Consider the following 121896-nt stretch of genomic DNA (forward strand, 5'->3'; position numbering starts at 1 on the left):
CAGTATATTTAGCCAGCATGGAATGTAGCATAAAAATAGCATTCATTAATGGAGGAATAATTTATTAAATTCAAGAAATTCACTTTATTATTTATTAACTTTATTATTTCATTTCATTTTATTAGAGAATGTGTGCAAGAAGAGATGGAAGACTCTGAGGGACAGGTTCCGCAAGGAAAAGAATATGGAGAAGGAGGCAAAAAGAAGTGGGGCAGGGTCTGCAGGGGGGTACAAGCCCTGGCGTTTCATGGCAGTGATGGGGTTTTTACCCCCATTCATCATAGACCGTGAGACGTCCAGCAATGTCCACCGGCAGACCATCCATCCACCCTGGTGGCAGAGGAAGAGAGCCAGGTAGAGAGTGAGTCAGCCAGCCAGTCCACCAGCCAGTCCACCAGCCAGTCCACCAGTCAGCCAGCAGCAGTCAGCCAGGAGGAGAATGCTGAGGTCCGGGGCAAAACACGGGGGAGGGGGAGGGAGATGTCCCCGTTTGAACGAAGTCTGCTGTCTGCTGTCAGCAATTACTCAGCAATTGCCCAGCCAACCCCACCAGTGGTGGAGGAGGACGAGGACTTGCCGTTTTTCAAGAGCCTCTTGCCCACCATGAGGCTGATGACAAGGGCACAGAGGGCAAGAGTCCGCCTCGGGGTACACCAGCAAATTTTTGACGTGGACCAGCAGGACAATTTATAATTTAATAATTTTTTTCTCACATACTGATCCGCATTACATTTTTTTACACTCATCACACACACTTCACTGACAACATTACCAAATAAAACATTATTTCAAGTATGTTATGGCTATACTGTGTCTTCACTTGTTCATGTGGTTTGTCAGTTGCAACATACCAGAAGCTTCATGTATGTCGGTATATATAATGTGCTTTCTTTTGTAATTGTTCATGTGAAAACCTATTGAAATTACGAGTGGTTTATCAGTAAAAACAGGGCTGAAAGAAAAAGGTTGTTAGTCATATCATAATATAATAATATCAATTCAAGAAACATGTTTATTAGGAATGTTTGATTTTAAAATGGCTCATTTGGAACATTTGCTCTTTAAAGAAAATGGGTAGCTCTTAAAAGAGCTTTTGGTTTGGAGGAGCCATGGTGACCCTACACCACGTTCTGCTGCCATGACACTGCACCCTCCTCATTCAAATAGGAGCAGAAGGTCTCCCGCAGTTGGATGGATCGGCGTGTGGCGTTGTTTGAGCCCATCATAGGTGCATCGCGCAGGGTTGGAGCTTCATCACTCGACTCTGCCACGACAGGGACGACAGGTGTGTGTGATGACCTTCCTATTGTCTTCCTGCGGAGGAAGTTGTGCAACACACAGGTGGCCTTCACACACAACTCTGTTACCTCCGGGCTGGTGGTGATGACACGCCGGAACATTCTCCACTGAGATGAGAGGATGCCAAACGCACATTCAACCACCAACCTGGCCCGGCTGAGGTGGTAGTTGAACAGCCTCCTTTCACGCGTGAGCTGACGTCCAGGGAACGGACGCAGCAGGTTGTCCAGCAGCGGAAAAGCCTCATCTCCAACCAACACATGGGGAAGAAGGCCCAGCCGCTCTGCTCCTGGGATGACGGTGTCAGGTGGTAGCTGCAGACTGCCACCTCGGAGGCCCTCTCCAAAAGCGGAATTCCGCAGGCTCCCACCGTCGCTGCTCCTTCCAAAACCTCCGACATCCACTACCCTGAAGAGGTACTGGGCATCCACTACAGCCAGTAGTACCAAGGAGTGGCTGGACTCGTAGTTCAAGTAGAGGGACCCAGAATTTGCCAGAGCCTGGATCACCACGTGCTTCTCATCTATGGCACCAACGCAATTTGGAAAGTTCCAGCGCTCCTGAAACCCAGCAGCGATGGCTCTCCAGTCCTCCGTCTGTGGTACCGGCATGGTCTCCTCGACCAGCACGGTCCAGATGGCACCCGCAACCTCCTTGACGATGACAGCCACTGTTGCATGCCCGACCCGATAGCTGAATGCTATGGTCCTGTACGAGTCACCGGTTGCCAGGTACCTGAGAAAAAAGTAATATACAAGATTTAAAAAAAAAAGTTATACGCCACACAGACACACACACCACAGACACACACATCACAGACACACACACACCACAGACACACACACATCACAGACACACACACCACAGGCACACACACCACAGACACACCAACATACCACAGACACACACCAACATACCACAGACACACATCACAGACACACTAACAGACCACAGACACACACCACAGACACACACATCACAGACACACACATCACAGACACACACACCACAGACACACACACACCACAGGCACACACATCACACACACCACAGACACACACACCACAGGCACACACATCAAAGACACACACACACACCACAGACACACACACCACAGACACACCAACATACCACAGACACACACATCACAGACACACTAACAGACCACAGACACACACATCACAGAAACACCACAGACACACACACCACAGGCAGACACACACAGACCACAAACACACGCACACACAGGGGAGCAATACTGCGTTTACCTATCTTAATTAATGTCATTCATCTGAACTAAATCACAGACTTCATTCATCCATTGCATGCATTCTCTCTCTTTATATACAGAGTCATATTAAAGAAGTAGAAATACACAAAACGTACCGTAGGCAGATGGCGAGTCGCTCGGCGGGTCCGATTGAAAAACGCATACAGGTGTCTGCCTTTGCAATCAGTGGACCGACTTTTCCGAGCAACTCGTCGAACGCGTCTTTGCTCATCCTGAAGTACTGCTGAAACAGTACACCATCCAGGCGGAGCTCTTGGACAAGAACGTGGTATTCCCCCCCGTTGCAGACGTTTTCTGGGTATCGGATGTACCCAACAGCGACGCACTATACGTGGCCTCCTGCGAGACATTGCATAAACCAACGCTACCCTTTCTACAAAACCGGCATCCATTTTGGCAATAGTGGAGAAGAACCGGGCTTTTTTTTGCTTTGTATGCCGGGGGCGGGCGGGAGATTCCTGATTGGTTGTTGGTCGCCTTGGGCGCGAGAAATCACCCAAGGCGTCCAACAACCAATCAGGAATCTCCCGCCCGCCCCCGGCATACAAAGCAATAGCAATGTTAAAACAAAGTAAACTGGATATAAAATCCCCAAACAGGCGAAAACCTACCAGTTTCATCCACTGTCTCTGCCACCTCCCTCCATGCCTCGCTCCTCCGGTTTGTATCCCGGTAGATGAACAGAGACTGATCATACAGCACCGGGTGATTAACTACCACTCCATTTTTTTGAATATGAGGAAATGACCTGCGTACTCTCTCCCAGCATACACGCGGTTTGATTGGCTAGCGCTTGTACTGCAGATTTGCATACGCATGATTTGATTGGCTGATGCCAAGCATCGAGCCTCAAAAGTTGAACATTGCTCAACTTTTGATGCTTGCAAAGCCACACTCCGCTCCCCACAATGCAGTTCGGCGAAGATTCAAAATCAACTACGTCACCCCATTCAAGTGAATGGGCGAAGCGTTGAAAGCATTTTTCGATGCCTGTAGTGTAGACGGGCCGTTACATGCCAAAAACAAAACGGGAGGAGCTGGCGTGTCTTAGCGAATCAGCGCGCGCCAGCCGAGATGATCCGGAAACAGTCTTAGTTTGAAGCAAAACAACCACATCTGGTGTTCGCTGTCTCATTCTGTTGCTTTCACACACACACACACACACACACACACACACACACACACACACACACACACACACACACACACACACACACACACACACACACACACACACACACACACACACACACACACACACACACACACACCCACACACACACACACACACACACACACACACACACACACACACACACACACACACACACACACACACACACACACACACACACACACACACACACACACACACACACACACACACTCTTCAGACTTCCCTCTCTGCTCCCCTCCCCCCATCTAGTCTCCTGTCCTGCAAATCTGCACCCCACAATGCTTGGAGCAATTTTAGTCCTCACATTTATGAAAGAATAAAGCAGAGAAATCAATATAAAACACAAATACAGGTATCGTTTTGAGCAGTAATCCCATCTAGCTGCTGCTAGACACACTTCTTCCCCAAACATCTTTAACGCACACACATCTTTATCATTAACAGAAGTTGATTATTCTTGTAGCCTAAATGTCACGGTCCAAACTGTGTTCCTGTTTGTCCCCCTCCTCATTTCATGGTGATTACCAGACAGGACGAGATGTAGGGGTTCGGTGACATGGGTAACGCGTGCCAGGAGCTTCCCATTCAGACCTCGAGCATTGAGAGGAACTGTCACGGTCCAAACTGTGTTCCTGTTTGTTCCCCTGTGTGTGGAGAGGGTGTGGTTTCCCTTGCAGGCAGCAGCCTGATTGCTCTCACCTGGCCGTCCGACTCAGCTGTCCCTCATCATCTAATCAGGACACAGCTTATCTACTCCAGTCTCCCAGCAACTCACCGCCAGATTGTTTTCTACATCAGTGGTAGTACATCCTCCTGGCTGCCCATTCAGTTATCCTGTCTGCGTGTAATTCCGTACCTTTTGTAACTAGTTTCTCTTGCAATCCCTCGGCCATCGTCCACCAGAGCTTCCAGCCAACCTGCCTGCTTCTTCCTGCATCATACCTGCCTGCCTTGTAATCAGTCCAGTCTCTCACTGCCTACCTCCACTCCGGACCTCCATATCACCAAACCTGCCTGAGTCTCCGAAGCAATAAACTATTTAAACATCTTCAGTCCTTGCCTGCGCCTGGGTCCTGTTTAAAACATAATCCTAACAGAACAATCTGGCCTCACGCTCAGTTCGGGACAAGTTAAACAGGCGACTGGATGGGAGAGATGCCCCAGGAAGAAGATCTATTGTGCAGTCGTAAGGGCGAAGAAGGGGCAGAGAAAGAGCTCGCTGTTTGCTGAAAACCTCTCTCAGGCTATGATAAACCGGAGGGACAGCGGACAAGTTGAGTGGCTCCTGCTGCACTGGGGGAATACCGACCTCTGCTGGGGGAATTGCAGACTGCAGGCATGAAGAGTGACAAAAGGAACTCCAACTCCTTACTTGATTCTCCGACCAGTCCATGTGGGGGTTGTGCAGTTTTAACCATGGCTGGCCCAGAACTAGGGGTGTGTGAGGGGAGGACATGACGTGGAACTGAATCATTTCATGGTGATTACCAGACAGGACGAGATGTAGGGGTTCGGTGACATGGGTAACGCGTGCCAGGAGCTTCCCATTCAGACCTCGAGCATTGAGAGGAACTGTCACGGTCCAAACTGTGTTCCTGTTTGTTCCCCTGTGTGTGGAGAGGGTGTGGTTTCCCTTGCAGGCAGCAGCCTGATTGCTCTCACCTGGCCGTCCGACTCAGCTGCCCCTCATCATCTAATCAGGACACAGCTTATCTACTCCAGTCTCCCAGCAACTCACCGCCAGATTGTTTTCTACATCATTGAGCAAGGTCAGCTGAGAACAGACCCAGAGAAGGTAAAAGCAGTGGCTCAATGGCCCAAACCTTCCACCAGGAAGCAGCTCCAACGTTTTTTGGGCTTTGCAAATTTCTATCGCCGGTTCATCAGAGACTACAGTCGTGTTGCCGGTCCTCTCAACCAACTCACCTCCCCAGCAATCCCCTTCTCGTGGACTACTCAGGCTGAGGCTGCCTTCTCTGAGTAACGCGTTACTGTAACGCCGTTACTTTTGGCAGTAACTAGTACTCTAAGGCGTTATTTTTTTAATTCAGTAACTCAGTTACCGTTACTACATGGTACGTTACTCCGTTACTGCGTTAGTTTTTTTATATAGTCAACACAGCCAGGCGAACAGAGATGAGAACTGTACTTAAGTACAGTACTTGAGTAAATGTACTTAAATACTTCCTGTGTCACATGCGGAGACGCTCTCTTTTGCTGGCCAAAGATGCTGGATGGAAAGCAGTGATGTCTCACTTGCCTTGGCCCTGTATCTGCAGTCCCTAAATCAGTCATGTTACCCATTGACTCTTGTCTGTTCTGGTGTTCCTGTTCATTGTTGTCTCCATTGTCGTTCTATCTCCTTCTTGTGTGTCCCTTTCTCCTGTTCTCCATCCTCTACTCCGTTTGGCTCATCTGTGATGACTGTGTAGGTAAACACAAACAAGTATGTAAGTCAATCAGTTTCCAGCTCTGTCAAATAAATGAATTTCAAGATACACAAATGTGTCTTCATTCAAATTAGTGTAACCACACTGTCACAAAATGTAATACTAACCAATTGAAAATAGTTACATGTACATTGGAAACCTCTTGTAGATATCACTATTAAGAGTAGTTATCTGCCAATAGGACAGAATCATTCCTATACACATGCAGTTTGAGTAATTCACTTAATATATTCACTTAAAACTTTAATATAGTCATTTTCACTTAATACTCTAATATAGTCATCTTTCTGCATTCAACACTAAGGAAAGCTGTACAATTTGACATGATGACGAGGAAAAAAGGCCTCCGACAATGCAGATCATTTTTTGATCATATCAATTTTAAGATGGGGGTCAAGGCTTAATATTTGGGAGCATAGTGTCCCTTGCCCCTTTCAGGAGCCCCACTGGATTAGCTTTGATCTGAAATATGTGTATAACAAGCTTGTTAGCTGGCTGTCCATCTCATAATGTTCACATAGAAACTAGCTGTCAATAGGAAATATCAATCAGAAGAATTATATTTTCATGCAAAATCTGTCACAAAAAGAGGTTGCACATTTAAATGCAGGTGTTGTTATGGCAACGTCAGTGGCCAGACAGCCACATTTACTGCTGCAAATACGTTCAAAAGCAGTGGCAACTATGCCACCATTTCAGCTGACTTTTTCTCAGAAATACCGTCACATAACATCCATATATATTTCAGTGCTAGGTTGATGATTAGCTAAGCTAACTATGAAACACTTTAACTGGCAGGACTCAGGATCAACTACTACTGTAAGGTAGCTTCTAGCTTCATGTCGAACACAGACAGTAAGTCAACATTTCCCAGAGAGCTTTCTTTGAAATCACCAAGTAACGCTAAAAAACACAACATTTAGATTGTATGACAAAGTGTTTATTTAATATATCTGGCTAGCTATAGCTACTTGCTAACGGTTTAGCTTACCCCCGCGATTCAAAGTAACGTCAACGTAGCTATAATTTATGCTTTGCTTACATGTTGACATAACTTGTAAGTTTACTGACAGGTACATACCTTGTTCACCTGGCTCAGGTGGTGGCTCTGGGGTTGTTGTGTGAGCCACCACTTGAGAATTGCCGTCTTTTTTATTAAAGAAATGTCTAATGTCCATCTTCAGAATCTCCGCGTCCGGGGCTGACAGTTTAAAGTTTAAACATTGTCACAGAGGAGAGGTACGTACCTGTCAGCCAATAAAGCACGTTTATTTCCATGCAACTCTCTGATTGGTCTGGTGGCGTCGTCTTGGGAAACATGGGAAATTACAATCCTGCCGTCCGTCCTATAGGTAAAGTAGGTTAATGTATTATATTATTGAGGGAGAATTTGTCCGGGGCTAAAGAAAAAACTACCCCAGGCGACGCCCCTGATTCTGACTCTTCTACATCCAACTCACAGGTTTATCATTACTTTGAGATCAAAGATTATTAATTTAACTGAACTCTGCTAAGCAATGTGGTCTATACAAACACAAATACAAAGATATGTTTCAAAGTGCCAATTTATTTCAGGCCAGAACAAACTGACAACACTTTAGTTGCCTGCAATCTACAGGTCTAGTCTGCCATAATTAACACAACATAGCTGTAAACCTGTTATGGTGGATCTGAACGATCTGAACACACTCAACAATACACACACTAACATTCCCAAGATCAAATACAATCTGAATATATTATTCAGAATCAAGTTGTAAAAAATGATGTACTTTCACACCAAATGCTGGTACAGACAAGACAACCATAAATGCATTAAAACAACAAACATCAGCTCCTCAAAAATGAAATCTACAAGCAATACCATAAAATAAGAGTTGTATGGCGGCTTTTCTGAAACTAATGGAGAGTAAGCTGAATATATTGTTCAGAATCAAAGTGCAAAAATTAAAGTGCTTACAGCACCATATAGAGGCAACTGCTGTTGTAGTCCAACCAAATAAGTATAAAAAAGTCAGTGTTTTTCCTTTAGTTCAAGTATGAAGTCCAGCAAGCATACCATAAGTGTTTTGTAATATATAACAGAAATTAAAGTGCTGTTGTGTCACTGTGGCACACACACACCGATAACAAATGTGGGCCTAGTTAATCAAAACAACAAAAAGTGCTTATTGGCAAAGACCTGAATTAATGTTTGAGTGGAGGTTTAGCTTTCGAACCAGTGGTTGTACCTCATGAATGAATGAAAACTTTATTACAGACTCAGGGTCCAGATAAAAGACAAGACATTACATATAATAAATTACATACACAGCATAAAAAGAATTCATAGTTTAAGAATAATTTAAATCAGTGTCCTACAAAGAGACAACTATACCAATGTCTCCACAACTGCGATTGGTAGCGTGTAGTACTAAACCTTATGTTCGATAAGAGGATTTCATTATCAGAGTCATTAAGCCGGCAAATACATTTTATACATAAGATTTCTTAATACAGCTTGTATAGTATTGACTCCTGCAGCCACAAACATTTCACTTGCACTCGACCATCGAGGTCTCTTCAGCAATATTCTCATGGCATCATTATAAGCTACTTGAAGTTTCCGTAAACTTGCTTTTCTGTAGTTTGACCACAAATGTGCCGTATAGAGCGGTGTGCAATATGCTCTGAACAGAGACATCTTCACTCCATCTGTACATGCACCAAACTTACGTAGGAGAATGTTTGCTTGTGCATACATCATGCGGCATTGCCTATAAATATCTTCATCATCTGTCATTTGTTCTGTAATAAAGTGTCCAAGATATTTTAACTTATTACAGACACTAAGATTAATATCAGACAATTTAAAATCAGGAAATTTAAGACATTTATCTTCTTTGGTTCTAAAGATCATGACAGCACTCTTACTGGCGTTGTATTTGATGTCATGCTCCACACCATACACACACACACAGCAAGAAGCTGCTGAAGACCAGCGCTAGATGGACTCAGCACAACAAGATCATCTGCATACATAATATGGTTCACTAGAGTACTACCAATCATGCATCCAGTATTACAGGCTCTCAGTCGCTTGGACAGATCATCAATATAAAGGTTAAAAAGAACTGGGGACATAATTCCACCTTGTCTGACACCATTGCTAACCCCAAATGGGGCTGAGACCCTATTGCCCCATTTGACTTGCATAGTCTGGTGGCCATACCAGTAGACCAGAATTCTCACAATGTATTTGGGCACCCCTCTTTGACTCAGTTTAACAAATAACTTCCTATGATTAACACGATCAAAGGCTTTAGAAGCATCAATGAAACACATAAGAACTGAGGAGTTATTACCTCTATATTTGTTGACAATTTCCTATACACAAGTCAGTGCCATGTTTAGCCTTAAAGCCAAACTGGTTATCTGTTGAGTTAATAAAGTCATCTAATCTGTCCAGCAGAATTCTTTCTAGGACTTTTGACAATATGCTGGCTAATGCTATGGGCCTATAGTTATCTAGGCTTCCCACTTTACCGGCTTTGTCCTTAATAACTGGCACCAACAGAACAGACAACATTGAGTCTGGTAACAAGCCATGACTCATAAAGGCAGTAAAGCAAATAGAAAGAAGAGGAGCTATCTTTACACTGGCATATTTAAGATGTTCAGCAGAAATATGATCTACACCACTGGCTTTGTTGTCTGACAGCTTGTTTATAGCTTGGCACACCTCATGTGGCATTATCACCATTGACTCATTGTTATCAATATCATCTACCCTATACAGTTCACTTTGGACACAGTTGAATAAGGTACTATAATGCTGTCGCCATAACTCCACAATGTTGTCTGTTCCGGATGTTCCGTCAACAGTGCATGGTAGAGATATTTTGCATTTATTAATAGCCCTCACTTCTTTCCAAAAATCCATAACATTGTTACTTAGCAGCTTCTTAGCCATGGAATCGGCCCTCATGGCTTGCTCATTTTTACAGATGAAGCGGATAGCATACTTGTATCTTGCATTAGTAAGCTTCTTGTACTCAAATACAGACCCTTGTCTGGGTCTGCCTGCCATAGCCCATGATTTGGTGGCTTCACAGGCTTCAGCATGATACTCAGCTACATACCTATTCCAGCCAGGCCTGATGTTATGAGTCTTATTGTTACTTTTGTAGTAAGGCTTACTGCCTTCATACAGAGCACTTACTATATCACTGTACATGGAGCAGATATCACTCCTATGCTTTGCATCCTTACAGTTAACATCACTACACATAATTGCATCTCTAGGTAGATGAATATTAGTTAAGGATGTATCCGTCTGAGCATAATAGGATGTAATGTCTTCCTTTGTAAGGGTTGACCAGTCTAGTTTTTCTGTTTGAGCACTATTTACATTTCTGGTTAGCCCAGGTAGATGTTCGACATTTATTGACATAGCAACAGGTATATGATCAGTCGTTGCTGTCCCATACAGAATGCTCATACACTCAAGTGAAGCATGAGCATCAGCTGTACTAATACAATGATCAAGCCATGACGTAGTATGCCAGGCCTCGCTAATGTAGGTATAACTATCTGCAGGCAAAAGCACCTTGCTTGACAATATAAAATTGTTATCGTGACAGAACTGAGCCATATGCTTGGCAAATAATGAGTTCCTGTCTGAGATATCTGCATTCATATCCCCAATGACATACACACAAGAAGAAGTATTGCTTTGAATAAAGGAATTAATGAAAGCAAGCCTATTTAGATATTCATCCTCATTCTGATGACATTCATAGGGTGTATACACATTTAGAATAATAAATTCCTTGTCATTGTGAGTAAACTGTATTGCAATGCACCAGTCGGCACAAAGCCTAACCACATTTATTGATGAATCAAGGTTCTTATTCCACAGGATAGCCACACCCCCTGATATCCTTCCTCTGACTATTCCCATGCCAAAGTCAGTAGTAGACTCCCCAGCCCCATGGAAATTATCATTGAAAGAGTTCAGTTTTTCCAAGTCTTGCTTCGCTAAAAATGTCTCTTGCATACATAGTATGTCACAGTTCTCCAGAAGGTGGTCAACTACAATGCGGCGAGCTTTATCCCCTGTGCTCTGGCCCATACGAAGGCCACGACAGTTGTACGACAAGACCCGAATAGTCATTTAGCGAGACAAGTGAGTGCCCATTGCACCAGCAGGCACACTCATTCCCCCCGCAGTAGGTGCAGTGTTTGAGCCGATAACTCCCGCTCTGCGCGGCTCATAATATCGCCGGACAAATGCCCCTTCTGGCCAGATCTCCGGATTGTACATTTCGCTGACCTCATTGCATTCAGCAGATACTTTAAATGAACCGTATCTACCGTGTATAGTGCCAATTTTGTGGCAACAGGCAACCTCACGACCAAGTTTTTCTTTAAGATACACAGACAACGTTTCAGCATCTTGGTCTGGTGAGAACTTGGAAGCAAAAACACTCACCAGCTTAGTCTTGATCACTTTGATGTTGCCCGCAGCTCCGGTGCCAACAATAGGCACGTTACCGGATTTATTTTTCCGCTCGGGAGCAACAGTGCGCAATCTTGGTTTATCAGCAGCCTTCTCTGAGGCATGACGTCGGCCTTTTTTCACAACATGACTCCACTTTGGAGAGCCTGGCAAAAACGTTGATCCACTGGGACTATCCATTGTTGTAACCCTCTCCACGTTCAGAGCAGAGGCCCCCGCCGCAGCCCTCACTCCGAAGCCCAAGTTTGAGGCTCCTGCCTGTGCTGCCCCCAGTGCTGTGCCGTCCAGGCGGGCCCGTCCACCGCCGCCGCATCTGAGCCATCAAGGCCCCGTGTCCGGTCAGTGGAGCGCTCTTGTGCACACGCGCGGCGATCGATCTCCACTGTGATAGCACGAAGATCTTCGCTTACATCAGCCTGTAGCTGCATTGCGTGCTTCATAGAGCAGACCTCAGAGCACAGCTGCTCCATTCTCCCAAGTAGGCTTGAGACATCCATGTTAGTAAATGTCACCGGTGGCAGTTCATCCAAGTAATAAGAAACAAATCTGGGAGTGTTTTCTCCACACTCGTTCATTACTTTAAGGCAACTTTTTATATTGTTGATGTCTTTCTTTTCCACTTTATGGGAAACGTTCCACTGTGTAGTTGGGCAAAGATCAAACAATACTTTCTTCAAGGATTCTATCCACTCAGAATCAAACGTGTTTGCAGCCAACAGGACGATCTCATCCTGGCTTAATGTCTTAATTTTTACAGCAAGGAAGTTAAGAAGCTCATCCTCCACAATAACTTTACCGTCAACCATAGTGTAGATCTCAGGTTTTACCCGAGACCGTCTGAGAGTCCGGCTAAAGACAGGAGCAACCGCGCTTCGTGGTGCAGTGTCCGCCATGAAGCAGCTTCTCAAACCTTTTGTCAGACAGCCTGTTCCTCTTTGGAGACAGTACCAGACTTCCCAGACTGAAGAGTCTCTCAACTGGTGCACTGGATGGGGTAGCTGCATTTAGCTTCAGACAAATTGCCTTTATTGTGGGAAACATTTTGAGAATCTCCATGCCTGTTTCGGCTGTTTTCAAGTAGGCCATTACCTCAGTTTCCACAGTGCTGAAGGTTTCATCGTCATCCTCAAAGCAAAAAAAGTCCTGCTCTTTGTCTTTGGAGGAGCTTGAGTCTGTTGGCGTTGTCGGAGACACAGGATTCCTGGCTGGTTGCTGCTCAGGGCCAGGGAGAAACTTGTGACACTCTGCTGCCAGGATTCCCTTGACCATCTCTTTCTTCCTCTGGTCTCTCACCCACCGTAACTTAAACTTGGGAAGTGTGACGGCTGCCAGCATTGCATCGTTGCTTTCCAAGACGGATGCAAATCGTTTTTTGATAGCCTGTAAAACATACACACAGTGACACAGACATTAGAATAAGTGAGATTCCCTTTTATTTATTCATTTTATTTGTGTACATTTCCATGAAAGCTGCACACCACCAGGTGATTTTGAACTATAGTTATGAGTTATTAAATCATTTAAACTAAAACTTTATTTAGCCAAAAAAAAGTATTACTATTTATTTCTGAGTTTATACATTTCAGTCAGTTTATCAATATGTTCAAGACTTATTGTGTCCCTTAAATAGAATGCATTGAAAACTACTTTTTGCACATTTCATCCATTTTCTTTGGCTATATTAGTGCTCTCTCTCAGCTAACAATATTAATGACATCTATTCTATAGTTAACAATTATACCACGTGTGCTGTAATAAAAATGAGTGGTGTGGTGTCCACTGATTACATGCAGTCTTTCTCTACAGTGAAGAGGGAAAACCAGATAATTACAAAAGTGTTGATGAATGTTTCTTACCTGAACTATGGCTTCAGGTAGGCCAGTTGCTACAGTCAGACTGTCTTTCATATCCAGGGTCTTTGACATTAATGTTTCTAGAGTGGGCAGGAGGGTGCCAAAGTAACAGTTGTCCTCTCCTTGCAGGATGTCCAGAGCAACTGTGAGTGGCTTCATTATGGCACAATATTCCTTCAGAAAATGAAGTTCCCTGTCGCTAATAGATTTTAGCTGCAAACGTTCAGAGATGGCACTCAAGTCAATCATAGGCATTTCAACAATTCTTGCCACAGCATCATAAAATGAATTCCATCTTGTAGTGCATGGCACAAGCAGCTTTTTGGTGAACACGTCGCTCACTATCTCTGAGGCCACTGTGGACCTGCTTGCCTTATTCCACAGTGCTGTGCACTTAGCTGTAGAGCTTCTGTAGATTCCTTTAGTCCCAGGATTTGAAAGGAGCCACTTCAGCACGTCAGCGCATGAAATTAAATTTAGTGTGTGAGATGCACATCTTTGGTGCGGAGGTAAAACAATCCCTTCCTCTGCGGCGGTGTTAAGCACGTCTGCAACGTCAGTGAAGATAACCTCTTCTTCATCATCGTCGTCAGAGAGCGATTCCGGTTGATACATGGCAAAGGCTTTCACAAAGTTAGAGCCGTTATCAGTAACCGTGGAGGTAACTTTTGTTGACACTCCATACAAAGAGTGAATGTGGTCAATCTCACTAGCAATAAGATCGTACGTGTGCCTACCCTTTATCCTTTTACAGGCCAACGCAGCTTTCTGGCGTTGTAAAGTGGTGGGGTTTATCCAGTGAGATGTTATCCCGAGGAAGCTTCTGTTGTGGACAGACCAAATGTCTGCGGTGGTCGAGATGTATTCCAGCCCCTCAAATGTTTTCTTTAGCTCGCTTTCCATTTTGGAATATTCTTTCTCCAGGTAGTTGGAAAACGTTTTGCGTCCCATATGCCGTGTGCCGCCCGGACATGGTATCATGCCAACTAGCTCCCTGAAAGCGGGTGACTCCACTGTAGAAATAGCCTGCACGTGTTCCACAACATACCGTGCAATGGCTTTATCCACTTTTTCCACTTTCACCTGGCTAGCAGTCCCTCGGTTGAAATCCAACCGCTGTTGCTTGGGTGGAGGTGGAGTGGCGTCGCCATCGGATGGCTCTGGGTCTGTGGTCTTAGCTACTAGCTTCGTCCCAGCATGTTGTTTCTGCAGATGTTTTAAAAGATTGGAATTGCTGTTTTGAGCAGTAGATAGGATCTTTGACCCGCCAAGACACAACTTACACTTAACTACCACGTTCTTTTCTTTATGCTCAAGTAAAATAGTGAGCATATCTCCATGCGGAGAAACTCGACTTGTGCTTCGCCGTCGCCATGATAGTATTGTTGGTAGGCTAACTAAACACAAACACGCCCACAGCGCGTCTCCGCATGTGACACAGGAAGTATTTAAGTACATTTACTCAAGTACTGTACTTAAGTACAGTTCTCATCTCTGTTCGCCTGGCTGTGTTGACTATATAAAAAAGCTTTCTCCAACTCTCTTTCAAAATGTCACGAGTTACATGAAGCGTGTCCTTCTTCCACCTGCGCTCAGCCTGCCGGCACTCACGCCTGGCAGCACGAGTGACGTCATTGAGCCAGGGTTCAGATTTAACTTTGGGGCGCATAAGTTTCAGGGGAGCAACAATGTCAAGACTCAAGAGCTCCAGTGCAGGAAGAGAGAAAGGCTGAGGTTAATAGCTCAGTGTCCATGGAGTCAGCGGACATAGTATCAGACTGTGTTAATTTAACAAAGGCAGGGGAGAAACTAGCAGCAGTGGAAGGTTTCATCATACGACCGTGACGGACAGGAGCGCATGATTTAAGACTATGACAATGCTTATGTGAAGGTGAGGTTGTGCACAACCTCACCTTCACATAAGCAACTCTCCCTCCCCACTACTGTCTGTGAAGCCAGGCCCGGACTGGCCATCGGGAGCACCGGGAGGTTTCCCGATGGCCTGGCCCGCTAAGTGGCCTGCTGGCCTGAGGATTTTTTTTATGTATGTATTGTGAACGCAACGCTGCGCAAATGTGGCCTCACAGAGGGTTGACTGGCTGTCTACATGATGTGGCCTGCCGACATGGCCACTTTCATACAGACCATACACTAATGCCCTCGATTGGTCTCTGTGTGTCATTCGAGCTTGGGAGGGTGTGTGTGTATGTGTGGCGCAAGTGAGCAAGAGAGAGAAAGCGCGCGCACCGGTTACGTGTAGGCTATTGTTGTTGTTAGCATCTGGCGCTAGCTAGCTGCGCTAACGGATATAAGGAGCTGTTTCAACAACAAGGTGGAGGGAGAGTCCTCTGCTGTCAGACTGAGAGACTGATAACTACAGCTCAGGTGAGGCAAAGGACTCTGCTGAGTGTTTAGATAGTTAACTTAGTTCTCAGTGGGTCTCAAACGGTTTGGTCACCATTCATGTAAACACATATTTCCATTTGAAGGGGGAGTGATTAGTAAAATATGCATGAATAATAATAAAAAAACGTTAACTAGGTGACTTTAAAAACTAAGCTAAAACTAGTCTTTGCTGCTGCCTCAAAGAGGAGAAGGGGGAGAGAGGTGAGGCTGGTTCAGGAGCCCAGACACACGCACAACTATAAATGAACCAAAAACAAATAAATAAACAAGTTTCAATGTTTTTTCATATTGGATATGGTATGTTATTGGTTATGGCCATGTTATTATGATTTTATGATTATTTAAATGTATACAGTTCTGTTTTATGTGGGTGTAGTCTCTTTATTTCCCCCTCAAAGTGAACCAGATTGATGCATTTAAGTCCAACATTTAAAAAAAATCTTAACAGGGGAGCATGCCCCCGGACCCCCCTATAGGATTTGAGGTCCACCTCCACTTAAAATATGTTCACATTAATAGGTTCCTAAATAGATTTGCACATTTGTTTAAATAGTAACCCATCTTCATATGTTTATTTTTTGGTAGTAGATTTAGAGGGCTATCACTACGGGCAGCAACGCTGTAAATAATCTAAATATTGACAAATAAATCCAGCAAAATGGCACAAAAAACTGGTAGTGGCCTGGCTGGGTGTATAATTCCCGGCCTGACTTATTGTCCCAGTCCGGCCCTGTGTGAAGCCTTCATACCTGTACAAAGTTTAAACCCTAGTACAACTGTTACACAACATATTGAGCATTTACATTTTACACTCAATGTTATCAGCATGTGTATCACTTTCCATGCTTAGTTCGTAGGGGGCTCTCTAGTTTTGCCTTGAATGCACTAGAGCTGTTCATACTATATTTATTAATATAATATGATAATATCTGTTCAATATCAATCTGTTATCTGTTCCAACCTATTGTTGCTGTGTGCAATAAAAGAGTTACATAACGATGCTTGGCAATGGTTATTATTATATATTATTATCATGGCCGTGGGAAGTAGGGGTGCTGAGGGTGCTGCAGCAGCCCCTGGTGGAGGACAGGGAATCTGCACGTCCACAAGATTAAATGGAAATATAATACAAAAAACACACATGTTCAGCCTTGATGTAACAACATTCATAATTAAGTAAAGATAACACCCTTTTCACCCCAGTTACATTTTCCATTTGCCCTGTAAGTGATGAAAGTGGAGGATGTTGGCTTATCAGGCGCCCGCAGCTCACAGCCAAAGGGCGAGTGAGCGTGGGAGCAAGAGAGAGAAAGGGTGCACCGCTACTGGCGGGGATTGTTGTTAGCTTCTGATGCGCAGAAGAAAAATCTGGCCCATCCTAATTTTTACAGGCCCACCCTAAAGTACATTTCTGGCTACGCTATGGTGCAGAGCATGGATGTATAATAAGAACGTGCAGAGGTATCATATACTAGGCAAACTTGACTTTCCTGTTTATCCGAATCTCAGTCCCCATACACGCATAAACAGTGAATCTGGCATTGATGCTGGGGATTTAGCCGAGTTATTTTCAATAGAGTCACTCGACTGGAGCAGAAAAGTCAACAGTGGCAATGGAAACAAACAGTGGCGGCCGGCCCATAGGGGCGCTAGGGGCGCCGCCCCACCTCTTGCCAGATACAAAATAAAAAATAAAAATAAAAATTAAATAAAAAAATATATATTTCAAAAAAATATATTTCAAAAAAAAATATATTTTATATTTTAATTTGTAATGAACAAGGTAAATATCATACAATTAGTATCACAAAAATGTATAATCTACAATACAATCTCGTTTAAAATTGTGTTACGATGTCTAAAGTTACTGATAAGTCACCTGTTTCCTGCCTGGCCTTGCCCATGGCATTAGTTTATCATTACGGGGCAGAGCCCCCGAGCGAAACAGCAGCAACCAGCAGGTTGCAAAAGTCTCAATAGTAAACTGTGCCGCCGAAACATAATTTCAGCCAATCAGCGCCGTCAAATATTTTGGTCACGTGGGCGCTCAGGTTGGCGCCCATGTTGCTTACGTGCGTTGACGTGATTTGTTTTTTAGACTCGTGAGTAACCAAGGTGACGCAGTATTTGGATGAGAATGGTGTGCAGGTGGAGTCGCCGGAGCCTCGGTCCGCCCAAGAGCTACTCTCCAATCCTTTTGAAAGGAGAAGTTTGGGAGATAAATTGATACTTAAAGACCTTGGACCGGACCAACCCGATTTGTATATATCACAGCAGGCTCGTGAAAAAGACAAAACGTATCAACAAGGCTTCTCACATGGCTAGCTGGATGCAAACAGGTAAATGCTATCTTTTGTTTCACATGCTTGCTCTTCAAACAGCCGGGGACAGATACGATCTGTTCAGAAACTAGACAAAAGTTAAACAAGTACAAACCACAGACTGTCTGTGTCATGGAGAATACAGTCGCTGGTTTATTTATGTCTGTAGGCCGTTGTTGTGAGTGTGTACGGTCGGAGCATATATAGCGTTAGCTTAGCCAAGCTCCATTCAGGGAACAAGCATTCTAAAAGGTTTTTCGCCTGCCATCTGTCTGCAGACTTGTCAAAGCATTAATTCATGGTTTTTACTAACCGGTATCAGTATGTTGTTACGTCGGCATCATTTAGAAACGTGTATTACAATTTAATCACGGTCAAATATGTTCATGTTGTTGTAGCTCCCGAGCCAGCGCGTCATGTTTGAATGATGCGAGTAAACACAGCTGACAGCTGCGGTGAAACTCGAGCGACTAAAAGCGATGCGATAGGAGCGTTTAGAGCGAAGCGAATATTCGCATCGCGTCCGGTCTGAACGCAGCATTAAAGCGAGCTCCACGCTGCACTGGAAACGCGCCATTACATCACCAGAAGTCCTAATTTAAGGGGTCATTTGTCCCAAAAAAAATTTTTTTACTCACTCTATCAATAGCCCCACCAAAAATATTTTCCACCAGCCGCCACTGGAAACAAAAGGTAAAGTTTAAGCTCATATGACTCCTGTTAATAAACTTAGGACAATAATGATTATTAAAATTGAATCTGAATTCAACTGTAATAATAAAACTATACTTTTCCTGAGTTATCAGCATTTGTTTGTTGCTGTATAATAAAAAAAAAAAATGGGGAAAAGGTTATTAGGCGTGATGGAAATTTCCAGATCTGCAGGGGATGTTCCAGTTTCTGTGAGGAGCTTGTAATCATAGTGTTTCACTGGATTTCGCTACACAATAAGGATAAGGTGCCTTGAATTACTCAGCTGTAAGATGCTGTTCTCGCTCATAGATGATTATTAATGCACTATATGTTTATTACCTGGCAAATGTAAGTTTGTGCATTCACTATTAATGTGTATAAAAAAACATCACTCGCTCATGTCACTAATTTTACTGAACTTGTCGGTAGATCTGAAGATATATGATTTAAACTCAAAGACAGGACAGTTTTTACTTTTCATTATGTACTGATATTGCCACCACACAAGCCATACTGCTTGTATAAGCTGGTATTTGACAGTCCTTTACAGCAGGATTTCCTGATGATAGATGTGTGTTTTAGTATAAAAATAAGTGAATTTTATGTTGCAATGACATTGTTGCCAAAGCTATACTTTTCATGCGAATAAACAGATCATGAACATGTTCTAGATTTATATAATGCATGTAAACGGGAAATTTGTTATATCTCTTACAGGGCAAACTAAGCACCCTAAGAGTTGAGGATTGTGTTAGTAGGTGGAAGAGTATTATCCAGTGACCCCAGTTTTAAAAGTACAGCTGGCAACATCATACTTGGCAAAAGGGTTTTTGAGACCAACAGAAGAACTGCCCAGAGTGTTGTGAGGCAGCGGGAGGTACATGGCAGACGGCTCACTGTGGTTGATACTCCAGGCTGGTGGTGCCACTACCCACGAGAAAACACCCCAGAGCTGGATCAAATAGAAATCAAGAACAGCGTCCATCTGTGTCCCCCCGGGCCTCACATATTTATTTTAGTCATTCCTTTAGAAGAAGCATTTCCTGACATTTTCAAGGAATCCCTTGAAGAGCACATGCAACTCTTCAATAAAGTCTTGGAGTCTTTGATCAAACCATTGTGCTGTTCACTGTAGATGATCCATGTAAAACAAGTTTAAAATACGACATCCCTTGCTGGCCAGCACTTCAGATGATTCTTCAACAATGTGGAAACCGAAAGCATGTTTTCAACATCAGCAACCATCAGGATAGGACTCAGGTCACAAGGCTTTTCCAGAAAATGGAGGCAATGGTTGCACAAAATGCTGCTGGTCACTGTTCTATTGATGCTGCTGATGGGAGTGCTCTGAGAGAGAAAATGGAAGCAATCGTTGAAAGAGCATCAAAGAGGTTTGCCGAAGTGCAGGCAAAAAGAAGGAAACTCCAAGCCCTGATTGAAGGTAAGTCAGAAATGTCTCTAATTGGATAAAAAAAATGCAGACAAATATGACGAAGATACCATTTTTTTATTCATTTATTTAACAGGGACAGTGCATATTAATGAACATTTCTGTAAATGTGCCAGAGTTAGCCAAGAGGCTTTTTTTCACCTGTAGTCCCTGGACAGATTTTAGTCGACCTAAAACACATTTCATTTTAAACAAGTAAATACAATACATTTAAAACATGCAACATACATTACTGGGAAATACAGAACATTAAAACAAAACAAAAGAACATGTTAAAACACAGGCAGTCGGTTGTAAGGAGCAGAAGATTAGGTCAGTGTTGGCAGAGCTGATTCCTCACTAACCATATTTTGAGTTTTGATTTAAATAAAGTGAATGTGGTCTGCACCTCTTGTTACCCTAGTTGCAGTTGTGCGTATGTTAATAAACTGTCTAAGAGGAGGTGAGGTAAGGCCGTTGACAATCTTGTAAAAAAGGCAAGCATTTGCATGTTTAATGAGGTTTTCCCAGCTTAGCAAGTTGTATCTTTTGAGTATTGGGCAGTGATGCGAAAAAACTGATTTTCTTTTGTCCAGTATTTTGAGTGTTTGTTTGTACAATGACTCCAGTGGTTTTAATGTTGTTGTACTGGCATGTGACCAGGTAGTTAAATAGTAGGTGATGTGTGAGAGAACCATAGAGTGTGTGTGTGTACATCAGAGATGCCTCAATTGACATGTAATCTCTGGTGAACCTAAAATTCGACAGACTGGATTTGACCCTATTACATATTTTTTTAACCTGAGCCTTGACATTGAGTGTTGAATCAATCATGACTCCAAGGTACTTGTATTGTGACACCACCTGTAGCCTCTCCCCTGATATAAAAACATCTGGCGCAACACAAGAGGACTTTGTTTTGGTGAAGAAGATGCATACTGTTTTACAAATATTTAGTTGCAAACAGCATTGTTCCAACCAAACTGTTACACGAACCATGGTGTTTGTCAGTTCATTAGCCACTTGTGTCATATTGCTTCCATGTACATATATTACAGTGTCATCTGCATACATTTGGATGTTTGTGTCAGGACATACAGATGGTAAATCATTTATATAGAGCGAAAATAGTAATGGTCCCAGGATTGAACCTTGTGGGACCCCTGTCGAAAGATGAAGGTCAACAGATTCATGATTTTGAACTCTCACATACTGAGATCGGTTAAACAAATAAGATTCTATCCATTTAAGTGTTTGTGAAGAAAAGTTAAAACTGGAAAGCTTAGATATGAGTATTTTATGATTAACAGTGTCAAAAGCCTTTTTTAGGTCAAGAAACACAGCTCCTACAACACCACCTTTATCCATTTTTGATTTGATTATCAATAGCCTTTTGACATTACAACGCAAATGATATTTGCAAAAGTCTTGATGGTCAACCTGACAATTACATAATGATGCACAAAACCTCAAGTCTGAATATTTTTTTATTCCACTTTGTCTCTAGGTGGCAAAACTCCCCCAACACATTTGAGGCTAGTGATGGTTGGTGCACAGTGGTCAGCCAAGAGCTCAGCAGGCAACACCATTCTAAGGAAATATGCGTTTCCTGTTACTCACACAAGAACAACTGTGTTCTGCAAAATAAACCACAGCGTGGTGGCAGACAGGCAGCTCACAGTGGTAGACTCTCCAGGCTGGTTATACAACAGCACCCTTCAGGAGCTCTCAGAGATGAATAAACTTGAAATAGAAAACAGCATGCATCTGTGCACTTCAGGACCCCACGTAGTGCTCCTTGTTGTGGGCCTGGCATCCGCGTTCAACACAACATACCAGAAAGCGGTCCAGGAGCACATGAGTCTGTTCACGGATTAAGTCTGGAAGCACACAATTGTTCGGTTTACCAGAGGTGACTGGCTGGGAGTGAAGACTGTGGAAGAGCGCATAGAGAGTGAGAAGGGTCTCCAGTGGCTTGTGGAGAAGTGTGGGAACATGTATCATGTCTTGGATAACAAAAACCACAGTGACGAGACTCAGGTAACGGAGCTCCTTGAGAAGATTGAAGAGATGTGGGCAGGAAACAAAGATGGTCCTTTTGAAGTCAACCTGGGCCGTGCTGAGCAGATGGAGGCAAGAAAAGAGGTTGCAGACAAGAAGGCAAAAAGGATTCGTCAGACGGCCCAAAGACAAGCAAGAATACTCAAAGAGTTGTTTCGAGGTAATCAAAAAACTAAATGTATGATTAATTTAGTTATTATTACTATTTCTAATTAAAAAAAACAACTCACATTTCCCAAGGGGAGACGAAGACGAACACTGACCATAGGATTGTACTTATCGGCCCGAAAGACTCTGGGAAGGGTATGGCAGGAAACATGATCCTTTTTGAAGAGCTGTTTGGCACAGCTCGGATGAAGAAGGTAACCAACCTCTACAGGTTTTTGGGGGGGAAACATCTGATTGTTGAAGTCTGTATTGGTTGTTATATTATTTTTGTTTGGTTACTTCTATGCAGGAATTCCAAGATCAGAGAAGAACCACAATGTGTGAGAAACATGAAAGCAATGTTGCCCGACGAAACATCACCGTGGTTGAGGCACCAAGCTGGTTTGCAGACGAGATCACACCCGACTGGCTCAAGACTGAAGTTCTGCGCAGCATCTCAATGTGTGCTCCTGGTCCTAATGCTTTTCTCTTGGTTGTACCCATTTTCAAAACCTTTGCAGAGAATGACTACAAAACAATGGTTGAGCTCTTGGTGCCATTCGGTGACAGTGTCTGGAGGCACTGCATGGTGCTGTTTACCTGGAGAAGACTGGCTCAAGGAAAGGTCCATTGAAGAGCACATTGCCACAGAAGGCGAACACCTGGAACAGCTGGTGGAAAAGTGTGGGTACAGATATCATGCCATGAACTGCAATCCTTATGGTTATTTTTGCTTTACCTATCATACAGCTGTTTGAGAAAATGTTTGACATGATAACACGAAACAAGGGCCAATACTTTGCCGCTGAAGACAAAATGGGGAACAAGCGAAAACAAACGCAATGGCAAGAAGAGTGGAACAGGAGGGAGCAGGAGCTAATCGACCGGATGTTGAAAGCTGTTGCACAAGAACCAGAAGAACCGATCGTACCATCTATGAAGATGAACGCAAGCATGGATGGAGCTTTGATATTACTCAGTTAATCTAGGAAATGTTTTAAAATTGTTTTAAAGTGTAAGATAGACCATATGGCCTGTCACGATAATAACATTATCGAATTATCGTATTAAATGTGGTTTTTGCCTCGATAACATTGTTGTTATGTTACCAATTTAACATATTGACCAGACCTTTATAATCTGAACACTATTAGCCCGTCGTACTGTATGTGGACATGACTTCAATCAGATTTTCTGTTACCAATTTATCGTACCATCAATAGACATGACCTTGATTATTTTAGTGCCATTGTCTCAACCTACGATGTAGCGAAATGTCTTTGATAATTTTTACATTAACGACTTATCATACATATGAATTTTTTTATTTTTTGTTGACGTCAATATTGTTTTGTTTACATGAGAATGGAATCATCACACATTTTAGACAACATGTTCAAAGATTTTCAATATTTTGGCATTGGTCATTTTTCATTGACATCCAGACCATTTCCAACAAAAGTAGTTAAACCATTCAAATTCTGTTTTCAGTGAGCGGAGATGTTCCCAGAGAAGTTGGGGGCACATTTTTGAGTCAAAGAGAACGTGCCAAAGTGACTGAATGGCTGAGCGTTAGATTTGGGGGCTCTGATGTCACCTCTGGGGTCGACAGCATGATTATTTCAGCCAGTGATGTGGAAATGTTGGACCAAAGCCTCCCAAAAGGCAGGCACTCTTTTTAGCACACACAAGCAGGTTGGTAACTATGGAAACAAAAGAGAAAAAGTGCACAGAAAGCACAGTTTTCCAAACGCTGACCCTGCCAGAAAATTGGTGATTATCCAGCTGTATTACTTTCTGATGCAGCCAATACTATGTATGTTATGTTCAATGTTCATTATTTAATGTGATTATGTAATCATGTCAATGCAGAGATTATATTTTTGGGTTTTCCCTGTAATAGTGTAAAAAAGCATGTTAAAGCATATCATGAATAGAAAACGTTAATTGTATGCAGAACATTAAATAATTTAAAGATTCAGAATTTCCCCCAAATATCAGTCTGGCAGGCGATACCGCAGCATCCGGACTAAAACCACCAGACTCAGGGACAGTTTCATCCCACAGGCCATAAGACTAAAACACCTGCACTTTGAAACAACATCCATAACATTCATCTGCATCTTAGAAATGATTTATCTAATATATCATATTCCAATCACTTATAGACTCTTATTGCTCTTATTGCACTTTTTCACAATTTTACTAATTTACTATTTTTACTTATTTACTTGCACTATTTTCAAGCAATCCAGCAATCCACCTATCTGTTTGTTAGAAATATCCCCACCTTTGTCAGTTGCATCATTCCAATTATGTACAAAGTAATGCATCAATGTATCCTACATATCCTACGATATCCTACTTTGTTATGGAACGCAAAGCAGAGTAGGGGGCTAGTACACCCTCCTGAGGGTCCGATTGTGGATGTCATGCGAGCATAACATGGTGAAAACAATCAGTCTAAATTAACAATCGGGACGGAAATGTTCGGATTTCCAAAGGGAGGTTCTGTGAATAAATAAAAAATCAAGAACCGAAATAATTGAACTATTCATATCTTAGACTGCACTGTAACTGTTATCTTTTAATGTTTATTTTATTAGCTTTTCTTTTTAATGACTGATTTTAAATGCCATTTTCTTAATGTCTTTCATTTTTTGTTTTTCTTTTAATGTTTCTTTTATTATCTTTTACTGTTTTTAAATGCCTTTATCTGAATGTCTTTCATTTTTGTAAAGCACCTTGAATTGCCTGGTGCTGAAAGGTGCTATATAAATAAACTTGCCTTGCCTTGCCTTACATTATTCTGAAATGGGCCATTCTATATAGGTAGGCTACTTTTTAGTTGGCTATAGATACTTGATTTATGATGCTAACACAGTTATTTTACGTTGATAACATTGAATAAAGGACCTTAACTTGAAATGAAGGATTTTTCAGTGTGGTATTGTCATTCTGTGGTATTACTTGCAACATATCTGAGTCGTTCTTTGGCCACTATATTTTTGTAAAGTCGTCTTTATATTAATGAATAATCATGTGTTTTGTTATGGAAGTAATTTTAAAAATAAATTGTACTATTGTTGTACACTTGAATATCTGCTTGCATTTATTTCCCCTAGACTTCTGCTCTCAGAGGTGGTTTATTACTAAAACCAATAATAATTTAATGCAGAGGTAAGTATTTAATATTATAAAAAGTATATATATATAATATACTCTTAAAGTTACAACTAGCCAAATGAGGGCAACCATAATGCTGATGTGGCTTATGATCATTGGTGGAAAGTTACTAAGTACATTTACTCAAGTAGGCTACTGTACTTAAGTACTTTTTTGACATTTTTGTACTTTATACTTGATCTCCACTACATTTCGGAGGTGAATATCATACCTTTTACTCCAGTACATTTATTTTAACGCTCACAGTTACTCGTTACTTTGTAAATATAAAAACACACATGCTGATATAGTATAATGCAGTAGTCCATTTTCAGTTACAACACTAAAATGCTCTTAAATGTGTAAGAAGTAAAAACATGATATAATTAAAACCCTCATAATAACATACTGTGAAAAGATGCATAAAGGAGTACTTTTACTGTTGAAACTTGAAGTACATTTAGCTGATAATACTGCTGTACTTTATATTATCCTGAATCAGGTCATTGAGCTGATGAGTAATTTTACTTTTTGTACTCGAATCACATTTTGATACAATTACTTTTATACTTTTACTGAAGTAGAACATTTAAATCAGGACTTTTACTTGTAGTGGACCATAATATTTGTACTTGTATTTAAGCAAATTATATTATTACTACTTGTTCCAAGGTTCCAACACTGATGATGATAACAGAGTAATACAAACGCGAAAGCACCTTACAGGCTTCCGTCGTTTCTCTCCGTTGTTTTCCTGTACCCGTTATTTTTTTTTACTTTTCGTCCCAGTGTTACGCAACTCCTGCTTTTCTGCTTTCTTTCCAGCACCTGTCTTCTGGTCGACATGTCGGAGTACAATGCGGTGCCTGCAGCGGGACCCGGGGACCCTCTGGGCGGGCAAACAGCTCTCGGGAACGGGGCAGGAGGCATCCAGAAAGATGTGTTCGCGGACGCAGTGCAGCGGGCCCGGCTGGTGAGGAGGAGGGAGGTGACAGCTGAGCTGGGGGAGGGCTAGCTTTCTGCTTAGCTTATGGGCTAATATTGTTAACACAGCATGATATATACTATTGATATTCTGAATTATCATGTATTTACGAATTGTTAATAGTTGTAAAAGTAAGCTAGTAATGTATGGCCACTGCTTGTCGTACATTAGCTGAAACACTGTCTGTGTGTTCCAACAAACCCAGTGTGTAAGTGACAGGGTGATAGGAAAATACAACTTGCAAGATTAGCTTAACAATTACCTAAATTCGAGTCAATACAAATACAACATTATGGGTTTGATGTTTATACTAACTGTGGGGGTGGTTTATATAAAACCCATGCAGGTATGATGGCAAACACCTGGTTGGCATAAAACATGCCAAGAAAAAAGGGCAACTTGTAAAATAACCAAAATCCAATCAACTAACTACTGTATATAGGCCTAGTCTTAATTATTTATTATGTTATTTTTAAGTGGATTTATATTTTTGTATTATTTGGGACTGTGAGAAGTGGCATTTCGATATCCCTGTTTGTATCACACACGGAAATTGACAATAAAGTGGATTTGATTTGACTTGACTTTAGACTTCATATTATTATCGTGGATGTCCCAGATCAGACAGATGGACAACTTCATTTATTTATATACTTTTTACATATTACTTTTGTACATTATAGTCCTGTCTATTCTTTACCTTCATATGTCTACTGAGAGCATTGCAAAAAAAACAAATCAATTCCTTGTTTGTGAAAAAATCCTTGGCATAAAAAAGGTTATTCTCTTCCAGACCTTAAGTCTGACATGCTCAGTCTCAAGTGTAGCTTATACTTGAGTTTTATCATGTTGGCACACTTGAAGGCAGGCACGTGCACACATATACATCAAAGTGGGCTTGAGCCCCTGCCCTTTTTCTTCCTCCAGAGAAAGTGCCCTTTTTATGGGGTGCTTTTTTTTCCATTTGTTTTTCTCCAATAAATTAATATATATCTACTGATGTTTGCACACAGTTTCCCTTTCCAAAAATATATTGATTGAATACAAAATAAAAATATCAGGTCGGGAGATTAGACTGTGAAGTTCCGATGCTCTCTCAACCCTCCCTCCCTACACTTCTCGCGCACAGCGGTGCGGACAGTCATCGGCAGTCACTTCAGACCGACAGGTAGCAGCACCTCCCACCTTAAAGTCCCATGTTAAGCCGGCTTTTCTTGGCTTGTTGTCTGAAGGTGAGTGGAGATGAACACATGACTAAACTGCCAGTGCGTCGAGTTTACAGCTAATTAGCCAAAAGACAAAAAAGTAAAGTAGGGTACAGCTAATGGATAAGTTAGCTCAAGGTTTAGCTAAGGCCATTTATCATGGGCATACAGGCTAATGTAGGCCTACTGCACTTAAGGGGAGACACTACAGGTGAATACAGTACAATGTGTTGTAAATAACGTAATCACAATCACCACATTGATATGCAAATTAGGCGTTAACTAGGCCTAATTAAAATGCGCAAATTTGCATGTTACCAGGGCATTGCAGGTGAAAAGGATAAAAAACAACAACCTCACAACTTCCCCAGATAGTTACTTACGTCAAGTCAGTATTTACCCCGGAAATGTTATGTTTAAATGCAGATTAGCTTTATACCTATATTAATTCAGACCTAACGATCTTTTGCCTGCAATGTTCTGCCTTAAACAGTAACTTCATAATTTTGATTGTTTGTTGCTCATTTAATAACTATTAATTGTACTAGTTTGTTGTCTGCTCTTGTGCGTAGTGATTACTAAAGAAGACCATTGTCTCTGTGTTAGCTGATTATTTTTGTAGAATTCTGTTGAGTATTAAACAATTGCGTGAGTGTGAGGGTATTAAAATAAATTGGTCAGTATCTCAGAGATGTGCAACTATTTTTTACTTTTTGTTTTAAAACATTTTTTTATAAATTATTAGGGGAAGTGCCCTTTTTCTCACCTGAGCTCCTGCCCCCCAAAATGTCTGTGCACGTCCCTGCTTGAAGGGGAGGGTAGGACAATCTGTTTTTTTACAGCTCAATTGTCATGGTTACCTTTATTCTTTCTTTTCAGATTGCAGCAAAGATTGGAGTTGATGCTGGTCCTCCTCCCACGAACAACAACACTGCATCAGATGGCTTTCCCTTCACTGCACAGAAACGCCAGCTGGAGGATGCAGGTATTGGTCACCTCACTACTCAGTGCACAGTCTTCTTAATCAAAAGGTTTATTTTGTCACCCAATTGAATAAATACCTTTCTTACCTGTATTGTCTGTATTGCATGCGCCTGACAGATGAACCGGAGAGTAAAAAGCTGGCTGCTCAGAGTGACTTGGATTCAGCCAATGCATTGTGTGAGTGCATCCCTCTATTCAATGTTTCCTTTTTGCGCTGTGATAAAAAAAAAATATATATATAGCTGACACTATTTAGTAGAGACTTCCAGCTGTAATCTCTTTTTTTCTGTTTATGTCTCAGCTATTGGTGCACAACTGGCTGCTCTTGCACAACAAAGGTAGGATCTGATCATTTTCAGTTGTTTGTATGTATAAGTTTGAAACCTTTTTATAAATGTTGCCTGATTTATTGCCTCTTTTTCCCTGATTGTCATTCTTGCCTGCTGATAGTTCCAGGCCTGCCTCCAACACAGAGGAATACAGTGTCCCGGACAGCATGGTGGGACTCAGTGAGTTCAAACCAACTCAGTTTTACTTTTAGCACACAAAAAGATACGCTTTGAGAGTGTGACTCACTCACAACAAAGTTGTATCTCTCTTTGTCCACAGTTATTGGCCGTGAGGGTGAACAGATCAATAAGATTCAACAGGAGTCCGGTTGCAAGGTTCAGATAGCTCCAGGTACTGCTTTACTCATCCACTGGTTTACATTTTCACTATAGTTTACCTTTTTAATTTTAATATTGGTATTCTATGTGTGTGTGTCCAGACAGTGGAGGCCTTCCAGACAGGAGCGTGTCTCTCACAGGTTCCCAAGACTCCATACAGTAAGTATCAGACCTTATGAAAATAGGCTCACTTTTGTTTTGTTTATGTTACGTATGATGTTGGGTGGCCATGTATTTGTGAAATTTGTCCAAAAAAACCTGGCAAGAACATTGCTTAAAAATGAGATTGTTATCACTGATTTTATGTGACCCTGACTGCCATGAAAGGAGCCAATTAATAAACCATTTTTATTAATGTATCAAATTATTTCAAAAATAATGTCTGGCCAAGCTTTATATAAATTAGGCACTTAGTTTGAAGCCCTACGATGCTATTTGTAAATGGTTAACCTGTACAGACCTTAATTGCTTACTGTCAATGGCCGTTAGATCAGCTTGATTACAACATTTTGTAAAAAGGACGCAGAGTAACTGGTCAGCTCTTCCCTGGATAGGAATGCCCGGAGACTTTTGGAAGAGATCGTGTCTCGAGGGAGGGGTACGCCCCCTTCTTCTTATCACGAGTCCACCAACGGGCAGAGCGGCACGGTGCACGAGATGATGATCCCAGCAGGCAAGGCTGGGCTGGTCATTGGAAAGGGAGGAGAGACTATCAAACAGCTGCAGGTAAACTGCATTTTAGAAACTGTAACTACATTAAAGCATACATCCAGTATTCAATCATGATAATGCAGAATCGCGTGAAATCCAGGAGCGTGCAGGGGTGAAGATGATTCTGATCCAGGATGTCACTCAGGGACCCAACGTTGACAAGCCCCTACGCATCATCGGAGATCCCTATAAAGTCAAAGTACATTTATATAATCTTCTCATAAATGTCAACATAAATCTGTTGTGTCCAGTTGCCATGTAATGTCATCATCGTGTTTTCCTTTTCAGCAAGCCCAGGAGATGGTGCAGGACATCCTGAGGGAGAGGGACCACGGTGGCTTCAATGAAAGAAATGACTTCAGCGCCCGGATGGGAGGAGGCATGGATGTGAGTTTGTGTGAGACGGAGCAAAATAAGAAGTGGGATAAGTTGCCTTTGAACCAAATTGGTTTTAAAAAACGTCTGTTTTCCACATAGATTCCTATACCGAGACACTCAGTTGGTGTGGTTATCGGGCGCAATGGAGAGATGATCAAGAAAATCCAGAATGATGCCGGAGTTAGGATACAGTTCAAACAAGGTAGGAGTCAGGCCTTGAATTGACTTTAATGATTAATATGTTGATGTTGCTTTAACCGCACATAAATGTTCTAATCAATGTCAAGAGAACATGAAAGTTTGATGCCGATTTAATAAAAAAGGCACCTTTTTGGCTCTCATTGACCCTATACTTTTTTGTCTTTTAACGAATGATAAATGTAAATGAAAGACGTGGTGTCTTTATTTCACCAGAGCAATTACCTTGTCCCTTTTCTGTAAAAAGGGTTTACAGACAGCTGCTTGCATTGTGATGTTGCCCAATATCTGCTGAATCAGGCAAATCTCTCACTGGTTGCAAATCTGGTGTCATCTTGCTCTCTCTTTTTTATTGACTTAACATCCATTATTGTGTTGAACTGATTGTTCAATAATAGAGAAGATAGCCTTTACCTGGCCTGTGTGAGGTTTTGAGTTTAGGCACTTACATGGACCCTTCCACATAGGTCATTTGATAAAAACAAAAAAAAGAATACAGCTAAATGCAGATTTCAATCTTTCCTACAGATGATGGGACTGGTCCAGATAAGATCGCACACATCAGTGGCCCCCCTGACTGCTGCGACCACGCTTCTCAGATCATCAACGACCTGCTGCAGAGCATCAGGGTCCGGGATGAGGGACAGGGGGTAAATGTAATAAAGTATATTCCCAATCAATTGTGCATAATAGTAAACGTATGGCAGCAAGATGTAATAATCCTCAAGCATGCTTGCTAAAATACTGAGGCTTTCTCTCCGCTCCAACCACAGGGTCCCCCAGGTCCTCCAGGCATGCCTGCAGGCAACAGGGGTCGAGGTGGGGGTCAAGGCGGCTGGGGGCCCCCTGGAGGGGAAATTACCTTCTCTATTCCTGCCCACAAGTGTGGACTTGTGATTGGCCGGGGAGGAGAGAACGTTAAATCCATCAACCAGCAGACAGGGGCCTTTGTAGAAATCTGCAGACAACCGCCCCCCAACGGAGACCCCAACTTCAAGATCTTTATCATCCGGGGCTCGCCGCAGCAGATTGACCACGCCAAGCAGCTCATCGAGGAGAAGATTGAGGTACTTTCTATTTTAATTTGTACTTACACATAGGTAAATATGTCGGTTCTTCTTCATTTGGATTAATTAACATGTTTCAGATCCCCCTGTGTCCTGTGGGCCCGGGGCCAGGTGGACCAGGTCCTGGAGGTCCTGGAGGTCCAATGGGTCTCTACAACCCTGACCCATACAACCCTGGACCGCCTGGGGCGCCCGGACCACCACAGTGAGTAACAAGGACTATCATACAACTGTTTGTAAAGCTTCAGATATTAAAGTTCTCCGTACTGTAGTTACAACATGATTCTGTTCACTGGATTACAGAGAGGCCATGTATGAAATCCGTGCAAATCTGAAGGGGAAAATAAGCGAGGGGGCATCTTACCGGACTGAGAAGTAGCTGATTTGTATTCTGCAGCTGCATAAGAGATCAGTGGTGGTTTTATGTGCTGAAATCTCATGAATGAACCATTTTTGCTATTTGTTTAGCAGCCACCAAAGGCTAATGTTGTGGCTTCCTCTTTAACTTGTTTTAATAAATTGTTGATGGAAAATATAACCTGAAAAACATTTTGGTCAGAAGACTTAGTTTTCTTCTAAATTCAATAGTTTGTAAAGTTGCATTTCAGAGTATCATTTGTTTCCCTATCATGTCATAGTGATGCCAACCATTGCTCTTCTCCTCAGTGGTGGTCATCACCAGTACCCCCCTCAGGGCTGGAGCAACACCTACCAGCAGTGGCAGCCCCAGGCCCCCCATGACTCCAGTGAGTCACCGTTGACATCACTGCCTCTCCTGGTTTTGGGGGATCAATGTTTATTTTATGCTCTTTTTAGCATGTTGGCTGCTACAGTGCTTTCATCCCAGGCTATACGTTTTAACCGTCCTATTTTCAGATGAGTAATGCCTTTTTGTTTTCTAAGTCTAGGAAGGTGAACAGGAGTACTGATGGTAATGTTGTGATGAGATGTCTTGACGTTGAGCAGCAGCTAACCGTGTCTCTGTTTCCCCCCTGGTCTCCAAGCCCGGTCTCCAGGCCAGTAGCAGGACCTCACCCCCTCCACCCTGCATCTTTTCTAGGCATGGCAGCAGCCAATGACCCCAACGCAGCCTGGGCGGCCTACTACGCTCAGTACTACCATCAGCCGCCAGGGGGGGGTCCAGCCCAGAACCCCGCTACCCCGGCAGGAGGAGGGGCCCAACCTTCAGTGGCGCAGACCCAGCCTGCACAGACGCCCGGGGGCCAGCCAGACTACAGCAAGGCCTGGGAGGAGTACTACAAGCAGATGGGTGAGGCCGCAGAACAACTCCCTCTGGAGCTTTACCTGCTTTTCTATTGGTCCTGAAATGTTCTGCTGCTTTAAACCAGTCATCATCAACTTCAGCCGGGAGACTAAATACATAATGTTAATGGGTTTTATGTAACCCATACAACTTAGAAGGAATTCATTTTGTTAGGGATGATTGACCAACACCAAAAAGTAGTTACTAAATCAGCCTACTATCACCTAAAGAACATATCTTGGATTAAAAGACTAGATCTCGACTACTGCAATGGTGTCTTCACAGGTCTCACTAAAAAATGTATTAGAAAGCTGCAGCTGATTCAGAACGCCGCTGCTTGAGTCCTCACTAACACTAAGAAAGTGGATCACATCACTCCTGTTCTGAAGTCTTTACACTGGCTTCCTGTGTGTCAAAGAATAGATTTCAAAATACTGCTGCTGGTTTATAAAGCACTGAATGGTTTAGGCCCAAAATACATTTCTGACCTTCTGCTAAATTATGAACCATCCAGATCTCTCAGGTCTTCAGGGACTGGTCAGCTTTCTGTCCCCATAGTCAGAACTAAACATGGAGAAGCAGAGTTCAGTTATTATGCTCCACCAAATATCTGGAACCAACTCCCAGAAACCAGAAGACTTTTCTTTTTGCTGCTGCTTTTAATTGAACTATTCACATCTTAAACTGCACTGTAACTTTTATCCATGTATTTTTTCTTTTAATGTTTCTTTTATTAGCTTTTCTTTTTAAATGATTTTAAATGCCACTTTCTTAATGTCTTTCATATTTTGTAAAGCACTTTGAATTGCCTTGTGTTGAAAAGTGCTATATAAATAAACTTGCCTTGCCTTGCCAAATGTGGGTGTTTGACCCATTTTAACATTTGTCAGCTAAGCTAAGCGATAAGCGACTAGCCCAGACAACCCATAGCAGTAGTCAGGCCAAGGCAGGTGAAGCTGTAAGTGCCATCTTTTAGAACTAATGCAGGTCAAACTCAGCTCTCATTTTTTTCTAATTTCTTCACATGCTCAAATGAAACTTTTGACCTAATTCACTTTGGTTAAACAGTGAAAATATTAAACATTAATAGAATAAATCTGAATCTTATCCTTGGATTACATTACATTACATTGCATTTAGCTGACGCTTTTATCCAAAGCGACTTACAATAAGTACATTCGACCAGGAAGACACAACCTTGAAGAAAACAGAATCATATAAGAACATCAGGTTTCAAAGAGCCAATCGTTTCAAGTGCTACTCAACTGGCTTTAGATAAGCCAGTCCTTTATTAGTATATAAGTGCTCTGTTAGCAGTTCTTTGTTAGTCATTCTATCGCTCGAAGTGGAGTCGAAAGAGATGAGTTTTCAGTCTGCGCCGGAAGGTGTGTAAGCTTTCTGCGGTCCTGATTTCAATGGGGAGCTCATTCCACCATTTTGGAGCCAGGATAGCAAACCCACGTGTTTTTGCTGATGGGAACTTGGGTCCCCCTCGCAGCGAGGGTGCAGCGAGCCGTTTGGCTGATACAGAGCGTAGAGCACGTGCTGGGGTGTACGGTTTAACCATGTCCTGGATGTAGGAAGGGCCAGATCCATTCGCAGCATGGTACGCAAGTACCAGTGTCTTGAAGTGAATTCTAGCAGTTACCGGAAGCCAGTGAAGGGAGCGGAGGAGCGGCGTGGTGTGGGAACATTTTGGAAGGTTGAAGACCAGACGAGCCGCTGCATTCTGGATGAGCTGCAGAGGTCGGATGGCACATGCAGGTAGACCAGCCAGGAGGGAGTTGCAGTAGTCTAGGCGTGAGGTGACGAGAGCCTGGACCAGAACCTGCGTCGATTTCTGGGTCAGCTGGGGACGTATCTTCCTGATGTTGTAAAGCGTGTATCTGCAGCAGCGGGTTGTAGCAGCGATGTTTGCAGTAAACGACAGGTTGTTATCTAGGGTCACACCCAGATTCCTTGCAGTCTGAGTCGGGGAAACAACAGAGGGGCCGATGTTGATAGTTAGGTCAAGAGAGGGACAATCTTTTCCCGGAAGGAAAAGCACTTCAGTTTTGTCAAGGTTGAGCTTGAGATGATGAGCGGACATCCACTGAGAGATGTCAGCTAGACAAGCAGAGATGCGTGCGACGACCTGGGTCTCTGAGCGGGGAAAGGACAGAATTAATTGGGTGTCGTCAGCGTATCAGTGGTATGAAAAACCATGCGGGCTAATGACAGATCCGAGCGAGTTTGTGTACAGGGAGAAGAGGAGAGGACCAAGAACAGAGCCCTGAGGGACCCCTGTAGTTAATTGACAAGGGTCGGACTCAGACCCTCTCCAAGTCAATCAATCAATGTTTATTTATATAGCCCAATATCACAAATGTTACATTTGTCTCAGTGGTCTTCACAGTGTGTACAGAATATCAGTATGACAATACTGTAACCGCACCTACAAGTAACCCTGTAGGTGCGGTCTTTGAGGTATGAGGTGAGGAGGGAAAGTGCAGAGCCTGATACTCCAAGTTCTTGGAGAGTGTGAAGGAGGATCTGATGGTTCACCGTGTCGAATGCAGCAGACAGGTCCAACAGGATTGGCCAAATGTAGTTGATAATATCCCCCAAAACAATTTGTTGTTCAGCAGTGACATACAAAATACAAGATAAAACCACAAAAGCACATAAACACATCATACAAATAATAATAAACAAAAATAATATCCATGACATCCATTTTATTTTTGAAAATGTAATTAAAAATGTTTTGTTCATCTTTTTCAATATTTTATATATTACATTTCTGATCTGTGTTGCTTAGCATTAGTGTGCATCGAGTTGGTTTGAGTAAGATATCTTTTGTCACTTAAACATCAAAACCTGGTCAGAGATAATACGTGTTGATTTGTTGTTTCCTCAGGTGAACTTGTTCTTAAAGTGGAAGTGACTGTTATGGTGATGTGTCTCTTTTATCCCTCCTCCAGGCCAGGCAGGCGGCTCTGCACCTGGAGGAGCAGCGGGGGGGGCAGCGTCCACAGCGGGGGGGGAGCCGGACTACAGCGCTGCCTGGGCAGAGTACTACCGGCTGCAGGCGTCGTACTACGGACAGACCGGACAGCCAGCCGCTCCACAGCAGGGACAGGTCGGCACAGAGCGAGGCTTTCATCCTGTTTCTGTGGATCCTGCATCTGACACCGAGGTTTGCTTTCAATCCATCCGAAGTAAATACATTATTTTCTAAAATACAACGGATGTGCTTCCTTTCAACTTTTTGTATTTTAGACGCAGTGATGGCAGAAGGAATCAGGAAGACAGGATGAAGAAGACGACCCCGAATTTAAGTCCAGGATCCAGCCTGTTTATCTTTTATTTAGAGTGGAAGTGAAACCCTTCCTCACCACCGAACCACACGTGGAAACTTTCCAAATTAACATTGTCAACTGAACAAGCTTTCCAGTGCTTTGCAGCTGAGGCAAAGGACTGATATCCCGCCACACAGGTTCTCAACTACCTTTTAAATATATTTTATGAATGCCCTTATATATATAATCATCCTCATCTCCCTAGCTATCAGGTCTTATATCTTATTGTGTATCACCAGTCGTCCTTTTTTAAAGCTCATTTGATTTGCCCATTCTTTTTAATTGAATTATTTGACTCTTCTAGATTTAGTTAAGACTTTATTGGTATTTCTACATCTTGATTATTTTTCATTTGCTTATGAATGTGTTCATATGCAGCATTTTGTATAGCAAGTGTACAAATAGATTTGTAGTGTTGATTGGTGCATGTGGACTCACTATTCATTGCTGAAAGCTGCTAGAGATAGATGATGAAAACAACCCCCCCCCCCCCTTTATCTGCTAAGGACATGCAAGTTATGTGAAATAGTTTTAAATAGGGAGCGTCAATGACAGGTACTAGACTTAGTCCTGGAGTCCTTGAAGTTTGAAGGACAACGTTGTATAATGGCTCGTAGGTTGCAGGATGTATAGGCCGCACATCAGGTTATGCATCTTTGTTATGGCCTTTTAACTTCCATGCCATTAACACCCACCAGACCTTTTAAAACATACTGGGAGTGGGCACTCACCTTGAGGCAACTGCATACCTCATCCTAATTTGGAGCTCCTGACACCCTCTGTAGTTTTCATATATTCTAAAATAGTGTTATGTAAGGCTAAATTCACCTCACATTTGCATCATGCTGTGATTTTAATGCACGTTTTATACTTACTTTTTTCATGGATGCCAACGAGTATGTTTACATATTTTACTCTTCATTGTGCGTAACAGAATGAAATGTAGTCTTCCAATGTGTCTCACTTGAAGATATACATGTACATATATTCAGCAATATAAGGCTGTCGGTTTGGACTTACAGAGATGTATCAGGTATGTATTTTGAATGGCAGCTTTGACGCAGTGTTGCTATTGTTAATAGATGACCACCAGCAGCAATACTCTGAATTAAAATGGGGCAGATGTTGATTACTTTAAAGTGTGTGTTGAACATTTTGTTGTCATGTTTTTTACAAAGTGTATGCACTTAAAACATTGCCCACTGCTAGCAGATATAACTAAATCACATTTGAGACGAATCACCACTAGATGTCACCGTTAGCTTTTCTAAGAATAATCAAGTGTTACTAAATAGATTAAACCCATTTACAGAGAAAAATATTTTTAAAGATCTCGTTTTAAACTGAATTTGCAGCATTTTCAGTTTTCACACACTTACAGTCAACAACACTTTTGATCTTTTACTGTCTAAGGGCGTGTTTGTGGTTTCTGTTCCTGTAACTCTGTGTACTTTGCAGCAGAAGTGTGTGACAGTCTGAGGAAGTCAGTTTATGAAAAAAAGACTCCGATTTGGTAAAGCCACAAAGATTATAAAAACTGATGATCTGAGAGATATGACTGTAGTTACTGTTCAACAAATACACTTTCGTTAAACTAAAGGAAACAATTATCTACAAGAGAGCAATTTTAAAAATTCTTTAATTTATATCTTTAAAATTAAAAACATCTGAATTGCATTCTACCACCTCCAAAGGCACAGTCATACTTATAGCAGACCAAATTCATAAAACACTGCCACTGAACATCTTTTTTTCTCAATTGTTTTGTACATAACAAACAATGCACTATAAAAATTACTGAACATTTGCCTTACTAAACAATGGCCATTCTATTTGCTGTAGATGATATGTACTCAGCTGTGGTAACGTTAGACTCGTATATAAAGGTTGATGTGCTGGTTTGAGGCTGGCGATGCTTGTCGAAAACATGAACATCGCAGCTATTTAAAGACATTGTATTCATAAATCCAAAAATGACATGTTTACGACAACCAATCATGACGAACAGTGTTTAAGAATATGGATGTTTGAAGCAAAACAAAGCCATTGGCAGGAGGGCGGAAATGCAGCGAGATGAAAGCACAGTGGAGGGAGATGAGTGTCGGTGGAGGACTGTGCAGAAAGCAGATCTCACCTCTCACCACAGAGTGGTACGAGATGTTCGTACGACATCTGACACCTTCACCCCACCATTAAAGAAAAAGACTTCAAAGAAAGTGGAAAACATTTCAGATAACTCTGTCGGAGTTTTCAAGACAATAGTCGATATGTGCAAAGAGGCAGGGCCTTAGCCTGTTTGTGGAAAAGCCATCAGATATGATAGAGGATTAATAACTAAACTTAAAATCACAAATTAAGAAAGCACACAAAGGTTGCTTACAATGTGTGACATCACAGCACCATACACTGCACAAGAGGTTCACTTAGTGACAACAAAATTCAAAATAGTGAATAAATATACATCAGAATATTAGAATATATCAGCGTTCTTACTCAGGCACAGTCCCCCTTAAAACAAAGAAGGATCATTTTAAAACAATGGGAACAAAGCAAAGGTTTGGCACACATGGAAAAGAGAAATAAGGCAGGAGAATTATAAGTCAATGGAAAATGAGGCCATAGAGGAACTTATTGGATGAAAAGGAATGAAGTACTTAAAACATATAAATATGACACATACATACAGTACCTCTTCTCATGGAGCCACATGTTCAATAAAAAAGAGAGGATTTTTTTGCAGCAACTAATGGGAGCCCCGATTCCACAGCCGTAGATTTTTCTATACAAGTGTGAGTAGCAGCTGCGACAGGCACTCCAAGAACACAAGAACGTTTTTTTTCTTTATAGGCAAATTAAATAATACAGGTACTATTCACACTTCTCCCAAATGAACACCTTAAAAAATATATATATATACACAGAGGAAACAGTCAACAATTGGCATGACTCACAATCTCACACAACCAGACACACACCATCATAGAAAAGCATGTTCAGTCAGCCTCCAGAAGCAACAGCAGAGCAGTGTGACCCTCAGTGCTCCAACAGAAATAAACACATCAAACAAATATCCCAACCTCCCGCTGTCTCTCACTGATGTCCCTTTTTACGAACTACATGTAGCAATCGTTCACTGTTTAAGGTCGGCTTTGCACCCTCCTCCTGTAGAGATTACCTTTACACACGCACACACACATCACAGTATTTCGAAGACTACTTTGATACGGCAGTGACAGTTTCAGGAGGTGAGCGGATGTTTTGAGTTAGGAGACAGCGAGGCTACAGGTTGCAATGCAATGAGAGAGAACGGGAAAAAACATGCCTGGCAGTTTTACAGGTCAATACAACTGAGGGTTAACACATGCTCGTGTTGCTGCCTATGGAAGCCCATTCATGTCAATGTGATAAAAAAATTAATTCCTCATTATCAGAAACTTCCTCAAAATAATACTACCTGAAAAACAATGACAAAGTATATTTAAAAAATGACTTGGTTGAGATAGTATCTCAGAATAATAATTAAGTATTTCACCATAATGACATACTATCGCTAAACACAAAAAATGGTATCGCAATACCATGTCATACTATCTCTAATAGTAAGAAACGTCAGAGAAGGTTTCTTGTTCTTATTTTTTTTTTTATCTTATTATTCTGAGATACCAAGTCATTATTTGGAGATTTTTTTTGAGAGAGTGACTTTGAGGGTCTTTTTATTTCATCACATTGGCTCTATGGGTTTTGAAGACACGTCCTATTGCGGTGCCAACGATTGTGAATCGGGTCAATGGTGCCAACAGGTGGTTCTGCCATTCAGGCAACAGCAGTACTGAATGTTTTGATTGTGTGTGTGTGTGTGTGTGTGTGTGTGTGTGTGTGTGTGTGTGTGTGTGTGTGTGTGTGTGTGTGTGTGTGTGTGTGCGTGCGTGCGTAACCATTTACAGAATGCACACACACACATTTACAAGATCTATATACATGTGTGGAGTGTATAAATTAGTGGTTTTTGTACATCTGTGTGTGTGTGTGTGAGTGTGAGTGTGAGTGTGAGTGTGTGTGTGTGTGTGTGTGTGTGTGTGTGTGTGTGTGTGTGTGTGTGTGTGTGTGTGTGTGTGTGTGTGTGTGTGTGTGTGTGTGTGTGTGTGTGTGTGTGCATATTCACTACGATCGGCCCCAGCTAGTTGTGTGACTGTGTGCTCAGTCGTCAGCTGATCCGGTGCTGAACAGGACTCTCTGGTCCATTCGGGCCAGCTTGGAAGGCGGCTCCAGAGACTCGTCTCCTAGCACCCCCCCGTCTGAAGGAAGTGACAGCTCCTGACCTTCATCATCACTCTCCTCCTCCTCTTCCTCTTCCTCTTCTGGGATGGACAAAGGGAATTGAGTTAGTTATTAACACAGCTTGAGATTTGACGTAGGGCTGATCTGAATAGATCAAATGTTTAGGAGCTTTGTTTTTTATTGGTATTTTGGCACGGTTTCCGATAGAGAGTAGGCAGCTCTAATATTAGTCATTTGCGGCTGCATCGGGTTGTTTCTGACATGTGTGATTCAACCATTTCAAAAGAGCAGAGCACGTCCAAAAGTCAACATTTATTTAAAAAATAAGGAAAATGTGAAATTCAAAACATGTTTTTTACCAAGACAAATATTATGCTCTAAATCAGGGGTTCCCAACCTTTTTCCCCAAGAGCCCCCCCCCCAATTACTCCTGTTGGAAGTTGCGTCCCCCCCCCTTGTGTGTGTGTGTGTGTGTGTGTGTGGGGGGGGGGGGGGGCGCAACTTCGGTAATTAAAGTTTAAAAGTCTAAAAAATGCTACAACTACTGTCACAAACTGGACGAATGTTAATATTTTGTTAAAGGAGGACGAAAGCGTAATTAAGGAGCACTATTGGAGTGACTTTGATGGTTATTGGACTCAGGATGAATTCATTTGGATTCCCGCTGTATGAAGAAATTAAAGGACGGCACAAGTGGAAACAATTCACAAAGGGATTAAACTGTTTAAAACACATGCTCAAAGCAAACCGGATTTTGCCGATGTGTTTATGTGGATTAAAAAGTCGTAAATAATCTACAAAATGGAGGAGACCGATCTGATCGGAGCAACTGTGAAAAATAATCCAACTGAAACCGGCATGGACAATGACTATGTTTGAAAAATGCGCTTATCCAGAAAAGCCCGGTTTGGACACTTAACGCGCAGAAGAAACATTTCTAGAAAAAATTATGCATTTAGTCTTTTTATGCCTTCATTAGCTTGAATTTTTATTAAAATTAATGAATCAATTATTTTGTATACTTTATTGTAATGTAGAGACAAGGCTTTTAGCGACAATCATGTATTGTGTAACAATTATATGTAAAAAAATAATAATAAAGTCTAAATATGATATTAGGCCTCAAATCATCTGAGGCACCCCCTGCGATTTTCCCCAGGTTGGGAACCACTGCTCTAAATGGTTGATGTTAAGACTTTAAAATATCACAAAGGGAGGCATGCATCTGTATTTCAACCTAACTGTAATAAATCAAATAAATATATTAAATATATACTATAAATATAAAAAATGTTGTGTATTACCTTTGTCAGGATCCAGCTGGTTGAGCCCCCGGCCTAAACTGGCAAACTAATGGCAAAGGGGAAATGTGTTAGTATTATTTACATGGCTTATATTATTTATTTAGATTAGAATTAGAAGCATCTATTGTCATTATACAAGTACAACGAGAAGAGTAAAGCTAGTCCTTTTAAAAACAGGATAGACAACATACAACAAAGACACGCAGCATTCATATATACATAAAATAATAACAAAATAAAGTGCAGGAAATAATTCAATTAGTAGAGTATAGTAAATATGTATGTGTGGATGATACATTATATATATTGGACATGTATGGGTTGTTGCACAGGGGAGGAAGACTAGTGCAAGACTTCAGTGCCATGATTGCTCTGGGGAAGAAACTGTCTTTGAGTCTGTTTGTATTTATTTCATGTTTATGTGTTTGTGCGCTTTGGTACCTCTCCCATGACAGCGATGGGGGTCTCTCCTTTAGCCTGGGCCACTCTGTGCTCTATCAGGTAGTACATGTACTCATCGTACAGCAGGCGGATCAGGTGAAAGGAGCCGAAACTGGCTGCGCTCCTCAGGGTCAGATCTCTGATCACCATGGAGCTGGAGAACAGAGACAGGGGATTTAAGTCATCGGTACACCATATCACTTCTTCTTTTTCTTCTCAACCACCAACGGGAAGTGTGTCTTAGGGTTTCACTATGATAAAGTTCAACGAATAAGAGACTTAACTACTCTTTTACAACTAATGTTGGAACAATTCATATCCAGTCTTCCCGTATTTGCCATTAATGCATTCCTATATTGAAGATACAACTGATTTTTTGTTTGGACAGACGGGTACAGAGTCGTTATCATCCAACCAAACAAGTCACTATCGTAGTTCTTAGTTCACTATCTGTCTACAGTACTTATTAAGCTATAAACAAATATATACAAAAACATGTATGGAGCGTGCAGCCAGTGGAATTTAAAATCAAAATACTCTAAACATTCAGGAGCAGATATCGTGAAGTTTTTCATCGAGGTGGTGAAAAGATGGTTAAAAAAAGATGTAATTGTTTTTGGACGAGTCGACTGCAGCCCTGCATCTCTCTCTCTCTTTCTGTGCATGTTTTACTTTGAGTCTGGTTTTGGTCACCTGATTACCTCATGACTCCCTACGGCTGATAAATGTGAAAAACACAGACTTTCATCTTCAATGAGCAGCAGAGGATCTTGTCACCTAGGCTACACTACACAAGACAACACAGTGGAATATAAATGTCCAACGTCTCCCACCTGTAAAAGGACCACTTGAGCAGGAAGAGCTTGGCGGCTTTGGGGAAGGCGGGGCTCTGCTGGTAGGGCTTCAGGACCTGGGAGACCACCCCGTCCAGCCACGCTGCCCACTGCTCCAGGGAGTTCTGCTGCTGCAGGGTCAGCTTGAAGTCCTGCTCCAGCCGCTGCACCACGCGGTCCTCACACCGGCACACCCAGGAAGCCTGCTCCTGCACGGGGGGACACACACACACGTTACTGCGCATGGTAGTCACACACCTGGCACTAGTTGTCTTAAGAGAGCAGCAGGGTGACCTGATCTTCCGACTCAGGTTAAAGTCCTTGGGTGTTTTTCAATGTCGAGGACGCTTCCTTGGTAGGACATGTCTTCCGAGTCACTTCCTTCAGAAGCGATGCAAGAATCCTTCCTAGCCTCAGAAAACGAAGAATGGTGGAACAGGCTAACAGGTGAGCAAGTGTGCGTCATATGCGAGGCCCCGCCTTAAATGGAGAGCGATTTCCGCCAAAGATTTTGTAAATTGGTCCGTGTGCAAAGCATTGTGGGGATTTTAAGACCGCGGAGGATACACATGTGCAGCCTCGAAATTTCATGCAACGAAGGACGCCGGCCTCTGTAGAATTCCAAGGATCCTAGACATTGGAACAGTCCTTCGGCGGGATTCGATGACGTAGCATCCTTGAAATAGTGGCTCTGGAGGAGCCTTCCTCGACATTGAGAAACACCCCTAGTGTAAAGAAATACACTCTCTGCCTGACGGTATCATACAAACATTACATGTTATATGTTCTTGCCTTTTTCTTATCAACTTTAAGCCAATTTACTCATATTTTATTCTCAAATTAATTCACACAATAAGAGACAGTTTGATCATCTTCACCTGCCTTTGACAAATCATTTCCAGTACATATATAGATATTCATTTATATTTCTTACCTATTTTTTTGTATGTATTCCTTTATTTTTGTTGATTGTGTTTCAGCTCAATTTTGTGTTCTTACTGTTGTCATTTTAATTATGTAACCTTATGTTTGTTTTTGTACCTCTACTATCACATTTCTCCTTTTTTCACTATCTGGATTTGTATGCATTCCTTTGTGTGTGAAGATTAAAAAATGATTGTCTTTAATCCAGAAACTAAGGGTTCTGTTTCAATGTGAGCTCCATTCACTGGAGGCAGGAGAAAGACTTCTGAGAAAAAGCTTACATTTCCTGCGGGGGGAAGTCGCAGGAAACCCAGACTTAGGTAAACACACACGAAACCTCAAGCTGCTACAGAAACATGCAATCAAATGCAGGGAAACAAACACTGACATTTCTATGAGGTGACATGAACGCAGCAGAGACTAAACCAACCTGGACGTTAGCAAAGTCCACGCGGTTGAGGTCGGAGAGCATCTGGTTGATCTGGGCCGTGTTCTGCAGCACGGCGCGGGCCGCCTGGGCCAGGTGGTTCAGACTGGTGTAGCGACGCAGCGTCTGGGCAAACGCATTGGCTGAGGTCACCTGAGAGGTCACAAGGAGAGGAGGATGAAAGGACAGCAAATTAATACTTTACATAAAGCCACGGACACATATGAATATCTCTAGAAAAACCTAGAGGATGTTTGTTCAGCTCTGGCGTTGATGAGTAGACGGGGCATTTAATACGAACATGTTATCATAATCAAATAATAAAATGTAACAGCCCTATATTTCTCCTTGCATCTTCACTTTATCACAAAGCATTGTCCCATTAAGGAATGAGAAAAAAACGTAATGATGGGACTGCCTTCATAAGAGTTAGTTGTTTTTAATAGGCTATTTTCTTCTCATGATAATTTATATAATTTCCCTGGAAATGTAACAACATATTTTTTCATCACAGAGCAAATGATAGGATTGGATAGCATGTTGTGTAAAATCAGCTGTAGCCTGTTCACAAAACGGAAAACGGATGCATTTCCAAAAGCTTGCTCAATTGTATAACAAACTGTTTCTTCAGCAACTGCAAGCCAACTCAATTATACCTTGATACGGACCATTTCTTCTGGGATGTTCATCATGGCGTTGGTCAGCCAGCTCTCCAGGCTCTTGGCAAAGTTGCGGATGGCTTGAGTTAAGGCACCTAGGGGCAGCGAGAGAGAAAGGGGGTAATAGACTTTAATTCTGGTCCATTTATTTGATCTTCCCTGAGGATGTACCAGGAAAAAAGATGTTCAAATATCTGGTATTACAGAGTTCAAGTAAGGTAGGCTGTGGCTTAGTGGGTAGTGTGCTGGACATCGAATCAGGGTGCAGCAAGTTCGAGTCCCACTGCAGTCAGAATGTTGTTGTGTCCCTGGACAAGACACTTCACCCCAAGTTGCTCCTGTGGGGATTACCCACGGTACTGAATGTATGCAAGTCGCTTTGGATAAAAGTGTCTAACAAATGACATGTAATGTAATACAATTCAAATGTTCAGACTAAAATTGAAACAGAAAGAAGTCATTAACACCTCTGACTCAGAGGAGTTGGTATCTAATCAGGAAAAAAAAGACGTGCTCTACTAAAGAGCCAGGTCATCATTCCAATGTCTAATCCAGACACAATAATGTTGTCACAGAAATGTAGTATTTTCTAATAGCTGAATATGGCACTGTGGGTAAATGTAGTTCTGTATAGGCATCTACTGAAGGTTAGGATCTTTCATTAGTCTGGCTGGCAGAGAACTATCTGCTCCATAGCTTCTCTAGGACTTCAAATCACACTGTACATTTGACATTTACATTCAATTTAATATTTAATATTCCATGCCTCACATACTTATGTAAATATAATAACTTGCTTTATATTTTGTTACTGTACATTTGTAATTCGACATGTATATTTTCTACTTTCGTGTTTATTTCTAGTCTTTTAATTTGTATTGTACAATGTCATGTCTTTTTATGCTGCTGCAACACAAAAGAAATCCCAAATTGGGATCAATAAAGTACTTCTTATCTTATCTTAAATCTAAGGAAATATTTACTATAACAAACGTTTTCTGTGCAGTCACTTTTGTGGTTAAACTATGATCATATGATATTTTGGTACATGTATACCACTGCACCGTGTTGAATTTGACCGTGCATGTAGGGCTGCTCGATTATGGCAAAAATCATAATCTCGATTATTTAACAGCATGTGTTTAACAGTTGATTACCCTGAAATTTAAATATAATTCAACTGAAAAAAAAATTAAATAAAGTAAATAATAATCGTTTTATTTCGATTATGTTGTTTTCATAATCGTTGCAAGCCAAAATCGTAATTGCGATTCAAATACGACTAATTGAGCAGCCCTACGTGCATGACTATCATTCCTGCAGAGCCTTACTGGGGATGGGCCTGAGGACGTCTGGGATGAGGATCTCCACCAGGGCCTGGTACAGGCTGTTGTCACAGTCCCGGCTCCAGCGCAGCACCGGGTCGTACTTACACAGCACCACCAGGCAGGACTTAGGCAGCCGCTTCTCAGACTCGTCATGACTGCCAACACACATATATTCCAGCTTAAGTTATCAGCATGCTGTATAACATGGTACTGCTTTTGTTTTGGACTCAAATGTTTGTCTTGAGCACTCACACAGCCAACGTGGCGTCTCCCGCCTGACTCTGGCTGAACCTCCAGAAGGTTTTCCACAGAGTTTCCACCAGAGTGAACTGCAGGTTGACCATCACATCAAGAATAGCCTAAAAAAACAAAGAGGAAACACGCTGCACGTCAGTGACTGATAATAAATGACTGAGCACAAACAGATGATCACAGGATCAGTTGGAAAGACACAGAATGACAACATATATTTTTATTTTCTCCTCATAGCATTGTGAAGCACCTTGAGATGACGTTGTTTTTAAATTGTGCTATATAAATTAAATGTATTATTATTATTATTATTATATAAATGTATACATGTTTTTATACATATGTTTTATACCGTTTCCCGATCTCTCTGTCTGTACACACAAACTTAGATTGACAATAAAGTTGACTTTGACTTAGTATAATTATTACAATGTATTAACTACCTAACATCTCTTCTCTCATTTCAATCTAATTATCGGAATAAACTGCAAACGTCCCTCAACCTAGAGTCTTGCATTTTAAAGTGTTCATGTTTCTTGTACGTTTTTTAATTCCTTATGATTGTGTAGTTGTGTTGTTTCTGTTATTATGTTTGTGTTCTTGTGAATGTTTGTTTTCCACGTCTTTCTTGGAAAAGAGATCTTAATCTCAGTGAGACGGCTTGAATAAATAAAGATACAAATAAATGAATAGACCGTACTTAATAATATTGGGTATTTTTTAACCTATCTTCTTCCTCAGCTGTCCAACAACATGTCCTTTCATGTTCCAGTTCCTATAGTCCTAACCCAGAGGTTACAGTAGGTCGTTTCACTTAAAGTAGTCCTCCACAATCTCACAAACATCTAGATGAGCGGGAAACTCATAAATACTCAATGGGAGCTTCATTCAGTTACCTCACAGTGCTCTCTGTACAGCAGCTGAAAGCTCTTGATGTGCTCCAGCTCGATTCCCTCAGGCAGAGACTTCCCCTGCAGGTCGATGTCTGGGAACTCTGGGAGGGCTCGGGATGCATCTGGAACAAAAGAGCACTGGATACTCAAAGAGAAATCACATCAGAGCAGTACATAATACTGTCTTATATGTCGTTATTGTACTTCCAGCCCGTGTATTTGCTCGTGCACTCACCTAGGAACTGCTGGTACTGCTGGACCTGGGTGCTGATGTCCACCTGGCCGGCCCCTTGCTGCTGCTGCTGCTGCTGCTGGCCAGCTCCTGCTGCCGCGCCGTTAGTCATTCCCTCGACTTTATGCACAGGCTTCAACCTGATAGGTACAAACATTAAGTTAATAGGATGAGGCAGATTAAATATTCTGATCTACACAAAGAAGATGAATACCAAAGCCAGACTGAGACAGAGGAAAAATAAATGTACAAAGGAAATTGATTCATGTGTACAAATTATAGATGGAAGGAAATGGTTACAGTGGTGAAATAATAATCGGAAGATGCCAAAGTATGGGAGACTTAAACTTGTGTGGTTCCAGAAGCAGTCTGGTTGTCTATGAGAAAATGATCCTACTTCTGCTTGGTTTATTACCTAAATTACACTTTTTCTGGATTAGTTTCTGGTCTCAATGGCTAGTTTCGAGTCTCCTTCGATAAAGCAGGATGGTGATTTTCTAAATGATAGTAAGATTTATGCCAAAAAGACAATAAAGCAGCATATTCTGTAGAGCATGGCAACTTTGTGATTGAGAGGTCACTATCAAGGAGATGTGCAGATTGGGTGCTCTCCATGCTTCCCTCTTACAACTTTCACTTCTGATTTAAAAAGGCTTATATACAGTCAATGTTATGGATGATTATTGTATGTGTGTACAGTACCTTTGTTTCTGTGAGAATGGCTGCTGCCTCATGGCCAGATGTTGCTGATCTTCCATCAGACGAAGAAGAGAAGAGCCTGCCTTGATCCTCAGCCCATAGTAGTGGTATTTAGAATTACCCCTGTTGGGAGCGGATACAAAGTGTGTTACATAGAATTGGAGACACATATGTCTTTCTATACTGAGTAGTAGATATGAGCGGAGAGAGGGTTTATGTTGTCGATATCAACCTGTTGTAACTCTTCCAAAGCCACACATTTTAGAGTCTTACAAACATTTGAAGTATTATTTAAAATCCTAACCTTCAAAAAAATATTGGATTTCTTAATTAAACCCATTCTACCAAACATTTTTCAAAAGCCAATCTGATTTGCTCATCTCCTCTACTTTATAAAACTCACTCACCCACACACATGCTGTCTGTCCTTCTCTCCACCCACATTTCTTCCTACACTACGCCAACATTTTGTATTGCTCCATCTATCGATTTGACTAAAGAATCCTCCAATGTTCATGTGCTTGGGTGTCCATTAATTAGGCATGATATTGATATGTGTCTCATGTCTTTTATACCTGATTTTGGAAGTCTGAGGACCTTTCTTACCGTGTGCCGAGGCGTCGTGTGCGTAGCCCCATGAACACAGATCTAATGAGTTTCCCGAAGGAGGCAGCATTGACAGGCTCCAGTTTCTGCTCCTGGCAGTGCAGCAGATAGTGGCAGTAGAGCGTGGATCGTGGCAGACTCACTCCTTCAGCTGTCTCATAGTTGTCCAGCAACCACTGTACCTGACACGCAGGCATAGAAAAAAGAAAACAGCTGGTGCAGTTAGCAAACCAGTAGATACAAACACACCACAACATGCAATAACAGGCACTCTTAATTGCAAAGGCACATTTTTAAAGTTTAAAATACATAACATGCACACACATATTTATAATCAAATAATGACACAAACACAAACCAATCAATTGACATTTGGAAATGCGTGCCGTGGCATACGTTTTTGGTATGCAATGAATGAATGACCTGCAATATGTATGGGATGTTGCCGAACATAGGTAAGTGACCATTATCATGCGGGCTTCAATAGGATGAATCTGGGATGAACAATTGAGTGTAAGGGCATTTCAGGCAAATTCAAAATGGCCCTCGTCACATGCACTGTGATGATATGAAAATGATGAGGCCATGGTTTTGTTTTCTCTCAGGAAGACACCACAGTTAAAAAGACTGTATGCTTATAAAATATTTATTAAGGTCCTTATTGGGACTGTATCATCCTCTTTTTACCATCAGCACTCTAACAGCACGATGATCAAAGCTTCATTGTAAACCTCAGTAGAAGCTCGAATGTTAGATTGCTGCTCCACCGCCCCCGTCTGCCTGCCTCTCTTTGTGTGCAGCAGGCAGGAGGGCAGTGTTTTGACCGCAGTGAAAATGTTGTGTTTGGCTAAATGCCAACAAATATGGATTGAAGCAAAAATATTTCATTAGAAAAAGTTGGACTTTTGGAATCCTAGGCAATCACCACTGGAATATAATAGTGCCAACAGTGTAATACTAATATTATGAATGTCAGATTATTTTTATCTGCAAAAATGTGCTGAAATCAAACAAAAAGGCATGTTGTAAATAAAATAAAAAGTGTGCAGCATTCGAGTGTTTGATCAATTAAGCACCTTTTTGGTACATCTCGAGTCCAAATCTCAATTTTTTTAATTGTGCTTTCGACTGAACAAAACTTTGACATCATCAGTATGCCCAAGCAAAGGGTTGTGTGGATGAGAACAAAATAAGAAAATGTCTGCGCTTGGCGCCTCTGCATACCTTCTTGTCTGCCGACGGCACGCTACCCTCCTCGCCCTCTGTAATACTCACAGTGGCTGGAGAGGTGCGGGCGGTGTGAGAGTAGCTCTGACTGTTGCCAGCTGTCCCTGTGCTACTGCTGCCCAGCATGTACCCCCCCTGGATCACATAGCTGCCTGCTGCGCCACCGTTGGTTCCTGCCCCATCCCCTGCCCCATTGGTGGTGCCACCTGTGGTCACCACTGTGGCCCCTCCCCCTGCTGCACTGGTGGGCTGGGCAACAAACATGGACACCCCCCCTGTTGTGCCAGCAGTCACAGAGACGGTTAGAGGTGTGCCAGGGGAGGCCTGTGAGACAGAAGCTGTCTGACTGTCATAATACTGGGCAGCTGTGGTCTGGGTGTACAGCGGCGTGTCAGTGTAGGGAAAGGCGCTCGACCGGCTGGATGAAAGACATACAGACAAATACTTTTAGAAGCATAGTAAACTGGTGGACAAATTAAAACATGTAAGTACAGTTCAGACCAGTTTGACCATTATCTTTAGATCGTTGCAGGGAAAAGTTGCAGCAGTGTCAACAGGCCTGTCCCGACCAGCTGATGGTGTCACCATGATTCAGCTAGTCCAGTCAACAGTAGATTGGTTTTAGAACGTATGGCAGGTAACCTTTTACAGCAAATGTTCTAATAATAAATCAGCAAATCAGCTCACAGTAAAGTCTGCTAGTCAGGTAGGTAGCAAATGGCATAGTTCTGGACAGAATTGTTACTGGAATCTACAAAAAAGGTGTTCTCCTGTCCCATGGTCATGGCATTATTACCATAAACCCCCTAGGTATGTAAACACCAATGGATAGCTCCAAATGTTTTACCATCTTGTTCTTTTCATTATTCTTTATTTGTATTACTATGCAACTTAAGCAAGTATCTCACTATCATTATCTATTTTTTTACACTTTGTTTGGCTTAAAAAATTCTGTCTGTACATGCACTAGATAATAATGGACCCAAATATATACTAACATAGTGCTTGTTGTGTAGTTGGTCTCTTCTCCTTCCACATACTGCACTTGATTGGCGTACACATGTTGCACGGGCACTGGTGTGAGCTGCTGCTGAACCTTAAGAGTGAGCACACACAAACACACACAAAAATCCCATAAATATTTGCCCTTTTAGTTCAAACATATCAATTAATACAAAATTAATTTCTTAGTTTCAGACAGCCTCTCTGTTCCCTTAACTACACAGCAGTGTCCCTGACCTACTTGGAAAGTGGCAGTTGTAGTCTGCAGTGGTGGCTGATATGGGCCTGAGTTTGTGATTGCAGGTTGGGCTCCTATCTCTTTCTCCGCAGCCACAGAGAGCCAGTACAGTGATTGGTAATACTGAAGGAGCTCCAAGGGAAGGTAGAGGGGTGTGCCGCAGCATTCTCTCATGTAGTCTGCTGAAGCCTCGGCCTGGAACTCTTGCTGTCCTATCTCATGTTGCTGCAGACATTCTTCAAGATCCCTATCCCTGACTAATGCTGTCAGCACGGTGCTAGGGAGGAACTGAGGCAGAGGCAGGTTCCACCAAAGATGTGATAAGTTGACTAATACTAAGCCAAAATGTGAGGAAAGTTTTGATGTCACATGTGATCAACTTTCGAAGTGAAAGCTATGAGAAGTGTGTTTGTTTGTATTCCATTGTAATATTTGTCACTGACAGTACACATTATTGTCCTATTTATCACCAATGATGAGTTGTGTTACTGTGTGTGTTTGACTTACCTCCTGGCCGATATGAACAGGTTGCAGGCTGGTGACACTGAGCTGTGTACCAGGCTCAGTCTTGGCTATCTGAGAAGTAGCCTGCACCACAGATCTCTGCAGAGATAAACATACTATATAGTTTTAAGAGTGAAGGACATATTAATTTGTTGTTGTGTTATAATGTGTATTATTGTGATACTATAGTTATATTATAGTATTATTATTTTACCTGTTGGGCTGACTGAACCTGTTGAACAACCTGCGTGGGAACTCCTGTTTGCACCACAGCTGGGGGGGGGCTAGAGTCCGACATGCTGTCACAGGAGTGAAGGGAGCCCTCTGAGAGACATAGAGGGAATGTTAATACATTCAAATTTGATACATGATTTAACTTTGAATGAAGCTGTTGATATAATTCAATGTTTTTAGGTTTACATTTCGTTCATTTCTCCATTCAGGCAAAAGTATCCATAACAGTTGTCCTTGTTATTGTGTAGTGGTGTTGAATCTGTCTGTGTTGTTTCTGTACTTGTGAATGTGTTTTGTTCTCATGTCTTTCTTAGAAAATAGATCTTAATCTCAATGAAACCATCTGATTAAACAAAGAATAAATAAATATGACAAGAAATGTTATAGAAAGACAACTATAGTGCCTTGACTGACTGCCCTTAGGAACATAAGGTGTTATTCAATTTGATAAGTTTTGATTCTTTAAAATACATGTGTTTACACATATTTCTTCAATAATATTTTATATTAATAAACGTTTTTAAGCTGCTCCTTTTTTATGAGGAGTAACCATTAAAATGTGGATTAATACCGTAAGGTGCAGACCCTGAACTGGCCCAGTTTCAGACTTACCTGTGACTGTAACAACAATGTACTGAGGGGTGCTTTGAGCATTTCCAGACTGTGAGGGGGAGCCCTGGATCTCTGCGGTCACGTATTGTGTCTGAGGAGGCTGGGCTTGAGCGTTGGACTGGGCTTGGGAACCATCTGCAGGCTCCGGAGAGCTGATGGAGAGGGCTTGATCAGGGGGAGTAGTTTGGCCCGTTTGTGTGAGAACAGTGGGAGCGGCCACAGCGGTCTGAATCTCAGCCAGAAACTGCGGGGAGGTTGCAGGGGTAGAACTGGCGTCAGGTTGCCCCGATGTGATGGTTACTACGGCCCCCTGGGGTTGGGCTGCTGGCTGGATCTCACCTACGTAGCCTGAGGTGGCCATTGCAGGAACTGGGAATCACCCTAGAAAAAAGAAACAGGCATTAACTGCTATCAATAAGGGAGGATCAGAATGTTCCAGACTGAAAACCGGGACTGGAACGGTTTATTTCCTATTTGGTCAGAATAGCTAGATGTAAGTTTGTATTCCAATCCACCATATAATCATTCAGACAGACATGGGGCAGGGGACAGAGAGCTAGTAAGAGTTTCAAAGGAAAGAGGGATACAATTTCAGACTTTTGGAGAGGAGATCAGAAGAAACTGTAGTGAATTACAGCTGCTTGTATTCGCTTAACTTTGAAATGTTTAACAAGTAGTATTGAGTCATTCATTCATATTTTGGAGTCAGGGGTCCATCTTGTAAAATGACATTGATGACAATACTTGAACATTTTATGTTGGTTGCACAAATGTATAAATAGTTTGGGAAAATAGAGATCAACATCAGATGCTCCTTATTCCTTTTCTAAGAACTACTGTAGCTGACCTGTTGGTGGAGCAGCTGATGTGGAAATGTGGGGGAGGAGCATTGACGGTAACAGGCATTTCGGTTTCTCATTACCTGTAATGTGATCACACATCCTATGGCCATTGAACACAGGCACTACTGTGTGGGAAAATCCCTTACACGGTTGAACTAATACTGCAATGCATTCTGTTGCAAATGAGTTTTGTCACACACATTTACGAGGAGATCACATTCTTGGCCTTAATTTGTGTATTTGTGACGTATACAATATAATTGATACTATTTTACACCCCTCCTGCCTTTTTTTATCGTTGTTTAATCGACTGAAGACCGATGGGGAGGTTTATAATGACCTAAATCTGTGTCTACAAATGTGTTTTTTAGTGCTGATGTTAATAGCCAATCTTTAACACTCAGATAGCAGTTCAGTAAAACAACAAGTTAAACTGAAATCGGACATGCAGAGCACCTGCAAAACGTCTTCCTTCACCACGCCCCTCGGATATGAAATGTCCGACACCTGCCTCTAGCTTTCTACTTTATTATCGATATTTCTCCAACAGCTATTTTTCTAAATCTGCTTCCAAATAAACACTAAACCCAATCTAGATATACTTTTAACTTGCCTGTCCGAATTTGAACTACCTTTTGGGTAGGCAACGTCATGTACACAGGGACAAGGTTTTATGCCGGTTTACTGGGAAAAAAAACATCCCGTATTACACAGCCATAGAATGCACGTACATTTCATTATCGTACAAAAACAGTGTTACAAGTTACTGCTACGTGTTGTGGTTAATTGTAAGCAGTAACAAGCACAAGTCTGTCGTGACAGACCTAGCTTTCCAGCAAGGTAACACAGACAGCAAGCTAACTGGTCTCTACAACAACCGCCATTTTGTGCCTTTTGCATTTGACATCGCCATAACAACGGCCTGCTTGAGTATGCATCTGTGGCTGCGTCGTCATGGCAAGCTCAATCCAGTGTCACTCGAATGAGTAGCGGAAAGGAACTACCCCGTTCAAGAAACGGACTCGCATTATTATCAATACGACGGCTAGCTTTCAGGCTAACTTCAGCTAACACTAGGAGGCAGTTGCCTGTTATGGCTACTGAAACAACAAGGGAAATAGCAATAGCACAATTCAGTTGAAGCAATATTGGACATAAAATATTCTATATGTAAAGAGCTTCACCTCTGTATCCACGTGTGTATTTCCCACCGGTAAATTGTCTTCTTTTATTTTTATGGCGGATTCAGTTGTTGTTGTTGTTGATTCTCGTTGCTGGGTTCTTGTCGCCAGGGCTACCGTGGCTATGGCGCTTCGTCCTCACCAGGGCAACTGTTGCTACCCACCCGCTCCCTTCCCTCCCCCTCTGTCGCTCTGATTGGCTGAGTGCTGCCAAATAGTCTTAAAGTCACAGGAGCAGTGAATTTCTACTACAAAGCCTTCCACGCCCATTTGTGGAACATCCCTGTCTATCACACATAATTTGCGTACGAGTAAGGCGGATGCTATGTCAGGGAAAGTAATAGGTTCATCTGAGTGCTTATCCAAATTCTCCAGTTAGTGATTTGATAGTGTCATTATCATAGTAACTCTATTTAAATTGTATAACCGACTGTCCATAGCCTATCCTCTTGTCTTTGGTGATGATGATGCTCGGTCTGGTACACCTGGATTCATTGTAACCAAGCTCATTCATTGAATGCCCTTATAGCCAAGCAGTTTGACTATTTGCCTCTTCTGACATATTGTAAACTTTAAACTCTGTTTCTGTTATGCCTTAGATTTATTTAGCAAAGAAGACCCTTTTTGAACATTGTAATGCATCAGATTGTATTTCTGGTTTAACAACTGAAGTGTGAACAGCCAGCAGTTACCAGTTATGGAATTTCATTTAGTTATGCAGCAGCCATACAACAGTGCATATTAAAGGATAACACCTGCAGTGTATTAAAAAAGAAAGTGTTTGTACATTATTTAAAAGTAAACAAATAAATCAAATTATATACAATTTAGGACTATATACATTTATCTAGTGCCGTGTTAATACCATAGAGGTTAATACACTACACATTTGTATGGGCCATTGATTTTAACATTGCTCCCATGACTTCCTCAGGTCACCTGTGACACTGTGGTAATGAATATCAGGGTGGACACCCTCATAAAATGCCATTGTTTGCTTGCGATCGTCACATTAATTACAAATTCATCATCCCCATTGTAATTTCCTGAACGAACGACCTTTGACTATGTGGATACACAGATAAAAATGTGTTTTATTTTTTGTCTGACTCATAATAAGACTTCTATGTTATCTACCTTTGAAAATGTCACTGGTCCTGTCTCAGTCCTCCTAGTTCACCTTTTGGCAAAGAGATGACGACTCAATAAGCAATTTTCAAGAGAATGGAAAAATTATACATAAATGAAGTCATGCAGCGTCTTACGTAGATTCATTATGGCCAAACGGATATAAATAATATGTAAATAATTGTCACACTGGCCTTAATGAAACCCTATAGTGATGTCAGCAAATGTTAAATCTTATCGGGGAAACTCATGCAACATGCGTAGTTTGGCTGGAAAGGCTAATTCATGTGTTCAGGCAATGGCATATGTTTTTTTATTTAGTATTTGTATTTAACTTTACAAATATGATGTGGTATTTTTTTCAAAATGACTCGTTTATCAGTTAGAACATCTTTGCATCTTTCAAAACGTGGGGAAATGAGACATTATAGCGTTAATTTAGCCATTTTTAGGGTTAAAATATGTAGAAAAAATGTATGGTCTTTATCTTAAAGTGCCATGCCTTTACAAAACGTATTGGGACAGGTTTGCTTTTTAAACATTCTTTATGTCACAGGGTCAGATATTTCTTACATTTGGGTTGGAACTGTATATAAAATATAGGTAAAGTTTAAACTAAGGGACATTAAAGGTGACCGAAATGCTTCTCATGATGAAACACAATTTTATCATCAGGCCTCTGGCATATTCATTAATTATGCCACCTTTGGTCTGCCTTTTGTCTCCATAAAGGTCTCTGACTGTATCTCTTTTTCAAATCTGTTACAGCAAAGTCCTGCATGTGCTGCATGTCTGCCATGCAGGGCTTCAACCCCTTTATAAACCACACCTGGGTCAGCTAGAAAGTCATAGCTCTTGCAAACAGGGAGACAGAAATCCAAGTGTTGCTTGAAGCAAAGAACCTCCTGTAATTTTTACCATTTCTATTTTTGCTTTATTTCCTTGTGGTACTATGTGGAAAGCAGTGGTACTGGCTGTGTGTCTGCTGGTGGCTGGGGTTCAGCCCATTGACGTCCCAACATATGGAGTGAAGCTATGTGGCCGTGAGTTCATCCGGGCAGTCATCTTCACCTGTGGAGGCTCTAGATGGAGACGCTCACTCAGGAGTTCAGGTGAGAGGCTGAGGGCACTCCATCCATCACTGACCTTGTTAGGTCTCTACCATCACAGTTAGGGTTTTATCTGATGATTACGTATATGATTTTATCTGGTAACTAAAATATGCTTTAGTTGTATGTTTGAGTCATCAAATTAAATCAGATGTATCAATATTACTATTTATTTCAGTATTTCTGTAGATTTAATGTATGCCCATAATTACGTTTCTTTACCATCTTATGCTCATTTGTGATTGTGTGTAATTTGGCAGAAAAACATGTGGCATTATGATATTATTTTAAATGCAGATATGCAGAAAATACTACTTACATTTGTCATACTCTGTGATATAATTGGCCTAGTCAGTGTTTACATTATATGGAATGCAGAGCTATATTTTCATTTGCATCGTCATTAGAAGGGTTATCTTGAACCCCAAAATTGTTATTTTGAGCTTTTGACTGCGCAATAACTTAATTTTTGGTTATCGTTTGCTATTTCCCCAGAAACGTTCCGGGGATTAATTACCCTATTTTCACATCATGCCATCTTAATGACAAACTATTATTTCATCTCAATATGGAAGAGAAATGCAAGTATGTTTTTTGTAATTCCTTGTTTTGCTGCTGCAGATGATTCAGAGGACCCATTCAGCTCCAGTCAGATGGAGTCCTCGGATGGCTTGATTCACAATCCTGTGGAGGACAGTCTCCTCCAGAGGAACAGAGATCTGAGTTTCACTACAGACAGCCATGAGGGAGTGTTCAGCAGGCCAGCCCGTTCTTTCATCACTGAAGAAATCCTGCAAGCCCTACGCAAGGCTGACCGCAAGGGCCGGGACGTGGTGGTGGGCCTGTCCAATGCCTGCTGCAAGTGGGGCTGCAGCAAGAGCGAGATCAGCTCCCTGTGCTGAGTCAACCTTCGCCATATGAGTGAACAAACTGGCAGACATATACACAAGTACACAAACAGACACACACTCCTTTTTTCCACTTGTCATGCATTTAAGACATTCTTTATTGAGTTAAACTATTGTGAACTGTTTAATTTGTTCTTTCTTTGAATTGTAAGGAAAGGGCTGCCATGTGTTTTATATGTTTACATATTATTTTATGGTTACAAATGAACAGCCTTAATTAGGCAGTTTTGTCTTGTCCAATAATTGTCACACACATTGTAATAAACGTTTTCTGCGTCTATAGATTGTTCGGTATTTTACATTTGTAGAGAATGCTTCCCTTGTAGTGAAGTGGTTCCAAATCGAGGTATGGTCTCTCCAAAAGGTCACAAGATCAATACATCTGAAGGGTTTAAGTTGAGGGGTGGGAGACATTGTCTAAGATGAGGCATTATTTGGAGAGCAACAAAGAAACAATACTAAAAAGGAATAGAATATACTACAGAACAATTACAATTAATCACAAGTCTGTATATTTTTCAAACTATTCTTTGTTGACCAGCAAGTATCTATATCTTTAAATGAGTCAAAGTTCTTTAAAATTAATCTTAAGCAGCATGTTCATATGTTTTGATTATAATTATTGATGCATTAGAGGGTGATCAAATGTGGTAAAGGTAGAGTTACTCTTAGCTGTAACTAAAGTCTTATTAAGTGTTGATTATATGTTCACATCATTGAACAAAATCTCCAAAGTAACTAAAAGTAAAAGTATAATATTTACCTCTGAACTTTAGAGGGGTAGAAGAACAAAGAACCAACAAATGGAAATACCCAAGTAAAATAAAAGACCCTCAACATTGTACTTAAGTACATGCAGCACTTGATTAAATGTATTTATTTACTTTACTCCATTGCTACTGTGCAGTGAGTTTCAAGTGAGCTCTTATCAGTTACTGTGATATCTGGTGAGGTTTATTATCACAAAAGCTAAGACAAAAGTCACCAGTGTTGTTTCGATATGATATCAAATGTTTTTAGTGGCGTAAGGTAAGTATAACTCAAGGCAAGTGAAGTTTATTTATATAGCACCTTTCAACACAAGGTAATTCAAAGTGCTTTACAAAAATGAAAGAGCATTAAGAAATAGTGCAGCGGAAACACATTATAAAATTTAAAAACAGTCATTAAAAACCAAAGGTAATAAAATAAACATAAAACATGAATGACACAGGTATAAAATACATGAATAAAATACATCAATAAAAGTTACATTGCAGTGTGAGATATATGAATACCTGCAGGTTTTTGATAGTTTGTTCCAGATGTTTGGAGCATAATGACTGAATGCTCCGTCTCCATGTTTAGTTGTGACTCTTGGCTGGGGACAGAAAACAGACCCGTCCCATCTTAAGTACAATTTTGAGATACTTGTACCTTACTTGAGTATTTCAATGTTTTGCCACTTTGCACTTGAACCCCACTTCAATTCAGAGGTAAAGTGCACTTTAAATCCTCTACATATATTGTATACCTTTAGTTTCTTTGCAGATTTTGATTACTTTAGTTGGAGAACCTGGAGTTACATTCACAAGTTATCCTGCAGTATACAAAGTATTTAAAATAGCTCCACCTTTACCAGCTTTGATAAACACATGAATGCATCAATAATTATAATCAAAACATATCATATATAATTCTGAAATGGGCCAATTTGCACAATGAGTACTTTTACTGAAGTATATTTTGAAAGTTACTTTTACTTAAGTAACATTTCTATTGCAGGACTTTTACTTGTAACGAGGTATTCCTACACTTTGGTAGTTCTAGTACTTTTACAAGATCTGAGTACTTCTCCCTCCTCTGATTGTTTTGGACCTGCAGCAGACAGTGCAGGAAGTGTAAAAGTCTGTGTACGTCACGGCATTTCCAGAAAGGGGCGTGGCGACACATCGGAATGGATGAGGCACCGGTGGTAAAATCTGAAGAAACATTTTAAACTTCACAACAAACTTTGAAACAAGGTTGTATATGACTGCGGGATGCACGACAGACCCCCAAGCGTGTCTCATAACGAGGTAAATGCTTTGAAGTTATATTGAATCACTAAACATCTTTAAACATGTCGCTTTAAATTTAACAAAATTCAGATACGAACTACGGTTTTGGGCTACTTTCACTTAGTATTTGCCTTTGGACTGTTGCCGCTGTGCCTTTATTTATTAACTATATACCGTAATTTACTGTATGTATAAACTCACTAACGTTACAGTAAATGTAACGGGACTGTCCGCATGTATGCTATTTATGTACAAGTTTACAATGTACAGTGTTTCGATGCACGTGCTTGTGATTATGACTCACTACATTTAATCCGAAAAAATGCTCAAATGCTTTTTTTAAATACATGTTGAATGTTGCCCCTTCTGTGGATGATACACTTTGTTTATTCATATGTATATATGTGTATTTTTTTGTACAGGCACTAAAGGTCTGGGTCTAAATGTAATGGCCACACTTTGGACAAGGTGGCTTCTTTCCATGTTGTTGGCCAACCTGCTAAATTGTCTTGCTCAAGGTAGGCTTATTTTGTGTTTTTGCTATGTAAATTAAAAATATGTATATGCTAAATTCTTCCTTTCTATCATATTTTTACTGTGCTTTTGTTACTTTGTGTGTGTTTTTTCTAATGTATAAATTGACTACCCTGCAGAGAAAATATTGCCAATTTAGTCCACTACATAAGATATATTAGACTTCCTACTTTGCTGCCTAATATTGTTCACTTACTAAATAAATGATCTGCTTGCCATTACGTTGTGTTTAAAACCTAAATACCAAAGGTTGGATAGTAAAGTTTATCAAACTAGCTCAAATTCAACCAGCTACAACATTACATTTGAATGTAATATAACTTACGTTGTCCAAGCTTTGGTAACACTATAATACAATCATCTAGTTCCATGGTGTACCACTACAAAACTGCTTCACAAAAATATAAAGTACATGTTTAATACATTTCCCTGATGGGATGTTGTGCTTACACTAAAGGCATTACATCAAGCTTTACATGTTTTGACGAAGGGCTATTTGTACCGAAACATGCCGACCACATGCCCAGAGGATTTCTAATTTGTTGACTTCAGTATGATCTGGTATTATGTCTCTTCTTTAGAAGAAGGAAGTGGTTACAAAGGAACGTTGCATTTGGGCACAGACCTAAACAAAGCCTCATTTCCTGTTAATGTTAAAGTCGGTGCTCTTCCTTGCAAGGTGCGGTGCGCAGGCATTTATTCGATCATAACTGAAACGTTTTTGAGCAATAATTTAAATGTAACAAAAGGTGTGAGTGAGTTTGTGGGTATGGGCGGATACACGTAAGAGTGTTTAGATCTCTGTACTTTTCTTGTGGTGAAGAACATTCACATGTTGCTTTCTGGTGCTTTCTTATATTCTCTATCAGCTATTCACTGGCCATCTCTTTACTGTTTTGAAAATTAAAACTCTCTAACAAAAACACTAATGAATAGTAATAAGAATTCATATTTAAATTGTACTGGTAAAAGTGCTCAAACTGACAGTAAATCAATACTGGGTGTTTTGACTGGAATGAACTATGGAGAGTTTTTTGAAAAGCTATAAGAATAATGAAGGACCTGTCTTTCTGATGACATGGTTGGAGTTCTACGTTCCTATTTTTTCTCATACACTAAACAAACACAGCCTAATTCAACAGCTCCTACTTTTGTGAAAATGATAATGGTCAGTGTTACGTTCCCTTGTAGAGCTAGGGGTACCAAGGGAAGTAGCGACACACCAGACAGCCGGACGAGAGAAAAAGGAGAGGAAACGGAATGCCGAAGGAGTTTAAGTGAGGTTTTAATGCGTCAATAAGTAGGGCCGCTCACCAGCCAAAGTACAACACAAACGTACAACAAACAACACAACTATGCTGGGTCTCACACAGAGACGCAGGGCAGCAGCAATGCGCTCAAATGCACCAAAGAACATCTCCACTTCCGACTCAAGGAAGACAGGGACTAGCTGAATGTTGCTACCAACATCAAAAGCAGCAGCAGAACCTGAAGGTGTAACGGCAGAATTACCCACCACAGCTGCTTGGAGCTCTAGCTTACGCATCCGGACAGCAGTGTCTGCCTCCAACTTCCTGATCTCCAGCTCATGCTTCCTGCTCTCCAGCTCCCTCCTGAGCTGAAGCTCACGCTCACGCTCCTCCCTCTCACACTGGAGACGAACCATACGCACTTTTACCCTGGCATCTAATTTAGACCCCATAGCAACGGCTACTTACAAATATTATTATTTATTTACAAACTTCCCCAGATCCTGCCTACCAAACTTTACCTACCTATCTTCTGGAGCGTGTCGGGCTCGAGGCGACTTTAAAGGCAACCATCAGCGGCCGAAACCCTGAATCGCCTGCCCCCAACAGGGAATGAATCCCCACCCAGGATTACCCCCAAAATAAAAAAGGCAAAATAAAAAATGAGTGCCTGAAGGAAGGACTGATTCAGTCCAGCTAGACACTCCCCTGTCTAAACTGAGGAAGCTGTTCAACAGTAAATCATTTCACAGCCAATTCTACACCTATATATTCAAAATGAGATATTTGTATAGGAATATACTTTGAACAGAGTTTTTCACTTTTGGTTGTATCCCTTATCCTGTTTATTCTTACAGGTCCTCCTGTTGCTCCCTCTCCTCCTGAGTGCTCTATCCCATGTGGTGAGAAAAACAATTGCGTAGATATCCACTGTAATCCCGGGCTGGACCCTCGGAACTCCACAGAGTACAGCCTGCACTGGGAGCCAGCAGATAGCGAGTAAACACAAACGAACATATTCAATGTCATGTCATCTGACAACTTTAAAACTTTTGATAAAATATGTTTTAAACCTCTTGTCTTTTCCTCTTTTCCAGGGAGAGGCAGAGGATCAGTGGTAACACTTCGGATTGGATTATCCGTCGCGTACAATTCAAACGCGGGAAACTTTGTGTTTGGGTCCAGGCTAAGAACCAGTATGGTTCTGCTAAATCTCCATACTCAATACTCAATACTGAACATATCCGTGAGTCAGTCTTGAACGTTCTCGTGTTTGAATACAGACAAGGCCACTATCAGCAGTAATAATAATAATAATAATAATAATAGTACTTGATGCCAACCTTTATGACCATTGTTTACCTATTTATGGGGAAAAGTTGGTACTGACTTTTGTCACTCCAAATATTAATCTTGAAATTACTGATTTAGATTGAAGTGATACTTCATATTGGATTGTTGTTGTGTATATGTAATAAAGGTATTCTGTATATGTCTTTTTTCCTAGTCAAGCTGCCCCCTCCAAAAGTTGCATCGCATCAAGAGTCCTTCAACATTTACTGGAATTTCACCTGTGATGATATGGATGATACCTGTGGTCTCTTTTTGAGACGATGTGATGTTCGATATCGGACTGAGGCAGAACAAGACTGGCATGAGGTGTCTGGTTTAGGTTTTATCTTTCACTAGTTTCCTTTTCTTCACCTCAACATGCTCTACACCGCGAAATGGAGTTCAGACACAAAGATAATCTTGACAACGATAAAACATTTTAAATTGTCGATGGACTAAAGCTATGTCAACTGAATGAATGCTTCAACTCCCCCCCCCCCCCCCCCCTCCTCTCTACACAGGATGAGGATGAGGATGATCTCAGCTATACAATGGACGATCCCCAGCCCAGCACAGTCTATGAATTTCAAGTTCGTTGTTCCTGTGGCAAATGCTTGAAGAGCGACTGGAGTGCAATCCACAGATTACGAAGCACAGAGACAGGTGGGTCCATTATGTCCATTTGTTTTTGTTTTTGTTCTACTGTTGAGTTAAAAAACAGTTTGACATTTTGTGAAATACATTTTTTTTTTTTGAGGCGTTAAGATTAGAAGATTGCTAGATTAGATTAGATTCAACTTTATTGTCATTGCACAAAGTACTGCTGATGATGGTATTGTTTTTTTTAACTTTAGTCTTTGTGTGTGTGTCATCATCACAAAATGTACTCCTGTAAACACTTACTGTAGCTGAAACTACCACAGAAGGGGTTTTGAGTAATTGTTCAGGTGTGGTGAGATACAGTTATGAAACCGTAAAGTTGTGTTGTTTCTTGCAGCGGCTTGAGTGAACCAATTGGAAGACATTCACTTAACAGATATTTACTTAAATGTGTTTAATGGAGACAGTTATAATGCAAAGATGAAACAAAAAGGTCTCCTCTAATTTACCCCACCGGTATCATCCCCCCTACTTAACACAATTAACATTTTACCTGCAAAAACTGAACCAAGGAATTCAGAAAACCTGCACTGGGTTTTAATTTTGCAATTTTATTTCTGGTCTCTTATTTGGTCCTCCCTTCTTTAGCCCCTGTTGGAGTGCTGGATCTATGGCAGGACTGTGACATAACTCAGCAAGGCTCTGACTGTGCTTTGACCTGGAAGGTAAGTAAACAATTACATACAATCATTATTCTCTCACTGAAATATAGAACCACAGACTCACTTTATCCAGACTCTCTGTGGCTAACCTGTCTTTCTCCACGCCCTATCAAGAAACTTCCTCCGACTTGTGGTCTAATTCTGGGATATGAAGCCAGACTGTCTTACAACAGCACTCTGGTGTTGCTGAATGTGTCTACAGCTGAGCCAAAGGGCTTATTGGTGTGTGAGGAGATACAATGCCACCTCACGTCCTCTCTAAAGGACGTATCCTCAGTCAGTGTATCTGCCTACAATGCTCAGGGGGCCACGGTGCCGTCTTACCTCACTTTGCCGATACCAGGTATCTTTTGATCTCCCATACTGTGGCTGTGTTTGAAATCACTGTACACATACTGCATACTTCATACTCAATAAGCATGTACTCAGTGGCGTTTTTATATGTACAAAAGTGGTGGGACACAAAAAACTTAGATGTCTATAAGCTTCTGCAGAGAGGTTCATGGCTGGTGAGGCACTGGCACTGACTCTTCAGGTTTACAAATATTATATTTTGACCTAAATCAAAATATAATATTATTTTCAAAAGCTTTTTTTGTCTGATGCTTCAATTAATTTTAAACAGACAGTTCAACAGAAGGATACCCAAAAAATGTAATTTTATCATTTAAATATTGAATTGTTCTCTCTTAGTAAGATCCCATTTTCAATAAAATTGCAGTCTTACCTTGACTTGAAGATTAAGATCATTTGCCTATCCTTCTGGACAAAAATCTCTATTACTTTTTTGTAAAAGTCCTCCTTATCTTCTTGTAGTTTCAAAAGTCTATCATAAATCTAATCTAATCAATAGATTTATGATTATACAATTATAAAAGTAGGGTAGACATGTGGATATTATCTGGCTGAACAAAACGTGCATTTATCTAACAGGTTTGTTTCCCACAGATCTTATTTGGAGCTATTTTCTAAAATCCTATGGAGAATTCTCATTGCTTTTTTGTGGAGGGAAGCCATGCGCAGCTCACTTCCGGGTTTTAGGACGCGTCACTGCAGCTCTCTCGTCTCCTCTTCACACACCACACTTTTCGCGGCACACGTACTTACAGCAAATCAGCTCTGAATGATGTGAGATGACGTATGGTGGGGATGGCAGCTCTATGCCCCTAGGGTCATTATTTTTTTGCCACACACATTAAATAGGAAAATATTCTGAGCATGCGCAGTGTCGTTTTTACAGTCACTATTGACTTAGTGTCTTAGACAGTAAGAGGGAGGGGCAGGATCGTGTTTTGTCCCACATGGCTCTAAACAGCTCAATAGACACACACTGTAGACACTAATTAGAAGAACACAGACTAAAACAGCAATGTACAGACGAATCCGATGATTAAACATGATCTTAAAATATATTTTATATTTTTTTTAATTAATTTTTTGCATTTTTTTGTAATCATTATTTGTAATACTTTCTGCTGACACTAGGTGGGGCTGTACCCCACCTGCCCCTAATGACCAGTCGCCACTGCATGTACTGCATACTGCAGAAATGTGATGATTTAGAATGCCATTACCAGTAGTATATAGATGCACAGTGTACATCACATCACTGTGATTAACGGTCCGAACTACAGTTCAATAATATTGTTTGTCACAAATGTAAACCATACTCACCTTTACTATTTCCTATTTTTTGAAGGCTTAATAAAACAACTAAAACATTACTGTCACTAGCCATTTTTAATTATTATTTAACTAACGCTTGAGTCTTTAACACGTCGGCTTAGCGCTCCTTACTTACAGTTGAGTAAGTCCATTGAGCTTTCGTCTCATAATCAGAAATTCTTGCCAATCTATTTTAAATCAAATCAAGTTTTATTTATATAGCATATTTATAAACGATTTTTGGTTGAGCCAAAGTGCTGTACATATAATAAAAATAGCCTACAGTAGAGACACTTTACAGCAAATACAACAGCACAGATTGTTCAGAATATCAGTATGAGAAAAACGACACCCTCTGTCCTTAGACCCTCACATCGTAAGGAAAAACTTCCAGAGAAAACCCACAGTTTAAAGGGAAAACTGGGAGAAACCTCAGGGAGAGCAACAGAGGAGGGATCCCTCTCCAGGACGGACAGACGTGCAATAGATGCCGTGTATAAAATCTAGTCATCTCTCGCATAAACAGAATCTATATAATTTTCTGTTGAAACGCACGACACACTCACATGTTTCAAGACATAATTAGAATGAAAAGTATGGATAGAATATGTGCTAAAAGTAGATGCATATCATCAAAGGTCATTTATTGTAAGATCAAAACAAGTCAGTGTTTCAAATATGGAATAATTGACACAATATATAAAATATCTTAAACATTTCTTGAGTAAAATTCACTTTGAGCAGCTTTGTAAAATAAGGTAATTGAAAGAATATTTGTATTATCAAAATCAAATAACAAAGCATTTGTGTCTTTCTAAGGTAAAGAGAAAACAGATCAAGCTATTCACGTTGAGATGAATGAAGAGAACCTCACTGTATCCTGGGATTCACCCTCTCAGCCCTCAGACAACCTGAAGGAACATGTGGTGCAATACAAACAAGTTGGCTGTCTTTCAGGCCAAGGATTTGATTGGGTCAAAGCTACCACAAACCAAACAACAGCACTTTTTAAAGGTCAGTTTATTTTGGATATGTTTATAGTAATACAACATGCAACAATGCTGCCTCGATCTTTCAAACATCTGATTGAGAAGCCCTAGAAAGCAATACAGACCATTCATTTAAAGTAGAAATACACTTCAAAGTAGTATTATTAGTGCTGCAATCAAACTGCATTTGTTTCCAAACAAATATTGATTTTTATTTGACCATAAAGATGAATCTACTTGTTTTTATATATACAGGAAATAAGTATTTGATCCCCTGCAGATTTTGTAAATGTACCCACTTACAAAGAAATGAACAGTCTGTCATTGTAATGGTTGGTTTATATAAACAGTGAGAGTAAGAATATCAAAAAGAAAATCCAGAAATTGACGTTATATAAAAGAAAAAAATTGATTTGCATTTAACTGTGGGAAATAAGTATTTGATCCCCTTGCAAAACATGTCTTAGTACTTGGTGGAGAAACCCTTGTTGGACACACAGAGGTCATCTCAGGGAGGATTCTGGTCCACTCCTCTCTGAAGATCCTCTCCAAATCCTTCAGGTTTTTAGGCTGATGCTTGGCCTCTCGAAACTTCAGATCCCTCCACAGATTTTCTATGGGATTAAGGTCCGGGGACTGGCTAGGCCCCTCCATCACCTACATGTACTTCTTCTGTAGCTACTCCTGTGCTGCCTTGTCCGTATGTTCAGGTTTATCGTCCTGCTGGAAGACCCATCCATGACCCGTTTTCAGTGTCCTGGCTGAGTACGGCACATGGCCCCAGACATCCTCTCCTCGATGAGGGAAGTCTTCCTGTCCCCTTAGCAGAGAAACACCCCCAAAGCATAATGTTTCCACCTCCATGCTTTACGTGGGGATGGTGTGCTGGGGGTTATAGTCAGCATTTCTCTTCCTCCAAACACGGCGGGTCGAGTTGATGCCAAAGATCAACATTTGTGTTTCATCTGACCACATCATCTTCTCCCAAGCCTTCTCTGAATCCTTCAGATGTTCATTGGCAAACTTCAGACAGTCCTTCCATGTACTTCTTGAGCAGGGGGACCTTGCGTGCGCTGCAGGATTTGATCCATTATGGTGTAGTGTGTTACCAATAGTTTTCTTGGTGACTGTGGTCCCAGCTGCCTTGAGATCATTAACAAGTTCCTCCTGTGCAGTTCTTGGCTGATACCTCACCTTTCTCATGATCATCAATACCCCACGGGGCGAGATCTTGTGTGGAGCCTCAGACCGAGGGCGATTGATGTTCATTTTGTCTTTCTTCCATTTAGAAACACACATTATTCTTCTGAATAATCGCACCAACACTTGTCTCCTTCTCCCCAAGCTGCTTTCTGATGGTCGTGTAGCCGATCCCAGCCTGGTGCAGGTCTAAATGATGTCCCTGAGGTCCTTAGACAGCTCTTTAGTCTTGTCCATGGTGGGGAGGTTGGAATCTGATTTATTGACAGGTGTCTTCTATACAGGCAACAAGTTGATATTAGGAGTACTTTTTTAAAAGAAGAGGACTTATGTAACCGGTCTGTTGGAGCCAGAATTATAGTTGGTTACTTATTTCCCACAGTTAAATGCAAATCAAGTTGTATCTTTTATATAATGTCAATATCTGGTTTTTGTTTTTGATATTCTTACTCTCACTGGTTATATAAACCTACCATTACAAATACAGACCGTTCATTTATTTGTAAGTGGGTAAATTTACAAAATCTGCAGGGGATCAAATACTTATTTCCTCCAGTGTATCTGTAACAACATGGCTGCTGTTACTGTCCAAATCAAGGAACATCTGTAAATATCCCAAAGTACTAAATCCCCCTGTCTTAGTGCTAAAATACTAGTAGCATTAATAAGCAGGCTTGTTAACATTCCTCTGGTTGTTCCCTTGCATTTGGATATCTACTGTGGCAATTTGTTGAGTTGCCTCATTGCAAACTCTCTGGTAAGCAGAGTTTTAGCTTGTCTGTCCAGGGCTTTTATTGTGAGAGGGGGATCATGACCGGGTGGCTGACAGGATTGTGTTGTAAAGCGCGGCTTATATAGAACCAATCTAAATGCACATGGTATAATTAGTCTACAGCCATTACATTTAGCAATCAACTTTTACTTGATGATCTTAATTGAAGAAAAAATGTTGTCACTTATCCACCTCTCAATGATAATCACCACTCTATGATTGCCTGTTGAACTCTAGTGTGTGTCTCCATCTGCAGGTCAATATAAAAAGTACACCCCGTACCAAGTGTCACTGTTCACTATATCACATGGCAGTGAAGTCCATCACATTTCATCCGTTATTCGATATTCACTTGAAGGATGTAAGTATTTTAGCATTGTTTTCAGCTGTCTTTTTTTAAATATTACAGTTTATTTCAATAAAATATGTTGTCTCTTCTCATCAAATAAACTGGACTTGTAACTATCATGTACTTCTCTCTGTATAATTTCAGCCCCCTCCGCAGTGCCATCATTTAAGGTGTTCTCGATTGCTGACACTCAAGTGACCTTGTTTTGGGAGTCTGTTCCTCTATCTAAACAGAGTGGGGTGATCCTGTACTACCAAATAGTTGTATACAGTGGAGTACACAGACAAACCGGTAGGCTACACAGCAACAATATATAACAAAGGGTAAAAGCGTGAATCTCCTGTGATGTTTGCCAAGAACAATGATTTGATGGAATGCAATGCACACATTCATTTAAAAAAAAAAAAAACAACGTTTCATCGAGCAATATAAATTGCCAAAATGTGGTTTATGGCTACTTACCTGAAACACTAATGACACCCCCCCCCACCTGCCATAGCTGTACTACTGTGCTAAGTGCAACTGTTAGCCTGCTTTACTAAATGTGGAAAATGCTAAACAATATCAGCATGTTAGCATTGTTAAAGTGATGTAGAAATTAGAGTTGAATGTCAAAATCGATCCTAACTCTAGAATTGGTTCTGTTAAACTGTTTTATGTGGGGCATTACAAAATGAATTTGAATGTATAAAAATAATGATGAATATATTAAAATAAATATAATTAATCATACTAGAGTAATGATATACTTTGGTGATTCTCTGGTCACTAACTTTACCTCAAATTATTTCTCTTTTCTAGTGCACAATGCGAGTGCATCTCCACAGCATGAAAATACTTATAAACTGGAGCATCTCAATCCAGAGCAGAACTATGAGGTGCGAATAAGAGCCGTGACGGCAGCCGGGCCCGGAGCAAATGCCACCGCAAAGTTCAAAACGAAGCACCGTGAAGATTACGGTATTGCTTCACATCTTAATTATTTTTCTTTTTGCATGTGATTAGCCATTTTGAGAGGTGTAATTTGATTATTCTTAAACCATAACCGGTTTGTCCGTCACATTACTGGCTTTAATCCCCCCCCCCCCATCCACTCTCTTTTACAGCCCACCGTATATTACCAATTGTGCTTGTAGTCCTTTCTGTGGTTGTGATATGCTTCGTCATTGCCTTATGCAGGTGAGATATTCATTGTCATTGTTTTTTTTCATATTGCTCAACCTATATTGTCCTCTGAGTTATGCATAGCTGTTATACATCATGTATTGGTGTTATCCAATGTCAGAATATTGAAGCTAGTAAGTCCAAAGTCAACTTTAATGTACATTTTTCTATGTGTTTGTGCAAACAGAGAGATCGAAATAACGTTTCCAACAATCCCAAATACAATAATACAAATATACAACTATGTATAAATATGTATATCCTCTATACATGTTCATATTTTCTTTTTGAATATGGGTGTCTTATACTGTTTTTTGTTTCTAATCTCTTAGAAAGAACAAAGCGTGTCTTCCAAGTTTCTATTACAAAGTGCCAGATGCCCGTAACAGCCACATTTTCAAAAACATGCACATGGTAAGAGATTGACAAAGAAATGGCTAATTTGTCTTCTTACAGTATGTCAGAAAAGGATTTAAACTGATTGTTGTTCTTGAGTTATGTTATTATTTTTCGCTAATCCAATGGTATCACCTTATCCCATTTACAACTACAATTCACGTTAGGTTGTCAAGTACTAGTTGGATTGTGTATAACCAAAACATAACGGAAGAGCCTGACTAAATATTGGTTCTGTCTTTGATCTCCAATAGATTAGTGACTCTTTGGGTTGGATCTGCATTCCCCTCTTTGAGCCACATCCCAAGATCTCTCTGTTGGAGGTTGTGGAAATCCGAAGCAGGGTTTTTAAGTCCTCCCTGGAAAAAGCCTCCGACCCTGAAGGATTAACAACGCCAGTGATCGGAGATGAGTGTTCACAGATGGACAGTCAAGACGATAAGAGGGAGGAAGCTGTCCCAGAGGAGTGTCACAGGGCAGACCATAGATACGGAAGAGAAGAGTACAGCAAAATGGTTGACTCCGAAGAGGAGAGGGACAAGAAGGAGGAGAACGGGGGAGATTGCTTGAGCTCATCAGAGGAAGATCAGTCAATGTCGGGCTACGAAAAGCACTTTATGCCCACTGTTTTTGAACTTAGAGTTTGATGTTTTCTATATGAATGGACTGCATTTGAATGGATTGCATTTAGACAGTGCTTAATGACCCCTCAAAGCTCAAAGTCAGAATTCACCCATTCACTCACATTCATACAGAGGGAGAGGCTTCCTAACAAGGTGCTACCTGCTCAGGGAGACTACACACAAGCCATTGGGAGCAATTTTGGGTTAAGTGTCCTACCGTGCTGGGGACCCAACCACCCTCTACATTGACTTATCAACATTCATATCACATGTTTTTTTCTTTTTTCTTTGAAATGTGCAAGACATGTTTAATGTAGACATTTGATTTTAGGCCATGACCCTCAGGAAAGGTTTCAGTAGCATCTCTGCAGGCCCCAGGAGGGTGGGCTCAGGTCATTGGAAATGTACCAAAGCTTATGACAGTCAGCCAGTTTTTCTCTCTAACCTGACTTCTACATTTAAATATTACTTATTAAGTACATGGCAATCACTTTCCTTACATTTCCTTTTTTAATTACATCTCAAATGTAGGCCCCCATTGTTGTGGGTAAGGCAAAACAACACATGTGGCCACAAACTGACAATTTACTGGGGGTGCAGTAAATTGTATTTATTTTATGATCGACACATTCATTCAGACTGGACCCTAAATATAAAGTAAATTAGGAATTATTTGTGATGATAGCACCTTCTTATACACATAATGACATGTATAAGTATCTCAGGATACTGTTTGGAATGTAAGTACATTTGTGTTGCATATGTATAGTATGGATATTTAAAAGGAAAAGCCATACTAAAACGTAGTTTTTCTAATCAGGTGTCCCTGAATTAATGCCCTATCTGTTGGGTGAGGATGTTTTTGTTCAATTTGAATGATCAACTTCCAGATAAGCTTGTGAATGTTGGACATTTGATCATGTGTAATATGTAAAGCAGAAAAGCCCATAAACATAAAAATGAATTTAAGAGCTACAGAAACTTTTGCTATTTTAAACTGACTGAATGTAAATGTTAAAATGTGATATCTGGAGTTATTTCATGATATATTTATAGTAAGGCAATGTAACCACTTCCTTTTTAAAGTGGTCTTTAATTATCCTTAACATTTCCTTGCACATTTGATATCGCATCTTTTACATGATATTGCATTTTTTACATGGTTTGTATGTGTAAATAAAGAAACGTCCTGTAAAAAAGAAATGAATAATAACTACTACGTTTTTATTTATGTATATACAATTTAAACAAAAATAGATCAAATGATATACATTTTTTTTATTTACTTATTAATCTGTTGAATTTTGAGTTGTGGCCTAACTAATACACACTTTATTTAATATGAAAACTTTATAATATTCCTTTATTTCATAATAAAAACACCACTCACATCCTGTAAATGTTTTCATGATTTATAATATATACATTTACTGTTATGTTAATTAATCCGTACCAACATATGTATTTATTATTATGGTTTGTGCTTAATGTTTAATCATTATCATAAACATTTGAAAAAGCGACTCTGTAATCTCGCGTAGTTTGCGAAAATGGGTACTAAACGGAAGCCGCAATAGGTCAATTTCAATCGGCGTGCTCATTTGAACAAGAGGAACCGCTACGAAGCAGGGGAGGACAGCGGCCCAGTACGAAAACTCAACTTTCAACTAAATATTGTACGTAGAGTATGGTGCTTGTACTTTAACAAAACATTTATATTAGAGATATTTAACATCGAGGCCGTTTTATCGGGTAAGGTTTTCAGATACAACAAATATCAAGTGTCCGTTACATAGCCAGGCTAGTAGCATTAGCATCGTCAGTTAAAAACGGCTCAAGGCTTAGCAGCTAACGCCAGCTTGCCAAAACGTGTTCACCAAATGTGAACCCAGTAATGGCTGTGAATCACGTATTGAACGCAATGGTGTACTTTAACATTCAGGTGTTGTGTTTCTCTTAACATATACGGTGGTACAGGGCCGCATTTTGATAGCAGACTGTGGTATTTTTCTGTTTTTATGCCGGGCACATTGTGACCAGTCGGGGGCTGCGCCTGTCGACCAGGCCCGAGCAAGAAGGGCAACTTTACCAGCACCAAGACAACTGTGCAAAGGCGTCTAAAACTGTGCGTTAACAACCGATATTTTCAGGATAAACGACAATATGCTGATTAATTGCTAGCCAGGCCAGTCAAATATGCGTTAATTGGTTTAAACCACACATACTGCGAGCTATGGACCGGACATGGCGGCCCAGCTAAAGCTACATAGCTAACTTATTTCGCGACAACTGTTCTAAAACCCGGATGAATACCACTCCTCTGGTAAATCGCGAGTTTCCCATCCACGTACACGGTGTGGAATCTAGAGGGAAGATATTGAGACACAAAGCGTTTCTCTAACTTAGACCAGCAGACCGGGTGGCGCGGGGGTGGGGGAGGATTAACTTGGAGCGGCTAAGCCGGGCCACAGAGATTTTAGCTAGTCGTGTTGTCTAATGACCTGTTTTTTGTGTGTGCCACAATCCGATGTGCGTTAATAATTGTATGTGTTGGCAGGCTGGCACTTGGTGTGACCTATCGTTTCCGCGCTTATCTCTTAAAATTAGCCCGTAGCTAACTAGTAGGCCCCTATGTCCGCCTTGAACCTGCAACATGTGGACCTTCTTCCTACACATGTACTTAGGCTATTCCCTTTCTTCTTCGATCATCTTGGAACGGGTTGACTGACAACAACGGTGACACCAAGTAGGGTCTGCAGAGGTTTATATAACCTTATATATTAAGAATGGACCCCCCCCCCCTTTTTTTAAAGAAAGGTATTGCATTGAGTGGCTTGAAAAGTCTCTACAACATGTGCAACTTCTTCCTACACATGCCCATAGGCTATTCCCTTTCTTCTTCGATCATCTAGTAAACTGGTTGATTGACTGAACATGTATAACAAAGAAGGGTCTGTTAGTTATAAGCTTTTATATTAAACATGGACCCTTTTAGTAGAGTATTGCAATGACTGTTAAAAAAAAAAGTCTTCATAGAGCCATCAAATTGTGTGTTAGTAGTGATTAGATTAAAAATGTCATCAAAAGTAGCCAAACTTTTTATTTTTATCTTTCAGTTTCTGTTCACCCTCTTGGAAGACAAAAAATCACATCGAATCTTATCTTTCAGTTTCTGATTTGGGTTTTTAACTCAAATATACGTGATTTATTTTGCAATGCGATCTCAGTCAGTCATAATGCACCCATAGGAGAGGTAGTCCTTGGAAGGACAAGTATTTGGGTCTTTGTAAACTAATTTGAGTCATACTCTTTTCGCTCTTCTAAAAGCCATAATCAAATAGATAATTGCCTCGGTATTTCCTAAACATCCACATAGTTTTTGGAGATGATGCATAAAAAAAACATCTGACTGCCAGTGATGGTGTTTGTATTCATACTGTCTGATCCAAAAACTTTTTATGTGTGAATTCTCTCTTTATGTGTATAGAAATACATTAATGTGGATTGGTTTTTATACACGTTTGTTTTTCAGGATGGAGTGGCAGCCAGATGAGCAGGGACTTCAGCAGGTCCTCCAACTGCTCAAAGACTCACAATCCCCCAACACAGTCACACAGAGAGCTGTCCAACAAGTATCCTACTTCAGTGCAATCTGGGTGTTAATAAAGCTAGTTTTCAATATTCTTTTTCTGCCTGTCCAATAACATCACTGTTTTTAGTGCTAGTGCAAAGGGATTTTAACCCGTACAGTGTTATTTGTTTTTACTACGGCCATGTTATCAGATTTGAGTGTTATCCACATGTTTAGGATTTTACTGGAAGATGCGGGCAGTTGATCAAGAGTTAGAAGCAAGCTCCTATATCTGAAACTTGCATCAGCTGCATAAAAGTCTTTTTTTTTCCATGGGGAGGAACTTGTAATTCTACAAACATTTTAATATTGTACAGTTGTGAAACACATTGCTTGGTATAGAGATTAAAGGTTAGTCACCTGACTTGAAAATTCAATATCAAATTATCCTTAACTGCCATCCTAGAAACTTGAACAACTCAACCAATTCCCCGACTTCAACAACTATCTCATCTTTGTACTCACGCGACTCAAAACTGAAGGTGATAGCTAGATATCTTTTTTGCCATTTTGAACACACTTGTACTGTAGTCTAGTTTGTCAATTTTGCAGCTGTGATGGTATTATTTTGTTCCTGTTTCGAAAGGCCTTTTGTCTTTAAATTGTTCTTAGAAATGCAACAGAATCTAATCTACTTTACACTTGTGTTACAAAACTGTGATATTGTCTATTTTGCATCTTGACTGGTTATTAGGAGGCATGTGGGGCTTCCCCCCCCTCTTAGATCAGTCAAGTGATTAGTTGTTTAGTGTTAGTCGACTAAGACTTAAGTCAATTAGTCATATGGCCGGCAGCCTGGTTGTTAGTATCTGGACATGATGAAACACCCAGCTCATTGATTTACAATGATACCTTATGTTCCTATATTTTCTGATCCATATTTACCAAGGCTCTGCTGACAGCCCAATTCAATATAATAAAAAAACAAAATGGGTATTATCAGGGAAAGATGCAAAATCATAAAAAAAAACCTTTCAACTTTCTTAAATATAGACACATTTTGTTGATGGGTTGTTAACCACCCTCAACCTTATTTTTGTTTATTTTCTCCGCAGATGAGCCGACTCGCTCTCTGAGCGGTCTGATACTGAAGAACAATGTTAAGGCCCACTACCAGAACTTCCCCCCAACTGTTGCTGAATTCATCAAGCAGGAATGTCTCAACAACATCGGCGACCCCTCGCCGCTCATTCGTGCTACCATTGGTGAGTTTTTGTTTTATTGAAGTGTGATATGAAATTATTTTTGTGGCCTAGCTTCCCTCGACACACACTCCTCCCCTTGCCCTCTGGAGATGATGCATACAAACATTTAAAACATCTGAATGCACATGAAGGGTTTTTGTATTCATACTGTCTGATCCAGAGCTGCTGCAGCTGCTCTACATCCTGTAAATTATAAATCCCTATCTGACGTCTGCCTTCCCCCGTTTATCTCTCGCTCCTCTAGGCATCCTGATCACTACCATTGCCTCCAAGGGAGAGCTACAAACATGGCCTGAGCTGCTGCCTCAGCTCTGCAACTTGCTCAACTCGGAGGACTACAACACCTGCGAGGTCTGCACCCACGCTGCTCCACTGTGTTCTTCCTGTGTTTTTAACCAATGAAAGGCTGGTTGTTAGTATCTGGACATGATGAAAAACCCAGCTCATTGATTTACAATGATACCTAATGTTCCTATATTTTCTGATCCAGATTTTCCAATGCTCAGTCTTGTTGCTCAATAGTGATATATTTAATTGAATCTCTGTTCGTTTTTTTATGTGTCAGCTCCTACTTCCGACTGTCATTTATTTTGTTTTAGTTAAAGGTGGGGTAAGTCATTTGAGAAACCGGCTTGAGTGCGCTAGAATTTGGAAATACACAGCTGGAAAAAATCTGCCACTTCCTTACAGAGCCCCTCCTCCAACGCACATGACCAATGAGGGCACGAGATAAGTTTGTGCCCAGATGGAAGGCTGACAGGCAGGTAGGCCATCCAGTTACTTTAGCCGGGCCGGCTGAAATGATTGGTCGTGCTTTTTACAGCGCCACGGCTTCCACAGGCACTTAAGATATTCATTGCTATCGGGATGTTAAGAGCATTCCATGGAATACAACAAAGTGTATCTCGAGCCGGTTTCTCAAACTTACCTACCCCACCTAAGTCTGAGACATTTATAAATTCCCATTGTGAAAAATAACTTGACTGAGACAAAGTTTAGCATTTTTGACTTAAATGAATTGTGTTCAGTGCTTTGGTTGTATACTCTGATGCAGTCTCACTCTCTCCTCTGTGTCCCTGTATGTTTGCGCTTGATTTGACAGCCTCTCTGTGTATGTCCGTGTCTCAGGGCTCGTTTGGAGCACTGCAGAAGATCTGCGAGGACTCGTCGGAGCTGCTAGACAGCGACGCTCTGAACAGACCTCTCAACATTATGATCCCCAAATTCCTCCAGTTCTTCAAGCACTGCAGCCCCAAGATTAGGTACAGGGGGGAAAGAGGCTCACTCTGATTGGTGTTTGTCATTATTTTCTGGATGTGATGCATAATATAACGTCTGACTCACAATGAAGGTGTTCGTATTCATACTGTCTGATCCAGATATTACCCTTTTATCACTTTACAAATGTGCCGCATTGTTGCGATCTAAATTTTATTTACAAAAACACAAATTAATAATTTTGTGCTAAAATATGCCCTATGCAAGATGAGGTGTTGGGTTTAAAAAAAACAAAAACATTCATACAAGTGACTCAACTGTAATACTGTTTTTATTAATGTTCCTGTCCCTGCAGGTCTCATGCCATCGCCTGTGTGAACCAGTTCATCATCGGCAGAGCCCAGGCCCTAATGGACAACATCGACACATTCATAGAGGTACGCTGAGTGTGACTAAGGTTTACTGTCAAACATTTCAGTTTCACTGTATGACAAATACATACAGGACTGGGATGGCAATGGGAGTAATCTTTCACCTGGGAGAGCATTTCCATAACAGGCTTTTTACATTTAAACTTGCAGTTGTACTTTTAAGTTTGTATCACACCTGGACATGATGAAACACCCAGCTCATTGATATACAATGATACCTAATGTTCCTATATTTTCTGATCCAGATTTGCTAAGGCTCTATGCATACCTGAAGGTTGATCTGACTATTGCTGCGTTTAGTAGAGTTTGCCTCGTTGTTAAACATTTTCTTTCCCTAGTTTTTTTTTATTCATCCCAACGTGTTATTCCCCCCCCCCCAAAAACAGAGTCTTTTTGCGCTGGCAGCAGATGAGGACTCTGAGGTTCGAAAGAACGTGTGCCGAGCCCTCGTCATGTTGCTGGAGGTCCGCGTCGACCGCCTCATCCCACACATGCACAGCATCATCCAGGTAAGCGTTGGACATTTCCTCAATCAACTGTGTACCTCCATTTAAAATGTCTTTAATGGTATGTTCCCAAAAACACAAAGCAAATCGTTTTTCGCCGCTCTATTACATATAAAGTCAATGCAAGGACACTAGGGATGTGCATCTCCATCACTGAGGCCGATGCGATGTGCATCTCGATACGTTGCCAGGATACGATACATTAACGATACATTTGAAACACCATACGATACGATTCACCCCTGTTGCGATACGATTTGATTCAACATTATTCGATGCGATACGATGCGATTCAACACGATGCAAAAATAATGATACTTCAATATGGTACGACAGAGGATTTTTGTTTTATTCCTTATATGCAGCAAATCATACATTAACAAAAAAGTGCTTTACATATTTGGTAGGCCTACTGCACATCCCATCATGCCGTTTATTTTTTTACCTTTAAAAGCTCTCCAGAGTAGGCTACAGTACAATTGTATAACACCTCACAGTTAAACAATGTAAGGATGCATTGCTCATGATTAACAATGTGCAAATAACAGCTACCATAGTGCACTGCCCATACCGCTGCCAGCCTGATATGCTTAACACTCATAGGCTAACTCACCAGTGAGCAGAAAGCAGTGGGTTCTATATGAACAATAAAGAATACAAATAACCTTTCACAAAAAGGTATTTCATAACTGCTTACAGTGGAAGACATTTAAATTATTATTGGCTGTAGTATATAGTGCCGCGCACATATACCATCAGGACGTTACTGATGGGGTGCGGCTGCGGAGTCATACTGTGTGTATGCAAGCCCGCATCTGGACGGATCTATGTATCATGGCTGTAAGATGAACTTTTATTAATCCCTCATGGGGAAATTATTTCTCTGCATTTGACCCATCCTAGTGTTAGGAGCAGTGTGCTGCCATTTTGAACTGGTGACCTTCCAGTTCTCAAGCCAAGTCCCTATCGACTTCGCCACCACCGCCTGTAGACCTGTTAAGTAATAAAGATACCTCTTACAAAGGTCTACGGATACCTGATTACTCTCCATGACCTGCGGTCAGCTATATAGCATAAAGGACTATTACACCGTCTTTCTTGGAACAAGTGTTGCCAAACGTTTGATTTGTAGGTATTTTTCGGTGCGCTGTGTTTCTCTTTCTCCTCAACTTCCGTGTGTTGTGTAGTGGCGAAGCAAATATCAAAGATCGTCTCTGCTGAGCGTTGACAAGATGAGGGGATTTTGAATCGTTTTTTTACCGATGCAAAGACGCTACGCAATCGATACATCGCGAGTTCAACCCGGTTCAACCCAAACTGTAGCCGATGTGCACTCTTTCAACCGGTGCACTCGCATCTTGAACGTTTATGCCGGCGCACCGATGCGAATCGGTGAATCTTAACATCTCTAAAGGACACACATTTGCACCAGCAGAAATTGGCATATTTTAAGCTGTTGAGAAGTTAAATTGAAGCAAAGTGTCTCAATGGAATATCATAAGCAGAAATGATCCTACGTTCAAGCTCGCAAAGTGACTCGAGGCAACATTTTCTGTTAACATGGCATAAGTCAGTCTTGTATCTGGACATGATGAAACACCCAGCTCATTGATTTACAATGATACCTTTATGTTCCTATATTTTCTGATCCAGATCTGCCAGGGCTTTGTTCTAGGATGTTACCCAATAGTACACTTTCCGATCTGAAATGCATATTTCTCTCACCCCCTGCAGTACATGCTGCAGAGAACCCAGGACCCCGACGAGAACGTGGCTCTGGAGGCCTGCGAGTTCTGGCTGACTTTGGCTGAGCAGCCCATCTGTAAGGAGAGTCTGTCCGGACACCTGGCGCAGTGAGTAGAACTACTGTTGATGTCGTGTGTGTTCTGTGAAGGCTTGAAACTAGGGATGCTCCGATCGCCGATTCGATCGAGTGGGCGGGGCCTAAATGGAAGATTTAAATCTTCAATTTAAAGTGATGTTTAAACTCAGTTAATGGGGCTCATTCACTGGAGCTTCCACACACAACAGTCAACTTAATTATTACATTGAAATGATGTACATTATTCAAGTTTACATTCACTTTGTATAATAAGACGGGAGAAATGAGCGGAAGCGCTCTTTTCCTCTCTCCCTCTCGACAGCCTGTCAGTATCTCATGCAGCTCACTGATCCAGTAATGAGTGACCCGACAGTGAAGAATAAATATATTTATAACTAGTGTAGCTTGTTCCAGAGGTAGATAAAATAGCTAAGTGTGTTAGGTCTAACTCTTGTATGTTTCGTTCCGCTCACCGGTCCGGCGGGCGGAGCTGCAGGATTTCTGCTTCACACACGTTGCATACCGCTATTTTACTGTCTTTTTCAGACACCTTAAAATAATGCCAGACCGGTGAAGCTATTTTGGCGAGCTTGTTTAGCCGCACACAGAAAAGTGTCATGTATTTTACGTAATGCGATCGGCATGTTTAGAGAGCACCGATCGATCGGTAGAGAGTGAGTATCGGCCGATATTGATCGGTGCCCGATCGATCGGAGCATCCCTACTTGAAACAATATCAACCTTTCATGTCACCATTCCTCGGGCCAAAATAATTGTTGTACAATATTATCCTTAAAGTGACTCGAGGCAAAATTTCCTCTTAACATGGCATAAGTCAGTCTTGCATCTGGACATGATGAAACACCCAGCTCATTGATTTACAATGATACCTTATGTTCCTATATTTTCTGATCCATATCCGCCATCTTAACTCTTAATGTCACTAAAATGAACGGCAATTATTTTCATGATTATAACAATTTGAATTCACAACAATCACCTGATTGTGTTTTCTTTTTTTTGGTATTGTGTTCCATTCTAAACAGCCCATCCCTAGTTTCTCTGTTTTACTGTAGACTCAGTTTAAAAAAAAATATATATATATAATTAGCCACTTCTTATAAACTTGTACATGAGATTTCTCAGATGTTTTAACCAAGCACGTAATATCCTTTCTCCCGTTGATATAGACTGACGCCTATCCTGGTCAATGGGATGAAGTATTCAGAGATAGACATCATACTATTAAAGGTAAGCTCTCTTTTTATTGTTTTACACAATGCTCATATACTATCTTATGACCCTATAGAGTTTTTGGATGATTGCTGAGCTACCTCACCATAGAGTTGGACTTTTGAGTCCTTCTTGCATCTGGATATGATGAAACACCCAGCTCATTGACACACGATGATACACTATGTTCCTTTATTTTCTGATCCAGATTTGACAAAGCTCTCTGCTACGCTGTTGTATTTCTTCTCCATTTCATTTTTCCATGACTATACTCATTGTAAAAATGATCTATGCTGAAAAAAGTATAGCATTTGTGGCTAAAGTAAATAAAATCATGATGTTGCTGAAGTAAAGTTTTGTTTTTTTACACAGGGCGATGTGGAGGAGGAGGACGAAGCGGTACCGGATAGCGATCAGGATATCAAGCCCAGATTCCACAAGTCACGCACCGTCACCCTGCAGCACGAAGGAGCAGAGGGTGAGCAGGACAATGACGAAGATGATGACGATGACGATGATGACGACGACACGCTGTCTGACTGGAACCTGCGTAAGTGAAGGAGTAATGTATTTCCTGAAACTCGCCAACTTGTGAAAAAGGGGCCATTTGCTGATTGACTGTGTACATTTTGTCCGAGTTCAGGTCTAAATTCATATTGTTTCCTTTGGCCCAACTACAGTTTTCCACTCTTTCAGCACGTTGTACATTAACTTCAATTAAAGTAGATTGTTGGTTTTTCATACAGATTTTCACAAACTACTTGTAGCATACTCCAACCAAAAAAAAGTTTTTATGTATTTATACAAATGGATGCACTTTAAGACTAATGCCCAATGTCTGGATATGATGAACAACCCAGCTCATTGACACAAGATGATACTTTTTGTTCCTATATTTTTTGATCCAGATATGGCACAAAAGTTTCCACTTAGTCCATAATTATTTTCTCTGTAACTTGAACATTTTCCATAGTTCAGAACAGGTGGAATGCTTTCCTATGAGAAACTTGTATAAATCACTTTCAGACCAATAAGGAGTTTAGCAAACAATGCCATTGATAAAGTTGTTGACATGGAAAACAATGTTTGGGGGGCGTTTAAGAATGATGTAATTTTATTTTTTAATATAGGAAAGTGTTCAGCTGCAGCGCTGGATGTGCTCGCCAATGTGTTCCGTGACGACTTGCTGCCCCACCTCCTGCCACTGCTGAAAGGCCTCCTCTTCCACCCCGACTGGGTCATCAAGGAGTCTGGCATCCTGGTGTTGGGGGCCATAGCTGAGGGTAAGACTGACAGGACTTGCTTAACGGGCTTTTTTTCACGAAACTGTGTCTCAGGGCTTCTTAAAATGTAATAAACTATGAATGTGTCATACTCACTTAACGGGAAGAAACTAAGCTAACTGATGACATGTTTTTTACCGAAACAAAACACAAGTCTCACATGAAGCATCTAAATGAGCCCTGAGCGAAAAAATGCTAACGCACATAACTCTAGGTATAAATCAATCGATATACTTATCGGATCTGCAAGTTGAGCGATCAGAACTCGCGACAGGGGAAGCAAATGCAGACAACACACGACGTAGCTTTAGGTAGCAACAAACGGAGATATGCTCACCTTTTTCTGTTATTCTGATCAAAAGTTGTATTCAATGGCATTAAAACGCGGCTGAAGATTAATCTAATGTGTCTGTGTCACTTTGAATTTTTTTTTATGTCAAACAGAGTTTTCATATTAGCTGCTAATGATGGCTTCCAGAGTGTATGACAGTTTCCTGTTTTGGCTACGCGTCACTCTCACTCCTTATTTGGTAATGTGTATGTGGAACTTCTCCTCGGTTCCATTGGCTCTAGCAGTTAAAAAGAGATGTCAATCATCAAAATCGACCAAGGGGGGCCAGAGATGGGACAAATCCACCCAAATGACCCTAGAAGTGAATTTATTTATTTGTAATCTCTAAAAAAGTCAAATTTCACTTGTTTTGCATCAATCTTGATACAGGGTACTTATTATGTTATAGTTTGGATTCCTAAAGCTTTTAGTCTACTATCCCATCATTCAAGGGTGGTTTTCACTACAAGTAATGTTTTTTTGTTTTTTTGGGCGGACACAATAATTTACTTTTGTTTGTTTTTTTACTATGTTCAATCTGAATTTACTTAAAAATAAAAAAAATCTAGTTTGATTCTGACTCTTCTACATCCAACTCACAGGTTTATCATTGCTTTGAGAAAAAAGATTATTAATTTACCCCTTATTTAGAAGTGAAGTTATGGTCATTTGTTCTGGGAATGTCATTTTCGAGCCTGAGACCTAGAAAACAGGCTCTGGGCTTAACGGGTTAAAACATTTGTAACACTGAGTACAAACATGTGATAGTTAGGAGAGCAGCTGTCATCTTGCTCGCTCAGTATCTGCTAAATAGTCTCTTGCATCTGGACATGATGAAACACCCAGCTCATTGATTTACGATGATACCTAATGTTCCTATATTTTCTGATCCAGAATTATATAATCTTAGAAAATTCCCGACCACACATGAACAAATGTTTCTATAAATAAACCAGAGGTTCAGGATAAACATGCGGTTGTGGTCCTTTCAAAATTCCAGTAGAGAATAGTCAATATTTGTATAGGCCACTTATCCGAAACGGAACCACTCTTTAATTTAATACATTTCCGTAATGGTAAAATCTCGGCTTATTGTCCTTTAAAAACGAGATCTAATGTGTTGCCCCTCTTCATTCCTCAGGCTGCATGCAGGGCATGGTGGCCTACCTGCCAGAGCTGATCCCTCACCTCATCGCGTGTCTCTGCGAGAAAAAGGCCCTGGTGCGCTCCATTGCCTGCTGGACCCTGAGTCGCTACGCACATTGGGTGGTCTCCCAGCCCCCCGACTCCTACCTCAAACCCCTTATGACAGAACTTCTTAAACGCATCCTGGACAGCAACAAGAGGGTGCAGGAGGCCGCTTGCAGGTAAGCAGCTTCCCATTCCCTTTTTCAAATCTCAGCTTACTGATAAACAATAATTTATTTATTTTTTAGCCATTTTAATAATAATTCATTTATTTTATATATGCACCTTTCAAGGCTCTCAAGGTCGCCGTACAAACACACAACAAGATTCACAATACATAACACCAGCATAAGAAACATAAACAAAACAATGCAGTATATAACATGAATAAAACAGGATGTGTGATGGATAATGATCAGGGTGGATATGCGAGTGTGAAGAGATATGTTTTGAGACGTGATTTGAAAATACCCACTGTCTGGATATGATGAAAAACCCAGCTCATTGACACAAGATGATACATTTTGTTCCTATATTTTCTGATCCAGATATGGCACAACATTTTCCACTTTGTCCATAATTATTTTCTTTGTAGCTTGAACATTTTCCATCGTCAAGAACGGATGGAACGCTTTCCTATGATAAACTTGTATAAATCTCTTTCAGAACTATATTTTTAGATTAAATATTGATGTTTTCCCCTCTCTTTTCTCTTAGTGCGTTTGCCACCCTGGAAGAGGAGGCGTGCACAGAGCTGGTGCCCTACCTGAGCTTCATCCTGGACACACTGGTGTTTGCCTTTGGGAAGTACCAGCACAAGAATCTCCTCATTCTCTACGATGCCATAGGAACCCTGGCAGACTCAGTGGGTCACCACCTCAACCAGCCTGTAAGTGCCCCGAAATCTATACCTGCACCGTGCCTTCTTCACCACATGCAGGATCATACATATGTTTCACACGAAGGGAATCTCACATATACTGTTTTTCCAATTTCAGGAGTACATTCAGAAGTTGATGCCCCCCCTTATTGCCAAGTGGAACGAGTTGAAAGACGAAGACAAGGATCTCTTCCCACTACTAGAGGTGAGAAGTTTGTTTTTTAATATCGATACATGCACTATAGGTGACTTATGTTAAATCCGTCACATTATCCTGGCCCATGATTAACGACTAATTGGTGATCTTTCATTTTATGTATTGTTTTTATACAAATGGATGCTCTTCAAAACTAATGCCCACTGTCTGGATATGATGAAACACCCAGCTCATTGACAAACGATGATACATTTTGTTCCTATATTTTCTGATCCAGATATAAAAGCTTAGTTGTTGGACAACAAATCTTTTGTTTTTCATTCTTTGCTTTCTCTGTAACTTTAACATTTTCCATAGTTCAGAACAGACAGAATGCTTTCCTATGAGAAACTTCTCTTTCAGACCAACGAGGAGTTTAACAAATGATGCCTTTGATAAAGTTGGTTGACATAGACATACAACCCCAGACAACATTGTTTATATCTGTATTTCTTCCAGTGTCTGTCTTCAGTAGCCACCGCCCTGCAGAGTGGTTTCCTGCCTTACTGTGAGCCTGTCTATCAGCGCTGTGTCACACTGGTCCAGAAGACTCTAGCTCAAGCTATGGTGAGACTGCAACACACACACAATTGTTGTGAATTTATTGTATTAAAAATGTTTTACAAATGGCTGCATTCACCGAAAACAAGCCCAGTACCTGGATATGATGACACACCCAGCTCATTGACACAAGATGATACTTTTTGTTCCTATATTTTCTGATCCAGATATGCAACATATTATGTTTCGCTAAGTGGGACAGTTGAGTGTCCGCCATTTTAAGTCTGTGCAAACCACACTTCTAATGTTTCTTCCTGTCTGAACAGATGTACAACCAGCATCCAGACCAGTATGAGGCTCCTGATAAGGACTTTATGATCGTGGCCTTGGACCTGCTGAGCGGCCTGGCCGAGGGTTTGGGGGCTAGTGTTGAACAGCTAGTGTCCCGATCGAACATCATGACTCTGCTTTTCCAGTGCATGCAGGTATGAGCCAGTGGTTTCTCTCTTTTTATGAATGGAGAAAAACACTTAATACAAAAATGTGATACTTAGGAGAGCAGCTGTCATCTTGCTGGCTCAGTATCTGCTAAATAGTCTCTTGCATCTGGACATGATGAAACACCCAGCTCATTGATTTACGATGATACCTAATGTTCCTATATTTTCTGATCCAGATTTTTTTTCTATAAATAATAGAGGTAAACCAGAGGCCTTTGACCTGCTGCTGGCCGAGGGTTTGGGGGCTAGTGTTGAATGGAAAAAAAAGTCAACCAAAAATGTACAGGAACTTTTATTTATTTTAAGGATAACACTAAAGTGTCTGTTTGTTGCAGGACACAATGCCCGAGGTGAGGCAAAGCTCCTTCGCTCTGCTGGGGGATCTCACCAAGGCGTGCTTCCTGCATGTTAAACCCTGCATTGGTGAGTGTTTCATCACAGAACTAACTTACACTGCCACTACAATGCCTGTCCTTTACTATCTGGCTATCAGCAGTTACCAGCATTAAGCGCTTTCACACCAAGTACTTTGCCGTACTTAGTTCATCAGAACTCTTTAGTTCTGAAAGATCGCGTTGAGACCGGAATAAGTCCCTGAGGGAGGATTAGTCAATTGATGCCGCTGACGTCACTTCTTTTCTGCTTTGCTTTGGTTTTACTGGCAGGCCGCAAACAATTTCACGGTGTATACTGCCACCCGAAGTCCCCGGAGTTGGGGACAAGCTTCTACTGAAGCCTTCCGAGTAAATCGCCAGACACCTCCTCCTCTCCACCGCTCCCATGTTTTATTTTGTGTTGCCATAAGTTAGTCTTTCTGCGCTGGGCTAATGCTAGGATAATAAAATGGCGGCTTCACAAAACTTTTGGGGAGTTTTACGGGCCGTGGTTTGCAATCCGCCCAGCCAATCAGACATAGGAACCTTTTTCTCCCACGAAAGTCCCTGCTCTCTAGCAGGGACGGAAAAGGTTCTCATGAACTCATTTTAGTTCCGGCTCTTTTTGGTGTGAACTTAACAAAAGAGTTCTCATGAACTAAGTTCTCATGAACCTTTGTGGGAAAAGTACTGCGGTGTGAATGCGCCTATTGACTGTTTTAATCTCTGTAAAGGCCTTTTATACGAGCACTAAATGTTCCTCCCCAATTTAGTGCTCGCTCGCCACACTCTGTGATGATCACCTTACAGACATTCGAAATCTGATTAAAACGTGCGGATGACTTTTGAGTCTGAGAAGTGTTGTGTAGAGCTTGCTGTTTCAAGGAAGGAGAGAGCAGTTTGTAAATCATACATGAAGTTGTAAAGGCAGAACTTGTGTAGTGTAAAAGTGACCGGATGTCTTTCTGTTCGTATTGTAACCTGTGTGTTCGTGTCCTCCCTGCAGCTGAGTTCATGCCCATCCTGGGACTCAACCTGAACCCAGAGTTTATCTCGGTGTGTAACAACGCCACCTGGGCCATTGGAGAGATCGCCATGCAAATGGGTGAGTGCTTATTGTTAAATAATAAACCCTTTTTGTCTGCTTATTTGAATATAAAGCCCAGTGTCTGGATATGATGAAAAACCCTTTATTGAAAAAAGATGATGCATTTTGTTTTAATTTCTGATCCAGATATGCCAAATGATGTTTAGCCAAGTGGCACAGTTGAGTGTTTGCCATTTAAGTCTGTGCAAACCACACTGACAATGTTTTTTCGCTTTGCCATTCATTGTTTTTAGTACATGAAAAATGTCCTTTTCCTCATGACCGAACGTTTCTAAAAGTTGTAATACATTGAGAACACATGGGCTCAATAATCAAGTCCACTATATGTCATTTAACCTGTGTTAAATCAATGTTCTTCTAGGTGCAGAGATGCAGCCGTACGTGGGCGTGGTTCTGCCAAACCTGGTGGAGATCATCAACAGACCCAACACACCCAAGACTTTGCTGGAAAACACAGGTACACACAGTTTAGGTTTACTTCAAACGTTGGGAAGCATTTGAGTGTCAGATGGAGTTGACGTTAACTTGTGTCGTCTCCCTGTGTGCAGCCATTACCATCGGCAGACTGGGTTACGTCTGCCCCCAGGAGGTGGCGCCACAGCTGCAGCAGTTCATCAGACCATGGTGAGTTTATTGTCATTCTGATGTCATGAAATCACAAGTTTACTGATATTAAAATGAGACACTCTTCACTTTTCTGTTTTGAATCCCAGTAGCCCTTATTGCAATAAATTCATATGAACTTTAATTAATTGAGAAAGGACAATTAGTTTTGGTTTACAGAAGAAAAGGAAGTCATTGGGACAAAATATGGATGGATAAACCCTCCACTTTTGTCCACCCCCCTTTCCCAGGTGCACATCGTTGAGGAATATCCGAGATAACGAGGAGAAGGACTCGGCCTTCAGGGGGATCTGCGTGATGATCGGTGTGAACCCTGCAGGCGTGGTGCAGGTGAGCAGATGTGTAATAAAAGCTGTAGATACTACAGAGGACGTCCAGCTGACTCCTTTCTGGAAATGATGACACACCCAGCTCATTGATTTATAATGATACCTTATGTTCCTATATTTTCTGATCCAGAATCACACTTTACACCCCTGACCCTGTTCATTTGAGCTCTGAATTTACACTTAACCTCTCTCTCTCTCTCTCTCTCTCCAGGACTTCATTTTCTTCTGTGACGCTGTGGCCTCCTGGGTCAACCCCAAGGACGACCTGAGAGACATGTTTTATAAGGTGAGAGCCTCGTCATCAGCAGTACCATCACTGTTCCCATCTTTTCACACCCAAGGACCTCATGTTAGATGATTAATGTTTTCAATGAAATGCTCGCTCACCACACTCTGTGATGATCACCTTACAGACATTCGAAATCTGATTAAAATGTGCGGATGACATTTGTGTCTGAGAAGTGTGTTTAGAGCTTATTGTTTTCAGTTTGTAAATAAGTAAAACAACTGGTGTATTTTCACATTTAGTTTAATCGCTATTTATTTCATAACAAAGTCAGTTAATTTGTTGCATCCCATGTTTATAGGGGTGTAACTTATTAGTTTGGGAGAGGAAGAAAATGACTATTTGTAGATCAAATACGCACCCCGTTAAGTTGAATTCTTAAAAAAGTTAAACCACTGTCCTTTTAACCTGTTAAACCCGAGAGGACCCGAATCTGTGTGTCGGGTAGTTTTTTTTACACGAAACTGTCTCAGGGCTTCTTAATATTTAAAAACATATTCAAGGGTGGTTTTCACTAGTAAAAAAGAACGGACACTATAATTTACATTTTGTACTATGTTCAATCTGAATTTATATTAAAATTAAAAAAAAATCTATATTTATTCTGACTTTTTTACATCCAACTCACAGGTTTATCATTGCTTTGAGAAAAAAGATTATGCATTTACCCCTTTTTTAAAAGGGAAGATAGTAATTTGTTCTGGGAATGTCATTTTAGAGCATGAGACCTGAAAAACAGGGCTTAACAGGTTAAACTCTCAATTTTAAACATCGATTTACTGAGTTTATTCGGCATTCATGACTGTTTTTCTTTTCCAAGATCTTGCATGGCTTCAAGGACCAGGTGGGGGAGGAGAACTGGCAGCAATTCTCAGAGCAGTTCCCACCTCTGCTGAAGGAGCGCCTGTCTGCCTGCTATGGCGTTTAACCCGACCTCTTCCTCGTCCACACAGGACACCAACCTGTTAGGTATGTCCAGCAAACCCCCCCATAATTTAGTGGGCATCCTGATACAGCATTCCAACTACTTGTTCTTCTACACACAAATTCTTTATTATTTTTATTCCGCCGGGTTATTTTGAGCCTCTTCTGCTCCCACATTCCACATCGCAGAAACTCCGCTCAAACATCAAAAAGTTCTGCTCGATCAGGAATCGATGGCTATTTTTCTCATTCATAACTTTCATAATTCCAGGGATATATCCCATAATTCATCACATTTTTAACATGGAAGTCAATGGAGAAACTCTTCAGACTTGAAAAGTCTTCATGCGACTTCAACTGCCAACTGCTCCTTCATACTTTCACTCGGAAACCTCATTGCAACTTTAAAATGTTATACATCTTTCTGACATTATTCGGGTTAAACCATTTTTATATCGGATTCATACTTTTAGAAATATTAAACATTTTTCAGACCTTGGTAAAGAGTTCAGATTTTAACATGAGTGTGTATTGCGCAGCTTGTAGAGTGCGTGATGTCACAGCTAGAGTGGAGGAGAGCTTGAAATTCGCCTTCATACTTTTTTTCCCTTCTTTTTTTTTAAACCTGCCATAATTCCCAAACCCTACACTCCTTCTTTTCAAGAAAAACGTAGGAAAACAACTCGTAGCTTGAAAAATAAAAAATAATTAAACAAAATGCCTCTTGAGGGCATGAAGTGACAAAAACTTTCAACATGTCTCCATTTAGGCCCATTGTAAATTCAGCCTGATCTTTCCTCACAACAGCAGCAGCACACATTTAGGCTGCCAAAAAGGCCACAGTATTGACCCGAAAGTAAATAAAAAGCACACTTTTGACGCTCGGTGTCCTTGACATGCTTCACGCGTTGACATTTCACCGATATCTGTCACGGTTCTTCAACAAAACGTTCACATGTAAGAGGTTTATCTCATTCAGAACAATGGAAAGTCTCTTCTCTCACTGATTACTGCACATCACCATGGAAACCTTTGATCTTTGGGCTCAGGTGTTTCATAACTTCGTTAGCTCAAACATAAACACCTGTGTGTTGGAGATATGACATGATGAGCTCATGACTCCAACTGACAAGCTCAGAACGCCACCAAACATCACATGATGGTTAATACTGTGGCCCTGAACAGCTCTACATCAAATCTGATGTTACATAATGTGGTGGTACCATGACAACGCATTCCTCGCCATAAAACAATGTCGTTGGAACTCCAATGGAACATCCCTTGCCAAAAAACACGATGTTGTCGTGATACCTATGCAAATGGTCAAAACGGTACCAGACTTCGGATAATGGTTAATGGTCCGGCCCTCAACAGCTCTGTCAATTATGGGGTGGGATCATATGCCGTTTCCATGGAAACACATCCCTCGCCATAAAACACGATGTCGCTGTAATTCCAATGGACACGATCCGATCGTCCCTCAAACTTCGCTTGTATATCACCGATTCATGCCAAAACAGCTCTACGCCAAATCTGAGATCTCAACATAGGCTGTTTCCATGTCGCCATAAACACGATGTTGTCGTAACTCATATGAAGGGTCAAAACATAGGCTGTTTCCATGTCGCCATAAACACGATGTTGTCGTAACTCATATGAAGGGTCAAAACAGCACCAGACTTCATGATGGCTAATGGTCCAGCCTTCAACATGTCTATAGCCGCGTTCACACTGCGGTACTTTTCCCACAAAGGTTCATGCGAACTTAGTTCATGATCGCGTTCACACCAAAAAGAGCCGGTACTAAAAGTAGTTCATGCGAACCTTTTTACCCCCTCGAAAGTCCCTGCTAGAAAGCAGGGACTTTCGAGCGGCTCTTTTTTGAGAAAATAGCTATATTCCTGATTGGCTGGGCGAATTGCAAACCACGACCCGTAAAACTCCCAAAAAGATTTGTGAAGCCGCCATTTTATTATCCTCGCATTAGCATTATTAGCATTAGCCCAGCGCAGAAACGCAGAGAGACTAACTTATGGCAACACAAAATAAAACATGGGAGCGGTGGAGATGAGGAGGTGTCGGCGTTCTGGCGATTTACTCGGAAGGCTTCAGTAGAAGCTGCTGGGACTCCCAGCAGCTTCTACTGAAGCCAGTCCCCAACTCCGGGGACTTTGGGCGGCAGTATACGCCGTGAAGTGGGTAAACCTGCCAGTAAACCCAAAGCAGAAGAAGAAGTGACGTCAGCGGCTTCATTTGCCTAATCCACCCCCAGGGACTTTTTCTGGTGTGAACGCGATCTGTACTTAGTTCATGCGAACTAAAGAGTTTGCATGAACTAAGTTCGCATGAACCTTTGTGGGAAAAGTACCGCAGTGTGAACGCAGCTTATGTGCCATTACTGAGTTTTCCTCAAAAGCTGTTGCCCTCGCCGTAAAACACGATATTGCTATAACTCCTTATGAAAATCGTCAAAGTGCTGAAACTTCGCATGTGCTAACAGTCCAGCCGTGACAACATCTATGTGACTGTTTCTTCAAATGCCGTTGCCATGGTAACACAAGGCTCGTCATGAAACACGGTTTTCTCATAACTTCAGTGAAAATGCTCCCAACGGCCCAAACCTTCACCGGTTTGGTAAAGATGCAGCCATCCACACATTTAAGCGTATTATGGAGTGTCATCAAATGCCGTTGCAATGGCGACAGATCACTCGCCATCAAGTTAGTTCAAAAGTTAGCAGTTCAAATATTCTGCTGCTTTTCAAATTCTTTTTACTTTCTTTTCTTCTCTCATCACACATTCAAGCCCCCAGTGTTCATGTATAATTTCAATCTAAATTCTTCACTTTCTTCTTACACATTACATTTCAGCATAGCAGTTCAGCGTCAGCTTTTCAGTATAAAGCATTCCCACTAGCAATTTCTTCAGGAATTGCATTCTCTAGTTAATATAAGCTCTTCAGTTACTCGTATGTGATTTTAATTTCTTTCCTCTCTGTCTTTTCCCCAGGTTAATGTAGGGGAGGGATACTGGGGAACTCATTGCACTGCCCAGATTGTGGGGAGAAACACGAGCTGGAGGGATGTGACCGGCTTTGACCCTCCACTCAGCGGACAGCCCCCTTTCCCCCCGCACCCTGTGTGTCTCTCGGAGGGAGGGAGGGAGGGTGGGAGGAGGGTGGTGGGTGTGGGAGGGTAAACTGGGGATATACATATACCTCTCGGGTTAAACGCCTCACTTAATCCAACTCACTCTAAAGTCACTTTCGCCCACAGGGATCCTAGGTGAGGTAGGTGAGGCTGGCTTCGACCGCCCCCTCCTCCATTTGATTATTTTGTTATGATGGGTGACGGCTGGGAGGGCAGGGGAGGGGGGGTTGGCAGATAGGTACATTAAAAGGAATGATCTGAACCAGCGTAGGGTGCCACAGTCCCAAACACCACATGCACGTAGTCCGTGGACTCGCACACATAGATGTGATTTAATCAGGCTCGTGCCAGAGGCTAAACTAAAAGAGGCTTTTACTAAGTAACGATGCAGGAAATGTGCACAAATAGTTTGCACCTTTTACTAAGAATTTGCATAAACCATTTGGTGTGCATATACATGGGTCTTCTCTTTTCACATGTACATTTAGCTGAATTTAATTTCCTTCCTCTTCCCTCAGTTACTGAGTTCCTCTCCAATCATAGGCCTCTTGTTTTCCTCTTCGTTTGAGGCTAAAGAAGACGCAGTAGGACTAAGGTTTTACCACCGCAGTACCAAGCTATTGCATGGCATATGATCACCTCTTAAGTGACGCATGTTTAAGTGAATGTTCTGGTCTTGTTGCTCACTTGATTTATTATTAGAGTAATTGTCATCAGTTTGAAGCTGTCGGGTGCTTGGTTCGTTTGTCCTCCCATCCATACATACATATTGACTAATCAATGTCCCTTTTAGTTTAATGGAGGCTGTGCTTGTGAAGACCAATTCTAGGCAGATGAATACAGGAATTAGCGTAATATCTGATTGTTTGGAGAATCCCTCTGCAACAACAGTTCAAATACTGTAGGTAAGTTGAGAAGCCTTTTTGCTGCTGCTGCTTCATTTTAAGAGACTTCACGAAAACAGACTAAATGAGAGCGATAAGACATCACCAAAAATGAATTGGTTCTTACTCATATAAATGCACTTTTTTCTTTTTGTAAGAAATTGAGAATTTCAAATGTAAGAAACAGTAATAATGTACTGATCTTGAGACATCGTTTTTTTTGATAAGTGATTTTAGGACTGTTAATGGCTTGCTGAAGTAAGCGTAATGATATTAAATGGTAAAATGACTAGGTAAGACATGAGGCTTCTTAACAGAGTTAGTTTTATAATGTAGCTCCTAAGATGGATCGAATAGGATTTAAGAGGGAGACATCTTAATTGCAGTATTTTGGATCTTTGTGAACCTATCAATCCACTTCTGTTTGAGAGTCCCCATCTTTCTGACCAAAGCTTTTCGTGAAACGGCGGCTGCTCGTGCCATCGAGGCTCCTCCTGGTCATAGTCATTGCATGCTTCTCAGTCTTGCTCCAGTTTTCTTTTTTAAAGTAATTTTTATAATGGATCCATTTGAAGGGATCTACCTTATAAGAGCTTTGTCAATGGCAATGTCACTCTCTGCTGGACTAATAAGGTACTTCTCCAGCTTCTGATCAAACTAGTGATTGTTGTTGCCATATATTCACCCGTTAATACTGTGTAGGATTTGCCTGGGAATACACTGACTCTCGAGTCCAAATGGTTCTCCCCTGACACTGGTTAGCTTATGTGAGAGTCTTTATCCAGCTTTATCTTTTAGTCTTTGTCCATAGTGGATGGTTGTAATGGAAGTGTGTATGGCTGTTTTCTTGTTGGTGTTTTTACTATAAAGGTGTGTACGTGAGTACTGCTTAGATGTAATATTGCACCAGCCCTACAATAAAGTTATGTCAGGAAAGTTAATATGGCCACTTGGAGCTTCAACCTTCACCTGCCAGTTATCACCACTCAAATCTCACTATGGCAAAAAGTCCAAATCTATTTCCTGAGTTGATGGGTTAAGTTTCCTTAACACCTTACAGGGTAGATACTAATGGCATCTTCTCCGGGTTTACCTGAAGGCAAGTGTTGAGTTTGGAGGTGGCCATTTGCTAATCACAGCCTCGACACATCAGTTCTTGGAGCAGCAACCGGTGAAGCATTAATTACCTGAATCACTTAGGATGCAGCTCCTGGGCCGCGAGAATTGGTTAAAAGTTGACCACTTCACCATGTTGGGATACTCCAAGCGATATACAGAAGTAAATTCAAATGCAAGATGTCCACTTGTTGTTTTTTTTTATTTTGATGCACATGTGACAGTTTTGTTTTTATTAATTTATTTTGTTTCTGATTTTGTTTTTTGTGCCCCAGTGCACAAATTTCTTTTGGACTTTAAAAGTTTTTTTTTTCCTTCTTTTTATTTAAAGAATAATTTGTTTTCGTTGTTTTATAGCGGACCATTTGATTATGTCAAATCTGATGTTGTGGTTGGACTGAAGGAGGGTCGGTGCTTGCTATGCTTGGTGCATACCTTAGGGAAGAATGTGGAAAAACTCATAACTTTTTTCAATCTGATATCAAGGCTGGCAATTGAATTCAATGTAGTACCTTATTTTTTGCTCAACTGTGGTGCAGATGGGATGTTATCCAACGTATCTTTTTATTTAATTTTCTGTGAATAGGGGAAAATAAATTGTTTTCTATTAAGATTTGAGTAGTCTGAAGTTTTGTGTTCCATTTCATCAACTGAATCTGTTTGGGCCGAACTTGGTTCCTGAACTAAGATGAAATTCCTGTATACATTAAAAACCTAATAAATAAAAAGTATTTACTTTTTTACACAGTGCACCCAACTGAAATATTTGATTTGGAAGTGTTCCCTGCGATTATTTTAGATCTATACTGAAGTTAAAGACATGTCAAAAAGATAGACTTAAAAGCAAGCGGAGGTTGGAGAAGTACTCGGATCTTGTACTGCATTACAAGTAGAATTTACCAGAGTGTCTGAGTACTCTATTACAAGTAAAGGTCCTGCATTCCAAATGTTACTCAAGCAAAAGTATTGGTATCAAAATATACATGGCGTACTTATTATGCAGATTGATCAATTTCAGAATAATATATATGATGTGTTTAGATTACAATGATTGATCATTAAAGTGTTATGCAAGCTGGTAAAGGTGCAGCTAGTTTAAATAAGGACAGAGGGTGTCGTATTGTAATACTGATATTCTGTACAAACTGAAGTCCACTGAGACAAATGTAACATTTGTGATATTGGGCTATATAAATAAACATTGATTGATTGAAATAACCTGTATACCAACAGGGTTTTTCAAAAATGTTTTTCCTTGCATGGCCTCAGATCTACTTCATATAGTAAACAAATCTCCTCACTCAGGTGATTTTCCACAGGCCCTGAAAACTGCAGTCATTAAACCGCTCTTAAAAAAAGCATAATCTAGACGCTTCAGTAATGAACAATTACAGGCCCATATCAAACCTTCCATTTCTAGGTAAAATCATTGAAAAAGTAGTTTTTCAACAGTTGAGTAATTTCTTGCATTTAAATAACTGTTTGGATGTGTTCTAGTCAGGATATCGTCCAAACCACAGCGCTGAGACTGCTCTTGTAAGGCAAGACAAGTTTATTTATATATCACCTTTCAACACAAGGCAATTCAAAGTGCTTTACAAAAAATGAAAGACATTAAGAAAATGGCATTTTATATCAGTCATTAAAAAGAAAAGATAATAAAATAAACATTAAAAGAAAAAATACATGGATAAAAGTTACAGTGCAGTTTAAGATTATAGTTCAATTAAAAGCAGCGGCAAAAAGAAAAGTCTTCAGCCTGGATTTAAAAGTAGTCAGAGTTGCAGCGGACCTGCAGGTTTCTGGGAGTTTGTTCCAGATATTTGGAGCATAATAACTGAACGCTGCTTTACCATGTTTAGTTCTGACTCTGGGGACAGAAAGCTGACCAGTCCCTGAAGACCTGAGAGATCTGGATGGTTCATAATTTAGCAGGAGGTCAGAAATGTATTTTGGGCCTAAACCATTCAGTGCTTTATAAACCAGCAGCAGTATTTAGAAATCTATTCTTTGACACACAGGAAGCCAGTGTAAAGACTTCAGAACAGGAGTGATGTGATCCACTTTCTTAGTGTTAGTGAGGACTCGAGCAGCGGCGTTCTGAATCAGCTGCAGCTTCCTAATAGATTCTTTAGTGAGACCTGTGAAGACACCATTACAGTAGTCGAGTCTACTGAAGATAAAAGCATGGACAAGTTTTTCCAAATCCTGCTGTGACATTAGTCTTTTAATCCTAGATATATTCTTTAGGTGATAGTAGGCTGATTTAGTAACTGTTTCAATGTGACTGTTGAAACTCAGGTCAGAGTCCATGACTACACCTAGATTTCTGGCTCTCTGTTTTGAACATTGCAGACTGAAGCTCAGCGCTAACTTTTAAACGTTCTGCCTTGGCGCCAAAAACCATTACCTCAGTTTTATCTTTGTTTAATTGGAGAAAGTTCTGACACATCCAGTCATTGATTTGTTCAATGCACTTACTCAGTGTTTGAATTGAACTAACAGATATAAGGAGTTTTTTCAACAACAAAGTGGAGCAGAGTCCTCTCCTGTCAGACTGAGAGACTCAGTGAGCTAAAGGACTCTGTTATCTCAGTGGGTCTCAAACGTTTTGGTCACCATTAATGTAAACAATTATTTCCGAGGCATACCTTTTTATATGATAATTTTAGTTATACAAAAATAAGAGAATAAATGAAAAACAGGTATGAAATACTATATGACAGTAAAAAAAGAATAAAGTTTAAAAGGGTGATTTGTAAAATATCCATAAAGAAAAAGTAAATCTGTTAACAGTTCTGTTTCAAATGGGTGTTGAGAGATGTATCCATAGATCTCTTCATTTTGCTCTCAAAGTGCACCAGATTGATGCTTTTAACTTCAATATTTAAAAATAAATCTTCCCGGGGGAGCTTGCCCCCGGACCCCCCTATGTTAGGTCCACACACCACCTGTAAAAATAGCACTTTACCCCTGCTTACACCTATATGCCGTGAGCTGATTATCGAGCCTTCATTGTAACAGTCGCGGGTACACTGTGTATGTGCGTGGGGATTGTTGCAGTAGAACATTCCACTGTAGCCTCCCATCCATACATACCACTGTAGCGACCGGTACATTAATGGGAAACCCTAAATGTTTGAGCACCCTCTATGAAACGTCAAGCTTCCCCACAGCCCCAAAAGAAATCTCTGGCGCTGCCACTGAGCCTGACTATTTGTGTTGGGGGGGCCCGACTTTTTTTTTTCTCCAAAAGGGGGGGGCCTGACAGAAAAAGTTTGAGAACCACTGGTCTACGTCAACCCTAAAAGCGGAGGTGCTGTAGACGCTAAATACCATAGCTAAACACCAATCATACAAAAGGAACGATGAAAGATTGTAGCCAAGGCAGCAGAGCTCTGAATATAGCTCTTGTTACTCTCTCTCACTCACTCTCTCACACACACACGCACGCACACGCGCACACACACACATACCATGTATACATCACTTCAGGGGACATTACATTGACTTACATGCATTTCCTGGAGACTTATCCTAACCTTAACCATAACCAACACATGCCTAACCCTAACCCTTACCCTTAACCTAACCAAGTCTTCACCCTAAAATTAATGATTCCCCTCATGGGGACCTCCAATTTGTCCCCATAAGGGAGGCGAGTCCCCACACGTGACTGTAAACAGATTTAGGTCCCCACAAGTATAGTAATGCTAGGCCACACACACACACACACACACACACACACACACACTAGGGCAGCCTCCACGATTATGGCAAAAATCATAATCACGATTATTTTGGTCAATAATTGATATCACGATTATTAAATACGATTATTCATTGGCTTTGAAAACATCAATTTATTGAACTTTAAAACAAATAATAATTTGAACAGTATCTTTTTAACTGTTGATTACCCTGAACGTATAATTCAACTGAAAAACCAATACAAAAATAAAGTGAATAAATTATATATTTAAATAAATAATATCAAAATAATAAATACCAATAAACAAGATCAATAAATATTTTGGAGCGCACTTCCACAAGCTACTAAACATATAAATATGATAAATAAAAATAAATTAGACTAAAATTAATTGGATCAAATGTGTTGTAGTGCACTGTCACAACCTAGCAAAGCTAAATAATAGTTTTTTTCGATTATGTTGTTTTTGTAATTGTGGCAGGCCAAAATCGTAATTGCGATTAAAATACGATTAATTGCACAGCCCTAACACACATACAAGCACACAGAGACATACACACATACACACTTTTTGGCTAACACAGTTCTGTACTGTTATGCTGTTATGTTCAGTCATTGTTCTTATGTTGAACATGAATACATTTACTTTGTAAGTAATTATGGGACAAGAGAGAATGCACCAGACAGCATCTAAGAAAAAATCTAAATGTTCTAGGGGGAGGCCCCCCAAACCCTTCGTGCGACATTTTGTCCTTGCGCATTTTTTTCCCCTGTGGGCCATCTAAGGATCCCAAAATCCTTAATGTCATGCACTGCCTATACTGCAGGGTAGCTTGTGGATTTACTCCATGTTTAACTAAAGTCTGATTTAAGTGACATGTCACTTCGTTAATCCAAATCTGCAAAGTAACTAAAGGTATTAAATGTAGTGGAGTAATAGTACACTATATACTTCTAAATAGTAGTTGAGTAAAATAACAAAATAGCATAACATTGAAAAAAGTACAAGCTAAAATTCTACTCAATCCCACCTCAGAAAGTAAGTGTATCTGTATCACTCTCAAATGGCCTGTAGTATGCTCAGTAAATGCATGTTAATTAGAAAGGAGCACAATAAAAAGTGTTTTTGCCATCTATGAGCTCAAACAATGTTGAATATCATATGCAGTGTGACAGACATTTAAACATGAATGTTACAGCTTTCCTAATTAGTCCAACATCTGCTATTTGTCCATAAGTGTTCATTTGATATTAAAGTTTCAAACTAGGTGACTTCCTTTCTGAGCTAATAATGAGCTTATGTTATCACAATGGTGGTTTTGAAATGACAAGCTCAAACACCGGTTGCAATTATAGTTAACTTCAGAAAACCACCCTAACCACAGGCAACACTGTTTCCTCTCCCCGTCACATACGTTTATTGAACTCACAACAGACGATCGTGGTAAAGAATATTGTTTTTATTCTATATTTTGGGTATGATGAGTATCTCCTTATAATGGGCATTGTCAGCAGGCTAGACTGTTCACTAGTTGTTGGTAAACTCACTTTCTTGCTGACAGAAAAACTTCCCAAGTCTTTCTGAATGAATGTTATCCATATTTAAAATAAAATAATGGGACAATATATTATGAAAGGAAACCTATTCATTATAGAGGAAGAATGTGGTTCTGTCTTTCAGCAAGAAACTGTTTACTGGTTTAAGAAAAACAAACAATCTAAAGGAAGGTAAACAGATGCAGTCACCTTTCTGTTTACTGGGTTAAGAAAGACAATCAATGGAAACAAATGTACACAGACTGCAAAAGTCAAAGCCAGGCTAATAACATCCCCTTAACAGCAAGTTGCGATCTTTTATTAATTGAAAATAATATTTTAAAGGTCAAATATTATGCAAATTCCACGTTTTCATGTCTTTTATAAATAAACATGTGTCCCCTCTGTGTAAAGACATTCTGAAAGTTTCAGGAAAAAAGATTCGCTCCCTTTTTGTCCTGATCCATTTATATAAAAACTTGTCTGAAAATGAGCTGATCAGATTTTGGCCACTTTATGATGTCATAAAAAATGTTTTGCTTGTGTAACCATTAGCCAATCACCAACCAAGGTAACCCCCGCCCTCCTTATCCCTTCCTAGAGCACCATTGTATTCTTTTTAACCAAATATCTCTCAGAGGGGCGTGGGGAGTGGCTCCTTATTTTCATCTAAAGTAACAGACAGAGAATCAGCACTTTTGAAACGGGGCTGAAACGGAGGGGATTATGGGATGCTGCAATGATCTGTTTGGAGTTTGGAGCCAAACACTTCAGAGACATGTTTTGTATATATCTGAGAACTATAATATATTGATTGAAAACAATAGGGGACCTTTAAAGACTTGCATGGTCTGTCCCAATGCCTGTGTGGAGAAGTGATGCCCTGAGTTTATATAGGCTTGTTTGAGACAAGCGAGACCGACACCGACCTGCGCAATTGCGATCGCCGTCTTGCTAGTGCGTTGCATGATGGTTAGTCATTTTGTCCGACTTGCTCTGGAGGCTCGCCTATATGAGACGTTGAAATCTCGCGGGACAAAGACGCCGGCAGCCTTGAGAGCGAGGCTGAGCAGTTTCTCTCCACGAGCTGCGGAAGCGAAATGCTTGATGGGAAACGACCTTCTTATTATCAACGACTCACTGGTATATCGAGCGGAGCGCTCATTGGTGGTTTTTACCTGCTGAGGAAACTCTCCAATTGGCTCGGAAAAGGTTTGTTGTTGTTTTGTGTCAGTTTTACGTCGCCACTTGAATTCACATTTTTCATCATTGTTCCACAATGTTTATCATCATGAAATTAATATCTATATATGTTATACTATACTTGCACTGCTTACCGTTTTCATACTTTATATCTTAGCATATTCATACACACTGTTAATACTGCTCATACTGCTCATAGGCTGCTGTGTGTATCTAGTGTATTCATACACCTCACTGTTTATTCATCATTCAATTCAGTCAATATTTTATTCTGTAGATTGTGTACATTGCTTTCCACTTCACTGCTTGTTGCACCTGGTTAGAAGCTAAACTGCATTTCGTTGTCTCAGTACCTGTAATCTGTGCAATAACAATAAAGTAGAATCTAATCTTGAGCAGGAACAAATGTATTTACTTAGTACATATCTGACATTAACGATTAAACACATTTGTGCATTCTTTATGAATGCAAACCGAGTCAAGCCGACTCCGAGAGGAGAGACACCTCTGGAGATCAGAAGAGAGAAACTTGCTCTGTCATACTGGGTCAGGCTACAAGGAAGTGGAGAGGAAAATATCACAAACAGAACACTACAGGATTGCTGGGAATATACAAAGTTCCAGGGGCGTGGGTTTGGCTGGAAGGGAAAGGAGAGAACGAGGGCATATGGAGGGAGACCATAAAGTTTGCCAAAGCAAGCTCATTTAGCCGTGTTCCCCCATGGCTTTTCCCAGAAGCTAATATCGATGTAAGTATCATAGAAAAGAAAAAAGAGTGGCAAATAAATGAAGTGGGAATTAAAACGAGTATACCTGAACGAAAAGTATTACAATTACCTCAACATGTACACAGATGGATCTAAGAAGCAAGAATGCGTGGGGATAGGGGTATATCCCAGAATTCAAAATATCAATCTCAAAATGAGTGTCAAATAACTTATCAGTTTATACAGCAGAAATACTAGCAGCAATTATTGGGCTACAATGGGTTGAAGAGGTCAGACCTGATAGGGTGGTGATATGCACAGACTCACTATCTGCTTTGAAAAGCATACAGTCGACAATAACTGTTAGAGAAGATTTATTTATTGAACTTAACCATTGCTTACTGAGACTTCAGAGGAGGGGAATAGATGTGCAGTTATGCTGGGTGCCATGAGGGGGTTAAAGGGAATGAGCATGCTGATAAGTTAGCAAAAGGAAATAGCAATACCAGTTTCACTTGGGAAAGGAGAAGGAAAAGCAATAATTAAGAAGAAAAGTATGGAAATATGGCAGAACAGGTGGGAGGAAGATCAGAAAGGGAGGAGATACCACAAATTACAGAAATCAGTCATAATAAAGATCTATACAGAAAGGAACATACGGGAGGAGATCACTAGACTCAGACTGGATCATGCAGGATTAAATGGCACAATGTTTATAATGGGACAAAGCGAAGTTGAAGAATGCAGGTGGTGTGGAGTGAAATAAAATGTGGAACACATCATATTACACTGCAACATGTACAAAACAGAGAGGGGAAAACTGAGAAACAGGGTCAGAGAGGCAGGAAGGGAGTGGAGCCTGATGGGGATACTGGGAACAGAAGGTGAGGGGGTTAAGAGCTACCAGGAAGAGAGTGGAGCCTGATGGGGATACTGGGAACAGAAGGTGAGGGGGTAAGAGCTGCCAGGAAGGCCATTCTTAAGTATTTGAGTGAAACAGGATTGATTGGAAGAATTTAAAACAACGTAAATACAATGGTATAATTCCAAGTGGTGATAGGATGATGTGGTGATACACACTCTTTACAGTAGGTGGCGGTATGCACCTTAAAGTTGTTTGCAATCCGCCAATAACTGAGAGAAGAAGAAGAAGCCGACCCCGAGCTGTCCGACTTCAGGCGAGCTTTTTGAGACCTCCTCCGGCTGCAATCGGCTATTCTCGTCTACTTTCGAGTTTTAGAGGCGAGCTCATCTGAAACGAGCCTGATAAAGTCACCACGTGACACCGGCTATATATCCCGGTGTCGTCAGAGGATCTGTTCCTTTTCACGCTGCGCGAGAGCAACGTGGCTACATTCTTGTAGGCGACAGCGTTCGGTTTCGTGACTGATCCAGTCGGAGCCGCGGGTTGTTGACTCGTCCTCCTGGAGCTGTAGCCGGCTGCGCAGAGCTTCGACGGAAAGGTCTGTGTCAACTTTGTTGGTGACGGCACCCTCTCCCAGCTAAGTTGTCCTGATTGCTGTCTTGTTTATTGTTTGGCTTAGACATTCTGGTGACGACAGTGTTCCCGCTTCCTCTCCCATAAAGTTGCCCTTATTGTGCCATGTTTTACTTTTTTGCATAGCTGATTGTGGCAGCGTTGTGCCCGAGCTATCTTTAGCATTTTGAGTTTCCAGCTTTAGCTGCGTTTCTCGTTTGATTTAGATCAGTAGCATGGCTCAGCCTAACTATATCGCTGTTATTTATGGGTTAAATGCAGAGAATAATTGTCACACTGTGCTCTGCATTTGTGACCATTAAAGAGGGTCTCATCCCTTCCATTATTATTAGTATTATATTATAGTGTGCACTGCAGACATTTTAGAGAGCAAGGCAAGCGCCTTTCTTGGCATCTGCAGGCAGCATGGAGAACTGGATACAGCGTGGGAGGCGGGGCCTCATTCATTCCTATGAGTTGCTCATGAAGATAAAATGGCCCAGTCTTTGAGAGAGCGAAACGTCACAGATTACCCATCATGCCTGAGAAGTACCCGTATGTGCGCTCATAGAACATGCGCAACTTTAACCGCGTCAGTAGGGACTGTCACTACCCGATCCGTCACCCTGCCCGATCGGTTCTGCGCATGTGCGAGAGGGTCCGCCATGTTGGACAACTCCGGACGGCAACACCAGATGGACACTTGACACAGTGGCTTTTAGCAAAGCTCAAAAGAAAAACCGAGAGAGATGAGTTATTGTTATTACAACGTGACTTCACTATTATTTAACAACTCTTTTTATTGGGTTCTTTTATTTGGGGTTAAGTACATTGTCAGAATAAGTGAGGAATGAATTTAACTTCTGTTAGACAGCCATATGCCATACATTTTTGCATACATTCACAGTAAATATTTATTCAGTATGATAGCTGTCTAACAGAAGTTAAATCTATTTCTCACTTATTCTGACAATGTACTTAACCCCAAATAAAAGAACCCAATAAAAAGAGTTGTTAAATAATAGTGAAGTCACGTTGTAATAACAATAACTCATCTCTCTCGGTTTTTCTTTTTGAGCTTTGCTAAAAGCCACTGTGTCAAGTGTCCGTCTGGTGTTGCCGTCCGGAGTTGTCCAACATGGCGGACCCTCTCGCACATGCGCAGAACGGGACGAAATAAAACGATAGTTACATCTGTAACTACGGTACTATGAATCCCGGATGACCGCCAGAGTATCTTGTCGCTCGGAATTATTGTGTGCTCGCGAGATTCTGGGAACAGATCCTCTGACGACACCGGCATATATATATAACCGGTGTCACGTGGGGTGACAGTGGCTGCATCTCACTTCGGTTAAATTAAATCCTTGCGTCCCTCACTTGCGTCGTTTCCCTGAGTGTAGTCCCTCCCACCAGGGAAGCATGGGGAGATGTAAGAAAACCACGAGAAGCAGGGACATGAGTTTTAAGAGCAATGAGACGACCTTTCCTCCGGAGCATCAAATGAAGCGATGTCCGTTTGTGACAACTCCGCACAGCTGGTCGTCTGACAGCAGCCAGCTCTGTCCGCGTTATTTTTACAAACACCACCGTCACACATTTACGGACAAACTTTTGTATCATCCCAAATAAATAAAATAAAAACTCATTCTCAAAAAAGATAACCGCCATTCTTAAAATGTATAAACGTACAATAGTTTCAAAACCGAGTTAGATTAACATTCATTGGATTGCACACTTTGTTTGTTTGTGTGGATATGAAGCAAATTCACATTTTAAATGGTACTTAAAGGTGGGTTAGGTAATTTGAGAAACCAGCTCAAGTGCGCTAGAATCTGAAAGTACACAACCGGAAAAAATCTGCCTCTTCCTTCAGACTTCCTTACAGAGCCCCTCCTCCAACACTCACGAACCCGCACATGCTTGTGCTTATTGTTAAATAATAAACTCTTTTTGTCTGCTTATTTGAATATAAAGCCCAGTATCTGGATATGATGAAAAAGCCTTTATTGAAAAAAGATGATGCATTTTGTTTTAATTTCTGATCCAGATATGCCAAATGATGTTAAGCTAAGTGGCACAGTTGAGTGTTTGCCATTTAAGTCTGTGCAAACCACACTGCCAATGTTTTTTCACTTTGCCATTCATTGTTTTTAGTACATGAAAAATGTCCTTTTCCTCATGACGGAACGTTTCTAAAAGTTGTAATACATTCCACCTCTCGTGGAACGAGAACACATGGGCTCAATAATCAAGTCCACTATATGTCATTTAACCTGTGTTAAATCAATGTTCTTCTATGTGCAGAGATGCAGCCGTACGTGGGCGTGGTTCTGCCAAACCTGGTGGAGGTCATCAACAGACCCAACACACCCAAGACTTTGCTGGAAAACACAGGTACACACACTGTCAGACACAGGCCGTTTCTCAATGTCGAGTATGCCTGCTGCAGAGCCACTATTTCAAGTATACTACGTCATCGTGTGGCATCGAAGGACTGTTTAAATGCATGTTAAATGCCCAGCATTCGGCGCCACTCGATGACGTAGTATACTTGAAATAGGGGCTCTGCAGCAGGTATACTCGACATTGAGAATTGGCCACAGTTTAGGTTGTATGTACTTCAAACATTGGGAAGCATTTGAGTGTCAGAGGGAGTTGACGTTAACTTGTGTCGTCTCCCTGTGTGCAGCCATTACCATCGGCAGACTGGGTTACGTCTGCCCCCAGGAGGTGGCGCCACAGCTGCAGCAGTTCATCAGACCATGGTGAGTTTATTGTCATTCTGATGTCATGAAATCACAAGTTTACTGATATTAAAATGAGATGCTCTTCACTTTTCTGTTTTGAATCCCAGTAGCCCTTATTGCAATACATTCATATGAACTTTAATTAATTCAGAAAGGACAATTCTTTTTGGTTTACAGAAGAAAAGGAAGTCATTGGGACAAAATATGGATGAATAAACCCTCCACTGTTGTCCACCCCCCTTTCCCAGGTGCACATCGTTGAGGAATATCCGAGATAACGAGGAGAAGGACTCGGCCTTCAGGGGGATCTGCGTGATGATCGGTGTGAACCCTGCAGGCGTGGTGCAGGTGAGCAGATGTGTAATAAAAGCTGTAGAGGCTACAGAGGACGTCCAGCTGACTCCTTTCTGGAAATGATGACACACCCAGCTCATTGATTTATAATGATACCTTATGTTCCTATATTTTCTGATCCAGAATCACACTTTACACCCCTGACCCTGTTCATTTGAGCTCTGAATTTATGCTTAACTTCTTCTCTCTCTCTCTCTCTCTCTCTCTCTCTCTCTCTCTCTCTCTCTCTCTCTCTCTCTCTCTCTCTCTCTCTCTCTCTCTCTCTCTCTCTCTCTCTCTCTCTCTCTCTCTCTCTCTCTCTCTCTCCAGGACTTCATTTTCTTCTGTGACGCTGTGGCCTCCTGGGTCAACCCCAAGGTCGACCTGAGAGACGTGTTTTATAAGGTGAGAGCCTCGTCATCAGGAGTACCATCACTGTTCCCATCTTCTCACACCCAAGGACCTCATGTTAGATGATTAATGTTTCAATGAAATGTTTCCTCAATTCAGTCTCGCTCGCCACACTCTGTGATGATCACCTTACAGACATTCGAAATCTGATTAAAACGTGCGGATGACTTTTGAGTCTGAGAAGTGTGTGTCAGGCATGAGAATCACTCACCTTTCGGCGAAATTCGCCGTTTTGAATCCAAAATAGGTCGTTTGTGTGATTCATGTAGATCTGCAATAAAAATATTTTTGGGGTATGGGGGGGGTCTGGGACCCGGAGTAATCTGCGGCCGCGAGCTGTTATGTGCCATCATGACACGCATGGTGTTCTTTTTTTATATATTATAATGCAGCGCGAGCTGTGTGCTCGAGTCTTCCTGCCTGTCGGCTCTGCTGCTCCGCGATGATGGTCTAGCTTCAGCAGCCACATTAGCTACGTTAATATTAACTGTGCGGTCCGGAGTCACTGTGGCACAGACTGGACCGCTGGTGAACAGCTGTTAGAACGGGCCGTTCAGGTGTTCAGAGCAGAGCTCCCTGTCGGAGCGCAGAGCGTGATGTGCACTGAAAAGTTTTTCTGTCGCAATATTATCGTTGAGCTAGCTAGCTAGCATACATTGTCACTATCTGCTAACGTTAGCTTTAGCCTTCGTTTTCTAATAGTTTTTTTTCATAGGCGATAAACGGAGGTGGTATAAGTATAGATCTTGTACTTGAGTAAAAGTAGAAGCACTCAGATATTGTACTAGAGTAAAAGTAGAAGTACTCAGATCTTGTACTTGATTAAAAGCAGAAATACTCAGATCTTGTACTTGAGTAAAAGTAGAAGTACTCAGATCTTGTACTTGATTAAAAGTAGAAGTACTCAGATCTTGTACTTGATTAAAAGTAGAAGTACTCAGATCTTGTACTTGAGTAAAAGTAGAAGTACTCAGGTCTTGTACTTGAGTAAAAGTAGAAGTACCAGAGTGTAGGAATAGGAATACTCTGTTAGTAAAAGTACTGCATTCAAAATGTTCCTCAAGTAAAAGTAGAAAAGTATTCTCATCAAAATATAGTGAAAGTAGCGACAGTAAAAGTAGTCGTTGTGTAGATTGGTCCATTTCAGAATAATATATATATATATATGTTTTATAATGATTGATCATGAAAGTGTTCTCAAAGCTGGTGAAGGTGCAGCTAGTTTGAATGACTTTGTATACTGCAGGGTAGCTGGTGGATTTACTCCAGGTGGAACTAAAGTCTGATTCAATACTTGATTAGATTTCACATCATTCATCCACATATGTGAAGTAACTAAAGGTATTAAATTCATATAGCGGAGTAAAAGTACACCATTTACCTCTGAACTGTAGAGGAGAAGAAGAACAAAGTAGCAAAACATTGAAATACTTAAATAAGGTACAAGTATCTCAAAATTGTACCCAAGTATAGTACTTGAGTTTATGAATTTAGTTACTTTACACCAGATGCCATAAAGATAGAAAGACTCAGCCTTGCACAGAGGCATGACAATAGATTTTCAAAATGCTCAACAGTGCTGCCAAAATGCTAAACTCACTGCTACACAATTAAAATAAATGCTTTTATATATTTCTATTAGATGTGACTCTTCACCATTTCTGTTCTTAGTAACACTGCTGCTTTAGTTGTTCTGACTGCTAAAATCCTCTGTTATTCCTCAGTTTAAAGCCGATATTCCGTGGGGTCGGGGGGCTCGGGTCCTTGTCACCTTTTCCATACCTGATGAGTTTGCATCCCTGATAATACTTAGTAAGGAGGTCATAATATTTTTGACTCATGGCTGGAGTTAAGTTTCTCCAGCTCTCCCCAGGTTGGCAAAAAAATGCATCTCAAAATGCATCAGATTGATGCTTTAAAATATGGAATATTCAAAATGTTCTTCCGGGGGAGCATGCCCCCGGACCCCCCTAGAGGGATAATATCCTTCTCATCTTTTTAACCCCTGACCCGTTTTCATGCCTGGTGTGTAGAGCTTGCTGTTTCAAGGAGGGAGAGCAGTTTGTAAATCATACATGAAGTTGGAAAGGCAGAACTTGTGTAGTGTAAAAGTGACCGGATGTCTTTCTGTTCGTATTGTAACCTGTGTGTTCGTGTCCTCCCTCCAGCTGAGTTCATGCCCATCCTGGGACTCAACCTGAACCCAGAGTTTATCTCGGTGTGTAACAACGCCACCTGGGCCATTGGAGAGATCGCCATGCAAATGGGTAAGTGCTTATTGTTAAATAATAAACACTTTTTGTCTGCTTATTTGAATATAAAGCCCAGTGTCTGGATATGATGAAAAACCATTTGTTGAAAAAAGATGATGCATTTTGTTTTAATTTCTGATCCAGATATGCCAAATGATGTTAAGCTAAGTGGCACAGTTGAGTGTTTGCCATTTAAGTCTGTGCAAACCACACTGCCAATGTTTTTTCACTTTGCCATTCATTGTTTTTAGTACATGAAAAATGTACTTTTCCTCATGACGGAACGTTTCTAAAAGTTGTAATACATTCCACCTCTCGTGGAGCGAGAACACATGGGCTCAATAGTCAAGTCAGTATATGTCATTTAACCTGTGTTAAATCAATGTTCTTCTAGGTGCAGAGATGCAGCCGTACGTGGGCGTGGTTCTGCCAAACCTGGTGGAGGTCATCAACAGACCCAACACACCCAAGACTTTGCTGGAAAACACAGGTACACACAGTTTAGGTTGCATGTACTTCAAACGTTGGGAAGCATTTGAGTGTCAGAGGGAGTTGACGTTAACTTGTGTCGTCTCCCTGTGTGCAGCCATTACCATCGGCAGACTGGGTTACGTCTGCCCCCAGGAGGTGGCGCCACAGCTGCAGCAGTTCATCAGACCATGGTGAGTTTATTGTCATTCTGATGTCATGAAATCACAAGTTTACTGATATTAAAATGAGATGCTCTTCACTTTTCTGTTTTGAATCCCAGTAGCCCTTATTGCAATAAATTTGTATGAACTTTAATTAATTCAGAAAAAACCACAATTAGTTTTGGTTTACAGAAGAAAAGGAAGTCATTGGGACAAAATATGGATGAATAAACCCTCCACTTTTGTCCACCCCCCTTTCCCAGGTGCACATCGTTGAGGAATATCCGAGATAACGAGGAGAAGGACTCGGCCTTCAGGGGGATCTGCGTGATGATCGGTGTGAACCCTGCAGGCGTGGTGCAGGTGAGCAGATGTGTAATAAAAGCTGTAGAGGCTACAGAGGACGTCCAGCTGACTCCTTTCTGGAAATGATGACACACCCAGCTCATTGATTTATAATGATACCTTATGTTCCTATATTTTCTGATCCAGAATCACACTTTACACCCCTCACCCTGTTCATTTGAGCTCTGAATTTACGCTTAACTTCTTCTCTCTCTCTCCAGGACTTCATTTTCTTCTGTCACGCTGTGGCCTCCTGGGTCAACCCCAAGGACGACCTGAGAGACATGTTTTATAAGGTGAGAGCCTCGTCATCAGGAGTACCATCACTGTTCCCATCTTCTCACACCCAAGGACCTCATGTTAGATGATTAATGTTTTCAATGAAATGTTCCTCAATTCAGTGCTCGCTCGCCACACTCTGTGATGATCACCTTACAGACATTCGAAATCTGATTAAAACGTGCGGATGACTTTTGAGTCTGAGAAGTGTGTGTAGAGCTTGCTGTTTCAAGGAGGGAGAGAGCAGTTTGTAAATCATACATGAAGTTGTAAAGGCAGAACTTGTGTAGTGTAAAAGTGACCGGATGTCTTTCTGTTCGTATTGTAACCTGTGTGTTCGTGTCCTCCCTCCAGCTGAGTTCATGCCCATCCTGGGACTCAACCTGAACCCAGAGTTTATCTCGGTGTGTAACAACGCCACCTGGGCCATTGGAGAGATAGCCATGCAAATGGGTGAGTGCTTATTGTTAAATAATAAACCCTTTTTGTCTGCTTATTTGAATATAAAGCCCAGTGTCTGGATATGATGAAAAACCCTTTGTTGAAAAAAGATGATGCCTTTTGTTTTAATTTCTGATCCAGATATGCCAAATGATGTTTAGCTAAGTGGCACAGTTGAGTGTTTGCCATTTAAGTCTGTGCAAACCACACTGCCAATGTTTTTTCGCTTTGCCATTCATTGTTTTTAGTACATGAAAAATGTACTTTTCCTCATGACGGAACGTTTCTAAAAGTTGTAATACATTCCACCTCTCGCGGAACGAGAACACATGGGCTCAATGATCAAGTCCACTATATGTCATTTAACCTGTGTTAAATCAATGTTCTTCTAGGTGCAGAGATGCAGCCGTACGTGGGCGTGGTTCTGCCAAACCTGGTGGAGGTCATCAACAGACCCAACACACCCAAGACTTTGCTGGAAAACACAGGTACACACACTGTCAGACACAGGCCGTTTCTCAATGTCGAGTATGCCTGCTGCAGAGCCACTATTCCAAGTATACTACGTCATCGTGTGGCATCGAAGGACTGTTTAAATGCATGTTAAATGCCCAGCATTCGGCGCCACTCGATGACGTAGTATACTTGAAATAGGGGCTCTGCAGCAGGTATACTCGACATTGAGAATTGGCCACAGTTTAGGTTGTATGTACTTCAAACATTGGGAAGCATTTGAGTGTTAGAGGGAGTTGACGTTAACTTGTGTCGTCTCCCTGTGTGCAGCCATTACCATCGGCAGACTGGGTTCATCACAAGTTTACTGATATTAAAATGAGATGCTCTTCACTTTTCTGTTTTGAATCCCAGTAGCCCTTATTGCAATACATTCATTTGAACTTTAATTCATTGAGAAAGGACAATTCTTTTTGGTTTACAGAAGAAAAGAAAGTCATTGGGACAAAATATGGATGAATAAACCCTCCACTTTTGTCCACCCCCCTTTCCCAGGTGCACATCGTTGAGGAATATCCGAGATAACGAGGAGAAGGACTCGGCCTTCAGGGGGATCTGCGTGATGATCGGTGTGAACCCTGCAGGCGTGGTGCAGGTGAGCAGATGTGTAATAAAAGCTGTAGAGGCTACAGAGGACGTCCAGCTGACTCCTTTCTGGAAATGATGACACACCCAGCTCATTGATTTATAATGATACCTTATGTTCCTATATTTTCTGATCCAGAATCACACTTTACACCCCTCACCCTGTTCATTTGAGCTCTGAATTTACGCTTAACTTCTTCTCTCTCTCTCCAGGACTTCATTTTTCTTCTGTCACGCTGTGGCCTCCTGGGTCAACCCCAAGGACGACCTGAGAGACATGTTTTATAAGGTGAGAGCCTCGTCATCAGGAGTACCATCACTGTTCCCATCTTCTCACACCCAAGGACCTCATGTTAGATGATTAATGTTTTCAATGAAATGTTCCTCAATTCAGTGCTCGCTCGCCACACTCTGTGATGATCACCTTACAGACATTCGAAATCTGATTAAAACGTGCGGATGACTTTTGAGTCTGAGAAGTGTGTGTAGAGCTTGCTGTTTCAAGGAGGGAGAGAGCAGTTTGTAAATCATACATGAAGTTGTAAAGGCAGAACTTGTGTAGTGTAAAAGTGACCGGATGTCTTTCTGTTCGTATTGTAACCTGTGTGTTCGTGTCCTCCCTCCAGCTGAGTTCATGCCCATCCTGGGACTCAACCTGAACCCAGAGTTTATCTCGGTGTGTAACAACGCCACCTGGGCCATTGGAGAGATAGCCATGCAAATGGGTGAGTGCTTATTGTTAAATAATAAACCCTTTTTGTCTGCTTATTTGAATATAAAGCCCAGTGTCTGGATATGATGAAAAACCCTTTGTTGAAAAAAGATGATGCCTTTTGTTTTAATTTCTGATCCAGATATGCCAAATGATGTTTAGCTAAGTGGCACAGTTGAGTGTTTGCCATTTAAGTCTGTGCAAACCACACTGCCAATGTTTTTTCGCTTTGCCATTCATTGTTTTTAGTACATGAAAAATGTACTTTTCCTCATGACGGAACGTTTCTAAAAGTTGTAATACATTCCACCTCTCGCGGAACGAGAACACATGGGCTCAATGATCAAGTCCACTATATGTCATTTAACCTGTGTTAAATCAATGTTCTTCTAGGTGCAGAGATGCAGCCGTACGTGGGCGTGGTTCTGCCAAACCTGGTGGAGGTCATCAACAGACCCAACACACCCAAGACTTTGCTGGAAAACACAGGTACACACACTGTCAGACACAGGCCGTTTCTCAATGTCGAGTATGCCTGCTGCAGAGCCACTATTCCAAGTATACTACGTCATCGTGTGGCATCGAAGGACTGTTTAAATGCATGTTAAATGCCCAGCATTCGGCGCCACTCGATGACGTAGTATACTTGAAATAGGGGCTCTGCAGCAGGTATACTCGACATTGAGAATTGGCCACAGTTTAGGTTGTATGTACTTCAAACATTGGGAAGCATTTGAGTGTTAGAGGGAGTTGACGTTAACTTGTGTCGTCTCCCTGTGTGCAGCCATTACCATCGGCAGACTGGGTTCATCACAAGTTTACTGATATTAAAATGAGATGCTCTTCACTTTTCTGTTTTGAATCCCAGTAGCCCTTATTGCAATACATTCATTTGAACTTTAATTCATTGAGAAAGGACAATTCTTTTTGGTTTACAGAAGAAAAGAAAGTCATTGGGACAAAATATGGATGAATAAACCCTCCACTTTTGTCCACCCCCCTTTCCCAGGTGCACATCGTTGAGGAATATCCGAGATAACGAGGAGAAGGACTCGGCCTTCAGGGGGATCTGCGTGATGATTGGTGTGAACCCTGCAGGCGTGTTGCAGGTGAGCAGATGTGTAATAAAAGCTGTAGAGGCTACAGAGGACGTCCAGCTGACTTCTTTCTGGAAATGATGACACACCCAGCTCATTGATTTATAATGATACCTTATGTTCCTATATTTTCTGATCCAGAATCACACTTTACACTCCTGACCCTGTTCATTTGAGCTCTGAATTTACGCTTAACTTCTTCTCTCTCTCTCTCTCTCTCTCTCTCTCTCTCTCTCTCTCTCTCTCTCTCTCCAGGACTTCATTTTCTTCTGTGACGCTGTGGCCTCCTGGGTCAACCCCAAGGACGACCTGAGAGACATGTTTTATAAGGTGAGAGCCTCGTCATCAGCAGTACCATCACTGTTCCCATCGTTTCACACTCAAGACCTCATGTTAGATGATTAATGTTTTCAATGAAATGTTCCTCAATTCAGTGCTCGCTCGCCACACTCTGTGATGATCACCTTACAGACATTCGAAATCTGATTAAAACGTGCGGATGACTTTTGAGTCTGAGAAGTGTGTGTCAGGCATGAGAATCACTCACCTTTTTGGCGAAATTCGCCGTTTTGAATCCAAAATAGGTCGTTTGTGTGATTCATGTAGATCTGCAATAAAAATATTTTTGGGGTATGGGGGGGGTCTGGGACCCGGAGTAATCTGCGGCCGCGAGCTGTTATGTGCCATCATGACACGCATGGTGTTCTTTTTTTATATATTATAATGCAGCGCGAGCTGTGTGCTCGAGTCTTCCTGCCTGTCGGCTCTGCTGCTCCGCGATGATGGTCTAGCTTCAGCAGCCACATTAGCTACGTTAATATTAACTGTGCGGTCCGGAGTCACTGTGGCACAGACTGGACCGCTGGTGAACAGCTGTTAGAACGGGCCGTTCAGGTGTTCAGAGCAGAGCTCCCTGTCGGAGCGCAGAGCGTGATGTGCACTGAAAAGTTTTTCTGTCGCAATATTATCGTTGAGCTAGCTAGCTAGCATACATTGTCACTATCTGCTAACGTTAGCTTTAGCCTTCGTTTTCTAATAGTTTTTTTTTCATAGGCGATAAACGGAGGTGGTATAAGTATAGATCTTGTACTTGAGTAAAAGTAGAAGCACTCAGATATTGTACTAGAGTAAAAGTAGAAGTACTCAGATCTTGTACTTGAGTAAAAGTAGAAGTACTCAGATCTTGTACTTGATTAAAAGTAGAAGTACTCAGATCTTGTACTTGAGTAAAAGTAGAAGTACCAGAGTATAGGAATACTCAGTTAGTAAAAGTACTGCATTCAAAATGTTCCTCAAGTAAAAGTAGAAAAGTATTCTCATCAAAATATAGTGAAAGTAGCGACAGTAAAAGTAGTCGTTGTGCAGATTGGTCCATTTCAGAATAATATATATGATATGTTTTATAATGATTGATCATGAAAGTGTTCTCAAAGCTGGTAAAGGTGCAGCTAGTTTGAATGACTTTGTATACTGCAGGGTAGCTTGTGGATTTACTCCAGGTGGAACTAAAGTCTGATTCAACACTTGATTAGATTTCACATCATTCATCCACATCTGTGAAGTAACTAAAGGTATTAAATTCATGTAGCGGAGTAAAAGTACACCATTTACCTCTGAACTGTAGAGGAGAAGAAGAACAAAGTAGCAAAACATTGAAATACTTAAATAAAGTACAAGTATCTCAAAATTGTACCCAAGTATAGTACTTGAGTTTATGAATTTAGTTACTTTACACCAGATGCCATAAAGATAGAAAGACTCAGCCTTGCACAGAGGCATGACAATAGATTTTCAAAATGCTCAACAGTGCTGCCAAAATTATAAACTGACTGCTACACAATTAAAATAAATGCTTTTATATATTTCTATTAGATGTGACTCTTCACCATTTCTGTTATTATTAACACTGCTGCTTTAGTTGTTCTGACTGCTAAAATCCTCTGTTATTCCTCATTTTAAAGCCGATATTCCGTGGGGTCGGGGGGCTCGGGTCCTTGTCACCTTTTCCATACCTGATCAGTTTGCATCACTGATAATACTTAGTAAGGAGGTCATAATATTTTTGACTCATGGCTGGAGTTAAGTTTCTCCAGCTCTCCCCAGGTTGGCAAAAAAATGCATCTCAAAATGCATCAGATTGATGCTTTAAAACAGGGGTGGGGAACCTCCGGCCCCCGGGCCGTATACGGCCCGCGAGACAATCTGATACGGCCCTCGAGGTAACACACGCAAAAAAGAAAACAAATTCAGAAATCTAGACCGCAAAATATGTAACAAGCGAGTACCTGTTTTTCCTGGCCAAGGTCAGGGTCCTTGAACACAACACGAGCCTAACGTGTCATCACGTGGTATATGTCTCCTCCGACAGGGGTTTAGAGCTGCGGGAGAGCAGAGGACCAGAACGCCGCTCCGGGCCGGGACTTCACAAATGTCAGTACCCATAAGGAGCCGTACACATGCCGCAGTTTTTGCGTGGCTGTGTCTTTAGTTGAAAGCTCAGTGGCGATCTGTTCATCTGTCATACTGATCATACAGTGAATAACTTTGTTGTTATTAGCATCTGGTTAGCTAGCTATGCTAACGAATATAAGAAGCTTTTTCTACTACCAGTAAGGTAAAGGCACATCTTTATATGATCATTATAGTTATAAAAAAATAAGAGAATAGAGTAAACGGGTATAAAATACTATATGACAGTAAAAAAAAGTTGTTATTAATAAACAAGAATACAGTTTGAAAGGGGAGTGATTTGTAAAATATCCATAAAGAAAAAGAAAATCTGCTTCCAGTTCTGTTTCATATGGGTGCTGAGAGATGTATCCATAGATCTCCCAATGTTGCTCTCAAAGTGCACCAAACTTCAACATTTAAAAAAAAATCTTCCCGGCGGAACATGCGCCGGGCCCAGACCCCCCTAGGAGGTTAGGCCCCCCCACTTAAATCATGTTCACATTGATAGGAAGCTAAATTGCACACATCTTGTGTCCATATCTTTCTGTTTTGATGGCCATGCCACAACCGTGCACGTGCATGCATGTGCGAATCATGGTAAAATATCTGGATTGAGAGGTTGCTTTTTCTTTGCACAGCATGAAAGAAAGGCCAAATGAATGGGCTGTGATTTTAGTATTTTTAAGCAGACGTCAATAATTTGTACGGCCCTCGGAGGATGTTGAAAAAATTGAAATGGCCCTTGAGAGGAAAAAGGTTCCCCACCCCTGCTTTAAAATATGGAATATTCAAAATGTTCTTCCGGGGGAGCATGCCCCCGGACCCCCCTAGAGGGATAATATCCTTCTCATCTTTTTAACCCCTGATCCGTTTTCATGCCTGGTGTGTAGAGCTTGCCGTTTCAAGGAGGGAGAGCAGTTTGTAAATCATACATGAAGTTGTAAAGGCAGAACTTGTGTAGTGTAAAAGTGACCGGATGTCTTTCTGTTCGTATTGTAACCTGTGTGTTCGTGTCCTCCCTCCAGCTGAGTTCATGCCCATCCTGGGACTCAACCTGAACCCAGAGTTTATCTCGGTGTGTAACAACGCCACCTGGGCCATTGGAGAGATCGCCATGCAAATGGGTGAGTGCTTATTGTTAAATAATAAACTCTTTTTGTCTGCTTATTTGAATATAAAGCCCAGTGTCTGGATATGATGAGAAACCCTTTATTGAAAAAAGATGATGCATTTTGTTTTAATTTCTGATCCAGATATGCCAAATGATGTTAAGCTAAGTGGCACAGTTGAGTGTTTGCCATTTAAGTCTGTGCAAACCACACTGCCAATGTTTTTTCGCTTTGCCATTCATTGTTTTTAGTACATGAAAAATGTCCTTTTCCTCATGACCGAACGTTTCTAAAAGTTGTAATACATTCCACCTCTCGTGGAACGAGAACACATGGGCTCAATGATCAAGTCAGTATATGTCATTTAACCTGTGTTAAATCAATGTTCTTCTAGGTGCAGAGATGCAGCCGTACGTGGGTGTGGTTCTGCCAAACCTGGTGGAGGTCATCAACAGACCCAACACACCCAAGACTTTGCTGGAAAACACAGGTACACACACTGTCAGACACAGGCCGTTTCTCAATGTCGAGTATGCCTGCTGCAGAGCCACTATTTCAAGTATACTACGTCATCGTGTGGCATCGAAGGACTGTTTAAATGCATGTTAAATGCCCAGCATTCGGCGCCACTCGATGACGTAGTATACTTGAAATAGGGGCTCTGCAGCAGGTATACTCGACATTGAGAATTGGCCACAGTTTAGGTTGTATGTACTTCAAACATTGGGAAGCATTTGAGTGTTAGAGGGAGTTGACGTTAACTTGTGTCGTCTCCCTGTGTGCAGCCATTACCATCGGCAGACTGGGTTACGTCTGCCCCCAGGAGGTGGCGCCACAGCTGCAGCAGTTCATCAGACCATGGTGAGTTTATTGTCATTCTGATGTCATGAAATCACAAGTTTACTGATATTAAAATGAGATGCTCTTCACTTTTCTGTTTTGAATCCCAGTAGCCCTTATTGCAATACATTTTTATGAACTTTAATTAATTCAGAAAAAAACACAATTAGTTTTGGTTTAGAGAAGAAAAGGAAGTCATTGGGACAAAATATGGATGAATAAACCCTCCACTTTTGTCCACCCCCCTTTCCCAGGTGCACATCGTTGAGGAATATCCGAGATAACGAGGAGAAGGACTCGGCCTTCAGGGGGATCTGCGTGATGATCGGTGTGAACCCTGCAGGCGTGTTGCAGGTGAGCAGATGTGTAATAAAAGCTGTAGAGGCTACAGAGGACGTCCAGCTGACTCCTTTCTGGAAATGATGACACACCCAGCTCATTGATTTATAATGATACCTTATGTTCCTATATTTTCTGATCCAGAATCACACTTTACACTCCTCACCCTGTTCATTTGAGCTCTGAATTTACGCTTAACTTCTTCTCTCTCTCTCTCTCTCTCTCTCTCTCTCTCTCTCTCTCTCTCTCTCTCTCTCTCTCTCTCTCTCTCTCTCTCTCTCTCTCTCTCCAGGACTTCATTTTCTTCTGTGACGCTGTGGCCTCCTGGGTCAACCCCAAGGACGACCTGAGAGACATGTTTTATAAGGTGAGAGCCTCGTCATCAGCAGTACCATCACTGTTCCCATCGTTTCACACTCAAGGACCTCATGTTAGATGATTAATGTTTTCAATGAAATGCTCCTCAATTTAGTGCTCGCTCGCCACACTCTGTGATGATCACCTTACAGACATTCGAAATCTGATTAAAACGTGCGGATGACTTTTGAGTCTGAGAAGTGTGTGTTGAGCTTGCTGTTTCAAGGAGGGAGAGCAGTTTGTAAATCATACATGAAGTTGTAAAGGCAGAACTTGTGTAGTGTAAAAGTGACCGGATGTCTTTCTGTTCGTATTGTCACCTGTGTGTTCGTGTCCTCCCTCCAGCTGAGTTCATGCCCATCCTGGGACTCAACCTGAACCCAGAGTTTATCTCGGTGTGTAACAACGCCACCTGGGCCATTGGAGAGATCGCCATGCAAATGGGTGAGTGCTTATTGTTAAATAATAAACCCTTTTTGTCTGCTTATTTGAATATAAAGCCCAGTGTCTGGATATGATGAAAAACCCTTTGTTGAAAAAAGATGATGCATTTTGTTTTAATTTCTGATCCAGATATGCCAAATGATGTTAAGCTAAGTGGCACAGTTGAGTGTTTGCCATTTAAGTCTGTGCAAACCACACTGCCAATGTTTTTTCACTTTGCCATTCATTGTTTTTAGTACATGAAAAATGTCCTTTTCCTCATGACCGAACGTTTCTAAAAGTTGTAATACATTCCACCTCTCGCGGAACGAGAACACATGGGCTCAATGATCAAGTCCACTATATGTCATTTAACCTGTGTTAAATCAATGTTCTTCTAGGTGCAGAGATGCAGCCGTACGTGGGCGTGGTTCTGCCAAACCTGGTGGAGATCATCAACAGACCCAACACACCCAAGACTTTGCTGGAAAACACAGGTACACACGGTTTAGGTTTACTTCAAACATTGGGAAGCATTTGAGTGTCAGAGGGAGTTGACGTTAACTTGTGTCGTCTCCCTGTGTGCAGCCATTACCATCGGCAGACTGGGTTACGTCTGCCCCCAGGAGGTGGCGCCACAGCTGCAGCAGTTCATCAGACCATGGTGAGTTTATTGTCATTCTGATGTCATGAAATCACAAGTTTACTGATATTAAAATGAGACACTCTTCACTTTTCTGTTTTGAATCCCAGTAGCCCTTATTGCAATACATTCATATGAACTTTAATTAATTGAGAAATGACAATTATTTTTGGTTTACAGAAGAAAAGGAAGTCATTGGGACAAAATATGGATGAATAAACCCTCCACTGTTGTCCACCCCCCTTTCCCAGGTGCACATCGTTGAGGAATATCCGAGATAACGAGGAGAAGGACTCGGCCTTCAGGGGGATCTGCGTGATGATCGGTGTGAACCCTGCAGGCGTGGTGCAGGTGAGCAGATGTGTAATAAAAGCTGTAGAGGCTACAGAGGACGTCCAGCTGAATCCTTTCTGGAAATGATGACACACCCAGCTCATTGATTTATAATGATACCTTATGTTCCTATATTTTCTGATCCAGAATCACACTTTACACCCCTCACCCTGTTCATTTGAGCTCTGAATTTACGCTTAACTTCTTCTCTCTCTCTCTCTCTCTCTCTCTCTCTCTCTCTCTCTCTCTCTCTCTCTCCAGGACTTCATTTTCTTCTGTGACGCTGTGGCCTCCTGGGTCAACCCCAAGGACGACCTGAGAGACATGTTTTATAAGGTGAGAGCCTCGTCATCAGCAGTACCATCACTGTTCCCATCGTTTCACACTCAAGGACCTCATGTTAGATGATTAATGTTTTCAATGAAATGTTCCTCAATTCAGTGCTCGCTCGCCACACTCTGTGATGATCACCTTACAGACATTCGAAATCTGATTAAAACGTGCGGATGACTTTTGAGTCTGAGAAGTGTGTGTAGAGCTTGCTGTTTCAAGGAGGGAGAGCAGTTTGTAAATCATACATGAAGTTGTAAAGGCAGAACTTGTGTAGT

At 41.2% G+C, this 121896-nt stretch overlaps 6 protein-coding genes, 2 non-coding genes and 1 pseudogene across 16 annotated transcripts; 8 read left to right on the forward strand and 1 right to left on the reverse strand.

The window, feature by feature from the left end:
* The first annotated feature begins 17831 nt into the window (after nt 1-17831).
* On the forward strand, nt 17832-24207 carry LOC117451469 (GTPase IMAP family member 8-like; annotated as a pseudogene).
* A 2326-nt stretch (nt 24208-26533) lies between these two features.
* Nucleotides 26534-36607, forward strand: LOC117451555 (far upstream element-binding protein 2-like). Of its 5 annotated transcripts, none has more exons than XM_034089913.2 (19): nt 26534-26780; nt 28862-28967; nt 29084-29143; nt 29268-29304; nt 29417-29475; nt 29576-29647; nt 29736-29793; nt 30189-30360; nt 30446-30544; nt 30634-30732; nt 30823-30925; nt 31450-31577; nt 31695-31988; nt 32069-32193; nt 32292-32363; nt 32655-32734; nt 33049-33258; nt 36216-36430; nt 36514-36607. In XM_034089913.2, exons 1-19 carry the CDS (start codon nt 26637-26639, stop codon nt 36520-36522), a joined length of 2142 nt encoding a protein of 713 aa, XP_033945804.1. In that variant the 5' UTR covers nt 26534-26636; the 3' UTR covers nt 36523-36607. The 5 variants fall into 5 exon arrangements, with proteins under 5 accessions (XP_033945804.1, XP_033945805.1, XP_033945806.1 ...); XM_034089914.2 differs by having other exon boundaries at nt 31450-31571; XM_034089915.2 differs by lacking the exon at nt 32292-32363 and having other exon boundaries at nt 31450-31571.
* Nucleotides 36608-38215: 1608 nt separating this feature from the next.
* rfx1a (regulatory factor X, 1a (influences HLA class II expression)) lies at nt 38216-55637 on the reverse strand. The gene is made up of 19 exons (XM_034089510.2): nt 55313-55637; nt 53287-53667; nt 52655-52764; nt 52444-52539; nt 51940-52224; nt 51695-51792; nt 50694-51114; nt 49470-49651; nt 48867-48986; nt 48168-48304; nt 47936-48054; nt 47040-47146; nt 46791-46942; nt 45457-45554; nt 44804-44953; nt 43450-43658; nt 42617-42770; nt 42176-42221; nt 38216-40951 (listed from the first exon to the last, which is right to left on the reverse strand). The coding sequence occupies exons 2-19, from the start codon at nt 53645-53647 to the stop codon at nt 40791-40793; spliced, it is 3006 nt and encodes a 1001-aa protein (XP_033945401.1). The 5' UTR covers nt 53648-53667; nt 55313-55637; the 3' UTR covers nt 38216-40790.
* rln3a (relaxin 3a) lies at nt 49899-58736 on the forward strand. Its single transcript, XM_034089514.1, has 3 exons — nt 49899-49924; nt 57403-57549; nt 58168-58736. Exons 1-3 carry the CDS (start codon nt 49900-49902, stop codon nt 58446-58448), a joined length of 453 nt encoding a protein of 150 aa, XP_033945405.1. The 5' UTR covers nt 49899; the 3' UTR covers nt 58449-58736.
* A 1634-nt stretch (nt 58737-60370) lies between these two features.
* Nucleotides 60371-73292, forward strand: il12rb2l (interleukin 12 receptor, beta 2a, like). Its single transcript, XM_034089120.2, has 15 exons — nt 60371-60511; nt 60916-61011; nt 63135-63276; nt 63375-63523; nt 63785-63936; nt 64131-64272; nt 64858-64934; nt 65046-65274; nt 67416-67610; nt 69814-69918; nt 70051-70197; nt 70708-70866; nt 71013-71085; nt 71403-71484; nt 71721-73292. Exons 2-15 carry the CDS (start codon nt 60942-60944, stop codon nt 72111-72113), a joined length of 2115 nt encoding a protein of 704 aa, XP_033945011.1. The 5' UTR covers nt 60371-60511; nt 60916-60941; the 3' UTR covers nt 72114-73292.
* Nucleotides 73293-73679: 387 nt separating this feature from the next.
* Nucleotides 73680-93811, forward strand: LOC117451132 (transportin-2-like). 2 transcript variants are annotated; one of them, XM_034089254.1, is made up of 25 exons: nt 73680-73765; nt 75622-75721; nt 76127-76202; nt 76776-76925; nt 77170-77276; nt 78054-78187; nt 78499-78580; nt 78961-79083; nt 80815-80933; nt 82093-82153; nt 82508-82685; nt 83266-83418; nt 84891-85116; nt 85655-85826; nt 85936-86022; nt 86473-86580; nt 86841-86999; nt 87350-87437; nt 88395-88493; nt 88858-88953; nt 89045-89120; nt 89351-89450; nt 89661-89735; nt 90556-90704; nt 93669-93811. In XM_034089254.1, exons 2-24 carry the CDS (start codon nt 75623-75625, stop codon nt 90661-90663), a joined length of 2676 nt encoding a protein of 891 aa, XP_033945145.1. In that variant the 5' UTR covers nt 73680-73765; nt 75622; the 3' UTR covers nt 90664-90704; nt 93669-93811. The 2 variants fall into 2 exon arrangements, with proteins under 2 accessions (XP_033945145.1, XP_033945148.1); XM_034089257.1 differs by lacking the exons at nt 73680-73765; nt 75622-75721; nt 76127-76202; nt 76776-76925 and having other exon boundaries at nt 77187-77276; nt 78028-78187.
* Nucleotides 75469-75538, forward strand: LOC117451800 (small nucleolar RNA SNORD41). The gene has a single exon (XR_004552719.1). It is a non-coding gene; the product is annotated as a small nucleolar RNA SNORD41 (small nucleolar RNA).
* Nucleotides 78236-78304, forward strand: LOC117451799 (small nucleolar RNA SNORD41). Its single transcript, XR_004552718.1, has one exon. It is a non-coding gene; the product is annotated as a small nucleolar RNA SNORD41 (small nucleolar RNA).
* Nucleotides 93812-107853: 14042 nt separating the features above from the next.
* LOC117451134 (transportin-2-like) lies at nt 107854-120803 on the forward strand. 4 transcript variants are annotated; one of them, XM_071204060.1, is made up of 15 exons: nt 107854-107931; nt 110106-110204; nt 110584-110679; nt 110776-110851; nt 111085-111184; nt 111388-111462; nt 111800-111898; nt 112279-112374; nt 112895-112994; nt 113198-113273; nt 113611-113709; nt 114090-114185; nt 114706-114805; nt 115049-115123; nt 117162-117229. In XM_071204060.1, exons 2-7 carry the CDS (start codon nt 110114-110116, stop codon nt 111830-111832), a joined length of 471 nt encoding a protein of 156 aa, XP_071060161.1. In that variant the 5' UTR covers nt 107854-107931; nt 110106-110113; the 3' UTR covers nt 111833-111898; nt 112279-112374; nt 112895-112994; nt 113198-113273; nt 113611-113709; nt 114090-114185; nt 114706-114805; nt 115049-115123; nt 117162-117229. The 4 variants fall into 4 exon arrangements, with proteins under 4 accessions (XP_071060161.1, XP_071060162.1, XP_033945153.1 ...); XM_034089262.2 differs by lacking the exons at nt 107854-107931; nt 110106-110204; nt 110584-110679; ... (2 more) ...; nt 111388-111462; nt 111800-111898 and adding exons at nt 118270-118368; nt 118748-118843; nt 119139-119214; ... (2 more) ...; nt 120235-120333; nt 120714-120803 and having other exon boundaries at nt 112284-112374; nt 117162-117223; XM_034089261.2 differs by lacking the exons at nt 107854-107931; nt 110106-110204; nt 110584-110679; ... (3 more) ...; nt 111800-111898; nt 117162-117229 and adding exons at nt 118270-118368; nt 118748-118843; nt 119139-119214; ... (2 more) ...; nt 120235-120333; nt 120714-120803 and having other exon boundaries at nt 112284-112374.
* Nucleotides 120804-121896: the final 1093 nt, after the last annotated feature.

The sequence above is a fragment of the Pseudochaenichthys georgianus genome, chromosome 8, assembly GCF_902827115.2.
Source record: "Pseudochaenichthys georgianus chromosome 8, fPseGeo1.2, whole genome shotgun sequence".
Lineage (NCBI taxonomy): Eukaryota > Metazoa > Chordata > Actinopteri > Perciformes > Channichthyidae > Pseudochaenichthys > Pseudochaenichthys georgianus.

Excerpts from the sequence above, each read along its gene's own strand:
- LOC117451132 (XM_034089254.1), top strand. The coding sequence starts at position 75,623 with ATGGAGTGGCAGCCAGATGAGCAGGGACTTCAGCAGGTCCTCCAACTG. Across the intron at positions 86,581-86,840 it reads AGACTCTAGCTCAAGCTATG|ATGTACAACCAGCATCCAGA; the intron begins GTGAGACTGCAA and ends CTGTCTGAACAG. Across the intron at positions 88,494-88,857 it reads AGAGATCGCCATGCAAATGG|GTGCAGAGATGCAGCCGTAC; the intron begins GTGAGTGCTTAT and ends ATGTTCTTCTAG.
- il12rb2l (XM_034089120.2), top strand. The coding sequence starts at position 60,942 with ATGGCCACACTTTGGACAAGGTGGCTTCTTTCCATGTTGTTGGCCAAC. Across the intron at positions 63,937-64,130 it reads CAGAACAAGACTGGCATGAG|GATGAGGATGAGGATGATCT; the intron begins GTGTCTGGTTTA and ends CTCTCTACACAG. Across the intron at positions 71,086-71,402 it reads TTCGTCATTGCCTTATGCAG|AAAGAACAAAGCGTGTCTTC; the intron begins GTGAGATATTCA and ends CTAATCTCTTAG.
- LOC117451555 (XM_034089913.2), top strand. The coding sequence starts at position 26,637 with ATGTCGGAGTACAATGCGGTGCCTGCAGCGGGACCCGGGGACCCTCTG. Across the intron at positions 30,545-30,633 it reads GAGATCCCTATAAAGTCAAA|CAAGCCCAGGAGATGGTGCA; the intron begins GTACATTTATAT and ends TTTCCTTTTCAG. Across the intron at positions 32,735-33,048 it reads CCAGGCCCCCCATGACTCCA|GCATGGCAGCAGCCAATGAC; the intron begins GTGAGTCACCGT and ends CATCTTTTCTAG.
- rfx1a (XM_034089510.2), bottom strand. The coding sequence starts at position 53,647 with ATGGCCACCTCAGGCTACGTAGGTGAGATCCAGCCAGCAGCCCAACCC. Across the intron at positions 52,225-52,443 it reads CTGTTCATATCGGCCAGGAG|TTCCTCCCTAGCACCGTGCT; the intron begins GTAAGTCAAACA and ends CCTCTGCCTCAG. Across the intron at positions 51,115-51,694 it reads AACTACACAACAAGCACTAT|CCGGTCGAGCGCCTTTCCCT; the intron begins GTTAGTATATAT and ends TCTTTCATCCAG.
- rln3a (XM_034089514.1), top strand. The coding sequence starts at position 49,900 with ATGTATGGGATGTTGCCGAACATAG. Across the intron at positions 49,925-57,402 it reads TGGGATGTTGCCGAACATAG|TGGTACTGGCTGTGTGTCTG; the intron begins GTAAGTGACCAT and ends TGTGGAAAGCAG. Across the intron at positions 57,550-58,167 it reads ACGCTCACTCAGGAGTTCAG|ATGATTCAGAGGACCCATTC; the intron begins GTGAGAGGCTGA and ends TTGCTGCTGCAG.
- LOC117451134 (XM_071204060.1), top strand. The coding sequence starts at position 110,114 with ATGCCCATCCTGGGACTCAACCTGAACCCAGAGTTTATCTCGGTGTGT. Across the intron at positions 110,205-110,583 it reads AGAGATCGCCATGCAAATGG|GTGCAGAGATGCAGCCGTAC; the intron begins GTAAGTGCTTAT and ends ATGTTCTTCTAG. Across the intron at positions 110,852-111,084 it reads CAGCAGTTCATCAGACCATG|GTGCACATCGTTGAGGAATA; the intron begins GTGAGTTTATTG and ends CCCCTTTCCCAG.